This window comes from Panthera pardus, unplaced genomic scaffold, assembly GCF_024362965.1.
Source record: "Panthera pardus isolate Hobbes unplaced genomic scaffold, ASM2436296v1 HiC_scaffold_11, whole genome shotgun sequence".
Classification (NCBI taxonomy): Eukaryota; Metazoa; Chordata; class Mammalia; order Carnivora; family Felidae; genus Panthera; species Panthera pardus.
The window spans coordinates 1,641,748-1,751,599 of record NW_026526666.1 but is presented as its reverse complement, the minus strand read 5'-3'; the positions used below and the strand labels follow the sequence as shown (position 1 = coordinate 1,751,599).

The 109,852-nt window shown below is 45.4% G+C and overlaps 8 protein-coding genes across 30 annotated transcripts; 6 read left to right on the top strand and 2 right to left on the bottom strand.

The window, feature by feature from the left end:
* Positions 1-3,655: 3,655 nt before the first annotated feature.
* ANXA9 (annexin A9) lies at positions 3,656-13,270 on the top strand. 5 transcript variants are annotated; one of them, XM_019433074.2, is made up of 15 exons: positions 3,656-3,801; positions 4,115-4,192; positions 4,310-4,410; positions 4,919-5,004; positions 5,187-5,283; positions 5,856-5,950; positions 6,153-6,266; positions 6,487-6,577; positions 7,539-7,618; positions 7,816-7,875; positions 8,415-8,499; positions 8,641-8,736; positions 8,820-8,878; positions 12,529-12,651; positions 12,888-13,270. In XM_019433074.2, exons 4-15 carry the CDS (start codon positions 4,930-4,932, stop codon positions 12,948-12,950), a joined length of 1,038 nt encoding a protein of 345 aa, XP_019288619.1. In that variant the 5' UTR covers positions 3,656-3,801; positions 4,115-4,192; positions 4,310-4,410; positions 4,919-4,929; the 3' UTR covers positions 12,951-13,270. The 5 variants fall into 5 exon arrangements, with proteins under 5 accessions (XP_019288619.1, XP_019288618.1, XP_019288617.1 ...); XM_019433073.2 differs by having other exon boundaries at positions 4,310-4,432; positions 4,923-5,004; XM_019433072.2 differs by having other exon boundaries at positions 4,310-4,432.
* Positions 13,271-13,877: 607 nt separating this feature from the next.
* MINDY1 (MINDY lysine 48 deubiquitinase 1) lies at positions 13,878-23,379 on the bottom strand. Of its 2 annotated transcripts, none has more exons than XM_019432828.2 (10): positions 23,268-23,379; positions 19,131-19,698; positions 18,699-18,756; positions 18,218-18,282; positions 17,620-17,778; positions 17,175-17,277; positions 16,411-16,553; positions 15,429-15,620; positions 14,753-14,896; positions 13,878-14,416 (listed from the first exon to the last, which is right to left on the bottom strand). In XM_019432828.2, exons 2-10 carry the CDS (start codon positions 19,581-19,583, stop codon positions 14,336-14,338), a joined length of 1,398 nt encoding a protein of 465 aa, XP_019288373.2. In that variant the 5' UTR covers positions 19,584-19,698; positions 23,268-23,379; the 3' UTR covers positions 13,878-14,335. The 2 variants fall into 2 exon arrangements, with proteins under 2 accessions (XP_019288373.2, XP_019288371.2); XM_019432826.2 differs by having other exon boundaries at positions 19,131-19,953; positions 23,268-23,373.
* Positions 23,380-24,207: 828 nt separating this feature from the next.
* PRUNE1 (prune exopolyphosphatase 1) lies at positions 24,208-44,174 on the top strand. Of its 4 annotated transcripts, none has more exons than XM_019432832.2 (8): positions 24,208-24,322; positions 32,719-32,811; positions 33,346-33,548; positions 36,135-36,319; positions 36,917-37,075; positions 37,707-37,801; positions 39,677-39,835; positions 42,209-44,174. In XM_019432832.2, the coding sequence occupies exons 2-8, from the start codon at positions 32,773-32,775 to the stop codon at positions 42,635-42,637; spliced, it is 1,269 nt and encodes a 422-aa protein (XP_019288377.1). In that variant the 5' UTR covers positions 24,208-24,322; positions 32,719-32,772; the 3' UTR covers positions 42,638-44,174. The 4 variants fall into 4 exon arrangements, with proteins under 4 accessions (XP_019288377.1, XP_019288374.1, XP_019288375.1 ...); XM_019432829.2 differs by lacking the exon at positions 24,208-24,322 and adding an exon at positions 25,202-25,310; XM_019432830.2 differs by lacking the exon at positions 24,208-24,322 and adding an exon at positions 31,320-31,584.
* A 785-nt stretch (positions 44,175-44,959) lies between these two features.
* On the top strand, positions 44,960-52,165 carry BNIPL (BCL2 interacting protein like). 8 transcript variants are annotated; one of them, XM_019432837.2, is made up of 10 exons: positions 44,966-45,316; positions 46,264-46,437; positions 46,598-46,662; positions 47,095-47,319; positions 49,445-49,627; positions 49,818-49,920; positions 50,069-50,215; positions 51,317-51,361; positions 51,583-51,681; positions 52,051-52,165. In XM_019432837.2, the coding sequence occupies exons 1-10, from the start codon at positions 45,273-45,275 to the stop codon at positions 52,085-52,087; spliced, it is 1,122 nt and encodes a 373-aa protein (XP_019288382.1). In that variant the 5' UTR covers positions 44,966-45,272; the 3' UTR covers positions 52,088-52,165. The 8 variants fall into 8 exon arrangements, with proteins under 8 accessions (XP_019288381.2, XP_053745786.1, XP_019288382.1 ...); XM_019432834.2 differs by having other exon boundaries at positions 44,968-45,316; positions 51,317-51,403; XM_019432838.2 differs by having other exon boundaries at positions 44,970-45,316; positions 46,345-46,437; positions 51,317-51,403.
* A 137-nt stretch (positions 52,166-52,302) lies between these two features.
* CUNH1orf56 (chromosome unknown C1orf56 homolog) lies at positions 52,303-55,129 on the top strand. Its single transcript, XM_019432842.2, has 2 exons — positions 52,303-54,018; positions 54,856-55,129. The coding sequence occupies exons 1-2, from the start codon at positions 52,984-52,986 to the stop codon at positions 54,874-54,876; spliced, it is 1,056 nt and encodes a 351-aa protein (XP_019288387.2). The 5' UTR covers positions 52,303-52,983; the 3' UTR covers positions 54,877-55,129.
* Positions 55,130-55,405: 276 nt separating this feature from the next.
* On the bottom strand, positions 55,406-63,384 carry CDC42SE1 (CDC42 small effector 1). 2 transcript variants are annotated; one of them, XM_019432848.2, is made up of 5 exons: positions 62,876-63,008; positions 59,464-59,778; positions 58,814-58,924; positions 58,009-58,097; positions 55,406-57,711 (listed from the first exon to the last, which is right to left on the bottom strand). In XM_019432848.2, exons 2-4 carry the CDS (start codon positions 59,515-59,517, stop codon positions 58,023-58,025), a joined length of 240 nt encoding a protein of 79 aa, XP_019288393.1. In that variant the 5' UTR covers positions 59,518-59,778; positions 62,876-63,008; the 3' UTR covers positions 55,406-57,711; positions 58,009-58,022. The 2 variants fall into 2 exon arrangements, with proteins under 2 accessions (XP_019288393.1, XP_053745807.1); XM_053889832.1 differs by lacking the exons at positions 55,406-57,711; positions 58,009-58,097; positions 58,814-58,924 and having other exon boundaries at positions 62,876-63,384.
* On the top strand, positions 62,499-69,490 carry MLLT11 (MLLT11 transcription factor 7 cofactor). Of its 2 annotated transcripts, XM_019432845.2 has the most exons (3): positions 62,499-62,603; positions 63,854-63,926; positions 68,245-69,490. In XM_019432845.2, the coding sequence occupies exon 3, from the start codon at positions 68,251-68,253 to the stop codon at positions 68,521-68,523; it is 273 nt and encodes a 90-aa protein (XP_019288390.1). In that variant the 5' UTR covers positions 62,499-62,603; positions 63,854-63,926; positions 68,245-68,250; the 3' UTR covers positions 68,524-69,490. The 2 variants fall into 2 exon arrangements, with proteins under 2 accessions (XP_019288390.1, XP_019288388.1); XM_019432843.2 differs by lacking the exon at positions 62,499-62,603 and having other exon boundaries at positions 63,783-63,926.
* A 1,175-nt stretch (positions 69,491-70,665) lies between these two features.
* Positions 70,666-106,106, top strand: GABPB2 (GA binding protein transcription factor subunit beta 2). 6 transcript variants are annotated; one of them, XM_053889766.1, is made up of 9 exons: positions 70,670-71,187; positions 76,964-77,071; positions 78,948-79,115; positions 79,656-79,850; positions 83,095-83,233; positions 91,406-91,522; positions 95,083-95,268; positions 100,469-100,602; positions 100,994-106,106. In XM_053889766.1, the coding sequence occupies exons 2-9, from the start codon at positions 76,964-76,966 to the stop codon at positions 101,294-101,296; spliced, it is 1,350 nt and encodes a 449-aa protein (XP_053745741.1). In that variant the 5' UTR covers positions 70,670-71,187; the 3' UTR covers positions 101,297-106,106. The 6 variants fall into 6 exon arrangements, with proteins under 6 accessions (XP_053745755.1, XP_053745741.1, XP_019288394.2 ...); XM_019432849.2 differs by having other exon boundaries at positions 70,671-71,187; positions 76,932-77,071; XM_053889780.1 differs by lacking the exons at positions 100,469-100,602; positions 100,994-106,106 and adding an exon at positions 96,327-96,638 and having other exon boundaries at positions 70,666-71,187; positions 76,932-77,071.
* The last annotated feature ends 3,746 nt before the right edge of the window (positions 106,107-109,852 follow it).

Below are 109,852 nucleotides of genomic sequence, written 5' to 3'. Positions count from 1 at the left end.
CCTCCTCACACCTTGTACTATTTGGTTCCCTTTCTGTAGCTTCTGAACCCTTTTCTCAAGCAGTTTTCCTAGATGCCATGTTTCTCCAAAGGTGCCCATAAGACTTTATTTTATTTTTCTTATTTTATTTATTTGAGAGAGAGAGAGTGTGTGTGAGTGGGATAGAAGGGCAGAGGAAGTGAGAGAATCCTAAGCAGGCTCCACACTCAGCGCAGAGCCCTATGCGGAACTCCAACCCACAACCCAGGGATCATGACCCCAGCGGGGACATCAAGAGTCCGACACTCAACCAACTGAGCCACCCAGGTGCCCCCCACCCACCCCCACCCCCACCAGGCACAAGACGGTTTAAATGATTGCTCGGAGGACCGAAGACCGTTGAACCTTTTTAAGATAGCAGTGGGCAGGGGAAGTTTGGGGGCAGGAGTTGGATAGTCAAGACCTGAGAAATAAAGATAAGAGGGTGTATCACTCCCCCAGGAGACAAAAGAGAAGGTGGATGGGGGAGGGAGCAGTGGCTGTGGGCAGCATTAGAATGATGTTACCCCGTCTGGTCAACAGAGCAGGAGCACACACACTCCTGCCTTGACTGGACCAGGAGATTTTGATCACTACCTTTCTGACCCATCCCCCAGTGCCCAGGGCAGACATGGCCACACCCACAGTGCCCCAAGCTGCCTGCCCTGCTGTGACTCACTTCCTCTGTATGGGCTGGTGAGGTGTCCTGAGGCAGAGGACACCAGGCCTTCAGCCTGGGATTTAAGTATCTGGGCAGGCTTCTAGGAAAGAAAAGACATGGACTCCAGTCGAGGAAAGTCATCCTGACCCAGGTCAGACTGGCATGTGCAACACAGAAGCCTATTTGGGTAAAGGAGTAGAGCTTGGCCACCATGTAAGCAGAGGAATTCAGGTGCTAGGAGTTCTGGGGAGAAAAGGTTTCATAACAAGAGGAAAAATAACCAGGAGGAATTTCAATGTGTTCTGAAATTATGCAATGCAAGGATTTTGCAGAAAAGCAATATGGAGTTGGAGTTGAACCAATATTCATGAGTCAACAGCTGAGTCTCTATATATTACTGCTTATCCCCTATATAGTCCACTAAGAGGGGCCCCAAATCAGCCATGCCCTCATCTAAGTGATGAAGAAAACACAGGAGAAGTTGGGAGACCTGGATCTTGTTCCAAGCCATGGCCCTTGGGAAGTCACTCCACCTCCTGAATCAGTAACAAGAGGGGGTAGGCTAATCACCTCCAACAACCCCTCCTCTCTGAAATTCTAAAAGTTGAGAGCATGGGGGTGAAAAGTGGTTAGTAAATCTAAAAACAACCTCGATCTGACCCTGGAATTGAACAAAACAAAACGCCAGGACCAAAGGAGTGAGATTCCAGCGAGTTTCAGTGGAGCAGTTGTAAATGCATTTCACACACTCCCTCCTCGAACTTCTGGGCCATGAGGACTACTCTTCCACCATGCGGCTCGGGTTTGGCCTGCATTCTTCAAATATGGAGTTCAGCCTTGCTCATCTGCCAGGAATCCCTTGCAGAATCTCTCTCCCTTCATCTTCCTCTAAGCCTACTTGGAACATGTGCCCAGAAGAGACTCTGAAGGGTAGAGAAGGTCAAAGACATGGGACCAGAGCTGCAAAGCCACTGTATGGCGGTAACCCAGACTAGGAAGTCTCCTGCAAGTGTCTTGAGGTCTCAGAGTGTGCAGGGGTGGGGGTGGGGGGGTGCCGGTGTCTGCTGGAGGCTCTTCTTCTGATCCTGCCTGCCCACCAAGTCCACCTAGGAACCTGGTGTCCTCCAGAGACTCCACTTCCCAACAAGTGAGCAAACGGAGCCCCTGGAGATCTGTGGGCGGAGCCAGTGCCTTGGAGACCTCTAGTGGCCACTAGGGGGCTCCCGGCTCCCGGTGGCTTCTAATGCCCTCCTGTGGCCAGATTGAAGATTGGCAAGATAGAAGTTGCAGAATAGAGCCAAGACTGGACTCCTAAGGGAGACAAGTTAACAATAACAGTTACCATTATAAAATAACATTATAGCAATATTTATTGGCTTTTTTAATGTTTATTTATTTTTGAGAGAGAGAGAGAGGCACAGAGTGTGAGCAGGGGAGAGGCAGAGAGAAAGGGCGACACAGAATCTGAAGCTGACTCCAGGCTCTGAGCACAGAGCGTGACGCGGGGCTCGAACCCACGAGCTGTGAGATCATGACCTGAGCCGAAGTCGGACACCCAACCGACTGAGCCACCCAGGCGCCCCTCAATATTTATTGTTATGCATTGGTTAACATTTTGACATGTGTACCTATTGCTTTGTGCAGCAGCCCTCTTCTAAAGTGCTCTACATGTATTTATTTAATTCTCACAATAGCTTATAATATAAACACTATTATTACCTCTTGTTTCAACAATGAGGAAACCAAGCACAGAAGGGTTGAAACAATTGCCCAGGTCACACAGCAGACTGGAATTCTAGTCTAAGAAGTCTGCCTTGGGGCGTCTCAGTGGCTCAGTCGGTTGAGTATCAGATTTCCGCAGGTCATGATCTCACTGTTTGTAGCTTCAGCCCCATGCCTCACTCCCATTGAGCTCTGTGCTGACCGTTCAGATCCTGGAGCCTGCTTTGGATTCTGTGTCTCTCTCTCTCTGCCCCTTCCCCTCTCACTCTCTGTCTCTTGAAAATGAACAAATGTAATAAAACAAGTTAAAATTTAAAAAATAGTAATAATAAAATAAAAAATAAATAAAATAAAATAAAATAAAATAAAAAAGAAAATGAACAAACGTCAAAAAAAAAATCATCTAAGAAGTCTGACTCCAGGACCTTTGCTTATAATCACCATGCTGAAACTGAGTCCAGTTTTCCAGGTTTCCAAGGAATTACAGAATGCTCAGTTAAATCACAATTTCAGATAAACCACAAATAATTTGTTGACATAAGTATCTCCCATGAAACAGTTGGGTCAGACTTAATACCAACAAATTATTTGTCGTTTACCTGAAATTCTAATTTAACTGGGTATCCTGTATTTTTATTAAGTCTGGCAGCCTTGTTTTACAAGGCATTTTTCTCTGCCAAATGACATCACACATATTACCTAATTTAATCCTCCCTGTAAGGCTATTCTCAGGTGTCTAGGATGTCCCCTCCATACACTTCTCCCAATATTCCCATTTTTAAAAATGTTTTTTAATGTGCCCAGCCCCTGCTTGACCTATCTAGGGAGGCAGGAAGGAAACAGCTCCTAGGTAGACCCCAGGGAGCTGACTGGGAGTTAGTTTCCAGTGACTGCCTGCTCAGGAGCCCCTCAGGCTCCCCAAGGCTGTTTACCTGCTGTTCCCTGCACTGACGACTTTGACCCCAGCTGCCAGGGTTGCATCACTTACAGCTACAACATCTCTGGCAGGCAAAAGGCAACAGAAGCAATCTAAGACACAGGGACCCAGGGAGCCTCTCCCATCTCCCTGTTGCCTTTTGGGAGTATGATGCTCCTGTCCACAGGGAACACCCTTTGCATTTTTCTCTCTTGACTCTGCTGATCTGTTCCCCACCCTCTAATACCTGTGTTCTTCCTTCCCCACAGATATAAACAGTCCCCTGGCCCTTCCCAGCCAGGCTGGCTGGCTCTGATAAGGCAGTAGTAGTCAGGGACTTTGGGGGTTAGGAACCCTTCTGGGGTGCAGGCTGGGGTGCCCTGCTGGTATGTGCCCCAACAGGTTTTTCTCTATCAGCCTCAAAATCAGCCTAGAGCCTGTCTGACCTGTCCCCCCAGAGAGCTGGAGCCAGAGGCAGAGCCAGGTCAGAAGCTGGATTTAGAGACTAGGTTTGTACGGTCCCTCCTGGCCCCACAGGGAGAGCAAGGCACAAGGCGTCTTGTGTCTTCTCAACTGCTGAGAGGCTGAGAGGCTGAGCAGGCCTCCATGGGCTGAGGCTGGGGCCCCTGGGAGGAAAGATGTTCTGTGGGGAGGGGTTTACACGGGGGACCAGGTACAGCTTGATCCTCTCCCACATTTGGGAGGGGCCAGAGCTAGAGGCGACAGCTGGGCTGGGCTGCCAGGGAGGTCATCTGACTGGCTGCCCGGCCTGGGCTGACACGCCCCTTCTCCTCTAGCAGGCCACACAGAAGCTGGTGTCCACACAGGCAGCCGCCAGGCTGTGACGACTGCCACCTCGCCTCCAGCACCTCTGGGTAAGCACTGGAACCTGGGCCCTCGTGTTGGAGGAGGTGGGGAAATCTGGATGATCCCATGGGAGAGGGAGAAAGGAGTTTTCCTTTTCTAGTGTGGGTGCTTGCTCCCTTGTCTAGGCATCCAAGTGCCCGCAAGAACACATATATATATCAGCTCAGAGAGTGCACCTACTGACCTAAAGATCCCTGCCAGAGACGCCAAGGGTGAAAGGCCAAAGGTGAAAGGCCGGCGGCAGACAGGTAGCCTGGGGGGGCAGGGAACAGGGGCTGACTTGTGGGCTGGGGCTGAAGGTGAGGAGGTGTTTTAGGAGTTGTTATCTCCCACCCCACATACTTAAACCTACCACCTTGCCTCCCCTGCGCCACCCCAGGAACACCTAGCCAGTCTACGGGAAGGAAGGGATGTGGCTCTCAGAAGGGGGTGATGCACCTGAGTCCAAAGTTTGGGAGCCATGGAGTCAGGGAGGATTTGTTGAGGGCTAGCTCCAGCAGCATTCCTGACCAGTCCTTGCTTCCTGAAAGAGGGGTGAGAGCTGGGGAAGAAGGGGGCTCCCCTCCTACCCTTCCACTTGTGCTCTCAAAGCTGCCAAGCAAGTCAATACTCTCTTTTTCTGCAAAAGGGGAAAGAAAGCATGGGAGGTGAGCCCCGGGGTCTGGGGGTCATAAAGAGGCCCAAAGGGCCAGAAGGCTCTCCTCAGTTGGCTCCCATTTCCCTCCCTGGCATAGCCAGTGACACCATGTCTGTGACCAGTGGGAAGACAAGACCATCCCTGACCCAGGAGATCCTCAGCCACCTGGGCCTTGCCAACAAGGTAGGGGCTGTAATGGTTGGAATCATTGTTGGTGTATCAACTGCAGGGCGATGAGAGGATGGGGGACAGGAAAAGGGAGAGCAGGCCCTGAGACTCTGCCAAGGGCCGGGTTAAGGCTCTGGGGTAAGCGTGCACAGACCTGCGATGCTCCCCCCAACCCCTCACCACTCGTGCTCTTATAGACTGCAGCTTGGGGGACCCTGGGCACCCTCAGGACATTCTTGAGCTTCAGCGTGGACAAGGATGTGCAGAGGCTGCTGAGGGCAATTGCAAGCCAAGGTGAGCCCTTCTCCCTCTGCACCTGGGGCTCTTCCCTACAGGAACCAGTCTGCAGACCAAGAAGGAGCCAGGAAGGAGGAAGTGATGTTGTTCAATAAACGTTTGTGGAATGCCTTAATTCTTGTCCATCAAGTACCGTGGTGGGTGTGTGGTTCCTATTTTCAGGACACTGCCATGAGGTAAGGCTTATTTCCATTTTACAGATGAGGAAACAGTGAGACAAAAGGGCTGGCCCGAGGTCACATGGCTCACGACGGCAGGGCCGGGCCGGGAATCTAATCCAAGTCTGCGATCCCCAGAGCCATCTCTCCCCCAGCATACCAGGCCACCTACACCTAATTCAGGGCCAGGTTCGCATGCCATTTTGGCATCTTATTCGCATCTTCTCGAGGCCAAATGGAAGTTGGGGTGACGCAGCCCCTGCCCCTGTCTTTCACGGCCCTTTCCTAGATCTCCATCTCTCCTCCTCTGGAGGCTTCCAGCGTGAGGAGGAAGGGGATTCCCCCCCCCCCCCCCGTAAAGACTCAGCTGGGTTGTGACCAGCTGATGGCCCAGCCCTCACCTCTGTTCAGGTGTGGACCGCAGCACCATCGTGGGTGTGCTGACCAATCGGAGTAGGGAACAAAGACAGCTCATCTCTCGAGCCTTCCAGGAGCGCACTCAACAGGTGAGGCCACTGACTTCCCAGGAGCAGTGGACTGGGGTGAGAGGCCCCCCCGAAATCTTGGGGTGCAGCAGTAGCAGCTGGAGGGGGGGTGGCTGGTGCTTCTGGCCTTAGATAAAAGCCAGCCAGATATTCCAAATGTCCCCCATGCCTCAGGGACCTCCCCCTCATATCTTCTCCTCTGCCATGGGGCCATTTATCACAGGACCTGGTGAAGTCCCTGCAGGCAGCACTCTCTGGCAACCTCGAGAGGATGGTGATGGCTTTGCTGCAGCCTGCAGCCCATTTCGATGCCCAGGAATTGAGGACAGCTCTGAAGGTACCGGAAGAGGCTCTCTGGGTTTCTAGGAAATGAGGACACCATTGAAGGGAGGAGAGGGTTCACTGCCTGGCCTTTGCCCACTCCAGAGGTGTCCACTTGGCAGAGGCCCCCTTTAAACAACCCATATTGACCCTTAGAAGGACAAGGGGTCAGCCTCTGCTCTCTGCCATACTGCCGACATGGCCCAGTCTCAGAGTGGCCTCCCAATTTCCCACAGAACCCAGGTTCCACTGAGGATGTGGCTGTGGAAATTCTTGCTACCCGAAGCCCACCCCAGCTGCAAGAGTGCCTGACAGTCTACAAACATAGTAAGAGCACGTAAGGAACATGGGGTGGGGATGGGGTGGGTGACAGGTTAGGTGAGCCCTCTTGGAACCTGTCTGCCTCAGAGCTTTTCCCTTGGGGTCTCTCCCCCCACCCACCCTTACCAGTTCTCAGTCTCCCCAGGGTAAGAGCCAGATGTGATCATTAAAGAAAGAGAAGCAGTGATTAACCATCTTAGTCTGGGGCCCCAGGGCGGATCCCAAGGTAATGACAATGTTGGGCACATGACAGCCCCAAGGGTGCCCATGTCATCTTCTCAACCCCTTCCTGATTCTGCCATCATATCACATCCCAGACTGAATGGAACCTTGCTACAGCTGAGGTGGGGGGGGGGGGACTTCTCCCTAAGTCATGAGTATTACCCCTCAGGCCCTTGCTTGGCTGCCACATGGCTCACCCACTAATTGCTGACTGGCCTTTTCTCACCATCTTAGCAAGCCCCCCCCCCTTTTTCTTGCTTTCCCCAATTTTCCTTTGATGTCCATTCTTGGCCTGTCTTAATCCCTCTCCTACCTCTTTCACTTCTTGCTTCTGTCTTTCTTTTCCCCTTCTCTTTTGTCTTTCACGTCTTCACATCTTTCCTCCCGGATCACTTCTCTGTGCTGCCAGTGAGAGGACCGGGCCCTAGCCATCTGTCCTCATAATGTAGGTTTCCCTATCCCCCTTGACTACCTGGCTACTACTTGAATCACAGACGCCTCCTGCCCAGGGCAGGTTGGCTCCTGGAGATAAGGCTACTCCACTAAGTAGGGCATGGGTTACTCACAGTTTAGGGATGTTTTCAGGGTACCCACGATGGTGCTTCTGCCTTACATCCTGGGAACTACCAGCCATCAAGCTACCCCAAGCAGGGGCTGGCAGTAGGCACAGTGGGTTGGGCATTTGACAGAATATCTACACTGGAAAAAATTGGGAGGATTCAGAGAGCTCCTGACCCTACCCCAGATTTCCAGATGGAGGTGGAGAAGGACATCAAATCTGAGACCAGTGGCATCTTGCGGGACCTGCTCCTGGCCCTGGCCAAGGTGAGGAGGACTGGCCTGCAGAAGAGGGGGACTGGCCTGGCAGTTATACTGCCAGGGAAGGGGCTGGGGTGGGGTGGGGAGCATTGCAATGGTATAATTAAGGAGAGAAGGCTTTGGGAGGAGAACAGGCTGGGGTCAGTTTGCCTGGAGGTAAAAAGCTACCCCTCAAAGAGTCCTCCTGAGAGAGTTTCTCATAGGGGGCCCGTGAGAGCTATTCTGGAATCATTGACTACAACCTGGTGGAGGACGATGTCCAGGTGAGCAGGGGTGAGGAGTCTGCACAGCCACGCACGTAAGACACCCTCCCCCACCATATCCTAGAGCCAGTGACCTATGTACCCACTTGTCCTGCAGACCTCTCCTTGCCTGGGGGAAGGAGTCCTTAGTGACATGTGAGGACATGACCTGTTGGGTAGTAACCATCTGAAGTCTTTTCACTCCTTTAGCCTCTGACTCCTGAACTCCCAGGAAGTGAGCCCGTCACGGATGACCGTTCTCTTGGGCATTTGGGTGGGGGAACCCTCCTCACACCTTTCCTTGTAGATCATTGAATTCCTTGAGTGCCAGGATTTCCCCAAATTGGGGAACTGAGCTGTCAGGGCAGAGCCCCTGTCTTAGCCCTATTCCTTTTTGTTTGCTTGTTTTAACCATAAATAAAAGTAACTACTTTACACTTTCAAATAAGCATTTCTACTCTGAATCCTGTTCCCATCATCATGATGATGGATTCTGGGAACATCGCAACCATGGCTCCCCAGCCCCCAAACAAGGATCCTGATTTACTCCTCCCTCCCAGGCATTAAAGCAGGCTGAAGGGCCCGGCACAGAGGGCACATGGGTCATAATATTCACGCAGAGAAATCCTGAACACCTTGTCCGAGGTACACATGGGACGTCTGGTCCTCCCAGCTTACTCTAATGATGACTTTGGCTGAGGAAAGTGGGGAGGGCTCATCCTTCTCTGTGATAATCACCCCCTGCTCTCATTTATCTTTCTGACTACTTCCCACACACACCACAAGTGTTCGATCAGTACCAGCGGTGCAGTGGGCACGAGCTAGAGAAGACCATCCAGAACATTTTCCACGGAGATGACCAGGCGGCTCTGCTCAGCCTAGGTAGGACCTGCTCAGGACATGTGGGGTAGGGTGCTCACCTGGCGTGGGGAGCCATCTCCCCACTGTTCTCTCCTTGCTTGCAGTCTCCGTGATCAAGAACACACCGCTGTACTTTGCTGATAAACTCCATCAAGCCCTCCAGGTGAGATGGACACTTCTTTTCCCTCCCTTTGGAACAAAAACCGGGGTGGGGTGGCAGGGAGGACTACTTTTGGGCAACAGAGAGGAAGTTTCACGCTTTTGCTAATGTAACAATCTCATACTTGTTTTATAATCATAAAGCCGCTCTCTTTTCCTAGGTTTACTAACTGTCTTGTCAATAGCAGAGGATTGAGCTGTGGTTAGAGCTAAATTAGTTGAAGCAAAAGAGCACTAAGGCTAAAATTTTGGCCTAATTGGTGTCTAGATGGCCAAACATAGATATAAATTTGCTCTAGAAGACAGCATCTTGTCCAATTTCAGTGGTGGCCAGAATTATGATGGTGATAATGCTAGCAAGAATGGTGACAAGAGCCAGCATTTCTTGGGTGCTCATTGTGTCCCAGGGCCTATGCTGAGCTTGTGACACACATTTCAATGAATCTTCATGGCCACATTCCATCCCTGTTTTATAGATGAAAAAATTGAGGTACAGAGAGACTAAGTTCTTTGCCCAAGGTCACACAGCTAATAAATCATACAGGCTTCCTACAAAACACATATGTTAACACATAACACTGTATGTTAACTCTACTGGAATTTAAACACAATTAAACACACATACACACACACAATGGTCCCAGAGGACATTTAACTGCCATGTGTCAAATCATAGTCTATACCATAGGTGTTGGTCTATACTATAAGCTATACCATAAGAGTTCTTAGCATCCAGGACCACCTTTTCCACTCTGGTCAGACTTTGTTCCATATTATCCACACTTAAATTGGTGATGTTGGTTTGAGTAATTTAATAAACAGAATCCAATCATTCTACTCACTGAGCTAGGTCTCCTATTAGTATAAATGTCCCCTGAAACCTATAAATAAAAAAACTCACCCCAATTCTTAAGAAGATAAAAGCAGTTATCATTTTGGTAGATGGCATAGCTTCATGAGGACTGTTTGAGAAACCATCATGCCTTATTGACAGCTATTCAAAAGACAGTACGTATATGCCCTTATTTTATCATCAATGGAGATTTCCATTGTATTTATCCCATGAAGTCTGTACTATTGTATTGAGCCAACACTAAGACCGATTTGAAGAGTTGTGGTTATCTAAATTCTTGTTATAAAAACAAATTTGAATCCTAGCAGTAAATGATTGTAATGTATTTAGACTATAGGACCCATACTCTTGGATGTAAATGCCAGGTTGACCCTTAGAAGTAGAAGTCAAAAAATAATATAGGCCTGTTTTTCTGAAAACTTTTTTATTTTTTATTTTTTTAAAAATTTTAAGTTTATTTATTTATTTTGATAGAGAAAGTACCAGTCGGGGAGGGGCAGAGAGAGGGAGAGAGAGAATCCCAAGTAAGCTGTGCACTGTCAGCGTGGAGCTTGATGCGGGGCTCGAACCCACGAATCGCGAGATCATGACCTGTGCTGAAGTCAGATGCCTAACCACTGAGCCACCCAGGTGTCCTGAAAACTTTTTTTAAAAAGGAAAAACTCAATCAGATGCTTCTATCTTATTCTCTTATGAGAAATATGTGAAAACATAGATTGTGACAAATATTTATTCAGAGAAATGACTTTCAGTGAAGGCTGATTCAGGAAAATTCGGACCAATATGAACCATACAATGAATTTTCATTAAAAGATCCTAGAGAAGGGGCAGGCACCTTGGTGGCTCAGTCGGTTAAGCATCTGACTTCAGCTCAGGTGATGATCTCATGTTTTGTGGGCTCAAGCCCACCGTTGGGCTCTGTGCTGACAGATGGGAGCCTGGATCCTGCTTCCGATTCTGTGTTCCCTCTCTCTGCCCCTCCCCTGCTCCTGCTCTGTCTCTCAAAAATAAATAAATCAACATTAAAAAGAAAAGAAAAAACACAATCCTTTATCATAATACAAAATTGGTGATATATGAAATTTAAGATAAAGTAGCCACTAGGCACACTGACAATGAGATCATGAGTCCAGATGAAATATGGCATCCTGTTGTTACTTCCTCATTTTCCTTTCTATTTTTTTCATGGGAACTTATGATCTGTGTTGATGCCATAAGTATGGGTGTCAGGCAGTTCTGGGAAGGGTCTTATGAGTCAAGCAACAGGAAACTCTGGGAAAGGGGCTCATAGGAAATAGTGACCGCACCAGTGCACATTTTTTATTTAGAAATCTGTCATGGTTACACATTTATTATAATCAGTTATAATTCAATTTGATACTGTATTGTACCTCTGTTATTTCTAAACAGAATCCTCCATTACCTTCTTTAACCAAAAGGCAGGAGGCTTGGTACAGGTTTAGGAGGAAGAGAGTGATGCTGAACCCCAGGGGTCCAACCAGGAGAAACTGATAGATACAGATGAGGATGTGAGGTGGCCCTGGGAGGTCAGGATTCAAACCGGAAGGCACATGACCCTGCTCCCTATCAGAACCCCATCAACTCAGTTTGGGGATAGGCTGGGTATATGCTCCTTGGACATTCACTAAATTGGAAGTTATAAAGTTCCTGGCTTTCATGCTGTAAGTCTTTATAGGTAGCAAGTCTTTCCTATCCTTTTTATATTTTATATTTTTCATTTTTCCAAGTCTGGGTTTATTTCAAAATTATAAAGATTTATATGTTATTTTTTATTACATATAATAGCACATATAATGCAATTATATGGATTTTATTACTTTATATGTATTTTATTACATAAAATACAAATACTTATTACATATAATAAACAATTTTTAGCTTACAGTAAAAACTTTCACATTTAAAGTTTAAAAAAAAAGATATTGGGAAAAAATTAGAAAAAAAGGGGGGTCGGGCGCCTGGGTGGCTCAGTTGGTTAAGTGTCTGACTTTAGCTCAGGTCACCATCTCATGGCTTGTGAGTTCAAGCCCCACATCGGGCTCTATGCTGACAGCTCAGAGCCTGGAGCCTGCTTCAGATTCTGTGTCTCCCTCTCTCTCTGCCCTCCCCCACTACACTCTGTCTCTGTCTCTCAAAAATAAATAAACATTAAAAAAAATTTTTTTTAATAAGTAAAGCACGTACCAGCTAATGCACCAATACTTCCAAGGGTGTAAAACGCTGCAAAAAGCTTTATGCCACCAGGAAACCACAGCAATCCAGTTCCACGGATGGAGAAGAAAATGCTGCACGCGAATCGAATGAGAAACCATTTCAATCTGGTGTTGAAACTAAGGAACGAGGCATCCGGGACCTGTGTGGTCAGGCCCTGCTCCTGGGAATCCTGGCGGCTCAGGACCTTCTCCATGGCCCCGCTCCCCTGCAGCTTCCGATTTTTTTTTTTTTTTTTTTTTTTTTTTTTGAGTCCGTGCCTTTGGGGCTGCTCACCACTGAACTCTTGAGGAATGAGACTCTAAGCTAGAGGCCTGGCCAGGAACGGTGGGTACACGGCCAGAACAACACCTACCCCAACTGCTCCCAGAGACTCCTCTTTCCTGCTGCATCATCTTCCATGAGGATGGACAAAGAGACAAATTTTGCTCCTAGATAATGCACACATCTCTTTTCCCTGCACTTACACCTTGCTTCCCCTTTCTAGAGTAATTTACCTTGCCGTCCAGTCTCTGCTCTGTGAGAACCTTACTACCAACCTCTCTCCATTCTGTTTCACTCTCTACCAGGACATGGGGCCCAATTACCAAGTCCTGATGCGCATCCTTATCTCTCGAAGTGAGACTGACCTTCTAAGCATCCGAGCTGAGTTCAAAAAGAAATTTGGGAAGTCCCTCTACTCTTCTCTCCAGGTGAGACTTGGCTAGTTCTTGACCTGGAGCCTCAGAGCTTCACCCCTCACTGCCACTCTGCCCTCACTGCACACGGCAGAGTGTATTTACGCCCTTGGAGAACTCATGAGTCTTTGGTTAATTTAGTACAGAAATCTTGACATCAGATAGTTGTGGGCCAGCACAAGGGAGGAAACAGAGTGCCTGGGCCATGGTGGCAGTGGGGTCTTTCTAACACTTGACTTTCTTGTCTACAGGATGCAGTGAAAGGGGACTGCCGGTCTGCCCTACTAGCCCTGTGCAGGGCTGAAGACCTTTGAGACCTCCCTGCCCTCCCTGTTCCACCACAGACATTCAAGGATATGAGATCCCCATGTTTGGCTGGGCCTGCAGGAAACCAGCTGGGCTCCAAATAAGATAACCCCTCACTGAACACCACATGCTCCAGCTTCTTGTGGAGGCTAGAATTTGAAGTTTCTTTCAAGTCCCTTAATTTCTTCATCTCAAAGTGAGGTCTATATGTGGGTCCCCTAGCTCTGTCCTGGGTATAGACATCTCTTTGATGGTTTCTGCCCTATTCATCCTTCCAGTACCCTGGCCAAAACATCTCACTGATTCTTGAATTCTTTTGGCAAACTTCGCTGTTGTTTGTGTGCCCTGATTAGAGTTTGGGTGGAGCAGGACATGGGCTGGGAGGAGGTCTTGAAGTTGGAGGTGCCTTTGATGTGCACTTGCATATGCAACAGGGATCCTGTTTGACACTCCAGTGCTGCAGTAAGCAATAAGCCCCTCCCCTCAAGGTCCCCCCTTCCCCCCATTATTCTCTCTTCCCCAGGAAATTTCAGGCAAAGAAACAGAAACAGGAGCCAGAATGAGGTCAGAAATGGTCAGAAGTAGCAAAGAACCATCTGATCGCGCTGCCCTCCCCCGCCTGGAAAGTCTTACGTTAAGGGAGCACAACCCCCAAATTGCATCTGTCCAAAGCAGGGACTTGGAAACCCACCTCCCAAACTGGATTCCCATTGAAGATCTATCAAAGACTGATAAACAGAAACAAAAAAAAGAAACAAAAAAAGCAGGCTTTGGTTCCCCCTGCTGGCCCTATTCGAAATGACAAGCAAAGCACACGCCACACCCTCCCCCCCCCCCCACCCACCTCTTTACCCCGCCCACCCCACCTTTTTTGCATTCCTTAATTGGGTCAAATACTTAACCTGACTGCTGCAGGGCAAGGCAAACAACAGATCTCAGGAAAGAAGTTTTATTTCCAAACCTTAGGAAGGCATTACAAATAATGGATAGAAACCCAAATCAAACCCTGAAACAATAGGAGACAGGCCCGCAGGATCCCCAGGGAGACCCAGCCAGTCAGGGGTGGGAAGCAGGGGAGACGCATTCTAGACACATTCTAGATGGAGCCCTCACCCTGGAGCCTGAGTGTGTATATTAGTATGACTACTCCGGGGAAGGGGATCTGGGAACCGGAAAGCCTCACCCCCACCACCCCCAATGTTGCCCTGGATGACCTGGAGGCAGAGAAGGTGGCAGCACATAAGGGCAGGACCTTGGCGTTCACTGCCTGCTGGGATCCCCACCAGTCCATAAATAAGTTACCCTGCGTATCTCAGGAGTTGAGCTGGGGAAGCAAGCAGAAGAGCCAAGGCCTCTGAAAGAGGAGGCAGGGCAGGCCCAGCCTTGGGCACAGCTACAGCAGGACACAGTCTGACTCTTGCTTCGGCCTCTGCCGACGCTCCCCGGCTGGACGTCCCAACATGGCTCCTCTCCCCTGTGTGGGATTGAACAGTGGGTCACCCACCAGCTCAGAAGAGCATAAGGACAAAGGCTCTAGATGGAAGTGGGGGCTCAGTCGGTTAGGCATCCGACTTTGGCTCAGGTCACACTCTCACGTTTCACGGGTTTGAGCCCTGCGTCAGGCTCTGTGCTGACAGCTCAGAGCCTGGAGCCTGCTTTGGCAGTGGGGAGAGAAAGATAAGATGGGACCCAGGGGAGAGAGACACCTTGAAGAGACCATTGCAGGACTAGCAATGACAAGTGTCCGGATGCCGAGGAGCAGGGCACAGCTCTGGGCCAGTGGGAAGGCCCCTAGGCAGTGACCGCTCACCTGTGGGGAGGCCCGCCCTGGTGCAGGCTGGACTGCTGGCTGCTGCTGGTACTCCTCTTGCTGAAGCTGCTGGGCCAGTTCCAAGTCACTAAGACCCAACGTGCCTTGTGGTTGCTGCTGCAGGGACAAGGCGATTAGGTAGTCCTAGAGAGAGTCGAGACAGAACAAGAGTGGTGAGGTGGGCCGGGACATTCAGGCCAGCTTTATGTTTCCAAACTCATTTTTCTTTCTTTTTTTTTTTAAATGTTTATTTTTGAGAGACAGAGAGCATGAGCAGGGGAGGGGCAGAGAGAGAGGGAGACACAGAATCCAAAGCAGTCTCCAGGCTCTGAGCTGTCAGTCAGCACAGAGCCTGATGCAGAGCTTGAACCCACGAACCATGAGATCTTGACCTGAGCCAAAGTCGGACGCTTAACTGACGGAGTCCCCCCAGCCCCCCAAGACCCATTTTTCTTCTCCATCAAATTCTCCAGCTCCTCCTCCAGAGCAGAATACACAGACAAGCACATTGTGTGTGGTGACACTCCAGGCATGGAGGCAGTCCGAAGTTAACAGTAAAGGGGCACAGCTGTCATGTGTCATGATCTCTAGATGACCAAATGCATGCCCTGCCTGCAGCAAAGAGCTCCGAGGCAGCCGTGCTCCCTGCACCCTCCCGGAGGCCCCACACACACACCTGGTCTACGAGCCGCTGCTGTTCGGGGGAGCCGTTCCCACCTCCCGCTCCAGGTCCCTTGCCAAGGGAGTGACTCAGGTGGAAGTCCGAGTTGCAGAAGCAGCTGTCCCCATCCACGTTGTGCAGGCTCTCCCATACCACCTGCTCCTCCTGCAGGAAGCCCTGGTCGGTGACCAGCAGGTACAAGTGACTCTGCAAAGAAGAGGACAAAGCTCGTTGGTGGGATAGGTGACACAGAGGCAATGTGATGGCCAGAAATCACCTGGGATGCAGGGACCATTTGAGTCATCTGGTGTGCTGGCTGCCACCTGTCAGCGCAGGCATGTGTGTCTTTGACAAATACGTGTGGCCGTGGGGAGAAGGAAGGGATGTCTGAGCATATGGTCAGCTGGGGGTAAGTATGGCGATCGCTGTGGTCCAGCCTGAGTCCTCAGGGCTATGGGTCCCACACAAGATGCTGCTTCCTACTCTGCTTCCCATGGTTCTCTGGGCTCGCCTGATGGCTCTGAGGATAAATCCTTTGAGAGCCAAAGACCTTTCCCTCTTCCGTTTAATTCCATTCCCTTCCTGGGAGCGGATTTTATTTCCTGTCCCAATGACGACAGGCTTATTCCTTCTGGCTTGCTCTGGCCAGTGAGATGTTAGCAGAAATGACACGCGTCATCTCGAGACAGAGGCATTAAAAGTGAGTGTGTGGTGTCTCTCTCTCTCTTTTCCCTCTCATATTCTAGATTAAAGCTGTTTTGTCAGCCTGGGTCCAAGAGCACAGAGGACATAGGCCAGAACTGCAGCCAATCTGCAATGGCCACGTGGCACACATGAGAAATAAAACTTTGCTGTAGGAAACCACAGGGATTTCAGGGCTTGTTTGTTACCTGAACTCAATCTACCTTCTCCTGTCTGAAACACTGACCAGGAAGAAAAAGCCACAGGGCAGTGACAGGACGCCACCCCCCAGCCCCCATCCCCAAAGCCTTCTCACCTTGTGCTTTGTCATGGTGCTAAAGTGGTTGTTTCGGAAAAAGACGCTAAGTTCACCCTCCTTGGCAGCGGCTGTGAGCTCACACAGTCCATGGTAGGTCAGCTGCGCTGCAGTGGTCTCCAGGAACTGCTCTGCGATCAGGCCTGCCGGAAGGAAGGGCACAAAATTGCGGGGCAAGAGGCTTGGCTTAAATCCAAAATCCACAACAGGAGGAAGGATCATTCATAGAATCCCTGTCAAAAGCCCTAGGGATGAGGGGCACCTGGGTGGCTCAGTTGGTTGAGTGACCGACTTTGGCTCAGGTCATGATCTCGCAGTCTTTGAGTTCAAGCCTGCATCGGGCTCTGTGCTGACAGCTCAGAGCCTGGAGCCTGCTTCAGATTCTGTGTCTCCCTCTCTCTCTCTGCCCCTTCCCCACTCCTGCTCTGTGTCTGTCAAAAATAAATAAACATTAAAACAATTGTTTTTTAATTAAAAAAAAAATAAAGCCCTAGGGATGGTCCCACCTTCTGAAATCCCTTGGGGCCTGGCGGTATTCATTCACCCAACGGGTAGTTCCTTGTGCCTGTACTTTGTGCCAGGCAGCATGCTGGGTACTGTACGCAACCGACAGTTCCCCAGATTCTCTCTCGTGGGGTGTTTATTCTAGGGGGACTTGGTGGGGGGAGGCAGACAATAAACAATAAACTGAAGCAGCCATCCTTCCCTCCACTAAGAGTCCTTCCCTCCACTAAGATCCGCAGGAGAGAAGGCAGGGCTGTTACCTTCTGTCACGAGGTTGGTGTCGCTAGAGTGTTTGCAGGTGATAATCTTCTCTACCAGCTGGTTGTAACTCAGCTTCCCAACTGCGCTCACAGCCTCAGGACTCTGCGTGGGCAGTGGGGCGGGGTGGTACCAAGACAATTAAGATCTTTTGAGGAAGGAAATGAAGCAAGCCCGAAAGGATCACAACCCTGAAACCAAAGAGTCTTGACATTTTCTGTACCCAAAGAACAGACCTCCGTGCGTGTGGTCTGCCCGTATTTGAGTGTTATCCCTCTCCCCAGAAAGGTTAAAATTCAAGGAATTCTGCACTGGGTCCAGCCTCTAAAGCCTATTCTCTTCTCAAGCCAATCTAATTCCTAACTCCCCAACACCCACCCCACAAAATGCTGTTCCTCTGTCAGCTTGAGCTGGATAGGAGCCTCATTTGGGCCGTCTCACCCTCACCTGTGGATCGACCAGCCAGCCGTGGTACAGAGGTATGCCTAGGAGGTCAAAGACACTGCACTCAGGAGTATACTCAAAATCAGAGACCCCTGTGAATCGCACATTGACGTCCAGACCTGTGGCCAGTTTAGGCAACACTGTCATTGCATCGTCCACATTCTGGGGTTAGGAAAGAAAATGATGACTATGTCACATCAACATGGTAGATATACATCTTCACCTTATGCAATGTTATAAGTCAGTTATATCTCAATAAAGCTGGCATAAAACAAGAAGACAATAATGGCTAGTCTAGCCTCCCCTCTCCCGACACCTAGCTCCAGAAATAAAAATAATAAAATTGTTGCTTTTCCTCCCTGGTTCGCTTCCAGGCTACTCCATTCTTCTTTTGCCTCAACCCGTCTTTATCTTGTATAAAGGAACATATTTTCTAGGACAAAGATATACCCTCCTCCTCCAGAAAGAAATAAAAAAGAAACACAGACAAAAATCATAGTTTAAGGGCCCTTCTTGAGAAGCAGAAGAAAGGCCTCTCTTCCTAGCCTCAGTGTCCCCTCACGAACCTGCAAATCCCCACGTCTGCAGACCTTTGCCTCACCTGCTGAAAATTCAGCTGAAGTCCCTCTGACTTCTCCTGGGGCTTGATGGACAGGAGGCAGTCTCCTATAAGACAGGGTCCCTTTTCAGCTTACTCCAATTTCCCCAAAACCTACTTCCTCTTCTCCTAGAGAATGGTCATGGACCACAGATTTTCAGAGCTGGAAACAGCCTTAGAATCTAATCCAGACCTCTCACTTCTCAAGGAAAAGAGAGACTCACAAAGATAAAGAGCCCACCCAAGGTCACGTGTGAAAGTTCAGGGCAAAGTAGGGTTACAATCCCAGGTTGCTCAGGGCAAAGTAGGGTTATGATCCCAGGCTCCCGACACCTTGATTTTTGCTTTTCATTCCCCAGCCCTGCAGAGACGCCCTGTACACCTTCACCTTCCCTGCTACTCTGAGCCCCAAATGGGCAGTCCCTTCCTATTCTGGATTTCTGAGTGGATAGCTCTTGAACCTCCCCAAGGCCTAGGCACTCACCAAGATGGGCCATGAGCTCATCTGATGTGATCACTTCCTTCTGAGGGGACAGCTTCACCTGAAGGCAGAAGGGGCGACCAAAGGGTTAGCCGTGTGTGTATTTTCCTTCACAGAGCACTGAAGCAGAAATACATAGAAGGACTGGGGGAAGGGGAGGGAGTCGTGGGAAAAAAGGCTTGTAACTGGAGTGAGGGAATGCATGTGAAGACATTCCCATTTGCTAGACAACAGAAGATACAAGAGCAAGGCAGAAACTTGTTTCGTTTTGTCTTGTTTTTGTGAATATATTCTCATTTGTTCAAGCTGGAAAACTATGGAGAATAATCTGGAACATGTCGCCAGGTTTGAGGAGATCGGGATGATCGAGGAGATGGATCAGGGAAGAGTACTCTCCCCAGCAATGTCTAAGCTCCCATCCGGACCCTCTCTTACCTTCCACTGAAGAAAGAGGATGTTCATGATGGCCAGGAGAGGGCAAGGGCCATTAGTGCTCTGGGTGATGATGGGTGTCCGTTCTCCCTTCCAGGAGATCCACTTTACACAGTAGAAATCTACCTCCGGCTGTCGGGCCCTGGGGGGCTGGGGAAGCTCCTGGGGTCTGGAGCACGCCCCTCCTGTCTCTGCCTCAGGCTGTGTCCCGTGGGCTGGCCCCAGTTGGATTGAACTAGCATTAGGTGCAGGTGACTCGAGGTTATCCTGGCCCTGGGCCAGCAGCGAAGTTTGGTCTACCGTCTCCTGTTCTCTAGCTGCCCCATCAGCATCTCTGGCATCCTTGTCCTGGGGGTGCACATCTGGTTGTGACAGGACCTCACGGTTTTCAGGGCTGACTGCTTCTATAATCCTGGCCTTACCAGAGGCTGGATGCTCAGGTTGATGGTGTTCCATGGTCAGAAGAGGTCAACTGAGGGGCACCAAAGGACTTTCCTGCCCTCTAGGAGTTGCCTAATCTAGGCTTGGTATGTGAAAAAGAGACCAATCCAATAAGGAGGAAGTCATTGGGCTGGAAAGCAAATGGACCCAGAAAAGTCTTGTTAAAGGAATACAGTGTGGAAGCCTGGACAGTGTCTGTACAGTCACTCCTGGCTATGGGGAGTATGTGTCTTTCTTACTTAGCTGGGGAAGCAGAAGGGCCCCAGCCTGAGCTCTTGTCACCCCTAACTTGCTGTGACCACATGGGATCAATGAGGATACAGGGCTTTCAGGTTGGGAGGAAGGATTTCAGCAGGATTGAAATCATTGGATGGAGTCAGCTTTCCTGAAATGATACGGACAAGGAATGGAAAAAGGATGGAGAGAAAGGGAAAGTAAAGGCAGAAAGACAGAAAGGAAAGAGATGGAGAAAGAAATGTTAAAACTGTCCAGCTGAGCCTTGAACAACACTGTTTTCAACCGCACGGGATTTCAACTGAGCAGACCCACCATATGTGGATTTTTTTCAGTAAATACGTGAACAGTACAGTAAATGTATTTTCCTTATGATTTTCTTTTTGTTGTTGTTGAAGTATAGTTGACACACAATTTACATTAGTTTCCTTTTTTTTTTTTTTTTTTGACTCTTATTTATTTTGAGGGGTGGTGGAGGGACAGGGAGAAAGGGAGACAGAACCCCCACAGGCTCTGTGCCTAGCCCAGAGTGCCACTCAGGGCTTGACCCCATGAACCGGGAGACTACAACCCAAGCCGAAATCAAGAGCCCAACACTCAACCAACTGAGCCACCTAGACACCCCCTTTACGACTTTCTTAATAACATTTTCTTTTCTTTAGCTTATTTTATTGTAAGAATATAGTATATAATACATATAACATAAAAAATATGTGCCAATTGACTGCTTATGTTATTGGTAAGGTTTCCAGTCAACATTAGGCTGTTAGTTCAGTTTGGGGGGAGTCAAAAGTTATACACAGGTTTTCTTTTTTTTTTTTAATTTTTTAAAATATTTATTAATTTTTGAGAGACAGAGTGTGAGTGTGGGAGGGACAGAGAAAGAAAGGGAGACACAAAATCCGAAGCAGGCTCCAGGCTCTAAGCTGTCAGCACAGAGCCTGATGCAGGGCTCGAACTCATGGACCATGAAATCATAACCTGAGCTGAAGTCAGACGCTTAACTGATGGAGCCACCCAGGCACCCCAGATTTTCAACTGCATGAATGGTCAGTGTCCCTAACCCCTGCATTGTTCAAGGGTCATCTGTACTAATGGTTATTAATACAATGATCTTTAGCACCCTGTAATGGTGTCAAGTTGGTAACCCCCAATATAGCCAGGAGGGTGGTAATTCCTCTGCCCTACACCAAACCCCACTCCCTGGCTGTTCGTGGATCATCCAGAGCACACACAGGCTGCTTATATCCTTAGAGCTACCTTCTCTTTGCTTCATCCCAAGGGTGAAAAGATTAACAATCACAGAGTGCTTGGGGTGAAAAGTGGAGATACAGACAGGCAGAATCATCCCCTAAAAGATGAAACACCAGTGAGAAAGAAGTCTTTCTCCTCCAAGGACTCTACTGAACTTTACACAATCCCAAACTGCAGCAAAAAGGTCTTGGGAGGGGCTTCCTGTAAGCCAGAGAGGGGAAATGTAGGCCATGTGGACTTGAATCAGAGACAGGTTCTGATAGGCAACTTCAGATTCCAGCACAAAAACCACTGCCCCACAAATTCTGTCAGTACACTCTCAACAGCTGTAGTCGGCATAGCCAGTTTCTCAGTTCCTCTCTGCTCCCCAATCACCTAAACCTGGAGATACTCTCTTGCCCACTCTTCATATATTATGGAATGTGAAATGCTTTTTATTGACTTACATAAGAAATATTCCCTCGTAACAAGCACAGGGTCATGTACAGAAGTGTTGAAACATTATATTGTACACCTAAAACTAATATAACACTGTTAACTAACTGGAATTAAAACTAAAACTTAAAGGGGGCGCCTGGGTGGCTCAGTCGGCCAAGCAGCCAACCTCGGCTCAGGCCATGACCTCTCAGTTCATGAGTTAAAGCCCCGCATCGGGCTCTGTGCTGGAGCCTGCTTCGGATTCTGTGTCTCCCTCTCTCTCTGCCCTCCCCCACTCTCACTCTGTCTCTCAAAAATAATTAAACATTTTTTAAAAATCTGTTAAAAAATTAAAACTTAAAAAAAAAAAAGGAAATACCCCCCCTTACATTCATCTTCCTGTGCACATGTTCTTCCTATTCCCATGTATATTGTTTTAGATATAAACCCTGGGCCTGTTTAACCTGCTCTCTATCAGCACTAAGCATCAAATCTAGCACAGACATTTAATTAAGGCTGTGGATGGCAAAAAAATATATAAAAAGCCACAAACGCTGTCCCCTGGAAAACATCTCCCTTCAATCTCTTAGCTCCCCTCTTCCCCTCACTCACAGTAAGAAAAGGGGAGAGCTTAAGACTTGTTAGAAATCTTGTCTTTTCTCCAGCTCCCTCCTAACCTGACACTATGCTTCCTTCTTGTAAAGCGGCAGGAATTCAGGGCTAGGTTAAGGTCTGAGACATGAAGTTGAAAGACGTAAAAGTTACCAAAAGGAGTCTAGTCACCCAAATTGATACTCCTGATTCAAATCTAATTCGTGCTAGCTGCATCTCATTACATGTTGTTAATTTAGAATGAGACTAGCAAAAATTGCCTGCACACCTTACACTGTTTTTTCTCTCTCGTTTTTTCCTCCCCTCCCAAATGACACTTAGGTTGAGCCTTGGAAGCAGAAACCAGAGCCTGGGAAAGTTAAAAGAGCTTGGAGAAAAGCAGCATTTGTTTCTTATCTTTTCTGTCCAATGCCAGAAATGATCAATAATTCAGTGGGGGTTGGGCAGCTAGCTGGTGAGGGGAATGAGCCAAAGGAAACCAGGAGCTGGACACCACAGGGAGCTGGGTCCCAGACAAATTGGGCAAAGCTAAGCAAGCTAAGTCTTAAATGGAGGGGCAGGAGACGGAATGAAGGATTTCTACGCTACAAGGTGAGCTCCTGGTGGGGTGGGCACGGAGTATGTCTGAACAGGAAAGGAGGAGGGGGAGGGCACTCAAACAAACCAGAATTTCATTATTTTCCTCTTTTCTAAGTCCCACACATTCTCTCCTGCTGGAATTATCCTCTGGTGGTGGGTGAGGGAGTTAAAATAGCCCTGGCCCCTCCCTCGCAGTGGCAGTAAATAGTCAAAAGTTGCAAGAAACATATAATATGGGTGGGTAGCTTCAATAAGCCATACACACCCCCAGGAACCTTCCCACTGAAATCTTCTCAGTCTGACCCAAATCTTCATGCAACTCCAGGTTAAAATTTTGTCCCCCGAATAAGTCAACCGCGCCTCTCATTCCCTGTCTATTTGCTTGCAGGAGAGACGGGGAAGTTTTCATTACAAGAAGTAAACGAAGGGGCCACGCCTCGTCCCTTTTACATAGCCCTCCTGCCTTACCTCCTCTCAAAATCCAGACTTGTAGAGACCAGGAGTGGAGGGAGAGTCCATGTCACCTCCCCAGAGCTGGAGAGGAAAAAGAGAACTGGGGGTTGGAGGGGAGGTAAAGGAAATGGTTAAAACAAAGTTTTTTACCTTAAAGACGCTGCTGCTGTCCCAGGACTGAGGAGGAGGGTCCAGCTGTGGCAGTTCGATGGGGCAGGTAGCTACAGTGAGGGGCGCTGCCACAGTCCCAGTTGCCTTTCAGCTGTCAAGGCCAGAGCTTATACAGGTCTACACAGGTTTATGAGCGGCGGTCCCGGCTTGGTGGAGGCCACTTCCGGACCCACGCCCACGACTGGGGTCACCAGAGAAGGGTGGGGGCAGGCTGGGGTGCAGCCTAGGTGCTCCCAGGTCGCCCCAGAGCGTCTTCGGTTTCCCTGAGTTGCTGAGTCTAGGGCGTGCGCTCCAGGCCCAGACTACACGCTGGTTTTCAAAGGAAGTTTGTGGTTTTTCTTTTTTCTTTCTCTCTCTTTTTTTCCCATCGGGACAAAGAAAAACATTAGTCAAGGACGAGCTCCCTGGAGGAGGAGGGGCTTGCCCAGCACTGAAGAATTTCCATCAGGGTTTTCTGACCTGGTCAGCAGCTGGGTGATCAGCAGTGAGGGAGAGAGAAACAAGGAGAGGAAAACAACAGACCCTTTCTCTTCCCTCCGCCTGCCGCTGGAAGGGAGGGAGCGCTTGTGCCTCTCTGGTGAGAACAGGGAAGAACACTGCCCTTGCTGAGCATGGGGAGGAGCAGGGCTGGACAGCAGCAGCCGGTTGGATTGGGCTTTCTCCCTGGGTATGGCGGGCCTTTGCTCTGGATCCACAGAAGCAGGGCCACGGAGCATAACATTTGCATATTTACTCATTTAAAGTTAAAAAAAGCCTGCTACTTTCTAAGTCCTTACTGTATCTTTTTTTTTTTTCTTTCTTTTTTTCTAGAAATGGAACTAGTTGGGCTGTGCCCCTGGTGGTGCAGAAGGTGTGGAGGACTCCCCAGGCTCTGGGAAGAGAGGCAGCAGAGAGAGAACTAGCTGAGCAAGCAGGAGATCGAATGAATACCCCTGTGCCCTGGTCCTTGTTCCCAGCACAGGCCTCAGCTTCTCATCAGTCACCTCCTCTCAGATCCTAGGGGGGCAGGGAGGGTCCAGCAGGAAAAGCTGTCGGTAAGAAATAAAGGGATGGATCAATAAAGGAGGGGGTATTTGATGATGAGAGTGCATTTATTTGTAGTAGTCTGCATACCGTGGGGCTGGAAGGTGGCAGTTGAGGGAGGTTGGAACCCAGCTCTACATTCTGAAGGGCTCTAACTTGACTGGCAGGGCTGCGTCAGGATGAAACTTCAAGCAACTCTGAAGGCTGAAACGTCAGTCTGAACAATTAGGGAGGCAGGAAGCAAAAAACCCAGGTTACAACAGTCCAGGAAAAGGAGACGTTTGCTGAGGCTATAGAAAAAAACAGGCCACCAAGTTGTAAAGCAGCAGGAGTGGCAAGAGACCGTAGTAGGTATTAAAAAGAGACGTCAAAGATTATTCTATTGTTTTAATAACACGGACAATCAGAAAATTGGTGGCAAAGGGTCAGTTTGGTGAAGAGGAGAATTCGAGAAAGGAAGACTAAGAGCTGTTTTTGCCATGTATAATTTAAGACGTCAACCAGATGCTCTATGTAATGTATGGAAAGATGCTATACTTAGCCTGAGTAGAGAGGGGAAGTTCAAATGCCACAAATATAGGTCACACTGACACATATACATTTCTCTGTCAAATAAGTAATCTCGGAAAACTCGCCTTCCTTCGATTCTTGTGGCCATTTCGGAGCTTCTGAACTACGTTTCCCAGCACGCCCTGCGCCACGCCCCACTTCGCCCCTCCGGGAAGGGGTCCCGTGAGTCTCTGGGCGCAGAGCTCCGCCTCCGCCGCTGGGGGCGGGGCGACGTCGGACTCCAGGAGTGTCGGATTACGCACTTCCTCCGGGGTTGGGACCGAATCGCTGTGTGGCGGGTTCGAGTCCCGCCTCCTGACTTTCGCCCCAAGCCCCTGAGTCCGAGGCGGGGAGCATTCGCCTGGTAACGTCTCCACGGCCAGGGGCGGTGGCACACCTTGGGACTTCGCCATGGAGGACTACCTGCAGGGTTGTCGAGCCGCTCTGCAGGTAACGGATCCCGGTCTGTGACTGTAAGGAATGGAGTATGAGGTCCAGGAAGAACGAAGATGTGGGATCTGGGGACCCCCGAGGGTGTGTGGGGAAGGAACACAGAATTGTGGGGAGGGGGCTTGGGATCAGATCAGCCTTGGGGCCGGAGGAGTGAGGAACGAGAACCTAGCTCGGGGGAATGCTGCTCAGTCTCCCCGTTTTTGGTTCCTGCCTTTGGGGTTTCCCCAAGAGCTGGGAGGAGGAATCGTGGGTCTGGGAACTGCATCTGAGCCTCTGCTCGCTGTCGCCTGGGTCAGCTCCGTCAAAAGGTGAAGGACTGTGGTGCCGCCAGTCGTGCCCCGCGGGGTGTATTTATCCCTTTCTCCCCGCCCCTCGTTCAGTTCTCCGCTCGCAGGGCCTCCCTGGCCCATTGGCCTCCCTGTGAGACCCGGGGGTAGGAGGGAACCAGTGTCCACAGCCTTATTGCCTCAGAAGGGCTGTTTTTGTCTGGCGGGCCGAACTCATTCTAGATTTGAGGTGGTCATGGTGTTTTACTTTAAATCTGGTTTTAAGCTAAACATGCTCAGTACTGCAGGCGTATCAGTTGTTGACCCAAACTTGCATTCCTTTGCCTTCAGTTTTCTTCTTTGGCCTTAACCCACATGTAAATTACGTAAGAATCCCTCGCCAGGAAGGGATAAGCCCAAAGTGTGTTTGGAATCAAAACTATAAGCTTGATTCCTGAATGCTTTGTGGCTTATTTACGGTGCCCTGAGCTGGTTGGAATCTCCCAGCCATGCTGACTGGTCATGCACATTAGGCTGCTACTCCCAGTTAGCAGCACAAAGCTGACCAGACAGAGGCTGGAAGAGGTCCCTTGGCCCCTGCTACCTCAAGTGACACTGCCCCTGTGGAGACCTAGACAGATGGTTGACTATGCTTTCCTTTTGAAGTATCTTTATTTTGAAGTATCTTTAAACTCTGCAGATTCCCTTGGGCGATAGATTCTAGTCTTTAACAAATCCTTAAAGTCACCTCTTTCCTTTTGCAGATTCGGCTTCTGACATAAATGAATGTCCTCACCTGAAGTATAGGTGACAAAGGACAATTTTAATACCAATTGCACCAAATTTTTCCTTGTGAAATACAAACTTTGGGAAAGTTGACCTAATGCGTAGGGCAGTTTGGAACCAATTCGTTAGGTTACATCTGATTTGCACCATAGGGAGCTCATTGGAGGACTAATGTAGAATCTTTGTGGCACTGTTCCAAGTGCTATGCAGTTGGAACTCCGCACCCCCCCTCCCCGCTGCAGAACCCAAATGACAGGTCTCCTTTCTACCACTTGGTAAAGAGCCCTTAGATCTGAAACCTCACCAAATAGCCTTTCATTGCATGCATCTATCCTAAGTCGTCTTCACTCCAGAGTCCCCCCAGGTTAACAGTATATCTCCTACAGCAGTATGAAGCTGAAAAATACTGGATTTTTCCAGTATTGCTGGTATCCTGAGTTTTCTCTGCCTGCATTCATGCCCCAAGAAGCAAGATCTAGATCTTTATTTTTCCAAACTTGTGAACTTGTGAAGGTGAAGTTGTATCTTAGAGTTCTTATTATCACACAGCCTAGCCGGGGCTGGAAGAAATGAGAAAATCAGACTCTAGGAATCTTAGTGGAGGAACTGGTGACAGGACATACAGGTGGTTGCCAACAATGTAGATTGCTTTTAATTTATAGGGTGCCAGGCTGGCTTAGTCAGTAGAGCATGTGACTCCTGATCTCAGGATCATGAGTTCAAGCCCCATGTTGGGCATAGCACTTACTTTAAAAAAGTAAAAATAAATACTAGAGGGGTATTTCAGTGGCTCAGTCGGTTAAGCGTCCAGTTCTTGATTTCGGCTCAGGTCATGATTTCACAGTTGGTGAGATCAAGCCCTGCATCAGGCTCCACGTGGTCAGCAGCGCCTGCTTGGGAATGTCTCTCTCCCTCTTTCTCTGCTCTTCCCCTGCTAGTGCTCTCTCTCTCTCAAAATAAATAAACTTATAATAAATAAATACTAGATTGTTTTTAATTATAGAAGTAGTAAATGTACACTGTGAAAAGATTTAAATACAAAAAAGATACGAAATGAAAAAGATCGTTTATCTTCTCCCCATCTAATTCCCCAGAAGCTGCACCATGATTTCTTGTGTAAAGAGATACATGATTTAGACAGACTCTATTACGTTTGAGTGTTTCTGTTAAGCTTTGGTATAACTTTTAGGGAAATGTGAATGCTTGACTTTTACATAGGATAGAGACAGCGTATAACCGGCCAATTCCCCTATTGATTTATTTTTGTTATTTGATACCAGAGAAATTTTTTTAATGTATATTTTTTATTTGAGAGAGAGAGAGAGAGAGAGAGAGAGAATGCGTACTCCAGCAGGGGAGGAGGCCAAAGGAAAGAGAAAAAGAGACAATCTCAAGCAGGTTCCACACTCAGCATGGAGCCTGATGTGGGGCTGGATCCCATGACCCTGGGATCACGACCTGAGTAGAAATTAAGAGTCGGCACTGAGGGGCACTCAGCCGACTGAGCCACCCAAGCACCCCTGATAACCAGAGAAATTTTCTACAGCCTCTGCCACAACGATAGTAAGATGTTCCATTTTATTTATTTATTTTTAGTGTTTATTTATTTTTGAGAGTGATGGAGACAGAGAGATAGCATGAGTGGGGGAGGGGCGGAGAGAGGAGACACAGAATCCGAAGCAGGCTCCAGGCTCTGAGCTGTCAGCACAGAGCCCAATGTGGGATCATGACCTGAGCCGAAGTCAGACACTTAACTGACTGAGCCATCCAGGTGCCCCTAGGATGTTCCATTTTATTTTTTTTTTTTTTTAATTTTTTTTTCAACGTTTTTTATTTATTTTTGGGACAGAGAGAGACAGAGCATGAACGGGGGAGGGGCAGAGAGAGAGGGAGACACAGAATCGGAAACAGGCTCCAGGCTCCGAGCCATCAGCCCAGAGCCTGACGCGGGGCTCGAACTCACGGACCGCGAGATCGTGACCTGGCTGAAGTCGGACGCTTAACCGACTGCGCCACCCAGGCGCCCCTAGGATGTTCCATTTTAAAAGAAATCCTGTTTAAATATCATATTCATGGTGACTCATCTTTCACGTCTAGTGGATAAAAACCTTTGCGTCAGGGCAGGGCTGCGTTCAAGTGTAGGTATCCATCCAGCTGCCTTCGGATAATGTGTGTTGTCTGCCCTCCTGTATGCATAGGGCAGGAATCAGGAGTGGCCAGCTGTCCTTCTGACAGCACAGTCCTTTCCTCAATATCTGTACCATTCTCTGTGCTGGGAGGGCTTCTCTATCCCTGGCTCTTTTTTTCCTTCCCTCATTAACTATTTTGTAGACTAGGCGTCAGACCATATTCAGCTTCAGAAGGGAAGTGATTGACTTTGCCAGCCCTAGAGCCTGTCCTTTCTCCCCACACGAGGCCACAAAGAACATCAGGATACAGTCATTGTCACTACCAGCTTTGGGTGTTTTTGTTTGCTTGTTTAAGAAAGAAAAGTTTATATTTACTTGGGGCGCTCAGATTTCATTTCTTCCACTGGCAGCTCAGGTTTCCTCCTGCTCTAAGTATAGCTATATCTGCCCTGAACTCTTCCTCTGATGGTCAGAAAACCAAAGCAGTTTGGCTTTGCTTTCAACTGGTGGGGGATGGGAGGGGAGAGGTGGAGGGTTAAGAGATACACACGTTCCTCCTAGATGAAGAGAAGGATGCCTTATAAGTTGGGCAGCCCAGGACAGTTTAGTTTATTCAGATATAACCATTTATTGCACCCTTTTTTATTCTCACAAGTGTCCCCATTTGAATAACAGAATGTATGGTCACTAAGTCATAAACTATGTTAAAAATTAAGATACATGCCCACGAAAAGAGGGCGAGCTCCTTAGGGTAGAAGCTCCATATGAGGGCTGCAGGTGCTGGAAGCTGGAGGTCTATCGGAAGAGTATTGCTCTGGCCTGGGTGGCCAGGGGAGGCATCCCAGAGACAGGGCCTTCAGGTGGCATGAAGAGGCAGGGACCGGTAGGGAAAGGAGAAGATGGAAGGCAGCTACAGAGCAGACACTTATGGGCTATCTCATTTAATCCTCGTCACAACTGCATGAAATCAGTTACACGATTATCATTTTTAAATGAGGCTTGGAGAGGCCCAAGTCCCATAACAGGTAAGAAGCAAAGCTGGGAGGAGTGCCTGGGTAGCTCAGTCGGTTTCCGACTTAGGCTCAGGTCGTCATCTCGCAGTTTGTGAGTTCAAGCCCTGCGTCAGGCTCTATGCTGACAGCTCGGAGCCTGGAGCCTGCTTCGGATTCTGTCTCTGTCTCTCTCTGCCCCTCCCCTGTTCATGCTCTGTCTCTCAATAATAGATAAATGTTAAAAGAAAAAATTAAGAAGCAGAGCTGGGATTCAACCCTAATCTGTGACCTCTTCACATGATAGTTCTGCCGCTTAAAGGGCAGAGCTGGGAATATACACAGCATGTATTGTGGGTGGTGAGTAGACCGGACAGGCTGGGATGATGGTGGACTGTGACAGGAGAGGGGAATGCCACCATAGCCTCTGCTCAGGCCTGCTTCAAGATAGGCTGACAGCCCAGAGGACTCCTTTGATATTCATTCCTTTTGGTTGCCATCTGGGCTTGAACAAGCACAAGGGGCTAGTTATTCCCCTTCCTGTGGATATCCTCTCAGAGTCACAGAGTTGTATGTGGCGCCTACTTCCTGCTCTCCTGCTTAGCCCCCCTCCATGCTGGGGATCTGACCCATCCTCATTCAGCTGGAGCAGCACTAGTGTGAGTGAGTTTTGGAAAGTTTCTCAGAGGGCCCAGCACGAGGGGGGTCCCACTTGCTCTGCCTTTTCTCTGTTACCTTATTTCTCTAGAGTCCGGGCCATATGGCCGCTCGTGTTTACACAGTTCCCTTTCCAGTGAACACAGTGTCCCCCCTTGCTGCTTCAGTGAGCAAGCTATCTCCACAGTCACTTACCTCAAGTGCTGTGTTGTCACTCTGGTCTGCAGCCATCTGGGCAGTTCTCGGTATCTGGGAAACAGGGGGACTTTCTCCGGTATCCAAAGGAGAAATTGCAAGTTAGAGGAGTTAATATAGGACTGAATTCTCCCCTTATGTAGGAAAAGAGTTTAATATTGAAAAGAATCTCCCCTCCCTTGTGTCGTTCAGTGTGAGTGGGTCTGGCCTGCCACCCTCTTGAGGTAGGCTTAGAGAAATGGGTGCAGGGGAGAACCTAAGGGCGGACTTTCTCCGCAGGTCCTTTGTGCGAAACCTCTGCCTTTTGTACTTCTCTGAGGGTGGGAGTAGGAGATGTGGGGGGTGGGGGGATAGTTTAAAATAAAAAAACTTGTGGGGGGGGGGCGCCTGGGTGGCTCCATCAGTTAAGCATCCAACTCTTGATTTTAGTTCAGGTCATGATCTCACAGTTCATGAGTTTGAGCCCTATGTTGGGCTCTGCACTGACAGTGTGGAGTCTGCTTGGGATTCTCTCTCTCTCTCTCTCTCTCTCTCTCTCTCTCTCTCTGCCCCTCTCCTGCTTGTGCTATCTCTCAAAATAAGTAAATAAACTTAAAAAACACAAACAAAAAAACCTGAGGCACCTGGCTGGCTCAGTTGGAAAATCATCTGACTCTTGATCTTGGGGTTGATCTTGATCCCATGTTGGGTGTAGAGCCCATGTTGGGTGTAGAAATCATTTAAATAAATAAAACTTAAGGAGAAAAAAAACCTGTTTAGTTACTGGATAGGGCAATTTATGCCACCAAAAGTCCTCTAAAATTGTACCTTTCTAGCTGTAGCTTTCTGGGGGAGGGAGGGTAACAGCCAAACAGGCAAGATGATTCTAGGTTCCCCCAGATTCCCTTTCTTCCTATAGTTATATTACTTGATAACTATTGCTTGCTACGTTTTGCTCCTCTGAACCCCATTCCTACTTTTCTAAACTCTTGGCATCTAGTAAATCTTCCCTGATTGAAGAAGTCAGAGTGTTTGGATTTTTACCTGAAAACCTAGCAGTTTTCAACTGGGAGTGATTTTGGGCTCCCGGGGAATATTTGGCACATCTGGAGACATTTTTGATTCTCATGACTGGGTGTGCTACTGGCATCTTGTGGGTACAGTCTGGGGTTGCTGCCAAACTTCTCCCACACAGGACAGCCCCTACAACAAAGAACGATCCAGGCCAAAATGCCACTGGTGCTGAAATTAGGAAACTCTGCTGTAACTGGTAGGTCTCATTTTGTTCTTATCTCTTCCTCTCTCAGAAGCACGCTGAGGTGTAAGTTCCAAAGTAAATTTGTAAGAGAGAATTCTTGTGCCCTAAACTGAGCCATGGACATAATTCTTAAAGTACCTACCTCTTCAGGTTGTTATTTAAGACTCTGATAGCTAGGGAGACACAAGGGAACAAGGTTAATACTAACAGCAGATATCCCTCCCTCCTCAGTTCTTATCAGCAGCTGGACTTTTCAAAGCTTTAAAAATAAAAGTTCCAGGGCACCTGGCTGTCTCAGTCGGTAGAACGTGCAACTCCTGATCTCAGGCTCATGAGTTCGAGCCTCACATTGGGTATAGAGATTACTTTAAAAATAATAATGATAGTAATAAAGGGCTGGGGGCATTTTCATGGATTGGGTAACTGGATCATGGACTAGATTTTATTTTACCTTTATTTTCAAAAGCTCTTCGCCTCTTATGATTTAGAAGTGTATGGATATTTTTCCCTATTTGAAAACAGCAGGGTCGGGGGAGGAAACTGGGGTTGATGCAGCCTGACTATCACCTATCCCAACTGTTCTACCTTTGATTTCTTGAGTGCCCAAAGAGGCGTAAGACGTTAGAGAATTATTTACTGCTGTTCTTTAAGTTAACAATCAAGGAGGAGCACCTGGGTGGCTTAGTCGGTTGGGTGTCCGACTTCGGCTCAGGTCATGATCTCACAGCCCGTGAGTTTGAGTCCCGCGTCGGACTCTGTGCTGATAGCTCAGAGCCTGGAGCCTGCTTTGGATTCTGTGTCTCCCTCTCTCTCTGCCCCTAACCGACTCGCATTCTGTCTCTCTCAAAAATAAATAAATATTTTTTTAAAAAAATTAAAAAAAAAAACAATCAAGGAGACAGCGTAGTAGAAGAAAGGGCACTTTTCTACCTCCTGGTTGGATGTGGAATGCTTAAACTTAGCAACACACAGGTGGCCTGTCTGCTAATATCTTCATCCATGAAATGAGGACTGTCATAAGATTGGCTGACCCACCTCCTCTGTGAAGATCAGTGAGAGGGTGTGTGGGAAGCCCTGCTCAGGTGTAAGGGCAGTGGAAACGGACAAAGGTATGTCTGCTAGCATCCCATTCTCCTTCCTCAACAGGAGTCCCGGCCGCTACATGTTGTGCTGGGAAATGAAGCCTGTGACTTGGACTCCATGGTGTCAGCTCTTGCCCTGGCTTTTTACCTGGCAAAGGTGAGTACTTAGCAACAGAGTCCTTGAGAATGAAAAGATCTGGATCCAAGACCCAGCTCTGCCACTTTACACCAGTTACCCTTGGGTCAGTTAAATCCCTTAACCTTACTGAGTCTCAGGTCACAATCTCTAAAATCTGAAATGATGCTATTTTGCAGTGCCCCTGGGAGGATCAAATGAGTAGATGTATGTTGAATAATTTGTAAGTCATAAGGCAAATTCAAGCTGTTTATTATTTGAGTTCTTCTGGGTACCAGTGATCTCATGCCCAGGTCAGCTCTTAAGGATTAATAATCCCTTCTCCACAGCATCTAGAACCAGGTCTTTTCCATGAGTTGTCTTCTTGACCTTCATGTATACTAAGAAGGAGAGAGGGCAAGAGTTGTCCTTTTGTTTTTATCAACTGGGTAGTTGTGGCTTTGAGAAAGGCAATTACTTCCCCAAGATCATATCTCCTCTGGTTCCAATAATCTTGTTACTTTTCCTGTCTATGCCAAAACATTGCCATATGTTCTTTTCACTTTCCTTATCCAGACAACAGAGACTGAGGAAGTCTTTGTGCCAGTTTTAAATATAAAACGTTCTGAGCTACCTCTACGAGGTGACAACGTCTTCTTCCTTCAGAAGAGTCACATTCCAGAGTCCCTCTTGATTTTCCGGGATGAAATTGACCTCCATGCCTTGCACCAGGCTGGCCAACTCACCCTTATCCTTGTTGATCATCATGTCTTACCCAAGTAAGTGGAAGGAAGTTAAGCCAATATTTAACATGTGCCATGTTGAGCTCTGATGAGTAAGAAATAAAGAGAGGAAGAATTTCTGCTCTTGGGGATCTCACGGGCTAATTGCAATTGCTGGGTTATATAAGATATAGAAAATCAAAAGAAAATATTGTTAGTTCTCCAGTTACGCAAGTAACAAAAAGAAATAGAAACACAGAGAAGTCAAACTAAAGGATAACTCAGAAATAATTTAAATCTGCCTTTAGTACCATTATTTTGTGGCAGATTCACTGTAACAGAAGCCTTTGAATAATGGTTGCAACTGTTTTTGGTGTTTTTTTTTAATATTTTTTGAGATGAGAGCATGTGTGCAGATTTGGGGGAGGGGCAGAGAGAGGGAGAGAGATGAGGACAGAGGATCTGAAGTGGGCTCTGCTCTGACTCAGACTCAGCAACTGTGAGATCATGACCTGAGCCAAAGTCCGATGCCTAATTGACTGAGCCACCCAGGCGCCCCAGTTGCAGGTCTTTTTCATTTTAATCTTTAAATATATTTTTATTTTCTTTTAAGTTTATGTATTTATTTTTAAGAGAGGGAAAGCATGTGTGCGTGGGGTTGGGAGTAGGGAAGGGACACAGAGAGAGAGAGAGAATCGCAATCCACATTGTCAGCGCAGAGCCTGATGGTGGGGCCTGATCCCACAAACCATGAGATCATGTCCTGAGCTGAGATTGAGTCAGATGCTTACTGACTGAGCCACCCAGGTGCCCCAACTCTTTTTAATTAAAAAAAAAATTTTTTTTTAATTTTTTTAATGTTTATTTTTAAAAGAGAGAGAGAGAGACTGAATGCAAGCAGGGGAGGGGCAGAGAGAGAGGTAGACACAGAATCTGAAGCAGGCTCCAGGCTCTAAGCTGTCAGCACAGAGCCCAACACAGGGCTCGAACTCACAAACTGTGAGATCGTGACCTGAGCTGAAGTTGGACACTTAACCGACTGAGCCACCCAGGGGTCCCTTTTCTTAATTTTTAAAAAGCAAAATTATTTTGGGGGGGGCGCTTGTGTGGCTCAGTCAGTTAAGCATCTGACTCTTGGTTTTCAGCTTAGGTCATCTCACAGTTTGTGATTTCAAGCCCCGTATCAGGCTTTGTGCCAAGCAGCTTGGAGCCTGCTTGGGATTCTCTCTCTCCCTCTCTCTCTCTCAAAATAAATAAATAAAAAAAAAAAAAAAAAACCCAAAAAACAAAATTCCTCCACTTACGCTGTTTCTCTCTCTCTCAAAAATAAACGTTAAAAAAAAAAAAAGTGGGGGGGGTTGCCTGGGTGGCTCAGTCAGTTAAGCGTCTGACTTTGGCTCAGGTCATGATCTCGTAGTTCATGAGTTCGAACCCCACGTCAGGTTCTATGCTAACAGCTAAGAGCCTGGAGCCTGCTTCGGATCCTGTGTCTCCCTCACTCTCTGCCCCTCCTCCACTTACGCTGTTTCTCTCTCTCTCCAAAATAAATAAACATAAAAAAATTTTTTTTAAAAAAGCAAAATTATTTCCTACAAAAGAAAATATCTCAGTGTCATTGTGACGGGTGTTAGCGGTGTGTGGTAACTGACCCTCGAGAGGACAAATAGGTGTGTAGAGGATAGAGTAGTGAAATATACTGGAGGGGAGCAGAGGATACGAGGGAAAGTTTCCTAAGAGAGTTGACCCTTGATCTCACTCTTGAGTGTTTGCTCTTGGAATGGGGAGGTGAGGTAGTTAGGAAGAGCATCCAGGCAGAGAGAGGAATTAATATAAGCAAAGGCAGGCAGGCATGAAATAGCATGGTAGATTGGGAGAAATGGAATTTGTTTTGCATGGCTGGAGCATAAAATGTGACCCAGAAGTAGGACATAGGAAGAGGTGAGACTAGGGAGGTGGGTGGGGCCAGAGTTTGGACACCCTTTAGGCCCTGCCAAGGAGATTAGACTTGATGTTAGGATAGCGGGGAGCTATTGTGAATTATATTTTATCCAGATCCTGACAGAATCAAATTTGCATTTTTCAGATGATCACTCAGCAGCTTTGTGGAGGATAGCTTAGGAGGGCCTGAGACGGGAAGTGGGTGTTTGGTTGGGAAATTGTTGGAACGATCTAGGTGAGAGATATTGAGGGCTTAGAATAAGGCGATAGCAGAGGGTTGGAAAGGAGGAGATGGATAAGGATTGAGGTAGAGTCCATAGGATCTCGTGAACTGTGTGCCATTTGGGTATTAAGCAGATTGAGTGACAGGAGAGACTGAAATACTGGGTGCCAAGTGTGTCAGTCGGAAAGGCAGCTCCTAAGGAGATCAAATACGTGGATGAGATACTTGTTGCTGATATTTCACCAAGTTCACTTACATACTATTTTTTCCCGTTTATATACTATTTAAAGATGACTTCGGTTCTCACATGAAAGAAAAGAATTGAGAGCAGTGAGGCCGAGGTGGAAGTGACCAAAGTTCTTAAGTGTTTGCCTAAGATGTGCATTTTCCTTCATGGGTGAGGTGGAGCTTTGGTTAGAAGCAGCTGGAGTCCCCCCACCTATCTTTCTTTCTCTTTTCCCCACACCCACTTTCCCACACAGAAGTGACTCGGCCCTAGAGGAGACAGTTGCAGAGGTGCTAGACCATCGACCCATCGAGCAGAGACACTGCCCTCCCTGCCACATTTCAGTTGAGCTGGTGGGATCCTGCGCTACCCTGGTGACCGAGAGAATCCTGCAGGGGGCACCAGAGATCCTGGACAGGCAAACTGCAGCCCTTCTGCACGGTGAGGGTGGCTTTCGGGTTAGTTCCTCCGTGTCCACCCCAGAGGAGAGTGGAAACGTCTAGCCTCTTCTAGCTTAATCATACCCTCTCAAAGCTATCCAGCTCATATCAAAGGCTGGGTTCTTTCAGGGTGCAATCAGGCATGAAAAGGCTGTGGTGAAAGCAGAAAGGAAGACAGACCTAGAAGCTGCCTGTTGGTGGCTATGTGACCTTGAGCAAAGATTTCTTAACCTTTCTTGTTCTCATTTTCTCCATTTGTAAAAAATAAAAAAGAGAGAGAGAGATTGAACTAGACTATCTCTCCAACTTCTAGGTTTTTTTAATGGAATTTGGCTACAGAAGGGAGATCGTGTCTCTCTGACTTGGTCTCAAGATCTCTGAGGGTTGAGCTGCTCAGGCACCCATTCTGCCTGCCCACATTTTAGTTTGGATTTGGGTGGTCTTACTCAGCACATAGTCCCAGTTCCTCATTTCGTTTCCAGTGTGTTTGCCGCACGCTCTTCCCTGTATTATGTCCATCTGGTTGGAGGGTTGTGTGTATTCTAGTGGTTGTGAATGGAAGGCCATGGGATTTGAGTCCTGCCTCCTGCCTCCACAGGAACAATCATCCTGGACTGTGTCAACATGGACCTGAAAGTTGGAAAGGCAACCCCAAAGGACAGCAGATATGTGGAGAAGCTGGAGGCCCTCTTCCCAGATCTGCCTGAGAGAAATGACATCTTTGATTCTCTACAAAAGGCAAAGTTTGATGTATCAGGTGTGAAACAGTAAACTGACTTCTCTCCCTCCCGCATGAGAAAACAGATGGACAAGCCTTGTTCACAGTATTTTTGAACACCATTGAAACAGTTTTCAGAGCATGTATAATGCTTTAATCAGAGAGAACCGAGGTAGTGAGTCTGATCATGAGCTAATCAATTGATTTACTATCCTGGCTAATGGGTAGGAGAAGGAGGAATATATTAAGAGTGTCAGAGGTTTCTGGGCTAATCGGAAAATATAAATATATGAGTAAAATCTGCTGAGGGAATGCTAAATTATCTGAGTGAGATCTAGATAATTGTTTAGGGAAGCAGAAGAAACATTTAGGGTAAATATACAAAGGACAAAGGAAGAGAACAAAAATACTTCCATAATTTGTTACCCAGATACTACCTATTGACCTTAAAAAAAAAGTACCACATGTACTTACAGAAGGTTAAAACAACACAGAAAGGGGTAAAAGAATCTGTTTATAATCATATAATAATTAGTTATCTCCCCTATTCATTGGCCCAAGGAGAGGCTGTGTTTGTTCTCACCTTTGACCCGTCTTGGTGTCCTCACCTTCCTGGGCTGGGGACCCTGGGCTCTCTTGTTTGACCCCTGATCTCACATTCACTGTCTAGGACTGACCACTGAGCAAATGCTGAGAAAGGACCAGAAGACCATTTGCAGACAAGGCATTAAGGTGGCCATTAGTGCAATATATATGGATTTGGAGGTAAGAGCAAGGCGTGGGTGGGGAGAGAAAATCTTCAGTTATATATGTAACCTTGCCCCTCATTGCTGGCTCATCTCCAAAATAAGTCTTGTACCCATGTACCTTTCCCTTTCAGCAGACAGGTCTGCTGTCACTCCCACAGTCCGTGACCTCTCACTGCACTACCACAATAGCCTGCATACCGGTTTCCCTGCCTCTGCTCTTGCACCCCTACAAACCATTCTCCCCATAGCAGCCAGAGTCATGTCTTTATAAGGTGTAATTCTGAAAAAACAAAACAAAACAGATGTAATTCTGATCACATCAGCTCCCTTCCTTTGCTGCCTTTCCATTGCGCTCCTGATAGAATCTAAAGGCCCCGGGGGCACCTGGCTGTCTAAGTCAGAGGAGCGTGCAACTCCTGATCTCAGGGTCGTGGGTTCGAGCCCCACGTTGAGTGTAGAGATTACTTAAATAAAACTTAAAAAAAAAAGAAAAAAAGAATATAACAGCCCTACTGTGGTTTACAGGACCCTCCTTGATCTGGCCCTGTCTCTCTCTCTCTCTCTCTCTCTCTCTCTCTCTCTCTCTCTCTCTCTCTGACCTCATCTCCTTCCAGCCCCACTCCTGTGCTTACAGTGCTATAGCCACACTCATTTTCTTTCTGTTCATGGGATCCATTAAGCTCATTCCCACCTCAGGGCCTTTGCACTGGCTTTTCCCTCTGCAGAGCTGGCTCTTCCTTATCACTCAGGTCTTAGTTCAGATGTCTCCTCTTATAAGAGGTTTTTCTTGACCACTGTGACTAACATAATATCCTTCGTGCTCAAAAATCTCTAAAATATTTTAAATTTTGTTTTATCCTTAGCAGTTAATGGACTGAAGTGATCAATTTCATGGTTTCCTTGTTTATTGTCTACATTCCTCTGCCAGTTTATCAGCTCCACCAGGGCTGGAGCCCTGTTTCTTCTGTTTCTTCTGTATCGGCACCTTTGACAGTACCTGGTGCATAGCCGGTGCTCAGTAAATTTTGTTGAATGGGTGAATGAGTGTAACTTTGATAACGGTATTTTACTACCTGGTTCCATATCATATTCATTTTAAATCATTTGGCAACTGGATCTGAACACATCCTGTCATAGTCTGTACAGCTTTCTATAAATACTGTGTAAAACTACTGAATAATTTTAATAAAACAAAATGGCGTGGTCTCTTCCCTTGCTACCTAGTTTGGGAAACAAACATAAGAGTAGAAAAGGCTTGCCAAATAGCATAAATTGACACAGTGAGAAATTGACACGTGAAATATGCCAAGGACAGAGAAAAGCCCTGATCTGGATCGGCTGGTAGTAGTATTCAGTAGAGGAAATACCACATGAGACTTTGGAGAAGAGTAGAGATTGGCAAAGAATGAAGAGCCAATGATACACTTGTCCCATGTGTGTTACCGCTGTGTCCCATTGTTCTATTAGAATGAAAATACCCATGAGGCGAAGACCTTGCTTAAAAAATGGCAAGAGCAGGAGAGCGTTGTACGTGCCAGGCATGTTACATACGCGATCATGTTTTAATTCTTAAAATAGGCACATGGTAAATGTTTTATCCTCAAACTTAAGTCCAGGGAGGTTGATACAACTCCTTGATGGTACAGCTAATAGTTACCTATCAGAGCTGATCTTCAAACCAGTTCTGTCTGAACGCAAAACCTATATTTTCCCCATACTACATACTGCTTCCTGGCACACAGAGAACACAGAGTAAATATTGGATACCTTTTTTCCAGAGAACAAGACCCAGGTTAACATGGAAAGATACCCTTTGTGAACACGTTTTGTTACTGGTGACAAGGAGAGTCCAGCGGTAGCCCTTTTCATTGCCCCATTTCTTCTTTTTCAGGCCTTCCTGCAGAGGTCTGGCCTCATTGCAGACCTCCATGCTTTCTGCCAGGCGCACAACTGTGATGTCCTGGTCGCCATGACTATCTTTTTCAACACTCACAATGAACCAGTGCGGCAGCTGGCTATTTTCTGTCCCCATGCAGCGCTCCGAATGATGGTGAGTCTCTGTCTCTTCTCCAGCCTGAGGTCCCTACAGAGCTCTGCTTGTGAGCACTGCCCAGTGCTGTAAAGACCTCTGCTTGGTTTTTGTGTTTACACAGAAGTCCTTTGACCTCTTTCCAGAATCCTCCCTCCCTGCCCTTCCCCATTCTCTCTATATGTGAATAGCCTTAGTCATACTGTTAAGAGAGATTCAAAGGGAATTAGAGACACAGTTCCCACTTAGAAGGACTTTGAAATCAGATTAAAAGAAAGTGTTATAAATCTGGAGTTAAAATTCAATTCTTAGCCTAATCTTTAATCTTCACCCCAGAAAATCAGTTCCTTCCTTTTTACCCATGGCCTTGAAAATGGGAAACTCAAGAGAAGACTTTTCTACTACTTAACCGTGCAGCGATGAATGACAGTGTCTAATGCTAATTCTGTAGAAAAGGGATTGAAGCACAGGTGTTCCTTCCCGATCTGTTTGGCCACCTTTCCCACTTCTTCCCCTTTCTTTTCCTCTGTTGGTTACTGGGCAATTAGCCCAGGGAAGAAGAATTTAAAAGTGGACGCGAGGGGAACCTGGGTGGCTCAGTTGGTTGGGCGTCCGACTTCAGCTCAGGTCATGATCTCACGGTCCGTGAGTTCAAGCCCCACATGAAGCTCCGTGCTGACGGCTCAGAGGCTGGAGCCTGCTTCAGATTCTGTGTCTCCTCCTCTCTCTGCCCCTGCCCTGCTCATGCTCTGTCTCTGTCTCTCTCTGTCTCAAAAATAACATTTAAAAATTAAAAAAAAAAAAAAAATGCATGTGAGGCAGTCCAGGGACTTTGGGGTTTATTGGGCTACATGAAGGCTGCTAAAGACTGATCTGCATACAGCCTGATAATCTTTTGCATCCATGGAAGGTATGTCACCCTTTCTTCTCTTCCACAAAGCAAATGTGATTTCATTTAGTGGAAGGTAGTTTGGCACTGTGGAAAGAACTAGTTTTTGTGTTTTGTTTTTTTTTAACGTTTTATTTTTTGAGAGAATATGAGCAGGGGAGGGGCAGAGAGAGAGGGAAACACAGAATCCAAAGCAGACTCAACTGACTGAGCCACCCAGGTACCCCAGAACTACAGTTTTAAAAGGCAGATGGACACGTTTTCTGTCCCAGATTTGCCACTTACCTGCTCTCTGAGCTCAGGCAAGTCAGTTGACTTCTGAATCTGTACGTGGCATAGTATTACCCACTGATTAGCCTGATGTGCTCATTAAACCTAATATCGTACGTAAAGTACATTGCTGGGCACAGAGTAAGCACTGAATAAATGGTGGCTCTCACTAATCGTGTCCAGAAGGAAAGGGTGCTTTGGCCATGGGAAGTGTCTCTCCCACCTTCCTAAGTGTCCCCACCTTCCCCCCACCAAACCCTTGCAAAGTTCTGCAGATAACAGAGGGTTCCCCCACTGTCCAGGCTGCCTCTGCACTGGGAAATGGGAAAGAGGTTTCACAGCATGTCCTGCCATCTCATCTCTTCCTCCTCTGTTGGAAACGATAGAAGAGAATAGTTTAGAATACTGGTTTTGGTGGCAGACCTGGCTTCAAGTGTCAGTTTTGCTTCATTCAAACTATGACCTTAGGCAAGTTACTTCATCTAAGCCTCTGTTTCCCTACCTGTGAATGAAGGTAATACTAATCCAAATTTTAGAGGGTAGTTGTGACGATTAAATGAGGTAATATTTGGAAGTGGTCAGGCTCAGCACCACGCCTGACGTACCTCCCACCCCCACTTTGATCTGTTCATTCTTTCTGCCTCTGTCTTGCCCCTGACCTCAGTCTACATGTGTGTCCCATTCTAGCTAAGGATAGAGTTCAAGTTTTTGAGCACAGATATACACTTGGAAACAACACTAGGTCAGGGGGTCCTGTGTTCTGGTTCAGACTCCCATCATCTACGTGCTTTTGCTCAAGATGCTTAATCTCTCCAGGCTTGGGTTTACAAAAATTAAATATATGATCTCAATTGGGGCGCCTGGGTTGCTCAGTCAGTTGAGCATCCTACTTCAGCTCACGTCCTGATCTCGCAGTTCATGGGTTCGAGCTCCGTGTCTGGCTCTGGGCTGATGGCTCAGAGCCTGGAGCCTGCTTCGGATTCTGTCTCCCTCTCTCTCTGCTCCTCCCCCACTCACATTCTGTCTTTCTCTCTCTCTCTCTCTCTCTGTCTTAAAAATAAACATCAAATGTTTCTTCTGTTTCTAAATACTATATGTATTCACAGTAATACTGAACTCTGTCTGATTTAATCAAAAGTGTTTCTCCTTCTATAAGGGAAGCCTCTAACTTAAGAGACCCCAGCTGTTTGCTTCACCACCTCATGTACCATCTCCCCATCTTGTCTCTTCTTTAGATCTGTGGAGTTCTGGAATGCTCCCACTCTCCGTCCCTGAAGCTGACCCCTGCCCCAAGCACCCACCCTAACCTCCAGGCCTATCTTCAGGGCAACACCCAGGTATCTCGGAAGAAACTTCTGCCTCTGCTCCAGGAGGCCCTGTCAGCATATTCTGACTCTGTGAAGATCCCGTCAGGGCAGCCCGAGACCGAGGGTGTGTGCAGGGAGCAGGCGGACAAGGACTTGGACAGGGCAGGGAGCTCCCTGGTTCCTGGACTGAGTCAAGATGAGGAGGAGCCTCCACTGCCCCCCACGCCCATGAACAGCCTGGTGGACGAATGCCCCCTGGATCAGGGGCTGCCAAAACTCTCAGCTGAGGCCATCTTCGAGAAGTGCAGTCAGATCTCACTGTCACAGTCAACTGCTGCCTCACTGTCTCAGAAGTGACTGCTGGGGGCGGTCGAGGTAGGGAGGGCGGTTGCTCGAACCACCTCAGTTGCACGTGTTGAGATGTGTCGGCAGTTCTGACTTTGGTGCTCTGGGGTCTGGTGTACTGTTTTCGTGAACCTGGGAAGAGAAAGAAGTGAAAGAAAACAGTTGCTTGAGGGATGGCTTTTGGCCTTTTCTCCAGATCTCTACCCATTAGACAGATTATATTATTTAATTTAATTCTCCAAATCTGCACTGACTCTCCTCTGTTTCGTTGGCCAGGGGCACAAGGTAGTACCTGCATAGCTGCGGCAGAGCGGCACAGGAAAGCATACCCCAGCAGTGCCCTCAGTAAGGCTCTTCAACAGAACCGGTATCTCTCATGAAACCAAGCAATCATTGTCTCCTTGTATTCATTTATTCTCTTATTCATTCAGGTATTTATTGGTTACCTCCTTTAAGCTAGATAGAAGAGAGAGTGTGCTTTGGAAACTTCTCTTGCTGTTTTCAGCCTTTAGCAGAATACGGCCCCATGATTCCTCTTTCTGCCCCCAGTTAAGTGGTGGTGTCCAAGGCCGAGGTGGCCACAGTTGTATTCTGAGCTCATTCTGACTCTTTTAGGATTGTTGGGAGGCAGTTGGGAGGCCATTATCTTCTGTCCTGGTCAGCTGGCCTGGCTCTCAGTTTCTGGGATACCCCAGAGCCACAGGGACCCTGAAAAGACCCAGAAGACCCCTGGTTCTTGAGAGTTCAGGAGACACCCAGGAAGGCCTTAAGACCACATAGGCACTCTTCCCAAAAGACAGCAAAAGTGCAGTGAGAGCCCCGGCTCTATGCCCTGCTTTGGTGGCCCCAAATTCCTTGTCCATCTTGTTCTCTTCTTGTTCATATCGAAGGGAACATGGAGTTATAATACCGACTGCCGTGAACTATGTCTCTCTTGGCAAGACCCTTCATTTCTCTAGGTCTCATTTTCCCCATCTGTAAGACCAAGGGTCTGGACTAGATGTTCTCTGGTATTCTGGGATCTGCCTCTTTTGCCATCTCTCCCCTGCTTCTGTGTGTGTGTGTGTGTGTGTGTGTGTGTGTGTGTGTGTGTGTGTGTGTATTTTATTTCTGTTTTCCCTGGGAAAGCTCAGGGTGGGTGAATTGTATTTATATGTGATTGTACCAAGGGACTCAGCCTCATGTAGCATGTACAGGGGTGTGATTCATACCGTAGTGACCCACAGAGCGCTCCCCCACTGACTCATTCTGCATGTGTAGAGTCTCCCTTTGGCCTTCAGACCAACCTGCTCCCCTTTTTCCTACCCCACGGCCCTATTCCATGTAAGTTGCCAGTGGTTCCACCGAACAGTGGGATGTGTGGCAGTTTTGGCATGACGTCTTCAGTAAGAGGGGGATGATGTGACTTCGCTTTAGGGGATGATGTCTGTAGCCATTGGAAGGTAAAAATAGTTGTGTGATTTCTGAACCAAAGGAATTTATGTTTTATAACTCGGGTACCTTATTTTGCATTTTGTTAAAGTATTAAATACGTTTTTTTTTCCTGTTTGGGGTCTCATTGTCTCTTTTTATAACTGTAATCAGGCCCTTCCCTCTGATAATGGTTTCAGTCTCCTCAAGACGCATCTCCCTTCTTCCTGCTCTACGGGACGGCTCCCTTCATTAACTCTTTTTGGGAATGAGGAGTGACAGCCTTCTATCTCTCCTCATCCTCAGCCTTTCATTTGTTTCTTCTTCTAGAGCCCAGAATGCTCCCAAAGATGGCTTTCCCAATCTTGCTTATGCTCAAAAAGTGGGGCCAAGGTAGTCTCAAAACCAAAATATTTTTTTACCACTGTCTTTTGCTTTTTGTTTTTGTTTTTGATTTTTTTGTTTAAAGAGCAGCCTCCAGGGGCGCCTGGGTGGCGCAGTCGGTTGGGCGTCTGACTTCAGCCAGGTCACGATCTCGCGGTCTGTGAGTTCGAGCCCCGCGTCAGGCTCTGGGCTGATGGCTCGGAGCCTGGAGCCTGTTTCCGATTCTGTGTCTCCTTCTCTCTCTGCCCCTCCCCCGTTCATGCTCTGTCTCTCTCTGTCCCAAAAATAAATAAAAAACGTTGAAAAAAAAAAAATTTAAAGAGCAGCCTCCAGGTGGCTCGGTCGCTTAAGGTCCAGCTCTTGATTCGGCTCAGGTCATGATCTCATGGTTTGTGAGACTGAGCCCTATGTCGGGCTCTGCACTCACTCTGCAAGAGCCTGCTTGGGCTTCTCTCTCTCCCTCTCTCTCTCTCTGCCCCTCCCCTGCTTGCTCTCTGTCTCTCTCAAAATAAATAAATAAGTTTAAAAAAAAAAAAGAGTAGCTTCCAGAAGATCGTGAGGAATCTGGAAGGGAAAACAAATTGCCTTCCTCGACTCCCCTGAGACTAGCCATTTTAGAAAATGTTCTCTCCTCCAAAGCCCGCCCCCACATAGGCAGGGTTTTTCTCTTGGGCAAACCTGTTCCTTGGGAAGGGAAAGGGAGGTGGCAAAACCTGTTTGAAGGCGAGGTTGCCTTCCTTGGAGGCAGGAGCATCTAGCAGTGAGACAGAGGCCACGAAAGTTCTGGGGAGCCAGGACAACCCACTCTCAAGACAGCTGCAAGCATTTAAGGGAGACAGACCAACGTGGCAAGATGGGGACCACACAAGAGGTGGGAGAAAAGACGTTAGACCTTGGGTAAGTAAGATCTGGCCCACTGGATTGGAAACGAGCAATGAATAGTTGTGAGCTCTGACCAGGGCAAATCTTGGCTTCCTGGAAGAGACCCGACTGCAAGAAAAGGAATTTGCAGAGGAGTAGGGTGGCTTCAGGTAGGAAATGGGGAACTGGGGGTTCAGGATAATCCCCTATTGTGTTGTATCTGATAAAACTGCCTGTTGGGGCACCTGGGTGGCTCACTCAGTTAAATGCCTGACTCTTGGTTTCGGCTCAGGTCATGATCTCATGGTTCGTGGGTTCAAGCCCCACATCTGGCTCCGTGCTGATGGTGTGGACCTGCTTGGGATTCTTTCTCTGTCCCTCTCCTGCTCTCTCTCTCTCTCTCTCTCTCTCTCTCTCAAAATAAGCTTAAAAGAAAAAAGAAAGAAAGAAAGAAAGAAAGAAAGAAAGAAAGAAAGAAAGAAAGAAAGAAAGAAAGAAAGAAAAGCCTGCCTGTTGTGTTTTCTAATACCCACTCCCCAGAATGGCCCTCAGGAAAGCTGACCCAGAAAGAAGCTGAGGTCCAGGTACTCCTTCCCAGCAAATCTTCCTCCTTACCTTCTTCCCCCACCCCTCCACCTCTGCCATGCTTTGCCCTGACCACTCCCCAGCATCAGGCCTGACGAGGTGCAATCATCCCCATCCCTGCCTGGTGACAGCTGGGCGGGTCTGTCAAGTTCCACCCAATAGTATGTAACAAGGAATATCTCTACCACTCTCGTGTAGGTAGAGCAAGGCCACAGAGTTAAATACGATTATACGATTAGCTTTACATTCCACCCTCCCTGGGCTCTGAAAACCCCACCATAGGGGTGATCTGTTTCCAGGAAGGGGTGGAAGTAGTAGAAGTATCCAGAAGACAAGAGATCTGAGGGTTTTCTTAAGGCCTGCTCTCTGCTCTGTACCTTAATTACTGTTCATTCCAGTGTCTCCTACCTACGATCCAGTTCCCTGAAGACACTGCCGAGTATGTCTCACGATCACCTCTTCTCCCCTGGGACTCTTAGGGCCGGGGAGAATGCTGAAGCAGGGCCAGCAGCACCTCTGAGACTCGGGGAGCTGGAGCTGAAGGAAGAGTGGCAGGATGAGGGATTCCCCAGGTGAGGACTTTGAGGGATGTTCCTTAGGACTTGAAGGAAGGAGCGGGGGAGGGAGGCAGAGGTGAGAAAATCGTGGCAGGGCAAGAGGACTGATAAACTGAGACCTGGCTCGATGCGGTTACCCTCATTTCTGCTCCCCCTTGGAATCATTCCCCTCTAGACTTCTTCCTGAAGAAGTTGACCGTTCTGAAGATCCTGAGGATCCCAAGAGAGACTCACAGGCAGGTTGGTAAATTAGAACATAGGTCTTGGGGCCCCTGGGTGGCTCAGTCGGTTGAGTGTCCAACTTTGGCTCAGGTCATGATCTCACGGCTCATGAGTTCAGGCCCCGTGTCGAGATCTGTGCTGACAGCTGGGAGCCTAGAGCCTGCTTCGGATTCTGTGTCTTCCTCTCTGCCCCTCCTCCACTCACGCTCTTTCTCTCTCAAAAATAAACAAACATTAAAAAAAAAAAAAAAAGTAGGCCTCAAGTTCTTGATTCTAGCCCAGTCTGCTGCCCTCATCCCATCACAGTTCCACTTCTCTTTTCCCCAATGTCCCATGTTAGTTCTTCTTTAGAATTTACCCCATCTCACTACTTCTATATGCAGGAATTCCACCTCTTCTTGCCAACACACACATACTTTTCAATTCTTTTCTCCTTTCTCCCAACCCCAGGTACACCCAGCACTTTAGCCCTATGTAGCCCACGCCCCATGCGTAAGCGTCTCTCTGCCCCAGAGTTGCAGCTGAATCTGACTAAGGAGACCGGAGGCCGTGGAGCTTCTCCCACTCATTCCGAACCTTCCTCTCCTGATGGCAGTTCTGACCTGGAGGTAGACGAACTGGAGACACCTTCAGACTCGGAGCAGCTGGACAGTGGACATGAATTTGAATGGGAAGGTGGGAAAGAAACCTGAGGCTGGAGCTGGTAGGAGTAGAAGCTAGAGTTAAAGCAGCTCAGGATGGATTTAATCGGACTAAAGTTAGAAGCAATAATGTGGGGACCAAGTAGTAAGGTCAGCAAAATTACTTTCCTCAGAACAGAAAGCTAGAGCCTATAGATCCCATGCGAGAGTCATCAGTAGAGGAGTGGGGAGGGTCCTTTGTTTATTAAGGAAAATTTTATCCGGTGAGTGTTACATGCTATTACTGAGCAAGAACCGAGTTATAAAGATGAATAAGATAGTCCTATCCTCAGGGAATTCTCTGTTTAATAGGAAATTAAAATATACATATTTTATGCAAATAAATATAGTTAAGGATTATGGTCTACATATGTATAGGGTATGGTCAGCAGGGATGAGAACAAGGTCAATTCTGCCTGAGAAGCATTAGGAAAGACTTCACAGAGGAGGTGATTCTGAGCTGGCCTTTATCAGGTAGCTGGGGAGGCATTCTAGGTGGAAGAAACAAGTTGGGTAAGAACGTGGCATGTTGGAGAATTCAAAGTATTAAGCATGACTATTTTGATATTAAGGAAAACTTTGTTTCTTCTCTACTCACAACACTTCCGATGCCAGATGTGTGGGTTTTCCCCACCCCAACCAATTCTCCACTTCTCCAGACATCAAAAGGGTGTCTTACAGTTCAGCCATGCTGCTTGACTGGAGTCAGCACAGACCCCACAGGTTAAGGGCTCCCCTACAGGATTGCCCTGGACTTCAGACGCCAATCACATGTCCAAATTGTCACCTGAGCTTCTGAATCAGGGTGCTATGTTAAGTTGGCAAGAGTCAAATCATGGAGGTCCTTGCTACCATACTGTGGAGTTTAGATTTTATCCTGTAGGCAATGAGAAGGCACTGAATGGTTTTAATCAAGGGAGTAACATGATCAGATTTGACGGCTCTAAAGAGGTTGGAAACAACCTAAAGGTCCATCAGTCGAGTATTAAATCTAATACGGTGTGTCCATGCAATGGAATACTAAATACTAGGCAACAATTTCTTAAGATGAAGCGGCTGTTTCCATTGCTATGGAAGGATCATGCAGAATTGCTGGATATGGTATATTGCCATTTGAATAAGAAAGGTAGGGTAGAAAACAAAGCTTGCTGTAGCAAGGGGGTAGAAGGTGGAATGAAGTAAACAAACTAGAGGCAAGGAGACCAGTTAAGAGGTTAGCACTAAAGCCAGGTGAGTAATGCTAAGAACCTGAATCAGGACAGCAATAGTGGAAAGAATAATAAGAGAATACAATGGAGATAGATGGAAGAAGATATGGGGTCCAGCTGGCTTGAGCACTGACAGAGAAGAAAATCTTGGATGTCATCAGTTTTCTCTCTCAGGCAGCTAGATGGATGGAGTCATCAAGAAAAGAAATATGGCCGGGGCACCTGGGTGGCTCCGTTGATTGAGTGTCTGACTTTGGCTCAGGTCATGATCTTGCAGTTCATGAGTTCGAGCCCCACATCAGCTTCACTGCTGTCAGCCTGTCAAAGCAGAGCCCACTTCAGATCATCTGTCCCTCTTTCTCTACCCATTCCCTACTTGTGCTCTCCCAAAAATAAGAAAAAAAAAAAAAAGGAAATATGGGAGAGAGGAGGAAGAGAATGAGTCTGACTTACAGCTGGGTCTGGTGACTTGAAGATGACACAAACTAGAGATGTCCACTCTAAGCGTTTAGGGACATGGGTCTGGAGTTAGGAGAGACGTGTGGCTTAGAGAGGCAAATTTGGAATCATCACCTTACTGGTGGTGATTGAAGACATGGGAAGAGATGAGCTCACCCAAGGAAAAGCATGGAAAGAAGAATCCGGAAAAAAACTAATACTGGCAAGGGCCATGGACCTACCATAGTGCAGGGTTACCTCAAGGCCAGTGTCTAGTGAAAAAGTGAGGATCATGAGTCACAGGAAAGAGAAACCAGCAAGCGGTTGTATTGATTGGACAAACTAGGGCTGGAGTCCTGGAAAACACTGAGGAATGAGATGTTGGAGTAATCAACTCTAAGAACCTGGGGAAGTTACAAGACACTGAAGGCATGTACCGTGCCTTATGGACCCTTCCCCATCCCTCTCTTTTAGATGAGCTGCCCCGTGCAGAGGGTCTGGGGGCCAGTGAAGCAGCAGAAAGGCTGGGCCGGGGTTGTGTGTGGGATGTAGCTGGAGAAGATGGTCGTCACTGGAGAGTGTTCCGAACAGGACAGCGGGAACAGCGAGTGGACATGACAGTCATTGAGCCCTATAAGAAAGTCCTCTCTCATGGAGGTAATGACTACCATAAGTGGAGGGGTAAGAACTGTGACTTACTGAATAAAAGGCTTGAGTTGGAAACTCAGTTACGGGGTACAAAATCCTTCCTGTAACTTCCAGAGACCCTCAGAGTCCTTCAACCTAAACAGATGTACTGTCAATGTGTAGCTGTTGACTGAATAAATGGTCCCTTTGTCCTCTCCAGGTTACCATGGTGATGGCCTCAATGCTGTCATTGTCTTTGCCTCCTGTTACCTACCCAGTAGCAGCATCCCCAACTATACCTATGTCATGGAGCACTTGTTCAGGTGAGTCCAACGCCCTGAAGGGCCCCAGGGTGGATGTTGGGAAGGAAAAGCAACAACAAGAACGCCCTGTGATCAGCAGCTGACTGGAGAGTCTACAGTCATGTCCCCCCCACACCCCACATCCTGAAGCACGTCCCTTCCTTGACAGTTGTGTGCCCCCCAGGTATATGGTGGGAACTCTGGAGCTGCTGGTAGCTGAAAATTACCTGCTTGTCCACTTGAGCGGAGGCACGACTAGAGCCCAGGTCCCACCTCTGGGCTGGATACGCCAGTGTTACCATGCTCTGGACCGGCGGTGAGCCACGGGGCGGGGGGGCTGCCACTCTCTCTGTGCCTTCTCTTTCCCTCTTTCCATTCTTTCTTCTTCCACGTAGCCCCTTCCTCTTCACCTTGTCCCTCTACACCCCTTTCCAGGCCTCTCCTGTCTTCCATCCTCTCTCGGAGTCAGGGAAATCTAGTTGCAGATCTTGCCTTTCCCATTTACCTGCTGTATGACTTTGGGCAAGTCACTTAGCCTCCCTGGGACTCCATTTCCTTCTCTGCAGAACAGCAACAAGAATACCTTCGCCATCGCACACGTGTGAAAATCAAATAAATCAGCGTGGCATGTTGCCTGGCACGCAGAAGGTGCTCCCTTTGGTCACCATCTCACCATTTATTTCACTTCCCAGGAGCCACTGTCTCTGCCTCTCTTCTCTGCCTGCTTCCCTGACCCATAAGGCTTTGTTCCATGCGATGTTCCCTTTTCCTCCTTTCTTTCCCCCATCTTCCCTTTGCTCACTTTTCTCTTTCTTTTTGTTTCTCCCCCCGCCCCCCCCCACTGGTCTTCCTCCACCTGGAGTTCTGTCAGTTGTCCTTGTCACAAGGGGAGGGGACAGGGGAGTCACCAAGGACTTAGGCAAGGGTAGGGCACAGGAGGGAGGTGGGGCAGAGGAGGCCAGGCTGAGGAGTTCTGGCAAGAGATTCCTAAAACCAAGGAGCCTTGGGGCACCTGCGTGGCTCAGTTGGTTAAGCTCTGGCCTTGGGCTCAGGTCATGATCTCACAGTTCACAAGTTCAAGCCCCGCATCAGGCTCTGTGCTGACAGCTCAGAGCCTGGAGCCTGCTTCGGATTCTGCTGTGTCTCCCTCTGTCTCTGTCCCTCCTCCTGCTTGCACTCTGTCTCTCTCTCTCTCAAAAATAAATAAACATTTAAAAAAAAGATTTAAAAAGAAATAAAACTGAGGAGCTTTGCAGGGCTAAACATGATGGGTGGGGCTCAGACTGTGGCCGAGGAGCAGGGACTAGCCCCAACTGCCAGAGAAATCTAGAAACTGCAGAAGTCAAAGCACGGAAGATAGCTCCACCTGATTTTCTGGAATGAAGGTGGGAGAACAGAACAATCTCCTATTCTGCAGCCTCCGGAAAAACCTGCGTGGCCTGGTCGTTGTCCACACCACATGGTATGTGAAGGCATTCTTGGCACTGCTGCGACCCTTCATCAGGTACAAGCTTTGGGGACCAGGACCCGCTCCCATTTTCAAAATCAAGATTAAGAAGATCTTGCCCCACCCTGGCTCCTTCTAGCCTTAACCATGCTATACTTGTCATATGTCCCTTTGTAAGCCTCTCCAGGAGCCCTGTTCCCAGTACAACACACACTTGGCTTATCCTCTCTTTTCAGTTCCAAGTTCACACGAAAGATCCGTTTTCTGAACAGCCTGCGAGAGCTGGCCCAACTCATCTCCTTGGATCAGGTTCACATCCCTGAAGCTGTCAGACAGTGAGTTCTGAGCTTAAGGATAAAAGTTGGGGGTGGGACATATAAAGCCAATTCCCGTTTTCTTAGTGCCTTGGGAGAGATGCAGGGGAACTAAATAAAAAACGATACATATAAGTGCTGAGGCATCCAAGAATAAAGGAATATTCACAGCACCGAATTTAGAGGAGACTGAGATCACCCCTAGAGGTCAAGAAGGGATATGCTGGCAGTGCAAAGGAGAAAACATGTGTTGGGGGGAGGTCCTAGGGGACCTCCAGCTTGACCAGCACCGGATCTTCTCCTTCAATTCTCTGGCTTCTCTCCCCAAACCAGTAGGTAAAATCCAGGTCTTGCTCCTGTACCACCTTTTTGTTTTTTTCTCTCTCCTAGGCTGGACAGGGATCTCCATGGCTCAGGAGGCACCTAGTATAAGACAGGACTCAAGGACCTTAGAACCAAGCAAAGATACTGATCTGCCTATGCCCTAACCCTGAAATATCTGGGCTGCTTCCTAAACCACCTCATCTTCAACCCTAGTGCCACTGGACCTTCACATATCATTGGGATGTCATTCCTCTCATAACCCTGCCTTCAAAGTTCTGAGGTCCGGAACCTGATCTGCCGGGGGGTGGGGGGTGGGGGGGTGGGAAGGAGGCGACACATCATTTCAGCAGTAGGGGTGCATGTAGGGGTGTCTTGTATGGGAAACGGCAAGGCTGTGGGTTTTAGTCCTGCTTGAGCTGCAGAACCCTGGGCAAATAACTGCATCTCACTGAGTGTCCTTTTCCTCCCCCTTCAAATGGGAGCCCCTGGTCGCCTGTGAAGCTCGGGGTGGGTGGGGCATAACTGACCGCGGCAAGCCCCCCACCCCCACCCCGTCTGTTGGGGGACCAGGAGTCAGCTCCCTACGTATTGAAGAACGCTGTTTCCTTCTTCGTCACGTCTGCTGCCTGTGAGCCTGGGAAGGAGCGCTTTCAAAGCTTGTAGTTTCGTCCTGTCTCGTAAACTCAGATCCGTAGCGGTTAATAAACTGCGATGCACGATGTAAGCTCGGCTCGGAGGAAGTGCACTGCCTGACCAGGCCCTTACGTCACAATTGCGTCTGTTGGTTCCGCAGGAGTTCTGGCTGCGGGAGTTCCTGGGATTTTAGCTCAGCCCCTCGGGCTGCGCCGAGAGCGCCTGGGGGAGGGGCGTGGCGCGCGGTAGGAGCCCCACGGGCCTCGGTTCCAACGACCCCCTGGGTCGAGAGTGGAAGGGAGGGAGGAGGTGGGAGACGCGGCCTCCTTCGCTGGCCTCCCCTTCAGCCGCCCACTGCCCGGCCCCATGGTCCCCGCCGCCGGCGCGCTGTTCTGGGCCCTGCTGCTGAGTCTCGGGCCCCGGGCGGCGGGGGCCCAAGGCCTGACTTCCACCGAGTCGCAGCGGGTAAGTTTCCGCTCCGGGGTCCCGATGTCCCGCAACTACCGGACCACCCCCCGGACCGGCGCTCCCAAGAAGATGAGGGTAACAATGGAGGACGAGGATGACCTCGTGGCCCGTGCCGACCGCCTGGCAGGCCCGGCCGCGGCCGAGCTCTTGGCCTCCACGGTGGCCACAGGCGTCAGAAAGTCAATTGTGTCATCGCCGGAGGAAGATGAGTCTTTGGAAGAGGGGGTTGTGATCAACGCCAGAAAGAGTAACGTGAGCGGAGAGGCTCTCCGAGCGACTTCCAATACGGCGAGGATGCCCAACCCAAGGTTTAAAGCAAATACCCAGGAGCCCGAGATCAGGATGTCTTCTTCAGACCAGCGGGCCAACACGTGGATGTCCACTGAGGACTTGGTTCACCCCGACAGTACCATGAGCCAGTGGTCAACAGCAGGGTCCACCCCGAGACCGTGGCCACACCCTTCACCAACAGCCATGCCACCAGCGGAGGACCTACGGCTGGTTCTCATGCCCTGGGGCCCATGGCACTGCCACTGCAGGTCAGGCACCATGAGCCGGTCCAGGGCAGGCAGGCTGCAAGGCCTTTCCGGGCGCCTTCGAGTTGGAGCACTGAGCCAACTCCGCACAGAGCACCGGCCTTGTACCTACCAGCAGTGTCCCTGCAACCGACTTAGGGAGGAGTGCCCTCTGGACACCGGTCTCTGCCCTGACACCAGCTGCACCACTCAGACCACTACCACCACCACCACTACCACCACCACTACCACTCCCATACCGCCCCTCAGCTCTAGACTCAGACCCACCCCCTTCCTCTTCTTTGGCCCCAGCCCCAGCCCCAGCCCCAGTCCAGCCCTTGCTTTTTGGAGACGAGTCCGGATGGGGCTGGAGGATATTTGGAACAGTCTGTCTTCAGTGTTCACAGAGATGCAACCAGTAAGTGTTTGGTGATAGCCAAGGACCTTTGTTGATGGAAAGTCCTGACATCCAAAATCCTGTTGGGTCAACTAGCCAGTGTGCTTCCATGAACTGTCATCTGTTTGGTCATTCATTCATAATATACTAGTTATTCACATTATTGTTAGCCATTGATTCCACCCATTTCTTGGGCAACTGCTGGTTGGTTAATGGGTAACATGTATGGGTCGTTAGAGAATTATTGACCAAATTGTGAAGATTGTAGGTATATCAACAATTTTTGATGCAGACAATAGATGTGGAAGATATAAATCATTCTCAGCTCATGAATGCAGTCTAATAGTAACAACAGCTAATATTTAAGGTCTTACTATGTGCACTTTACCTGGATCGACCCTCACAACAATGCTGTGAGGTGTTATTCCGTTACAGAGGAGGAAATGGGGGGCATTGACACCAGTGCCGAAGCCCTCCACCACCACTATCCCAAAGAACTCCTGGGATGATTTCCAGTAACTTAAGAATTCTTCGGGAAGGATAGTCCTCTGCTTTACCAAATGAACTACCAAAGGTTCTGATTGACTTGATAAAATATTCTCAATTGATAGGATTTCGGGACCTTTGTGGGAGAGAGGAAGGACACTAAAATAGTATATACGGTCAGTCATTTTGCAAGTTTGTTTTTGTCCTCCTCCCCGGGTATCCAATACCAATGATTCAATATAAAGAAGCCTAAGTAGGGGGCAGTAGTGTTGAGGGAATGAGGGCTTATGGGGAGAGGGAGATGAAGCAAGGAAGGGAAAACATAGATGTGGTTCTAACATTTCCCCTCTTCTCTTCTGTTTTCTTACCCAGCTAGAGAGAAACCGCAGGTAATGGCCACTTCATCCTCAAGAGAAGGTGTCAGCATCTCAGCCTCCCCACCCTTTCAATCCCAGAACCTACTGGATATTTTTAGTACAGAAAAAATTAGAAAAAATATCGGTCTTGTGTCTCTTTACAGACGTATCTGAGGGTGGAGGCCAGAAATCTCTTCAACCTTAAAACTGAACTGTGTAGCTAACACCATTGGGCCTGATCCCTTCCCTTGTCCTCCAGCATATTTCACCCCCACCCCGTACCCCAGGATAAAATGTTGATGTTGCTCCTCTTCCTCCTTTCCCAAGTTTTTAGTGATTTTTTAAAGATGAAAAATCTCAGATGAAAGCCAAGAAGAGGGAACAGGAAGAACAAGGAGGTGAGCTCTTGGAAAAGGATGGTAGTCTTATCTTCACAGTACTTGGCCTTCTCTCCTTGGAAAGGGTGATGTTGGCACAGAATTCCATGTCGGCTACTTTCTAGGAGTGACATCAACCATATCTATCCTTTGACCCAACACACACCTGTAGTGATCACTCTGCGACTATTTTGCTTACATGTTTTTTATTTGAAAAATGTAGTTAAAAGTCCAACACATTTTTAATATAAATTATGACTCTTGAACCCATTGCCATCACTCTTAAATATTGTTAAAGTGATGGTAGCATACACATTAGAAAAGGTAGCTAAAGGCAAAAGAACACCAAAGAAGACTGTGTCCAAAGACATCAGAATAAGGCTAAAGATCAGGGTGTCCTGAGTCCACGAGCCCCCCATCTTTCTACCCTATCCTGTTAACCCTTCAGATTGAGTATAACCCTCAGGCCATTAAGCTACTTTAGGACAAGATGAGCTACTTTCAGAGCAACTAGCTAGATTTGAACAGTAAATTGGGAATGTATGACCAATCTTAGACCCTGAAAAGGGCAGGAAATACACTGAAATGGAAACACAATTAGAACCTGTCACTAGAGGAGGGGCACACTGGTTGGATGGTGGACTCAGCAGAGTGGATCCTAGTTCCCACATTCCTGACCCCATCACCATCAAACAGGATGCTGCTTGTTACGGAGTTAATGAGAGACCCCCACCCTCTCAGTCTCTGAGCAGGTGGGAGCTCACCGGTTTTGTCCTGCCTTCCTAACCACCCTGCAAGGAAGGGGACAGAAGAAACACCTGAGAAAACAAACTGCCGAAAGACCCTGTTCCTGCATAATTTTCCCACCTAAAGCAGACTCTTCAGCCAGCTGGGGAGTGGGACCTGGTCTTCAGACGAAACTCCCTGAGTCTTATTCGTATCTGGTTCTAGGACCAGGGCACAGAAAGAGAGCTTAAAGTTTGCAGAGGACACACCGGGGTGTCTGTGGCTCTCTCTATTGCCTCTTCTCCCTCCCTCCCCCAATCTCACCAAACCCTGTTCCTGCCTCCATAGTGCAGGAACCCCTTCTCCACAAACAAGAACAGAGAAGGGTAGTAGGCATCGCATCCACCGGAGACATGAACCCATGTGAGCAGAGCAATACCCTGAATAAAGAGCCTGTTTTAGAGATGATGTGCAGCCCTGTTGAGCCTGCTTTCCAGAGGGCCTAGTTCATCTATGGCTCAGGCTTCAGATGAATAATGAAATGGGTGTAGGGTGAGGAAAACACTTTACAGAGAGATACCTGGACTCTTGAGCAGTGGCCCTCAACTAGGGGTGATTTTTGCCCCCGGGGGGAGACATTTGGCAATACCTGGACATTTTTGGTTGTTATAACTAGGATGGGCCAGATGTGCTACTAAATATCCTAGGATGCACAGGATAGTCCCCCATTACAAAGAATTACCCAACCCAATGTCAAAAGTGTCTGGGTTGAGAATCCATGCACTAGAGGTGTCCCCGCTCCCATGTGGTAAGGACTGGAAGATCCCTAAACTTACAGACGATTGTTTTCAACCAACCACTCCTCCCATCTTCAGTGGTTTGGAGGTCCACTCAGAGACCTACTTCCTAGTTTTGCAACATTCTGGGTTTCTCTCCAGATCCCTCTTTCTCCTCACCTGGGCCAGCAGGGAGATTGGCAGAGGGCAGGCAAGGTCCCCAAGAGTTAAATGGAATACCATCAGGTTAAGATCCACCTCTAACCTAGGTCTTAATCAATGGGAAACAAAAACATTCCTAGTGGGGATGGGGTCAAGGGCAGAGGTAGTAGAAGGAGGGAGGTCATTAAGAGAACTCATCTTAAAATTTTAATTAAAGAAAGATGTTGGGGGACTCACAATGCTACAGAAACAGGGTTAGAGGCCTAATTAGAGAAAGACCCTGGTAGTTGCAGAGAGATACTGAGGGGCTGTGAGCTTAAAGTCTGAGATCTAAAGAGAAAGAGTAGACTCGGCAGTGGTCACCCTCCCCTCCTCTCCCTGCTTGACGTCTGCTTCAGTTCACTCCAGGAGGAAGAAGAAGGGCAGGTAAGGAGCTTCTCAGCAAAGCCGGCTTCAGCTTTGGGAATCTCACTCACCTACCCCATTTAAGGAGTTCCAGGTTAAGAGTTTAAAACAGATGGCACCTAGACCGTCATTCAGGAGAAGGGAACTTATCCTGGGTTCCCAGAAAACTCCTATCTCAGATCTGAGAGTGTCCGGGGCTTCAGCTGAGCTCCTCTGGCCAACCAGTAGTCACTTGGTCAGTCCTGCTGCCTTGACCCCATCTCCAGGAGGGGCTATAGCCAGAGGGAATAGAGGGAGTCCAGCCCCCAAGCCTTCTGAGGCACTAATAGGCAGATAGGGAAAAGAGGGACCCTGGGGTCACTGGTTCTAGGAGGGAGCAACATCTCTTCTGGGCTGGACATGGAGTGGAGGCTTCGACAGCAGAACCTGATTTAAAAAGAAATTGAAGAAGGAGGATTAGTCTCAAGGAAAACTGAGGCCTTAGGGGTAAGGCACCACCTAGTGTAGACTCTCGGCTATTTCCGCAGCATGCTCTTTTCTCGATTTCTATCTGTCTGTGCCTCGCTGTCTCTCTGCCCTTCTGGGTCCTCCATTCTTGACTCCCCCATCCTAATACTTCCTTCTCTCACCTCCCATTCTTGCAGGGGATTGGGGTTCTGAGGTGGGCGTCAGGATGTGCTATCAGGGGCTAGAGGTGTTGGACGGGTGTCCTTAGTTACTTACCATTCCTGTCGGAGCTACAAGCCCCTAGAATTGCTCCATGGCCTGTCTCGGTTTCCCTTGGATCTCATCTGCTCCTGGACAGCACCTGTCTGTGAAAAAGCACATGTGAGACCCTCATCCTGTCTTGATATCACAAAGGAAGCGATCTCCCCTGTGCCCTCCATGGAAGAGGCAGACCCCATTGCTTTGGCAAAAAAAAAAAAAAAAAAAAAAAAAAAAAAAAATCAATCTGAAAAGGTTAAAACCAACCACCATTCTTCCAAGGGAAGTTTCAGTGTCTCCCTTCATACTGACTTTCATGAGGATGAGATAAAATGGGTCTTCTACTAATAAGACTCTCACAAAGGACTCTCTCATATTTATCAGAGTTTCACAATTGGTGAAAAGACTCCTTCGCTATCTCCAGGCCTATTTCCCTTGTTCTGAGAGTAGAAAAGTGTATTAGACGTTATTTAGGACAGGGGTGCTCAGTCTTTTTCCTGTCCTAATGCACCCGGCCACAATATGACTATTAACTCTTAACTAATAGAAGGGTCTGGTTTGGGGGAAAAGCCCTCCAAGTAACTCTGGGGTCACATATATCCCCCGTCCCAGTAAAGAATAATTTACTAATTATAAAAATGAGGGAGCTTAGGCCAGAAACCTGAAATGCCAGGTCTCAGGTTTATGTGGCTGGTGACCAGGACTAGAATCCTAGCCTCTTACTTCCCCATCGAGTATTCATATGTCCCCTGCTTAAACTTCAAAAAAGGGGAATGGTTCTAGGCCGCAATCCCGCATCAACCTCTCCCCACTGCCTTGTTACCATGGTAAGTCCATCTCCGGCCCCCATCTCCCCAGAGCCAATGTGAGTCAGGTGGACAAAATTCATTGGTTCCCCAATCATGGTCCGGTCAATTCGTCTCCTCTTCTTCTTCTGCTTAGAGAAGACAGGGGAGTTAAGTCTGAAGCCCCCTCTTCCACACGAAGTGTGGAAAACCACTTTTAGTGGTCTTGAAAACCACTAAAGGAAGAGCTAAGGGCCTGATGGGCAAGGGTATGTGGCATCACAACAGGGAAATCACTAAGGTCTAACAATATAAACACAGAGAGGACACAGGCAGGGTGACAACAACAGGAGCCTACAGAGTGAATGCCAAAGAAAGGACATATCAAAGTCACCTCTGGCTGATGAGGAAACAATGGGGGGGGGGGGCGAGGAGGAGGGATGGACAGGTATTAAGCTCCGCCTACAACTCCCAGAATGGACAGAAACAGGAAGTGATAGCTAGGGCTATTCAGTTCCTCTGTCTCCCAGTTCCCCTGTATCCCATGTGCACACCTGCCTGGCCATAGAGACTACTGTGACGGAGAGGGAGGCAAGCAGGGTGCTTTCTGGGTGCTGAGTCTGCCTCACAGGACGCGGTAACTGACTTCTGTGTGTGCTGGGGTGGGGGTGGGGGGTTGGGGACTCACCGGCTGGGGTTTCTCTACCACGCAGCAACCTAGTTTGTGCCAGAATTCACTCATGTTCCCTGATGGTTCCAGTTTCACTCCTCTGCCTGAGGCCCCAGAGGGCTCTTGCTCTGGTGCTTTGACTGCCCACTCCTCAGTGCCCTCAGGTGTAATGACAACCTGGGTTTACTCAGTGGGACGGGTCTGGAGACAGCACAGTCTGTGGTACCCTTGGCTGGGCAGTGAAGGTCAGCGTCTCAGACCCTGAGGGACTAGCAGGATGAGACTGGGGTGAGCAGGCAGGCACAAGGTTATGTCTTCCTCAGCCCCAGAAACCTGGATGGGCAGAAAGTAAAGAGAGAAAAAGTTGGTGAGAAATCCCATCTCTACCACCAGCCCCCCCTTGAGAAGCCTCCTGATGAGCCTAGATCTTCTTGTTCTCCCTTAAAGGCCCTGGTCCTGCACCCAACACTAACCTCTCCAAACACAGGAACCTCACAGTGTGATGCCCAGAGAAAAGAAAAGAACCAGAAGGGCACCAAGCGGTTGAGGAGCTGCTGGAACCAAGGGAGAGGCAGGGAATAGAAGCATTTAGGGTGAGGATGGGAGGGGCCAAGGGACACTGGCACAAAGGAGCCGTTTTGAGGGTGCTACAAGTCCCTCCTCCCATCTCCTTGGGTTTAGGGCAGACGGGGAGGGGCAGTTAAGTGACCTTTAAGAGGAAATGGTGGTTTTTTTGTTCTCACAAACAGGGCCTCCACCCTTGTCCCTCCCTTTTTCCTTACCTTACCCTAAACATCTAGATTTTCTTTAAGACTGAGAGAGGCCTTGACTGCCCAGGTTGTAGTTGACTAACTGCAGCAGGTTGGACCTCAAGAAAGACTTTCTACGGTGAGGAGTTTCTTCCCTCTCTAATCCCTGCCCTTGTTCCTCCTCATTTCCTTCAATTGAGATCCAACCTCTCCCTTCAACAACTCCTTTATTACTCGACCTTGAGATCTTTCCCGAAGGCTGTATACACCACACTCCTGTGTGTGCACCTCTGCGTGCATATATGTGGCACGGCAAGGATTCCGGCGTGTGTGCCTTGGACAGATGATCTGTGCACAGGCTGTAGGGACACAGGTACCAGGTATCTTCTGTCCCACAAGGCGTCTTTCTCCAGCTCCCCACCCTCTTCACATGTCCCATCGTGCAGTGCCACTCTGCTCTGCCTCATCCCCCATGGGGCCTCAGGCCTCCCCGCCTGCCTCCTACTCTCATGCTGTGACCTGTTCTCTCCTCCCTCCTCTCCACTTCCATTCCCAAGCTTCACCAGCCAACCAGACACGAGGAACTTTCCAACAGCATTAGTGTCCAGGGAAGAACTTCCTTCCCTTTTCCTCCCGGCCAGCCACGCTAGGGCACACCTGGGTTTCCCCTGGGCTCACTGCACTTCCCCAGTCCTATGATACAGGCAGCCTCAAAGACTCCAAATGAGGCTGCTTCATGAGTATCACACTCTAGCACGAATAGGAATCTCCCTCCCCTCCACACCTGGAACCCCGATGCTCTGGACCCAAGACTGCTCTAAGAACTGAGAGGATTTTCTAATATAGCATTGGGATGAGATCACACAAACACTAAGATACGGCTTGTAGGGGAGAGAAAGACCTAGGAGCCTGAGCTTTACTTCCCTTCCCACCACTGGAGGGGAGGAGTAATGAGACAGGGGCGGAAGTCAGAACACAGCTGTCCAGAGAGGGGAGCTGTGGTCAGTGGGGAAGTCAGTCAGTCACAGGGTTTGTCGCAATGGTGGTGGTGGCGGGTGTTGGTGTTAACGGCTGCAGGCGGGGGAATGAAGAAAACAATGGAGAATCAGAGGAAACCCCCAATACCCCCAGCCAGGCTTTACAGAGAGTGGACTCTCCCCCAACACCCAGCTGAGTGGACAGAAGTGGAGGGCGGGAGGGAAGAGGAGAGAAGAGGGGAGAGGAGAGGGAGGGAAAGGGGCAGTGGAGAGAACAAGGACGTTTCTGTTCCTTTTCCAGGGATCTGGCAAGAGCTGGGTGGAGGGAAAGCATGTGTGTGTGGGACTTGGCACGAAAGGGCCAATGATGATGAGAAGTGACCAGGAAATTCCATTCCCCAGGACACAGAACATAAGGGTCTCTGAAACTTGGCAGGGGAGTCGGAGTGTGGAGAAGGGTGGGCAGGGGGAATGTGGTGGTGGCAGGGGGTACAGGCCAGAAAAGGAAGTAAGAGCAACGGGCTGCCACTCTCCTTTAAAGTATCTAGAGATGACTGGGTTGAGGAAACATGAAGTCCGGAGCTGGTAAGCCCAGGAGGAAGAGACACTTGCATTCACTGCCCACTATTTTAGCTCCCCAGTGGAGGGGAAGGGGCTGGGAAGAGAGCAGGAGGACTCAGCATTAGACTGTGTAAGGCCATATCCTGACAGCCTAGTAGAATTGAGAACTGGGCCTGAGTCCCAAATAGGAAGGCTGAACGATGGAGCTTGGAGACACCAAGGTCACACTAGGACTTAGGAGCTTCCCAACCACTGGGGGAGTGAGCAGGAGGAGGGATGGGAGAAAGGTTCCAGTGGGAAAGGATGTACAGAGGTAGTTCCCCAGTCCTGTTCTAGCCCCAAACCGGTTTTCCCGGTCCCGCTGCCTTCAGCCCCAAGGCCTCCAACCCGCTGCCCAACAAGCCTTCACAAGAAGCAGCTGGAGAAAGAGAAAGAGAACTGAGAGAATGGAGTGGGCAATTCTGGCTCTAAGCCCGGGGCTGCAGCTGGTTCCTTGTGGAGACCTCCTGACACGCAGGGCTGCTGAGGGGCGCCGGGGAAGTAGGGGGAACAGCACTCTTCGATCAAGTGACAGGCATCTGCCCCAGTACCGACTGTGCCTTTCCCCAAGGAAGGTCTTGTGGGGGCTTACTAGGAACCGAAGCTAGGCCCTAAGCTCCCTCCCCAGGAGACAAAGTCCCATGGACTGCATTTCTGTCCACTCCCCAACTCTACCCAGAAATCCTCTGCTCCTCCCAACGCTGAACTAGGATTGGGATCCCGCTGTGAATTTTCCAGACTGTCACTGTCTTCTGTGGCTGCTTCGGCCTCAGATTTGGCCGTCCCAGGAACCAGCTGTGTGCTTCACTGTCCAGCACACGCCACCGCCGAGGTTAGTGAGTCTCGGAGACTTTATCCCCTCTGGCCTCCGTCCCCCCACCCCCCATCCCAGTCCCTCCCTGCCCTCTGCCCTTCAGCGGCCACGGCCTGCGCACCGCACGGGCGGGGATGGAGACTGTTCCTCTGGGAACGCACTCCTCTTCCCACCAACCCTGCATCTCTACAGCCCCGGCCTCCCTCTTCCCCCACCCCCAGCATCCGGTGCGTCTCCACCCGGCAGCGCAGGCGGGGCTCACCGCCCGGGGACCCCCGCCGCGGTCTCACCTGCCGCGCTTCGGCGTCGAGGCTTGCGGCTGCCGCGGGTGGGGGCTCCCGCGCCGTGCCCGCCGGTGTGGGCTTCCCGGGCTGGCTCCGCTGCGCGGTGGGAGAGCCGAGGGCGGGCCGGCAGAGGTGGGGCTGGCTCGGGGCGGAAACGGCGGCGACGCGATTACGAAACCCGTCCGGCCCGGAGCTGGGCGCACTGCTCCCCCCCGGACTGGGGAGGCACTGCACCACACGGGGCCGTGGGAGGTGGCCTGGCGGCTTCGGCCGGCTGGCACCCCTGCTGGGGCCGGGGGCGGGGGGGGGGGGGGGGCGCCCAAGCCGCGATGCCCGCAGCCTCATGTCCCCCCTTGCGCGCCAGGCATTGCGGGGCAAAACTAAGAGGAGCCCCCAAATCCCCCGGGCCCGGCTAAGTTTAGAGATTCGTGGAAGCACCTCACCCCATCCTCCCGTGCTCTCCCCGAAGTGGAATGGGGCTAGGTTTATTTACTCATTGTGAGGGTGCGGAGGCGAGTCGCAGGAGTAGGGATTGGAGGGGGGAGGGGCGAGGATTTTTTTTCGGATTCTCAAAAATAAAACATTTCGTAACTTGAAATCCTTAAATTGAGGCATAAAGGGACACCCCTCTATTGTTATCCAGAGTTAAGCTTTTTAAATCCATAAGCCTAAACTTAGGGGACAATTAACTACTCATTCATTGCACCCCAGGCAGCAGGGGGGTGCGGGAAGAGCTCCGGAATAATTGTGCCGACCAATAAAGCCTACGGAGATGCTTTAATCCTGTCTCCCTCCCTGAAGTGTTCTGGAACCTATCATTTGAATTAGCCGAGTCAGGCAAGGAGGGGGCGGGGAGTCCTTCCGCCCTTCTTAGGAGGGGCTGCATTGCAGGGGGAGACTGAGCAGATAGACTCAGCCACTGGAGCGAGAGAGGGAGTGAGAAGACAAAGCCGTCAAAGCCCCAACAGCTTGCTTTTTCTCCAGCCCTGAGCAGACGCCGGAGCCCTCGAGGTACTCCTTCCATCTTGGGAACACACTAGTAATTCATTGATAACAGGTAAACTAAATTGCGGGAAGGGGGCACGGGGCTGCAAAGATAAAAGAGCAGCTGCTTCTGGTTGGGTTGAAGACCCTTAATAAGGATGAGGTGGGGGACAGTTCAAGAGAAGGGGCGCTGTGAACAATGGGTAGGTTTTGGTCGCCTTTTTAGATCCCTTTGCTAAGATTTCCATTATTGCCTTCTAATACACAGACATTAATTTCTAACAATTTACATGGAATTATTATTTCTCAGCGTTTGTCTCATTTCAAGTATCTATTTGCCTATAATTTGTCTTAGGTGTTTTATTATCTTCGTTTGTTATCTCCATCTTCCTTTTCAAGCTATAATTTGTTTTACCTGTTTTTTGATGAATCTGTAGTCTTACTGTATTGCTCTAGCCTGTACTTCCCTATATATATTTTTTTTCCTGTGGTATTCCATTGATGTGTCTGCCTTCATCCCAAACTTATTTGTCTCCATAGGAGGGAATTTGGGGGAAGGGATGACATAATATTGAAAGTAATCCTGACCTCTCGTTTAACAGCCTCCCACTCCCCATCTCAAACCTTTGCTCCAAAGAAAGAGGCAGCTTGAGGTAGGAAGGTGGGGGCCTCTGTGTTGGAGAACTGCCTGATTCTATTATTGAAATCAGTACAGCCCACAAAAGCTACATAGCAGATTCTGGGAAGGAATGCTTATTTGCAGCTCAGTGAGAATAGATGGGGGAAGGTCATGGCTAACAGGGAAATCCAAGACCAGAATGAGGGAGGCACTTACACTGAAATGCCAGAGAGCTTCCATCCCCTCCAACCACCATCCCTGTCATTCCCCCCAATGGTGGCAGCATGACACAGCAAGGCCCTGTCAGGCAGGTAGGCCTTGGGTTCCCACAGAGGGTCTAGACAAAGGGTATTTGGGTGTGTCTGTGGGGCTCAGAGAGACTGTGTCTTTTTATACTATATATTTGCTAATCATGTATCCCTAAGAATACAAAGGGTGATATTTAGAAATTACCTTTGCCTAAAGTATCTGGATCATTTAAAATGAAGGACATTTGGAAGGATTTTTTGAACATATATTGTGGTACAAGGCACTGTCCAAGCCCTTGAAGAAATGGAGAGAGAGATGAGGTATGGATGGAGAACAGTTGGGGAGGGGAAGAGAAAGCTTGCTGAACAGGGACCTTCTGCAAAATTTGGAGACTTGGGAATTAAATCCATACTATATTAAACACCAGAATTTCCTTACTGATGAGAGTAGTGTGAATGGTATTTTAGTTGCAATTTTCTGTGTGGTCAGTGTTCTTGACTTGAATTTAAATGTCATACATGCTTGTATGAGTCTTTCTATGCATTTGGTACTCTGTGTACATGTCTCCGAGTTCATGGCATAGCTAGAGATTTTAGGCCTTGTAAGTTAATATTTTGTAAAATTTCCTTTAGCATTTTTTTATTGCAAGATATGCTCTGCCAGACGCTCAGGGATTGTTTGGACAATTTTTATACATATCTGGTTTTAAGAAAAGGAGTCAGTTTGTCAAAGAGCTTTTTCACTGTCTCAGATTCTAGCTTGCTGTCTTCTGCATTTTCATCATTCAGATCAGAATCACAGGAACAATCAACATCTAGTCTACTGAGTATCTGTTCTTCAGCAACTAAAAATTCTTGCAAGTTTTGAGAATATTGGTATAGGATTATATAAAACTGTACGCAACTATCTATGTACAACACATCAACAAAGACCAGATGGGGAATGAGACCTATGTTCTAACTGGCTGGAAGGCTTCACGAGTCAGCAGATAATTTCTAACATGTTTTCTTTTCTTTCCTTTTTAAAAAAAAATATACCGTATGTTACAGCACAGAATATATTTATTTAAGTAATCTCTACACCCAACATGAGGCTCAAACTCACAACCCCAAGGTCAAGAGTAACACACTCCACTGATGGAGCCAGCCAGGAACCCTAAACATGTCTTCTAGTTTTAAAATTCTATGATTTTTTTCCCCCCTGTGATTGTATTTTTTAAAGACTCTATCATGTGCCCACATTATACTAAGCTTGATATGGAGAGGACTGGTAAGGGAGGAGATATTTAAAAAAAAAAAAAAAAAGAAAAAGCCAGCAATGTAGGCAAGTAACTGGCAATTTAGTTAAAAAAAGAAAAAGAAGGAAGGAAGAAAAAGAGGGAAAAAAAAGTCTCTGGTCAGAAGTCCGTAACACTGATGATCCTAAGGTGGTCCCTGTCTAAAGCCAGAGTAGATAGTCTGATAGGTCCAACCATTTTTTGTAACTCTCTGTGCACATGTCTCTGGAAATTACTGTGGAAACGATCAGAGTTGAGTATCATAGGATGATGACCTCACCTTTCCAGCACCCTCCCCCACCCTGTTCCAATCCCCACATAACCTTCCTTCTAAGCAATTTCTCTGCTGAGTAATGTTCAGTTCCCAGGGTTTCTTTGGAGCCTGAACCTCAGAAGAAAAAGAGCAACTGAGAACTGGCTTTTAACATTAAAAACATCCTGGTCTGCCCACTCACCAGTCCTAAAGCCCCTACACTCACACATAACTGTGCTCTAGATTAAGGCTTTTTTGTTCTGGCTCAGTAGAGACAGTTCACATTATATGCGGTTATAGTTCCTGTAGTGCAGTGGTTCTCATGTTCGCCTAACACATTACATGGGGGCAGTTGGGAACCTATTTAAAGCCACTGTTTAGGAGCCTCAGGCCTGGTAGGAGCCAATGGAGTGTACTGGGAGGAAGGCCTTTTAAAATGGGGGTTCTATTTTTGGAGGCAGTGGAATGTTCATTCTGCTTCTTTGGGAACATTTCAACTAATGCTTTTGCCCCTTCTTGGCTAGTAACCAGCAGGGTGCAGGAGGCATACTAGTCCTGTAACATCAGGGTGTGGGTGGGAAAAGATGATAGGAGTACTTGTTAGAGCAGAGAAAAGTATCAAATTCGGTCAAAGGACTTTCTCCTTCCGGTCTAAACTCTTACTTTCCTTACCTGGAATTCCCAATCCATTTGCTCTCAGGTAAATTCTAGCATTAGGATGAGAGAATCAAGGTCTTGTTATAGCATAGGAAAATTCTTTCAGCACCTACCTGGGCTTTGTTTTGAAGGAGAGGTAGGCTAGAGAAAACTATAAATACAGGCTGTTAAGGCTTACCTGTGGGCTAAAAGACGGGAGTGGCAAGTTATGGATGGATAAAGAGAGAAAATTAGGGGTGCTTTGGTGGCTCAGTCAGTTGAGCGTCTGACATCAGCTCAGGGCACGATCATGGGTTCAAGCCCTGCATCAGGCTCTGTGCTGACAGCTCAGAGCCTGGAGCCTGCTTTAGATTCTGTGTCTCCCTCTTTCTCTTGCCCCTTCCTGGCTCATGCTTTCTCTCTCTCTCTCTCAAAGCCCTTTTTAGAGGTACCTATTAAACCAAAGTTAGGAAAAAGCCAAGTATTTAAAAACATAAGAATTCAGGGGAATGATTTCTCTAGGGACTTGGATTCTTCTAGGGACTCCTGGTAGTCTTGAAACATGGGTGGTATTTTAAGATGGAGAGCAGAGAGGAGCTTTCCAGGTTGGTGGAAACACATGATGTGGGGAGAGTGGAGCACCTGGAGAGGGCATGGGAGCTCTGCGCCCTTTTCCTGTACTTGGCCTTGTGTATCTCCTCCATCTGCCATTCCTGAGTTATATCCTTTTATAGTAAACCGATGATCTTGTACGTAAAAGAAATAATAATAAATACAAAAGATGGAGAGTAGACAAAGTTAACCAAGACAGAAATGAGCATAACTAGCAGAGACTGTACTATGGCTAGGAAGGATGAGCCAAATTCTAGAAAGCCTTGAAAACCAGACCCAAGATTGACTTGAAGCATTAGGCAGTGAATAAGTCCTTCCAAGATGAGAGAAGGCAGGAAATGGTAGAAAATAGTAATAAAGGAAAGGTTCCCAAAGCTTGTCCTAGGAAATCTGGATCATGTACAGAGGCAAATGAGAATGGGAAGTTTTTATTTTTTAAGGTTTATGTTGTTTTTTTTTTAAACCTTCATTTATTTTGAGAGAGAGAGGGCGTGCATACAAGTGGGAGAGGGGCAGAGAGGGGGGGAAAGAAAAGCCTAAGCAGGCTCCGTGCTGTCAGTGCAGAACCCAATGCGGGGGGGCTCCGTCTCACGAACGGTGAGATCATGACCTGAGCCCAAAGCAAGAGTTGGATGCTTAACCGAAGGAGCCACCTGGGTGCCCCTGTGAAGTTTTTAAGTAAGGAAAGGCCATGGGCCATGAAGAGGTTGCTGTAGAATGAGGACTAACAGCTGGTTCCTTTCTAGGAAGTTATGAGGGACCCTGTGAGTAGCCAGTACAGCTCCTTTCTTTTCTGGAGGATGCCCATTCCAGAGCTGGATCTGTCGGAGCTGGAAGGCCTGGGTCTGTCAGATACATCCACCTACAAGATCAAAGACAGCAGCGCTGGCAAGATGACCGGGCAACCAACTGGAGTTGAACAGGAGAAACACTCCGAAGGCGATGCCCTCCTGGAGTACAGCACCTTCAACTTCTGGAGAGCTCCCATTGCCAGCATCCACTCCTTCGAATTGGACTTGCTTTAAGCCCAAGACTCCTCTCTGCCACCACCTTGCCCTCACTGTCTTCCCTTGCAAGCCCCTCCCTTCCCACCCTTTGTCCTGTGAATCTTGCTCTCTCCCCTCTATGGTGTTGAGGTGGTGCTGATGAATCTGCCAGAGTTGTGTTGTATTTATTATTTATTTATTTATTTATTTATTTAATCAGTTTTTCTCAAAAGCCCTTAAGCCCCAAAGTTATCCCCCCAGACACTAATTCCAGAAAGAAGCCTGGTGGGGGGCGCCAGAGAGTAGTATAGTAGTTCAAAATGGGGGACAATTTTTTTTTTTCATTTTAATCTTCTTCAGAGATTGCTCAAACTTAATATCCTGCTCCAGATCGGTAAACACAAATCTTTCTTCAACAGTCGCTGAAAACCCTGGAAGCTTTGAGATTATCTACTACAAGACAGTAGGATTTCTAAAAGGCTGTTAAGGTGTTAAGTCTCGCTGTTGGATCCTGCTCCTTACAATACCTTCTTTTCCTCAGAGAAATCGGGTGTAATGAAAGGTATAAAACAAGAGGTGATAATACCTCATGGAAAACGAAAATAAGGGAAAGAATTGAATTGTTTCAGAAATAACTATATTGTCAAAGGGGTAGTCCTTCAAACCTTTGCCACTTTACAACTTTGCTCCTAACGCTAGCTGAGGAAAATGACTCCAATTTCAAATCTTAAAATGTAATCTTGCTGAGTACTATGATAATTTGTAAGGTATGATTCTGTTTCTAAAAGGCATAAGGTTTGGCCTTTAGTGTTTTAGTCTTGCCACCTCCTGCGTCTGCAATGGAGAATACTGATCAATGGGCCTCAGGCACAGTTCCTCAGCTACCTTGAGACCTTGAAATAATCACATTATGACCCTACACCTTGTACCCCCATTCCTTCCAAAATTATTGCTGCTGATTTGTGCTGCCATTTTCTCATTTCTTGAATAAAGACATTCAATCCCAGGCCTGGATTCTAGTTTTCTCTCTCTCCAAAGAGAAGCGGTATAGATCTCCAAAATTAGCCTTGCTTTCACCTTCAGCTTATATATTTTGTCTTTCAATAAGAGTTCTTTTAGTAGCCTTTGTACATTAAAAATGATGAATATCAGGTTGGATAGGTATCAATAAAGGTAAAATCAACTTAAAATTACAAAGCTATTTAGGAAGAAATGCAAACAACCACTCTTCTGCTTGACCATTGGCTACCAACATAGGGAGTAATTCTAGATGTCTCAGAAGGCATCTGTGGCACCAACCGTGCTCTTAACGTTTATTTATTTTTGGGACAGAGAGAGACAGAGGATGAACGGGGGAGGGGCAGAGAGAGAGGGAGACACAGAATCGGAAGCAGGCTCCAGGCTCTGAGCCATCAGCCCAGAGCCCGACGTGGGGCTCGAACCCATGGACCACGAGATTGTGACCTGAGCTGAAGTCGGGCGCCTAACCGCCTGAGCCACCCAGGCGCCCCACCAACCGTGCTCTTAATGATCTCAGTATAGATGCCTTAAAAAAAGAAACTAAGTCATCCAAATATGTTAACTGCTTATTTATAACTCAACTCATTAAAAACAAAGCCACACTGGTCGTTTTGGGGTCCTTAGTATTCGAAAGGCAATGAGCCAGGAGATACAAAAGGATACACACGGCAATGAAACAAGATTTTGACTCTCAAAAAAAGGGAACCCGTAAATATCAAGGTGGATCATACTTGGGGAGCATGCCATACTTTAAAGATGGCACTACCAAGTTCAGAAAAGGAGGTAGACGCGAAAACAGTTGGCTTTGAAAGGCCCACCAAAACCGACAAAAGCCAAGATCTAATGAAAGTAGAGCCGGAATGTGTCCTTTTCTACGTTCACGTACTTTTGAAGGGCTTCTTTCCCGATTTCTCGCTGCCCTTAGGTAGTGGCGATCGGTGGGCGAAGGTGAGAATCATCTGGTAAGTAAAATGCGTTAAGTGGGTTTGCAAACTCAATCTGCATGCGCTTCCAAGCCCCTCAAAAAAGCCTCCGTTATTTGTTCCACTATTCTGAGCAGACAGCTTGCACCAGGGCTCAACTTTAGCACAAAGCCAGGAACGTCTCCAACAGTTTCACCGGAGGCTGAGACAGAAAGTTTTTCCCATCAATCCTAGGGCTGGCCCCGAGACACGTTACCAAGAGGGTACAGGATCGACGCTGATACCGATTTGCCGTCGGCACGACGCCGGGCTCTTGGCGCCAAAACAAACCATCGGGTCCATCCCCCTACCGGAACTACACGACACGTAAGACACGTAACAACAATCCTCCGCCTCGCCAAATAGTCCTCTCTGGGTCGTCTCGGATACACTCTTTTCCACTTCAAAAGGCCTTCGGTGGAAAGAAAATGAGCCTCGGGGGTGCGCCGCTCTTCGGTTCTAATGGAAATCTGGGTTTTCTGGTCATTGTCTCCTCACAGATCCCTCCGCCAGAAATTGTATTCGCTGAGTCTTCACTTCCGGGTCCGCCATCTTGTTGCCTCCATTTCTCCACGAGGGGGGGTTAAAGGCCCCCAAAATATGCATATATGAAAAGGCCAAAAAGTAACCGTCAGTGACAGGGAGTCTTAACTAGAGAAGGAAACGGGACCAAACTGGCGGGCTCGGTGAAAGCGCGGCCGGCAGCGTCCCGGACGAGGAGGTGAGGGGGAAGAAGATGTGTGGACTCTGGGGGGCGTGAGGGCTGGAAGGGAGACTGCCGTGGGAAGGCGCACCGCGCCCAGCCCAGCCCCGAACTTCTGGGTGCAGACTGAGCGGCGCCCCTTCACCGGAGCGGGGGCAGCTCGGGGAGGGGGACGAAGAGGAAGGGGATGCGGCCGGGAGGAAGGGGAGGGGACTGAGAGGAGGTGAAGAAGGGGGTGGGTGTAAGACCTGGGGCTGGGGAGCTGGACCCAGGGAAACTAGGGCCACAAAGGTGACCGCTAGGGGGCAGCGCGGAGCTTAGCGCCCCCCGCCGGGCCAAGACCTTGGCTTACTACCCCCATTGACTCTTCTTCCTGAAGGACAGTGTTGCTGTCTGCAACTGGAGGGTTTGTGATGGAGGAAAAAACGGGGACTCTCAATTGTCTGACTTAAGTAGTAGCTTAAAGATTTTGAGGGAGTTCAGTAATCTGCAAGAGCAGTAAGGGCCCCGCCCTCATTTGTGGCACAGTTGTTTGTACAGCTGGCTGCCCGGTGGAGACGTGTGCAAGAGAAAAAGAAAAATGGGTCGTCATACTATGGCTTCTTCAATTCCATTTCTCCTTCTCGTTACCTTTCTTCTGTTCTCACGGATTTCCTTGAGCCAGCAGAGATTATCCCATTCCCCTCCTTCTTCCCACAAGGACTTCTTTCTCTCTTAAACATCTACAGAAAAGGACGTTCTGTGACTTACCTCCAACAATTTAACAACATTTTTGGCCGTCAGGGGCCATATTTTCCTAGTGCCATTTGACCCACCCAATCCAATAGAGATGTTATTAAGCATGTATTTTCATACACTCTTTAGTAACAGTGAAAGAACTGCCCCACCCAAAATCTTTTTTTTTTTTTTTTTTTTTTTTTTTGGTGTTTATTTATTTTCAGAGAGAGATAGCGTGCAAGCAGGGAAAGGGCAGAAAAAGAAGGGGAGAGAGAATCCCAAGCAGGGTTCCCACTGTCAGCTGCAGAGCCAGACTTGGGGCTCTGTCTTATGAATGGTGAGATCGTAACCTGTGTGGAAACTAAGAGAGATGCTTAACAGAGGAGCCACCCAACCCCCTACCTCTCCTCCCCACAAATTCTTATGTCAACAAATGTAATTATTCTATGATAATAAGAGTACTTTGTTGTCAACAGCGCAAGCACTTCATCAGTTATTAAAACAAACTTATCTAGGGACACCTGGGTGGCTCAGTTGGTTAAGCATCTGACTTCAGCTCAGCCCAGGTCATGATCTCCCAGTTTGTGAGTTCAAGCCCTGGGTCGGGCTCTTTGCTGACAGCTCCGAGCTTGGAGCCTGCTTCAGATTCTGTGTCTCCCTCCCTCCCCCCGCCCCCACCTTCCCCCACTCACATTCTGTCTCTCTCTCAAAAATAAATAAAGATTTTTTTTTAATTAAAAAACCACACTTATTTGGAGTTCTTGTGTGTTTGTTTGGGAGAGGGAGTGTGTACTTTGTTATTTTATTCATCTCCAAAATCCTAAGAGACAAGTTAGACCAGATTTTGTTTTGTTCTTCACTTCCGATATAGGAAAAGTAGAGGTATGTCCAGTAAGGGAGAATGTTTTCCCAGTGTTTTCAATAATCAGGGAGCTTGAAAGTGCCTCAAGCTCCTCTGGACTCTTTGGCCACATCTCTTGTCTGGTGGGTGTTGTCAGCATTTACATAGGATATGGGAGAAGGGAATACAGTCCCCCCAAAATGCTGCTGTTTTATTATTACTTCTAAAGTTTTATTTATTTAAGCAATTGCTACACCCCATGTGGGGCTGGAACTCATGACCGTAAGATCAAGAGTTGCACACTCCTCTGTCAACCAGCCATGAGCCCCAAAATACTATTTTAAAAATACATTTTATTTTTAACTTTGGATAGATGCTTCAGGTTAACTCAAAAGAATGGAGGATAGGGGAGAAAAGAACCTTGAAGAGCACATTTCTAGACTTTTTTTTTTTTTATCAGTGATGAATATAACTCCCTACTTACATTCTAATCCCAAAGTTTATATCTTTGTATAGTAAGAAATAAGGCTTTTCATGGCCTATTTAAAGAATGGGATGACAGATGCCTGGGTGGCTCAGTCGGTTAAAGGTCCAGCTCTTGATTTTGGCTCAGGTCATGGTCTCATGATTTGTGAGTTTGAGCCCTGTTTGAGCCCCACTTCGGACTCAGTGCTGACAGCGTAGAGACTGCTTGAAGTTCTCTCTCTCTCTCTCTCTCTCTCTCTCTCTCTCTCTCTCTCTCAAAATAAATAAACGACAAAAAAAGAATGGGATGACAAATCTGAGTCAATTGCCATTTAGAGGTACTGATCCATGAGTCACAAATATGATTAAAGAAAAACGATACAATTAATATATATATATATATGAAGGCAGACTATAGTGAAAAACATTGACTTCAAAAATACTTTGGAAGAGTTCACATGCTAAAGACAACAGTTTCTGTGGGATAAAATCAACTTATTTATATAAAGGGTCTCGTTTTCTAGAAATACCAGCTTCCCTGGAATGTAAAGCAAACCAGATTTCTCCTTAGGCAGGTACCCCAACCTTCAACAGTATTTTTTTGTGGTAAAGAACAGCTGAAATTTCACTATTAGGATACTTCTGGGATGCCTGCGTGGCTCAGTCAGTCCGTTAAGCATCTGACTCTTGGTTTTGGCTCAGGTCATGGTCTCACGGTGCCTGAGTTCAAGCCTGCATCAAGTTACATGCAGACTGTGTGGAGCCTGCATGGGATTCTCTCTCTCTCTGTCCCTCCCCAACTTGCACTCTTTCTCACTCTCAAACTAAATTAATAAACTTAAAAAAAAAAGAAAGATACTTCTGCTTTTTGCCAGTCTTTTCCTTTGTGACCAGTTATTATGGAAGTGTTTAAGACTTGGTGATATACTGTGTATATCTATATCTACCTATCTATCTATCTATCTATCTATCTATATATATATACATACGCCATATGTTATATATACCATATGTGTATGTATGTACTATATATACCGTATATATATGTGTGTTATGTATGTATATATTATGTATACATACCATATATATATGTGTGTGTATGTATGTATACATATGTGTATAGTGTAATTTGAGAAAATGTGAGGGAGTCATTTATGACTAATGCACCTCCTAAAAATTGTTAAGTATTAGTAATAAGATAATTAAATTGCAAGGCAATTTTGATATTTTAAAAGGAAGGTGATTATGGAGAAATACAAAGTATTGGTTTTCTATAATAAGGTTTTGCTATCATTTTTTTCTTTAGCATTTTCTTAAGTTGTGAAAACTGACATGTTGGTTATAGAAGTTTGCTATTAAAGTCCATCCTCTCCTTGTGAACATACTCATTCAAAGGGTCTGGACTGTAGTGTGAGCTGTGCTCATTCTGAACACTCTCAGGTGGTCTCCTGGACATGCAGGTTTGAGGACAATGCTCTGGGATATGGATATGGAAGGTTAAATCACATGGTGGCTGAATGACTTGCCTAAGCCGATGAGCCTCAAATTTTCTGGTTTCAGGACTCATTTATTTATATATATATATTTACATATATATATTTACATATATATTTACATATATATATTTATATATATATTTACATATATGTATATTTACATATATATATTTATATATTTTAATGTTTTATTTATTTTTTTGAGAGTGAGAGACAGTGTGAGTGGGGGAGGGGCAGAGAGAGAGGGAGACACATAATCTGAAGCAGGCTCCAGGCTCTGAGCTGTCGGCACAGAGCCCGACACGGGGCTTGAGCCCACAAACTGTGAGGTCATGACCTGAGCCGAAGTCTGATGCTTAACCAAGGAGTCACCCAGGTACCCCTTGGACTCATTTATATTCTTAAAAATTATTGAGGACACCAATGTGTTATATCTATTGGTACTTAACTATTTTCAAAATTAATTTTTATTTATTTATTTTTTAACTATGACAGGTACTTGTTTGAAATTACTTCATATTTCCTGATGCGTTTTTTTCTTGCAAGAGAGTGCGTGTGTGCATGCGTGGCGGGGGGCGGGGGGGTGGGGGGGAGAAGGAGAAAGAAACTCTTAAGCAGCCTCCACACTCAGTGCGGAGCCCAATCTGGCTTGATCTCAGGACAGTCAGATCATGACCTCAGGTGAAATCAGGAGTCAGATTCTTAACTGGTTGAGCCACTCAGGTGCTCTTGGAAATTAATTTAAAAATGTTCATTCATTAAAATACAATAGTAAATCCTGTACATGTTAACATAAATAACACATTTTTATAAGAAATGTATCTTCCGAGTTAAATAATGAGAAGAATGGCATTGTTTTATGTTTTTGCAAATCTTTCTAACCTCTGGCTTAATAGAAAACAGCTGCAGTGGGGCACCTGGGTGGCTCAGTCGGTTGAGTGTCCGACTTCAACTCAGGTCATGATCTCACTTTTGATGGGTTTGAGCCCCGTGTTGGACTCTGCGCTGACAGTTCAGAGCCTGGAGCCTGCTTTGGATTCTGTGTCTCCCTCTCTCCCTGTCCCTCCCCTGCTTGCACTCTATCTCTGTCTCTCAAAAGTGAATGAACATTGAAAAAAAAACAACAGCTGCATATCTACTATTGCATGTAATCTGTTGCAATATGTACTTGGAAGAAGGAATATTTTAATAGCTTTTTCAGGTAATTCTGGTGTTCTTCTTTGATTCTACACAAAAACTGTACAAATTAACGATTTCTTAAAAGTTACTTGCAGTGAAGAATCTGAAACCATATGAATGAAATTATTATACTCTATTACCTTAAAACCAACTGTTCTTTCACTTTAAAGTATTATTTTTACTTGTACGTGATTTTATAACATGCATTGGTCATTTGAAAAATACTGGTTCTGCAAATTACGCAGATCATCCAAATGTTGATGCATTTTATTTTACAATATTAAAAAATCACATTCATTAGTATCATAACTAATTTCATCAGAAAACTTTATAGTAAGCTGTTAACTCATGGTGGTGGATTTGTTTCCCAAAATTCTAATTTTGCTTGAAAGCTCTAATTATAATTAATAATTAGCAATGAACACTGCCAATTGTTTTACTCGAAGTGGCAGGCTCACTTTATTCATTTTTGAAAAAGTTTCTGCTGTCTAACTAAGTCTCAATATGCTTGGATTGTCTATTCATCATTCTTTGGTGTGACATAACATTTTTTTAAAGTTTATTTACTTATTTTGAGAGAGGGAGAGAGGGAGTGCTCATGGGAGTGGGGCAGGGGCAGAGAGAGAGGGAAAGAAAGAATCCCAAGCAGGCTCCCCACTGTCAGCGCAGAGCCCAACATGGGGCTGGGATCTCACAAATCATGAGATCATGACCTGAGTCAAGGTCAAGAGTCAGATGCTTAACCAACTGAGCCACCCAGGCACCCTTGACGTACATTTCTACCCACAGTTGTTTCAAAGGGATGAAATGCTGTTTTTTTGATTCCTTAAGCTAGAGAGGTGGTAATGTGTTGCACAGGTTTCCAAAGTATTTTTCTGAATATTGAACATTAAGGAACTATTGTTTAGGGCCTAAACTTTTCCAAATATCTGATTGTGTTAGATGAGGTGGAGAGAAAGTGCCATACTGGGTAGTCAGCTTGAGAAATATCTTACATATATTTAAGTACAAGAGGTCTTCTCAGAGCATTTTTACAGGCAGCTTTCCTTGTGTTTGAATTATAGCTTCCTGAAAACTTTTGTTCCTATGCATAAAGATGTCTTTGGTGGACTTGGGGAAGAGGTTACTAGAAGCGGCAAGAAAAGGCCAAGATGATGAAGTGAGAACATTGATGGCAAATGGCGCCCCATTCACCACAGACTGGGTAAGCTCTTTTCATTATTCCCAATGTGTGCTGTTGCCAATTTCTTTTTTCCCCCCCAAACATTTAATTTTTTTTAATTATTTTTTTAAGTTTATTTATTTATTTTGAGAGAGAGATTGAGCATGTGAGCAGGGGATGGGGGGGGGGGGGGCGGGGGAGAGAGAATCCCAAGCAGGCTTCACTCTGTCAGTGCAGAGCCCCATGCAGAGCTTGAACCCATGAACTGTGAGATCCTGACCTGAACCAAAATCAAGAGTTGGACACTTAACCAACTGAGCCACCCAGGCGTCAAAGATTTTTTTTTTAAGTAATCTCTATACCCAATGTGGAGCTTGAACTCACAACCCCAAGATCAAAAGTTGCACACTCTACGGGCCGAGCTAGCCAGGTGTCCCCCAACCTTTTTCTTAAAGGCTGAACATACTGTATTGCTTTTTCTCATTCCCTTTCTGCTTCATTCTCCTACAAGAGTTTTGTTTTCTTCGTTTTACCTAAATACTTCTTTTAGTTTTCCAAATTGAAAGAGTCTCCTGTGGATATATATAGATGGTAATTGTAAGGTATTATATACTTGTGATTTTCCATAATGTTTCTTAGAGTATTTTCTGAAGGTTTAATTCTCCCTGGAGTGTACTTAGGTTATAGGCTTCTGTAATTAGCTAAAAATTAAACAAAATCAGTATAATAAGAGTGCATTTCTAGACTAATAAACTACTTGTTTCCTTTTCTCTAAAGTATCCCGGTTAATAAGGAATAGTCTAGGCATTTGTTACCTTTTTACCAGTGTTAAAATACATTAAGAGGAAGGTGTTAATTTCATGAGCCTAAACAGCCAGCTTGAAGAGCAGTTTCAGAAGATCCAGGTTATAATATGGGCTTGCTAAGCATTCATGGATTTTATAAGCAGTATCTAATTTAATTTTTTTAAATTTTTTTTAAATGTAATCTCTGCACACAACATGGGTCTCAAACTCACAACCCCGAGATCCAGTCACATGATCTACCAGCTGAGCCAGCCAGGTGCAGGCATTACCTAATTTGAACAATTTGATGAGCCAATGTCCTCTATGCTGGGGTGATTAATTCATAGCTTTAGAGGTCAGCAGATTGTTAGCACTTCACAAAAAGGAAGAAAAGGAAACCTATGAGATTAGCATTTCTATAAATAGACCTGAAAAGAGCAATGTGAATTAAATCCAGTCAGGCAGAAAGGCTGAATATATAAGAAAGGCAAAGAAGCAACATAGGCTTAAAATAAAGAACTTAACACGAAGAAAGGAATAGATCTCTGGCCAAAGTGGCCAAAGATAGATAACTCTTGAAAGATGTACTTTGAGATGATACAGACTTATTGCTATTTGACAGTAGCTTATTGCTATTCACATGCCATTGCTAAAATTTTAGCACTCTTCATCTCATCAGTCTTTTTGCTTTGTTTTACGGTGGCAACAGACTTCTATTCCAACCAATTAAATTTTTACCCCAAATTTCTCACTAACTTTCTAGCTTCTGCCCTTTTCCTAAGAATTCTTTTGAATTTGCCTATCCCTTACCTTTACCCCAATGCAGAATGTTCCTGTTTATCCATTTTTTTTTTTTTACCTTCTTCTAAGCCTTGCTTAACATCATGTCCTTTGGAGAATCTCACCTGGTAACTCCACCTGACTTAAATCCATTAGCACTTATTTAATTGGTGGTATGTTTATTTGCCTGTTAGTATATTAAGCTCTTAATTAATATTCTTTACTCCTATTGGCCACCCAGATTCTCTCTCCAAGGACAGGAACCATAGACTGTACCTCTTGTTCATTTGTGTCTCTCAATGATTTAGGACTCTGCACACGGTTGATACTCAATGAGTATTATTTTCCCACAGCTTGGAACATCACCCCTCCACCTTGCAGCCCAGTATGGTCATTATTCCACAGCAGAAGTGCTCCTTCGAGCAGGCGTTAGCAGGGATGCCCGGACCAAAGTGGACAGGACCCCCTTGCACATGGCTGCAGCTGACGGACATGCCCACATCGTGGAACTGCTTGTTAGGGTAATAGTGGTGGATCTATATTGTAAAAAAGATATCCACCTCCCTGTCTTCTTACTTGAATGGGTGGTAGGAAACTAGGCTGGGAGAGATTAAGTTTAGGACAGTTCATAGCACAGACTTGCATCTCTTTCAAGAGTCGTCATGGCTATGAGGATCGGGTTTCCTAATCTTTTACAGGCTAAGCAGACTTTATTGATTTTTCTTCATTCCCTTCTGCAGGTGTTCTCTTTACTTATGCCTGTTTTTCTAGGCGCTCAGCTCTCTGTTAATAAATGCAACAAAAAATCTGCTCTTTTCTCCTTCCTTTCCCATCTGTTATAATTTCCCAGTTGTCCTTAGAAGACCTACTCATTGAAGACGTTATGTCTGTCATCATTCAGGAGAATTTGAAGAATGCTTTTCCCTTTGATATTTCTTAAACGTGATCTAAATTTGAATATGTGTAATCTCCATGGAAATCCTCTCTATTTGGGTTTTGGGATCTTGCACCTGTGCTACTGTAACCAGTGTCTGTTTGAAACAATTACTATTGTGTGACAGAACGGTGCAGATGTGAATGCCAAGGACATGCTAAAGATGACCGCTTTACATTGGGCCACAGAGCACCACCATCGAGACGTTGTGGAGCTGCTTATCAAGTATGGAGCTGACGTGCATGCTTTCAGCAAGTTTGATAAATCTGCCTTTGACATAGCCCTGGAGAAAAAGAATGCCGAGATTCTGGTCATCCTTCAGGTCTGGTTCTTTTTATACCCCTAGAGTATATTGTAACTCAAGTTAAGGATTTTTTGTAGGAGCTGACTCAAAATTGAATTTTCTATATCTTATCAAGATAGTACATCTGATATGTCTCAATCTTGTGACTCACTGTCGTTAGTATTTTTTTTAACCTTTATTTATTTAAAAAATTTTTTTAATGTTTATTTATTTTTACGAGAGAGAGAGCACGAGCAGGGGAGGGGCAGAGAGAGAGGGAGACACAGAATCTGAAGCAGGCTCCAGGCTCTGAGCTGTCAGCACAGAGCCTGACGCAGCGTTCAAACTCACAAACTGCAAGATCATGACCTGAGCTGAAGTCAGACACTTAACTGACTGAGCCACCTAGGCGCTCCGGTATTTCTTTTTTTTTAATGTTTGTTTATTTTTGAGAGAGAGAGAGATAGAGCACGAGGTGAGGAGGGACAGAGAGAGAGAGACAGACAGACAGACAGAATCCAAAGCAGGCTCCAGGCTCCGATCTGTCAGCACAGAACCCAACGTGGGACTTGAGCTCACAAATCATGAGATCAGGACCTGAGCCAAAGTTGGACTCTTAACCAACTGAGCCACCCAGGCACTCCAAAAGTTTATGATTTAGGGGTGCCTGGATGGCTCAATTGGTTAAGCATCAGACTCTTTTTTTTTTTTTTTTTTAAGTTTATTTATTTATTTTGAGAGAGAGAGAGAGAAAGCATGAGCAGGGGAGGGGCAGAGAGAGAGGGAGAGAGAGAGAATTCTAAGCAGACTCCATACCGTCAGTGCAGAGCCCAGTGTGGGACTCGAATTCACAAACCCTGAGATCATAACCTGAACTGAAGTCACTTAACCAACTGAACCAACCAGGTACTCTGTTATTGGTATCTTAAAAAAAAGTAGCATTCTATATAGCCCTGAATTATTCACGGTGATTGAAGAGTAGTGTTATGGCTAGTATAAAAACAAGATTTCTTTGGTTTTAGAGTGTTTTTTTCTCCATGAAAATTTCCCTTTCTAATTGAGCTTGACTTGGGACTAAAAGCCTCTTTATGTTTTCTGAATGTACATCAACTGATACGAGGCAGTACATAGCTCTAACGCATATTGAGTCATAAGGAAGCCATCTCAGAATTAAAAAGGAGCTGTGATTATTTCACCCCTTAATTTCTTAATCCAGCACTTGTATATCAAGGAGTAATAGGATGAAGGATACAAAGGTTGATAAGACATGCCTGCCCTTGGAGTATTTACAGTGTGATGAAGGTAAGGACAAGAAATCAAGCATTACAATATTACATTGATACATTGGTATTTATCGAGCATTGCAGGGCCTCAGAAGAGGGAGTATGAATGATGCTTAATGCAAAGATTAAAGTGTATATAGAGGGGCGCCTGGCAGATTCACTCGGAAGATCATGTCACTCTTGATCTTGGGGTCATGAGTTTGAGCTCCACACTGAGTGTGCAGAGATTACTGGGGGGGAAAAAAAAAAAAAATATATATATATATATATATATATATATATATATATATATATATATGTGTGTGTGTATGTAGTATATGTATGTAGAATATGAACTGAGTTTTAAAGAAGTAGGCAGAGAAGTAAGAAAATTATATTCTAGGCTAGAAAAAGAGCAAGCCAATGACATAGAGGTATGAAAGGATATGGGATGTTCAAGAAAGCATATGTTTTGTGACTAGAGATTGAGCAAGGGAAATGGAGTTTGGGAGTGGAAGGAGCTAAGGCTTAAGGGTTAGGCAGAGTTTTGAGTGTAGGGCTGTTACATGCAAAGGGGTTTAGACTATTTTGTGGGTAATGGGGATCCAATAGAAGCTTTTAAATAGAAAATTGAGATTTCTTTCTTTTTTTTTTTTTTTTTTAAGTAAGCTTTACGTCCAACGTGGGGCTTGAACACAGGACCGTGAGATTAATAGGATTCCCATGCTTTACCAACTGAGCCAGCCAGGCACCCCCATTTTTTAAAATTTTTAAATATTTTATTTATTTTTTAAGCTGAGGTGTTTTTTTTTTTTTTTAAGTTTATTTATTTTGAGAGAGAGAGAGAGTGAGCGGGGGAGAGGCAGACAGAGAGGGAGAGAGAGAGAATCCCACTGTTAGTGTGGAGCCTGATGTGGAGCTTGAACTCATGAAAGTATGAGATCATGACCTCAGCGGAAATCAAGAGTCAGTTGCTCAACTGACTGAGCCACCCAGGTGCTCCTGTGAATTTTTTTTTTTTTTTTTTTTTTTAAAGATGATCATTTGGAGTGTGGTACACAGACCTGAGAGAAAAGATACTCAATGTGACTTTCATTAGGCCAGGGAAGGGCCAGTAGGGGCTTGAATTAAGGAAACAATAGTGGAGTATAGAAGAAGAAGCAGATTCAAGAAGGAATTTAACAGTAAGCAGAGAATGGATAATCTGTTTCACCTGAAGCTATTGGTCATAGGGATAATTATATGTAAAAAATAGCCATTTCTGTTGCATTTTCAGGGGTCTGTTTTTCCTGGCAGATGGTTCCCTATAGACTGGTTGTACTCTTCAACTTTAATTCCTTATTTAGAGCTCTTTCATAACTGGACTTTTGAAGTAGATACTATGCTTGTAGAAAACTGCTTCTGAAAGTTAGAAAATTAGATAAGCATCTTTACACCTAAATTGTACAAATACCCCTGGAAGCAAAAGTGCAGGTATGGCACTAGACTTTAAAATCTGGCACTCATTTATTTGCTTGTTATATATTCTCTTAGGAATTTCTTCACTGGCAGAGTGGAACAAGTAGTTGGACAAAACTCTGGAGAATATTGTTCTCTGTAGATTTGCTGTAGGGATCTCTTGCTAGCGCATTGACTTGTACATAATTAATTGATCATAGAGTTTTAGAGCTGCAAATTACTTTTTAGGCCACTTCCCTCATTTTCCATATAAAAAATAAGATCCAGACAGGTAAAGTGAATTGTCTAGAAGTTTTTACAAGTAATACACTTTTTTGCAAATAATAACACTTCTTTTTTAAAAATTAGAAATAAACTTGGGAAAGCAACCTAACATCTTTGTTGCCCTGGTCTGGAAAAACAAAACAAAACCAGTAGTCTTAATGAGAACTTTGAGCTCCCTGGGACATTGTGTGCCACAACTAGTTCTGCTCCACAGGGCACTGGGGTGCAGCGGCTGCTCAGTGACTGTATAACTAAAGCTAACGAGCTCTGACTTTGAACTATCCTGGCTTGCTTTGTAGGAAGCGATGCAGAATCAGGTGAATGCTCATCCCGAGAGAGCCAACCCTGTGACTGTGGCCACCCCATTCATCTTCACATCTGGAGAAGTTGTCAACCTCGCCAGCCTTGTTTCTTCAACCAACACCAAAACAACCTCAGGTAATATCTTGATAACATGGCATTTATTTTAGACTTGAAATTAACACAGCCTCTGTTTTTCCTATGAGATGAATGGATAGCCTGTCCTTTGTTGAAATATGTAACAAATAGAAGATTTATAATAAATTTTAAAGCTAATGCACTTTTTCTTTCTTGGGGAAGGGAAGATCATACACAGGGATTATACATGACTGCTTACTGTATTAAAAGTAAAATAGTTTACAGATTAATCTGTGGAAGGGTTATATGTAACCACAAAATGAAAATATAAGGGTATTTCAGCATGGTACCATTAGGGAAAACAGTTAAGTACCATAGTCTAAAATGTGACAAATAAACCAGAATAAACATAAATAGGTGTTGGAGTGCTGCTATAAAAGAGGTACATGTGATTATTTGAATAAAGTGTAAGAGCTTCGATTTGCAATCTTGGGAACATATGTAACAACAAAATAGAGAAAAGCATCTTTTGAGATCCTTATGTTTTTAACAAAAACATCTATCTAAAACAAATAGGGGTGCCTGGGTAGTTCAGTTGGTTAAGTGTCTGACTCTTGATTTTGGCTCAGGTCGTGATCTCACGGTTCATGAGTTCAAGCCCCACATCGGGTTCTGCACCTACAGTACAGAGCCTGCTTGGGATTCTCTGTCTCTCCTGCTCTCTCTGCCCCTCCCCCACTTGCTCTTTCCAAAACCAAATATAAATAAACATTTTTAAAAAGACAAATCAATTTGAGGGGTGTCTGGATGGCTCAGTCGGTTGTGTCCAACTTCGGCTCAGGTCGTGATCTCACGGTTCGTGAGTTTGAGCCCTGCATCAGGCTCTGTGCTGACAGCTCAGAGCCGGGAGCCTGCTTTGAATTCTGTTTCTCCCTCTCTCTCTGCCCCTCCCCTGCTCTGTCTCTATCTCTCTCTCTTTCAAAAATAAACATTAAAAAAATAAAAATAAAAAGCAATTTGAGCTATTTTCAACATTTCCTTACATATATTTGTTTTACAGTGAGGGGACTTGTGTCTTCATTTAAATAAATTTTCCAACTGACTTGGTTTCTTTTTCTGTTTCTGACTTTCATTTAAAAATAAGACATTGCGGGGTGCCAGGGTGTCTCAGTCAGTAAAGCATCCAACTTTGGTTCAGGTCATGATCTCATGGTTTGTGGGTTTGAGCCCTACATCGGGCTCTGTGCTAACAGCTCAGAGCCTGGGGTCTGCTTCAGATTCTGTGTCTCCCTCTCTCTCTGCCCCTCCCCTACTTACTCTCTCTCTCTCTCTCTCTCTCTCTCTCTCTTTCTCTCAAAAATAAATAAACATTTTTAAAATTAAAAAAAAAGGACATTGTATTCCTAGTTAAGTTTATATAATATCAAAGGAAGACCGTGAATGAAGTATTATTATGGAAAGGCAGTGTGGCAAAAAGAAACAAGCATATACATGATATGCATAGAATTTTACATTTAGAACTGCATTCAAATACTGATTTATTGACTACATGCTTGACCTTGGGAAAACCTTTGTCTAAGCCTTCTTTACTTATCTACAAAATTGGGATATAATAATACATACTTTATGAGGTGGTTGTGAGACTTCTAGTGAGATTTGTATTTCCATTTTATAGCAGGACTTCAGTAATAGTATTAAATGAAAATGTAACTTCTCAATGAAAGTTAATTCAGTTATGCCCTCAGGGGGGCAGTAGAGACCTTCATTTTGTAGGCCATCGACTATCATTTAAAATCACTGTGCTTTTCTTTCAGCCGGATGATTCAAAAGGTTTAGCTTAAAAATAAGTATACATATAATCAGAATATTCACAGCTTTTTGGATTTGTTGTGGTTCAGGCCACAGTGATTAGAACGAATGCCTTTATAATCCAAAAGTCTTTAGAAGCTGGTAAAGTTAGGGGTGCCTGGGTGGCTCAGTCAGGTAAGGCTCAGATCATGATCTCACGTTTCATGGGTTCAAGCCCCGCATCGGGCTCCGTGCTGATGATGTGGAGCCTGCTTGAGATTCTCTCTTTCTCTCTCTCCCCCTCTCTCTGCCCCTCCTCTGCTCTCTCTCTGTCTCGAAATAAATAAATAAACTTTAAAAAAAATTTAAAAAAAGAAGCTAGTTAAGTTATATGTTCACAAATATGTGAAAGGAACTAGAGTTGGTAATCTAATTATTGAAATTCTTCAGACCCTGACCTGAAATGATAAGCAAAGTTGAAGACATTTAGAATAGAGCTTCTTAGCCTTGTTTCCCATGGGCCTCTATTGTGTTCGTCATGTTGCTTTTAGCAGACCTATCGTTTCTCTCTTCTGTATGTTGCTGACCACAAATTGAGATTGCTAAACCGTTACATAATAGACCTGATCTCTCCAGTGTCGTCTTACGCATGAAACAATTCTACCTAGCTCTTCCCCTTCAGGGGAGATAATCAGTGCAGATAAAAGAGATGAGAAAAGTTATAAGACAAATTCAGGTTGTATTACTCAACTGGGTTAAAGGATTTTCTTTTCCCGAATGGTGGGTGGCTTCTTATTTCCCATCGTCCAGTGATATTTTTTTCATCCAGTAATATTTTTAAGAATTAACTGAAAGGGAGGGGCTACCACACATACACAAGAAGAATTAACTGACATTATCCTAGAATTATCATTTTGATGGATATTTTTGATAAAATTCAGATTATAAAGCTTGCTTTCATTTTTCCATTTGTGACTAAAGATATCACTGATCATCAGTGCTACCATCAAACTGCAGCCATTCAAAAAGGCAGCTAGACTAAATTAAACATTAACCAGGGCAAAACAAAGTTATGGAGATGAATTTCCTATTTCTGTAGGATCATAAGATGCACTCCAAAGTCAAATATAAATATCTTGTATTAGTTCATAAGGAGTACAGGCTTTGGAATGTAATGAATTGCATTCTAATCTGGGCTCTGACATTTACTACCTGTGTGATGTGGGCAAGTTATGTAGTTTTTCTGGATCTAGTTTTCACCAACTCATTGAAATTGCCTAGCTTACCATAGCACACTCCCCTAAGTGGTGACATAGAGTTTGTCGAAGCCACATTCTGAATTGGTAACAAGAGTCTTCACTGATAATGTCATTTCATTTCAAAACAACAGCATCCATGCACATTTTACTTTATTTGATGTTGGGTCTTATATTGAGAAGGAAGCAATATTGTTTAACAGTAAAGTACCTTGTTTTTCTAGAATTCACTGGGATAAGTCTGAGGAGATCATTGGTATCATCTCTTTTCAGTTTCAACTGTGCATGTCAGAATACTAAACCCAATTTCTCACAAATGTTCTTTCTTCATTTTGCTGTTGAGTGGAGTTAGGTGAGTTAGTAATCAAAGGGAGAACACCCTTAGCCTGGTATCATCATGTACTGAAAAGTATATAATACTTTCTCAAAAGTAGTTTTACCTAGCTCTTCTACTTTAGCTGAGTGACCTATCTGAGGTTTGGCCTACTTGAACTTTAATTATAACAGCTGTGTGTGTGTGTGTGTGTGTGTGTGTGTGTGTGTGTGTGTGTCTGTGTGTGTGTGTGTGTGTTTTAACTGTGGTAAAATAATAACAACTTTGTTTTTGGATTGCTAGTAACTTATTGCCATATACATTCTACCCTCCTCGAGGGAGATATATATATATATGTATATATATATATATATACACACACAGTAAAACCTTGGTTTGCAAGCATAATTTGTTCCCTAAACAGGCTTATAATCCAAAGCACTTGTATATCAAAGTGAATTTCCCCATAAGAAATATTGGAGGGGCGCCTGGGTGGCTCAGTCGGTTAAGTGTCCGACTTCAGCTCAGGTCATGATTTTGCGGTTCATGGGTTCAAGCCCCATGTCAGGCTCTGTGCTGACAGCTCAGAGCCTGGAGCCTGCTTTGGATGCTGTGTCTCCCTCTCTCTCTGCCCCTCCCTTGCTCATGCTCTGTCTTTCTCTATCTCTCAAAAATAAACATTAAAAAAAAACGAAAAACAAAACTGGAAACTCAGATGATTCATTCTACAACCCCAAAATATGCATATAAAAATTATTATAATACTGTAATACAAATTAATAAAGAAAATATTTATATATTTTATCAATAAAATAATATAAACAGATAAAATAATATAAACAATACTATTTATAAAATATTAATAAAACAAAATATAAAGAAGAATAAACACATTAACCTGCACTTCCCTTTGAAAATCTTCATGGCTGGTGTGAGGGAGACAAGAGAGAGAAGAGGTTATTTTGTAGGACGAAATCACTATCACTATCACTAATGGAATCACTGCTTTCCGTTGGCTCAGTGGAATCTTTTCCTGCATGAGGGCCATTGTATATGTTTGCACAGATGTTGACAACAATACAGTATTCATAAACTCTTCGTTACTGTATTTAATGTAACTGGCAATAAGGCAGCAGAGGAAAAGGTCCATATCTGCAGGCAGCCTGACCTAGAATGAAGCAAAGCATTCTTAAGCTTACTCTTGTACGAAAAAGCAAAGGACTGTCTATAAGTGCTTGGAAGTGACAAAAAATACACTAGTGCCAGTTGTGGGCACCTTCCAACATTCTGAAATATCATTGATTTCTGCCAAATACTGCCCCTGAGACCAAGCATCCAAGCATGGGAGACAATCACCCACAATGCTGCTGTGAGAAAGAGAGGAGAGAGGAGACCCATTGGCTCAGTTGTGATCCTGTGATGTTTGGTGTCACATACTACTCGTATTGCAAGACATCACTTGTTTATCAAGTGAAAATTTATTAGATATGTTTGCTGGTCTTGTGGAACACTCACAGAACAACTTACAATTCTAGGTGTTACTGTATATATATCTAAAAATTGTTCCTTGTGTCATTGGTGAGGTTTTTTTTTTTTTAATATTTATTTATTTTTGAGAGAGAGAGAGAGACAGAGAGAGACAGAGTGCAAGTGGGAGAGGAGGAGAGAGAGACAGAGACAGAATCCAAAGTAGGCTCCAGGCTCTGAGCTGTCAGCACAGAACTCAACGTGGGGCTCGAACTCACGAACCATGAGATCATGACCTGAGCCAAAGTCAGATGCTTAACCAACTGAGCAACCCGGGCACCCCCTCATCTGTGACTTCTTATGTCAGTGTTTGGTATGATAAGTTGAGTGATGGGAAAAGCATGAATTTAGTAGGAACATTAGAGAATATAGCTGGATCTTGCTCTGCATGAAGTCATGGGATAGACATAGATTCCTTTCTGGAGGTCAGGCACTCTGTGTTCCACTCAGACTGTTTGGTTCCCTGCATATTTTATCAAAGAATTAGAATAAAACAGGGTTATCATCACTATCTCCACCCTAATCAACCACTGCCACCGTCGTCATCCAAAAGCTTTGAGTAAGATCATTTGTAGCTGGGGCGCCCAGCTAGCTCAGTCGGTAGAGCATGCAACTCTTGATCTCAGGGTTATGAGTTTTTGCCCCAAATTGGATGCAGAGATTACTAAAAAAATAAATAAACTTAAAAGAAGATAGTTTGGGGGCATCTGGGTGCCTCAGTCAGTTAAGTGTCTGATGCTTGACCTTAGTTTAGGTTTTGATCTCAGGGTGATGAGTTCAAGCCCCGCACTGGACTCAGTGCTGGACATGGAGCCTACTTGAAGATAATTTGTAGCTATTAAGAGTACTATACAAGAAATCCACCTTTTTTTTTTTTTTTTTTTTTAATTTTAACGTTTATTTATTTTTGAGAGACAGAGAGAGACAGAGCACAAGGAGGAGAGGGAGACACAGAATCCAAAGCAGGCTCCAGGCTCTGAGCTGTCAGTATAGAGCCCGATGCAGGGCTCGAACCCACAAATCGTGAGATCATGACCTGAGCCGAAGTTGGTCGCCCAACCTACTGAGCCACCCAGGTGCCCCAGAAATCCACCTTTTTAAGGCAAATCTTCTGAAATTTAAATTTATAAACCAGTTAAATTACCTACATTAATCATATCAGGAAAGGATCCTTTGCTCTGTGGAAGGATTTATTACAAAGAGTGTTAAATAGGAATTTCTTCATTTTACAGTTAACTGGCATTTTGATAGACAAAAGGCTGGAAAGAATCTTTAAGCATAGGTAGTGAGAAAACATAAAAATCAAGAGTACATTGAAGGGGCACCTGGGTGGCTCAGTCAGTTGAGTGTCCAACTTTGGTCACGATCTCATGATTTGTGAGTTTGACCCCCACATCGGGCTCGCTGCTGTCAGGACAGAGCCCACTTTAGATACTTGTCTCCCTCTCTTTCTTCCCCTCCTCTGTTTGCACTCTTTCAAAAATAAATAAAACATTAAAAAACATTATTTAAAAAGTATTGGGACTCCTAGCTGGCTCATTCAGTAGAGCATGTGACTGTTGGTCTCGGGGTTGCAAGTTCCATCCCCACATTGGGTGTAGAGATTACTTAAAATCTTAAAGAAAATTAAGAGTACATTTAAAAAGTGGGTAAGTGTATCTGGGTCACCTAGGTGGCTCAGTCCATTGAGCATCTGACTCTTGCTTTTGGCTCAGGTCATGATCTCATGGTTCGTGAGATTGAGCCCCACATCAGGCTCTGCGCTGACAGTGAGAGCCTGCTTGGGATTCTCTCCCTACCCCTCTCCCACTCTCTTTCTCAAAATAAATAAATATTTTTTAAATAAAACAATCAGAGCCCAGTTAGGAGACTAAACTACATGGCAAGTTGTATAATTTTTTTATAATATATAACATAATTTGAATATATCTAAATGTGTGTATAACTTACAAAAATTATTAATAATAGTGGTTGACTACTAAGATATGAGGAGAACTCTAAAGAATACCAGAATAGCCAATTTAGGGAGCAGACACTCCTTCTGTATGACAAAACGTAGTTTCATGCTAATTGTCAAGAAATATTGATAAGGGTCCAGCTTAAGTATGACAAGGCAAGGCAAAACAGGGTGGATTTGGAGCTGAGAAGCAATAAATTCACAACTGACACAAAAGTATCTTTGAAGTTATAATGAAAGACAGTGAAATGCAATTTATTTTATAAAAGTTAGATTTATGCAAAACTGTGAAGTCATACTTTTTTTTAATGTTTATTTTTTAAAATAAACATGAGCCAGGGAGGGGCAGAGAGAGAGAGAATCCCAAGAAGGCCCCGTGCTGTCAGCACAGAGCCCGATGTGTGTCTTGATCATGACCTGAGCCATAGTCAAGAGTTGGATGCTCAACAGACTGAGCCACCCAGGCACCTCAGTAATAGTTTTGGTAAATAAAGTTAGGCATGGCTGTTGCCCGGTCTAATGCACTTTCTTCCTGGAGCGTAGTTGTAAGAATAGCACACAGAAATAAGAATACAAGGTTATAAACATAGTTGTTTTTTTAAGTGCATCATGAGATAAGTAAGTAATTGTTTTTAGCACAAACTGGTCGTACTACTGTTTGACATTCAGTAAGTGAAGTGTCAGGTTTTTAACTGTTCCTGCAGTAGAGGTCAGTGCTATGCTTTCTCACCTGTCTAGCTGATGGATAGATGCAGTGTGGTTAAGTAAAGCCCAGGCAGAGCCTCTTCCCACAGCAGCAATAGTTTAGGGTAAGTCATACTCTGTGTCCTTACCACCTGCTGCCAAGCAGAGCTCTGTACAGCCAGCCGAGTGAGTGGGCAGCACTCTTGGGCTGCCGGCTACTAACGCTCAGCACTGGCAGTGCCAAGAGAATGAGCAAATGTGGGGAATGTAGTGGCCCTGTACCAAGCATATTACCTTAATCCCCTTTAAAGGAAAAACTTTTCTAAACCTTCCAAACTGTTAATACCACAATCATTGGTTTATATCAGTTTGTATGGGAGAGCAAAAGGAAGGAAAAGCTGAGGTTTTGATTTAATAAAAGCCATTTTTTAAAATGTTTATTTATTTTGAGAGAGAGAGAGAGAGAGAAAGCAGGAAAGGGACAGAGAGAGGGAGAGAGAGAATCCCAAGCAGGCACCACACTGTCAGCACAGAGCCCAACCCGGGGCTCGAACCCACAAACCTTGAGTTTATGACCTGAGCTGAAACCAAGAGTCAGATGCTTAACCAACTGAGCCACCCGGGTACCCCAGATAATAAAAGCCATTTTTAGTTCATCTCCATTTATTTTCTACACCAGACCTCATTTGCCTTTTTTACCAAAATAGGTGACCCCCATGCCTCCTCAACAGCACACTTGGCAAATTCCACCACCTCGGTGCTGGCCACCCTTGCAGCTCTTGCTGAGGCCTCAGCCCCCCTCTCCAACTCCCACAGAGCCACAGGTAGGTAAGGGATATCTGCTGGGCAAATCACCATTTCTTCTTTGTTTCTAAATTTATTCATTGATTTTGGGAGAGAGAGGGAGGGGCATCAAGGGAGGGGGAAAGATAATCCCAAGCAAGCCCTGTGCTGTCAGCACAGAGCCTAACAAGAGGCTCGATCTCATGAACTGTGAGATCATGACTTAAGCTGAAACCAAGAATCGGACACTTAACTGACCAAGCCACCCAGACACCCTGAATCACCATTTCTTCTTTTTGTTTTCACATTTCCAGCAGATTTAATTTGCATGAAGTATAATTAGATAAATCTAGGAAAGAGGCATGTAGAGTCATTGAGCATCAGAAAGAAAAATGACTAAGCAGTATAATCAGATGGCTGAATAATCTTATAGAATGTCTAAGTTAATTTCTTTGTATTTTTGCAGTTTCAAGTTTGTTTGCCCTGACTCCAGTTGCTTCAGATTGAAGTGTTTAGTCTTCTATTAGAAGATTATTTGGGAAATACTTTATGTTATGTTTTGACTGATGCTATCATAGGATGATTCAAAATAGCAGCTTCGATATGTTGTATTTATAAAAGTGTCAAAATACATAGGACTGCTACCTCTCTCGTCATATCCTGGGTACTTCAGGGTGGCTTCCTTTTATTTTCACTGGAGATCATATTTTGGCACTTCTTTTTTTTTTTTAATTGTTTTTAATGTTTACTTATTTTTGGGAGAGAGAGAGAGAGACAGAGCATGAGTGGGGAGGGGCAGAGAGAGAGGGAGACACAGAATCTGAAGCTCTGTGTCAGCACAAAGCCCAATGCAGGGCTCGAACTCAAACTGTGGGATCATGACCTGAGCCGAAGTCGTATGCTTAACTGACTGAGCCACCGAGACACCCCCATATTTTGGCATTTCTAATAGAGTTGGGGCGACATACGCTGTATAGTGCCCTTCTGATATTTAAAATAAAGAGGTTTCAAGTCACTTAGTGGGAGCCAGTAGTCTATGGGGAAAAGGCTTAGAGCTCCATATAGGTAGGGGCAAATAGTCATAGGTAGGGCTAAATAGTCATGTAGGAATCTTTCTGGAGCCCTCTGGCAGAGTCTGCTCCATTATAAATGAAGGCAGATTGTTCTGATTTCTTTCTGCCATTGACATTTGGGTGTGAGAACATTCCTCCAATCCTATTTTTCCGACTGGCAGCAATCATAAAGATCTCCATTCACACATGTATGAGTGAGTGCCATGGCAAAGGGAAAAACAATATATTTAACTTGTGTTTGTTATTTTTATTTGCTTTTTTAAAAATTTTTTTTTGATGTTTATTTTTGAGAGACAGAGCATGAGCGGGGGGAGGGGCAGAGGGAGAGAGGGAGACACAGAATTGGATGCAGGCTCCAGGCTCTGAGCTGTTGGCACAGAGCCCAACCCAGGGCTTGAACCCACAAACCTTGAGATCATGACCTGAGCCGAAGTGGGACACTTAACCAACTGAGCCACCCAGGCGCCCTTGATTCGCTTTTTGACTGAATAAATTACTTAACTTCTCCAGGTCTCAGTCTCCTCACTTCTGGCTGAGGTTGGATGGTTGGATCAGATTATCTGTTGAGGTTCTTTCAGCTATAACATTTAACTGTGTTTTGTTTTTAAGAGATGTGAATGCTCTATTTCCATTTAACCACCTGAATGTGTTTCGTGTGGATAGTCCATACCCCATTTAGTGCAAAATTTACCTTAGACTCTTTAGATAAAGAAATTCCATAGTGATAAGAACTCTTTTCCCTAATAGTTACTGGGGATATTGACTAACCAAACTGAAAATCTTTTTTTTTTTTTTAAGTTTTATTTATTTAAGTAATCTCTACACCCAATGTGGGGCTCAAACTCAAGACCCCAAGATCAAGAGTCATTCTTTTCTGACTGAGCCAGCCAGGCGCAACGCCCCCCCCACCCCCCGCTTTTTAATTACCAAACTGAATTTTAATTTTGTTTAAGTGTTTATTTATTTATTTTTGAGAGAGAGCGCGTGGGGCAGAGAGAGAGGGAGACAGACAATCCAAAGCAGGCTCCGAACCGTCAGCATAGAGCCATCAGTACAGAGCCCTACACGGGGCTTGAACTCTTAAACCATGAGATCAGAACCTGAGCCAAAGTCAGATTTCAACTGACTGAGCCACCTAGGCGCCCCTAAATTTTACCATCTTAGCCATTTTTTTAAACAGTTATTTATTTTGGGGCACCTGGGTGGCTCAGTTGGTTAAGCAACCAACTTCAGCTTAGGTCATGATATCACAGTTCATGGGTTCAAGCACCACGTCGGGCTCTGTACTGATTGCTCAGAGCCTGGAGCCTGCTTCAGATTCTGTGTCTCCTTCTCTCTCTGCTCTTCCCCCACTCACGCTTTGTCTCTCTCTCTCTCTCAGAAATAAATACACATTAAAAATTTTTTAACATTTTTTAATTTTTATTATTATTATTTTTTTTACATTTATTTACTTTTCAGAGACAGTGTGAGCAGGGGAGGGGCGGAGAGAAAAGGAGACACAGAATCTGAAGCAGGCTCCAGGCTCTGAGCAAGCTGTCAGCACAGAGCCCGATGTGGGGCTTGGACCCACAAACTGTGAGATCGTGACCTGAGCCAAAATCTGACGCTCAACCGACTGAGCCACCCAGGCATCCTTTTGTTTAATTTTAAGAGAGAGCATGTGAGTGTGAGTGGGGGAGTGGTAGAGAGAGGATCCGAAGCAGGCTCTGCACTGTCTGCACAAAGCCTGATATGGGGCTTGAACCCACGAACCAAACCGTGAGATCATGATGTGAACCGAAGTTGGGTGCTTAACTGACTGAGCCACCCAGGTGCCCCATGAATATCTTGATTTAACATAATATATATAAAGCTCTTAGAAAGGTACCTGGGGCTACGCTGTAAGTAGTTGGTGTTAGTTGCTATTAATATTATTGTTTATCTGTCAGATGGGAGAAGCCACCTACCATTTGTGTCTATCAGACCTCTTCAGTGCTTTGACTACTTATTATTGTTAATTCACTATTAAATACCTCCATTTTCTTACAGAAATAGATATACTCTAATTTATAATTATTTTTCTAAGTTCCATAGATTTATTTAGACTTTCAAGATGCTTTCTGAGAAAAGAATTCCATGATCAGATACTCTGGGGAAACTCAGCATATCTTACCCCTATTGGAGAATCACAGTGCTCATTAGCCTGTTGGGGTTTCTAATACTTCTTACAAAACAAACAAAAAATTTAAGCATATTTAAACTGGCATTTTGAAAATACATTTCTGCATAGGGCCCATCCTTAGTGAAAGCTATTAACATCTCAATGAAGACATTTTAGAAAATACTGTTCTAAAGCATTCACTATTTTCTTTTCTCCTCTGACTTAGCATTGTTCACAAAAGCTTGCTTTAGAAACTGTTGAATCTAACTTCTTTTTTTAAGTTTTCCTATCCCTGATATTTATTATCAATTTCAAGGAGGCTGAAATTGTTAAACTCCTGTTTTTTAAAAAGCTGAAATTTCAAATTCACTTTTGTCATCTCTAGCTAATTCAGAGGAAATCATAGAGGGAGATTCCGTTGACTCATCAATCCAGCAAGTGGTGGGGAGTGGAGGCCAAAGGGTCATCACCATAGTGACTGATGGAGTCCCTCTGGGTAATATCCAAACTGCAGTCCCTGCCGGAAGCATTGGCCAGCCATTTATTGTAACTGTGCAAGATGGACAGCAAGGTGAGTTATCCCATTTAGGCAAGTGTGTATTAAAAGATATTTTACACACTCCACATTCTTCTGAAAATGAGGCATTAAAGCAAGTAGTGGGACTAGCAGAATGCCAGATGCCAGATGGGGCAAAGATGCTCCAAGATAGAAAAAGAAACAGAAATCAGGCTGGGAAAGCCTGGTTTCCCTAATATATATAAAACTTGTGAGTAAAAGCCAATAATCTGATAGAAAAGAGGAAATAATATGAACCAGTAGTTCATAGAAAATACTAATAGGTCTTAAAATATGGAAATGTGTTCAACCTATTTCATATATAGCAAGAGAAATGCAATTTAACATTGTACTGAGATACCATTATTATACTGTATTGTCAAAAGTGTGGGGAACTAGGCACTTTTTAATTTTTTTTTTTTAATGTTTATTTTGAGAGTGGGGGCGTGAGCAGGGGAGGGGCATAGAGCAAGGGAGATAGAGGATCGAAGTGGGCTCTGCAATGACAGCACAGAGCCCAATGTGGGGCTCAAACTCACAAACCGTGAGATCATGACCTGAGCCAAAGTCAAGATGCCTAACCGACTGAGCCACCCAGGCGCCCCAAAATAAACACTCTTATAAATCACTGGCTGACTCAGTTGGTGGAGCATGGGACTCTTGATCTCGGAGTTGTAACTTTGAGCCCCATGTTGGGTATAGAGAATACTTGATCTTAAAAAAAAAAAAAAAATCACTGGTTAGAGTGTAAATTAATGTATTCTCTAAAGAACAGTTTGCAATATCTGTCAGTATTAGATACACATACCTTTTGGCTAAAAAGTTGTTTTCTAAGAATTTATATTCACACACACGGAAGTGAAATATATACTAAGTTATTAATTACAGCATTATTTATAATCATCAAAGATTAAAAAGAACCTAATTTGATGGTAGCTATATTTGTGGTGAGCATAACGTAATGCATAGAAAAGTTGAATCACTGTGTTGTACACCTGAAACTGATGTAACATTATGTGTCATCTATACTCAAATAAAACATTTTTTCTTTTTTTTTTTTCTTTTTAAATTAGGCTTCGCACCTAGCACAGAGCCCAACACGGGGCTTGAGCTCACAATCCTTAGATCAAGACCTGAGCTGAGATCAAGAGTCAGATGCTTGGGGCAAATGGGTAGCTCAGTCACTTTCACTCCTGGTTTTGGCTTGGGTCATGATCTCACAGTTCATCGGATCAAGCCCAAGTCAGGCTCTGCGCACAGTGTGGAGCCTACTTGGGATTCTCTCTCCCCCTCTCTCTGCCCTTCCCCCATGTGCTCTCTCTGTCAAAATAAATAATTATTTACATAAAAAAAAAAAGAGTTGGATGCTTAACCAACTGACCCACCCAGGTGCCCCTAAATAAAAATAAATTTATTTATTTATTTATTTATTTATTTATTTTTAATGTTCATTTATTTATTTTGAGAGAGAGCACAAGTGGGGAAGGGGCAGAGAGAGGGAGAGAGAGAATCCCAAGCAGGTTCCACTTTGTCAGCACAGAGCCCACCTTGGGGCTTGATCACAACCCACGATATGATGACCTGAGCCAAAATCAAGAGTTGGAGGCTTAACCAACTGAGCTATCCAGATGCCCCTAAATAAAAAAATTTTTTAATGAAAATGAAAAATTAAAACAACCTAAGTATACATCAATAGGGAACTGGATAAAGAAATTGTTATACCCACACTTTGAAATAGTATGCAGCTATTTAAAAACAATGAGGAAATGCCTTATATACTAGCATGATCTTATCTCTAAACTATATTGTGAAGTTACAAGAGCAAGATGCAGGACAGTATAGAATATGCTGCATTTGTATTTTTTAAAAAGAGGGAGATATATGTATTTTTGCTAATATATTCGTAGACTTAGACCATCTCTGGAAGAACATTCAAGAATAACATTGAAAACGTTGGTTGCCTGCTGAGACAGTACATGGGGATGGATGGGAGGCTTTTCACTATATATACTCTTATGGTTTTAGTTTTTGAACCATGTGAATGTATTACTTATTCAAGAAATACATCTGTAAATTATTTTTTGAAAAGAAAGAAACTAATCACACAACTTCATTCTTTAAAAATATTGGAGTTTAGGGGCTCAGTCAGTTGAGCGTCAGACTCTTGATCGCAGGGTCGTGAGTTCAAGCCCCACAATGGGCTCTGTGCTGGGAGTGAAGCCTACTTTAAAAAAAAGAAAAATGGGGGTTCCTGGGTGGCTCAGTTGCTTAAGCATCCTACTTCAGCTCAGGTCATGATTTCACGGTTTGTGAGTTCGAGCCCCATATCAGGCTCTGTGCTAATAGCTCAGAGCCTGGAGCCGGCTTCAGATTCTATGTCTCCCTCTCTCTCTGCCCTTCCCCCGCTCACACTCTATCTCTCTCTCAAAAATAAATAAACATTTTAAAAAATTTTTTTTTAAATTGGAGTTTGAAAAGAGGAGGGTTAGTTTATTGAATTTGAGTCACCAAAATTTTCACTTGGCCTAATAATGATGGGGATTTTATAATTTTCAAACTTTAAATTGGTGGATCTTTGCAGTATAGGAAGAAAGAGTAGGAATTAAACCTTTATAATCCAAGTTTTGGTATCATAAATTCTTAATGGTTTTATTTGGAAATATTGATGTTTTTGTGAACATAATTATCATTTAATGCTTTGGGGGCTTCATTGGGTAGGTGAGAGACTCTGCTTATAATGGAGTTAAATAAATGAGAATGGAGTTGTTTCAAAGAGAAAAAAATTGAGGTTTTGCCTGGATGAACTACACTGCTTTTTACAAATGTATTAACCAGGCACACAGAAGGACAGAAGGACAGCTGAGATTTTGTGAATTATCTGCAGAAAGTTTTAAAACCCAGACTAAAGTTCCTTTTCCACTTAGCTGATATCTAAGCTGTTTTCTATTGCCATCAATTGATGAGTACCCACAGAATACAAGCTAATTTTTGTTTTATTTTATTTTACTTCTTTGAGAGAGATGGGGGAGCACAAGTGAGAGAGTGTGGGCAGAGAGAGAGAGAATCTCACGAGAGGCAGAGAGGGAGAGAGGATGAGAGAGAAAGAGAGAGAGAAGCAGGGCTCACCCAAAACAGGGCTCGTGTTTTACCCGAAGTGTGGCTCCAGCTCACCCAGTGTGGGACTTGAACTCCTAAACTGTGAAATCATAAGCTGAGCTGAAGTCAGATGCTTCACAACTGAGCCATGCAAGCACCTCACAAGCTAATTTTTAAATCAACCAAACCAAATAACTAGGTAAATCTTCTGTTTTAAACAAAAATCATAAGGTACCCTAAAACCTAAATAGAATTTTAAGCTTTTTATTTTGTGATCATTGTAGATTTATGTACAAGTGTAAGAAATAAACAGAGAAATTGAGGGTACCTATCACCCAGTTTCCCCCATTGGTAACATTTTGCAGTAGTGCTTTAACATAGAAAATTGACATTGATACAGTTTACCAACCTTATTGAGATTTTTCCAATTTTATATGCATTAATTTGTGTATATACTTAGCTCTATGCATGATAATACATGTGTAGATTTGTTCTAGGACCACCACAGTCAGGTGGTGACTGTTCTCTGTTCACAGTTCAATCACAAGGATCCCTTGTGCTACTTTTATGTCCACAGCCCTCTCCCTTCCCACCCCATTCCTAACCCCTGGCAACCACTAACTCATTTGTTTTCTACCTCTATACTTTTGTCATTCCAAGAACATTATAGGGGCGCCTGGGTGGCTCAGTCAGTTAAGCGTCCAACTCTTGGTCTCGCAGTTCATGAGTCCAAGCCCCACATTACACTGAGAGTGCGGAGTCTGCTTGGCATTCTCTCTCTCTCCCTCTCTCTGCCCCTCTCCCACTTGCTCTGTCTCTCTCTAAACTAATTAATTAATTTAAAAAAGTATATTATATAAATGGAATCATGTAATATATAACTTTTTGAGATTGGGTTTTTTTCTCTCAGCATAATTCCCTTAAGAGCTATCCAAGTTGCTGTTTGTATCAGTAGTTCATTCCTTTTTATTGCTAAGTAGTATCCATGGTATGGAGTTTAACCACTCATTGAAGGACATTTAAGTGTGTTGCTAGTTTTGGACTATCTATGAATAAAGCTGTTATGACCAATACTGTACAGGATTTATGGGAACATAAATTTTCAGTTCTCTGGGATAAATGCCCAAAAGTGCAGTTGCTGGGTTGCATGGTAAGTGCATGTTTAGTTTTGTAAGAAACTGCCAAACTGTTTCTTAGAGTGACTGTACAGTGTTACATTCCCACCAGCAATTTATGAATAATCCAGTTTTTCTACATCCTCGTCAGTATCTGGTATTATTAAAATTCTAGCCATACTGATAGATGTGTAGTACAGGATGTGTGTTTTAACCCTTCACTCACTTATCTATAAATATCTAAGCAAATTAGATACAGTGAATGGCCAGCTGCTTTCATGTGAAGTTTCTCAAAAATCTTATGTAAAGACATTAGGCCTTCTTTAGACAAATCACTCCTAAAGAATTGTAAGGCGGGGTACCTGGGGGCTCAGTCGGTTAAGTATCTGACCTTGGCTCAGGTCATGATCTCACCATTTGTGAGTTCGAGCCCTGCATCGGGCTCTGTACTGAGAGCTCAGAGCCGGAATCCTGCTTCAGATTCTGTGTCTCCCTCTCTCTCTGCCCCTCCCACCCACTCTCTCAAAAATAAACAAACATTTAAAAAAACAAAATAAAAACAAAGAATTGTAAGCTTATCAGCCATAGCTTCTAACCTAGAGTGAGACATCTTTATATAAGAGCCTCAGACCTAGTTGTTGACTGCATGGCTTCCAGATTTGCCTCTCTAATCCTTTCTGTTTCTCTCTGTAAGGCTGTGCTTTACCTGTTGATTCTAAAATCCGAAGAGATATGAACAATAAGATTTCAGATAACATCTTGCAGTTTATTTTCTAATTTAAAGCAAGCAGTAGGAGTCAGTGAGGCGCCTGTCAGTGTGGAGCCCGCTTGGGATTCTTTCTCCCTCTCTCTCTGCCCTTCCCCTGCTTGTGTGCTCGCTCTCTCTCTCTCTCTCTCTCTCAAAAGAAATTTTAAAAATTAAAAAAAACAAACTTGAAAGTAGGCAAAACCTCTTTGTTTTACTATGTATTCATTATCTCCAATTGGTGTCCTTTGGCTTGTAGTTCTAACTGTACCTGCTGGTCAGGTTGCAGAAGAGACTGTAATTGAAGAAGAAGAGGAAGAAGAAGCAGAGAAGTTGCCCCTGACTAAGAAACCAAGGATGGAAGAGATGACAAACAGTGGGGAGGAAAGCAAGGTAACGTGTTTAGGAGTGGTAGAGAGAAGAGACAGAAAATACTCAAAAGGCAAACTTGGAAGAAGGCCTGGACCCTTCTTTATATATATATATTTAAAAAAAAATTTTTTTTAATGTTTATTTATTATTGAGAGAGACAGAGCATGACTGGGGGAGGGGCAGAGAGAGAGGGAGACACAGAATCCGAATAAGACTCCAGGCTCTGAGCTGTCAGGACAGAGCCCGACGTGGAGCTTGAACTCACAAACTGTGAGATCATGACCTGAGCTGAAGTCAGACGCTTAACTGACTGAGCCACCCCGGTGCCCCCCTTGTTTATATTTTTGTCTACTCTCTGGATGACCAGGGATCAGGAATTCTTACCTGGCGGTGATGTGGTTTCCTTTTACAGGAGGGCACCGAAAGAGAGCTCCTACAGCAGCAGCTCCAGGAGGCCAATCGAAGAGCTCAGGAGTACCGACACCAGCTCCTAAAGAAAGAGCAGGAGGCAGAACAGTACCGCCTTAAGCTAGAGGCTATGGCCCGACAGCAGCCCAACGGAGTTGATTTCACCGTGGTCGAAGAGGTGGCGGAGGTAGATGCCGTGGTGGTTACAGAGGGAGAGTTGAAAGAGAGAGATGCGGGAGTGACCGTGGGGGCCGCAGGGACGACAGGGCCGCATGCGGGAGTTTCCATAGAAACTGTTTCATCTTAACATGCGAGGGCCACAACTTGGACTGTGTCCGTCTTTTTCCTCTTTTTAAAAGAAAATACAGAGGACTCACATTGTGTAATCATGTCCTAAAGAAGAAAGGATGTCCTAAAGAAGAAAACTATAGCAGGGCACAGTGCTTGGACTCAGGAAGGCTTGCTATGCAACTGGAAAATGCAAAGCCAAATCAGGGGAATACTTCTTTTGGGGGACCTAAAGAATAAGGACCAAATTTCCAGCTCCCATCATCACTGCTTTAAGCTTAGAGGTAAAAGAGTGCTGGATATTGTTGGTTGATTGTTTTTTAAACAACTGACTGTCAGAAGATTTTAAGATAACATTCCTAGTATGAACACACACAGGGCCTTTAATAATCATACCATCAGGTGACCTTATAATATGCCTTAGATCGATGTGTACCTGGTAGAGAAGGAAACTAACTGGGAAGGGGGTTAGAAGCAAGCTTTTGGGAAGAGAAAGAGATCTATTCCACTTCCAAAGGAGCAGGCATTCCCTTCTGTCCTGAGCTCACTTCACTGAAAAGAAATTGGTAATTGCCTCACTAACTCTGCATCCATTATGTGTCCATAATTCAGATGCCAGTTTAAGAAACTGAAATGGAATATTTAAAAACTGGAAAGGAAAGAGAACTTGTTTACGTGGGAGAAGTGTATGTCAATCCAAAATCCTCCAGGCTGTGCTTCCACAACGCTGGAAGGTGGCCAGAAAGAGCTTGTGGGGTTATGAAACAATCTGGTCTTGAGATCCAAACTTTGCTCTGTCTGGATTTTATAAAATCACCATCAGGAGGGTAGTCTGTTGCTAGAACAACTTGCTTCCAAACACTTATTTATATAATACCAAGGTTTAATATCAACTTTTTAATTTTATAAAATTGTGTGGCATTTTCTAAGTGTGCCTTTCTGTGGAGTTTACGTGGTATCCTCTTAATTGCAAAAGAAGTCAGGGGACAGGTGAGTGCTGAGGGTGTTGTTGGAATTTTATGTTTCACTTCGGATGAGTAACTTGTTCTGTTTCCTTAAGGTCGGGCCGTGCGCACAGCTTTCGTCCCTTATAGGTGCTCGGTGTGTGATGGCAAAGGGAGTAAAAATCAGCAGTGTCATAAAGTAAGGAGCCAGAACTTTTAGCCTGATAACTTTGTCTGCCTGACTCCCTTCTCTACCGCTATGCCTGCTCCCTCTGCCTAGACACTACTGGAAAGTGTTTCATTGCTGGGTTTTCTTCGTGTGCCAGTTTGGAGTTTTTTCAAAAGAAAGGGGGGATGGCTGGAGAGAGAGAGGTTGTGGAGAGGTTACATTACAGAAGTTACTGCTTTTGAAATTGGGCCCTCATCTTTCTCGACCTGCTTGCTTGCTTTATTGTAAATTAGAAGAAGAAACCAGAGGGAGATGTGCCAAGTTAAACATTTGAATGACTGTTTAGAATACGGTTTTCTTAATTAGCGATCATGGGGAAAACATACATTTTTAATCTGGAATAAAACTTGACAGTTAACATGGCTCTATTTACCTTGATTAGTGAAGTAATTTGCTGCAGTTTTCCAGAGGTGCAGAATCACTTGGGGCTCAAAATAGACTGAAAACATAACTCCCCAAACCAGATTTAGCAAACAGAATTGGCTAGTAGAGGCTTATAGGCAAAAATACCAGTTTTGAAATGAGTCTTGGCTACTGGCCACCATAAAACTAGGTTTTCTCCGGGGACTTGAGAGATTACTCTGGGTTTGGGGGGGGTGGGGGAGGGTGGCTGATGAAACGCAGTGGAGGAGCGTTGGTAAGGGTGAGGGGACAATTGTGCCTTCTGCTGCCAAATCATCCTTTTTGTGTGTGTGTGTGTGATGTTTTTTTTTTTTTTTTCTGAGTCCCTTTGTGAACCAGGTGCTAACAATAAGCTGCTATTGTGTGCCATTTCAGAGCCTTAGCTTAACAACAGAGAGGGTCATTTTAGTTATGATTTCCTAATGTTCTTTGTGTATATATTGACTTTAATTTTCTTTTTTTTTTTTTTTTTTCCTTTCCTGTTAAGGGGGTGGAGGTTAACTCTGCAGATGATATCCAGGCCCAGCCCCCTCACTCTTTGGGGTAGCTTCTGATTGGGGACGGGAGTTGCCATCCAACACTCCCTGCTGAGCATAGCTCCTTACTGCTTTGGGGAACTGTTTAGAAATTCTTACTATTCTCTTTCTGCAGGAGGCTGTCATTCTCACCTAGAAAAATCTTAACTACAGTCCAAGTCATTTTTGATGATGGGGTCTCTGAGATAGGGAGTTGGGATAGGGAAAGAGAAAAGAGAAATGTCTGGAAAGGGGTGGGTAGCAAAAAGGTATTTGTTGTTATTTACTTGAAATACACCGTTTAGCATCCCAAGGAAAAGAAATAGGATTTCGTCTCCACTTTGTATTGCCTTGAAGAGAATGGTAGGTCAGGATCGCTTGAAGTAGTTAGAAGTTAAATATTAAATGCATTAATGGCAGTACCATTTTATGATTTAGCATATCCTTCTGGATCAGCAATGGATGTTGGGAAAATGTTGCTAGATTCTTCTGGGTTGGTGGATTCACCTGGTTTATTGGCAAGATTGGATTACAGAGAATCAAATAACAGACAGGTGGTTCAGAGTTGGTGCTTAAGCCGAGAAACCTGGAACTTAGGATGATTGCCTACCTTAAAATAAAGCTGCTTTAACAATATCAGTATTAATATATGAATTTTAGGCTCTACATTTGATTTTGGTCATAAGCCTTCCCCCAAGAGAAAAAGAAAGAAATGTTAATATTTCTGTTCTTGTTCCTGGCTTCAGGGAAATTACTTACAAATATATAAATGAACGTTCCCTTCCTATCACTACCTCTGTGGGATCTCTTAATTGTAATGCCAGAGTTGAGGTCTCTTAATGGAAGTATGGGAGAACTTGACTTTAGGATTTCTGGCTTTTGAACCCAGAGCCTTAAAAGATGTTCTTTTTCTCTGTCAGATCTCTGTGTAGTTATTTTTGGCTTTGCCTTTCCCCCCTGTCTTCAGCCTTACCATTGAATTATTAACATTTTTGTGTCTGCTCAGTAGTGTTAGAAATCTATGGCATACAAAATGACTTCTTTATATTGATGTAAGAGAAATGAATTTACCAGAGGGTTCTGTGACCAGGGCATTTTTAATACTCCTTTGTTGGGTGCGTATCACTGTGTACATTTATAAATACATATAGATTTTCCCACTTTTCTCTTTGTTTATTTGAGGTTCAACTCTAAAGTACCTGGTATAACCTGGAAATATTTTCATTTCATTAAACACATTAGAGAGGGTTTTTGTGGCTTCACTAAAGGGGCTGAAGAAGAAAAAGCCTTCTTTTGGCCCTTCTCTGAGACTCTGTAACAGGCATAATGAGAAACCTGAGGAGTCATGCCCCAGGGAAAACCAATCTCTGGCTTTACAGAGATTTGTTTAGCGTGCGGTGTGATGGCACCATGTAAGCCAAACAGCTCAGAGTGGTGTCCAGGGTAAAGAGGGAGCCGCCCTTCCGCAGAGCAAGCCCCTGTATCCACTCCTATGGCAGCAGGTAGGCGTGCTGACTGGCACCTGTAAAACCCCTGACATCTCTGTATAAGGAAGAACCCTGGATAAGGGCCATGGTGCAGGATACCTGCTTTCCCAGTTTAGAAATCTCATCCTTTTGAGAAAGCATCATTTTGAGAAAACGTGTGTGGCTGTTTCCTCACAAACATCATTATAGACTTCCAGAGCTAGAGGACTTCAGGCAGATACTGACCTCTTCCCGGAAGTTGAATAGGAATCAGTTTTTATCCAGATTTACTGGAGAATGGTCTCCTGTTCTCTACTGCTTGTGCAGACATCTCTGTATGGCCAGAAAAGGAGCTTCAGAATGGAATATATGTCAAGACCACCTATATGCTATTCTGGGCTCTTATCGATCTCCATTTTATGTGATGACTATTTTCTGACTTAGTACTCTCTTTCCCATGCCAATATGTTTAACAAGAGACCAGGAGCAAGAAGGATGTGAGTTTGAATTAAGTAGTTTTGAGCCTCTGGTACTTTTTTTTTTCTTCTTGGAGCTTCTTTAGGATTAGTGGGTGGGGTGACATTCCTAGACTCTACAGTAGCAGTTTGGCTTGTTAGTGGCAGGAAGTTGTGATTTCCTATCTCTCTCTCCTCCCCCTTCCCCTCTAACTTCTTCTGCTTCTGTGACCCCATTGGTCTTATCTCATTGAGTCTTTCCCAGGCATTAATAATTAATAGGTCGTTTCTAATATCTGGGCCTTGTCCTTCGTCTTTCCACTCCCCTCCTTCCCTATTACATATTTTCTGTTCATTCTGAAATGGTTTGTTTTTGACAGTTAATCTAGGTCACAGCCTATACCTCGTGCTTCCCTTCCCAGTTGCTTTCAGGCATCTTGGTCTATCAACAGTAAAGGACGGATAGCAGCTCCCTTCTCTGGCTTTGTCCTGTGTACTGTCCTTCTGCCAAGGTCATTTATGTTAGTGGAGAAGAGAAGGAGGGTGGGTGGGGTGCCTAGATTCTTCTGAAAATGTCCTCAGTTTTTCAGGTTTTCTGACAGCTTTATGTACAGTATGTTTTAGGAAAGCTTAAATATACTTCTCTTTATTTAGGATTTTAATAGGGTTTGATTTTGATGAGGAGGATTTTGTGTATGTGCGTGTGGGTGAGCCTTTGTGTGTATATGTACCTATACAGATCTATATTATATATACAATTTTTGTACTATCATTTAAAGTAAAGATGTTTCTTAATAAAATGCCAAAGTCTTACCATTTCAGGGTGTCATTGAAGTTTTTTCCATCTCCCGGGCAAAAATTGTATCTCGTTCCTGATCACAGATAAATTCCAATAGGAAGTGTTCTCTGTCCAGCTGAGCTAATGAAGGCAGAGCAGGGGGAAGGTGTGGGAGGGTCTTCTTTCCCCTGTTGGGGTCTCTTGTAAGCCATTCACAGCCTCTGCATTTTCCTTATGTAGCTACTCCTCAGCTGGTATTCTTAACAGGCAGAGCAACTGGAGGTAAATGAGAATGGAGAGAGCTTTTGACTGGCTTGTTAGACTTACGTCTTCCTCCCTTCTGTCATCCTCCCACTCCCTTCCCTAGAAGCAAACAACCAGGATGAGAGCACAGGAGCTGAAGGAGATGACTCTGTGCCTTGTGTGGGAGTAAAGTCAACACGAAGTTATGAGGTGGAGGGAGGACATGCGATTCAAGAAGGCTTGGAAATAGATTTGCTCTGCTGGCTTCTCAGCCATTCTTAGTTAATAAGGTGCTGTTTTGCTATCTCAGTCCAATACAGCATACATTTATTAAGTAAATACAAGTAGCATCCTGGTTGTAGCTCAACCCCTACTAGTATCCAGGGCTGAAGACACCCATCTGGCTGGCTAGAGGGGGTCCCCATCCAGGGTACAGTGTTCTCACTTCTGCCATTGGCAGAAAGGATGCCTTTTGTTTTTCTTCAAAAAAAAAATTTTGTTTTTAATTTGAGAGAGCCAGGGAGAGGATCAGAGAGAGAGAGAGAGGGAGAGCATAAGAGAATCTTTTTTTTTTTTTTAAGTTTACTCTTATTTTTATTTATTTATTTTTTTAATATGAAATTTATTATCAAATTGGTTTCCATACAACACCCAGTGCTCATCCCAAACGGTGCCCTCCTCAATACCCATCACCCACCCTCCCCTCCCTCCCACCCCCCCATCAACCCTGTTTGTTGCGAGAGAGAGAATCTTAAGCAGCCTCTAACGCTCAGCTCACAGCCCAACCTAGGGCTCAGTCTCACAACCGTGAGATCATGAACTGAGCAGAAATCAAGAGTCAGTCACTTAACGGACTGAGCCACCCCAGAGCCCCAAGGATGCCTTTCTTAAATAAAGGAGGATAATATTAAAGCCAAGGACATATAAGCATCTGTGTTCAACAAGTAGAACCTCCAAGGCAAGGCTCCAAGTCAGTATTCAGGAAATTGAACACGTACCATGTACTAGGTTGCGTGTAGGTAATTGCTTTTTGATGTGTGTGTGTGTGTGTGTGTGTGTGTGTGTGTGTGTGTGTGTATGGTCAAAAACCCTGTGTACATATTAATTATAAGGTACATCTGGTAGCGTACCTCATAAATGTGTATACAGCCTTTGTTCTGCTGAGAGAAAAAGAGCAGGAACTTGAGGCTTGAGAAACAAAGAACTAAAAGTCTTGCTGAATTCAAATCCTAGTGTGAGAAATCAGGAGCATGGGAAGGTTGGAAGGGAATTGGAGAGATGGGAACCTGGAGTTCTCTGAAGGGTAATGTTCTTAAAGGATGGGAAAAAAACATGAATTACGGCAACTTTCCTAAGATTTCCTCTGTGAAAATGAGCCCTCTACTCCAAGAAGGTCAGTAGGTAGAAAATACCAGAGAAAGTTGCAGTGGGAGCAACTTAGTGAAAACCACAGCTATGTACGGTTTGTGCAAGATGTCTGATAGATAAATAGAGTTAAGTTTGTTATGACTATAGGGGACAACTTAAAAAAAAGGAAACTAGATAACTGGGAAATTAATAGTCATGTCCAGCAGACAATTTACATGTGTTAAAAATGTTAAAAAAATAAAACAAAAAAACTATAAGGGACGCCTGAGCAAAGCGTGGGGCTGTACTCTGTTCCCATAACCACTCCTAAAGTTTAAGAAAGTTCTTACTGTAAGAAATGTGCTGTTTGAGAGGGAGGCCAATATTATAAATAATAACAGCTTCTATGCATTAAGGGTTTTTTTGGTGGTGTTTTTGTTTTTGTTTTTGTTTTTTTGGTTAACTCTTCACCCAACTTGGGACTTGAACTCACAACCCAAGATCAAGAGTCACATGCTTGAGGCACCTGGGTGGCTTAGTCGGTTAAATGTCTGACTTCAGCTCAAGTCATGATCTCACACTCTATGAGTTTGAGCCCCACATCAGGCTCAGTGCTGACAGCTCAGAGCCTGGAGCCTACTTTGGATCCTTTGTCTCCCTCTCTCTCTGCCCCTCCCCCACTCATGCTGTCTTCCTGTCAAAAATAAACAAACGTTAAAAAAAATTTTTTTTAAGTCGCATGCTCTACTGACTGAGCCAACCAGGTGCCCCTCTATGCATTAACGATTTGCTACGTGTCTGCCATTGAGCTAGACGTTTCACATACACACAAACACACCTATCTTGCAAGATATGTATTATCTTCAGAATATAGATTAAAAAAAAAAAAGTTGTGACTGCCCAGAGTCCCTCAGAGTCCCTCAACTTTAAAAATATATATACTTTCTAAAACTACAGTTCTGGGGCACCTGGGTGGCTCCATCGGTTTGGGCGTTTGACTCTTAATTTTGGCTCAGGTCATGATCCCATGGTTGTGGGATCAAGCCCTGCGTCAAGCTCCGTGCTGAGCGTGGAGCATACTTGGGATTCTTTCTCTCTCTCCCTCTGCCCCTTCCCACACTCCTGCTCTCTGATTAAAAAAAATAATAATAAAACTACAGTTCCTACATTGTTATTGGTGTTCTTTCCTGTGTAATTCGTCCTTGAATCAGAATATGATCTTGCTCACTTAACTTTGGGCATATAGTTAAGAAACAGGGGTGACATAACTTCAGCCTTTTTTGCAAACTCAAAGTCAGGTTTGCTCCAGAACCAATTCAGGAGGCATCTCCACAAAGTTGCTGGCCAGCAATACTTGAACAAGGAGAGTCAAAGGTAACCTTGCTTGTGAAGACTGGGTGGGGTCTTCAGCTCTAGGATGCTGGATAGCTTCTATCTTTCCTTCTAGACTACTCTACTCCCTCTATATCTTTTTCTCTATCCTGGGAGGCTATCCTGCATGCATTTCATCAGTGGGCTCCCTGCACTTCGGATTCCACTTGGATTCCTGCTCTGGCAGGAGATCGGAGGGAGAGAAAAAACTTGGATCGGTATATGGATTGCCCAGGTTCCATTCATTGGGGTCCCCTGGGCCTAGCTGTACCCTTTGGTTAAAGGTCACCGCTCCTCTCAATGCAGTCTCTCCTGCCAGTTCCGAATAACCACTATCTCCCTTTATCCTTTCAGGCCCAAGGCTGTTACTACCCTCAGTTACTGACCTATCCCTTGCCCACACTTTAAAATCAGTCCTTTGTTAGGGCGCCTGGGTGGCTCAGTTGGTTGAGTGCCGACTTCGGCTCAGGTCACGGTCTCGCGGTCCGTGAGTTCGAGCCCCGCATCGGGCCCCTGTGCTGACAGCTCAGAGCCCGGAGCCTGTTTCAGATTCTGTGTCTCCCTCTCTCTGACCCTCCCCCATTCATGCTCTGTCTCTCTCTGTCTCAAAAATGAATAAAAACGTTAAAAAAAAAATTTAAAATCAGTCCTTTGTTATTTTGAGTATGTTGTCTTATTTCCTGTTGGGACCTTAATATATGTGGTAGAGGTAGGCAACCTTGGATTCATAGGCTTCATATTTTATCCGTGAACTTCAACCTAACTCATGGATATAACCTTAAATTCTTATGAGTTAACCGTTCTGAAGGGCCAACTGTTGGATTA

Coding starts and splice junctions, on each gene's coding strand:
- BNIPL (XM_019432834.2), top strand. CDS start 45,273: ATGGGGACCACACAAGAGGTGGGAGAAAAGACGTTAGACCTTGG. Junction 47,320..49,444: donor ACATGAATTTGAATGGGAAG/GTGGGAAAGAAA, acceptor CCTCTCTTTTAG/ATGAGCTGCCCCGTGCAGAG. Junction 49,921..50,068: donor GTCATGGAGCACTTGTTCAG/GTGAGTCCAACG, acceptor CTTCCTTGACAG/TTGTGTGCCCCCCAGGTATA.
- ANXA9 (XM_019433069.2), top strand. CDS start 4,930: ATGTCTGTGACCAGTGGGAAGACAAGACCATCCCTGACCCAGGAGATC. Junction 6,578..7,538: donor CCTGACAGTCTACAAACATA/GTAAGAGCACGT, acceptor ACCCTACCCCAG/ATTTCCAGATGGAGGTGGAG. Junction 8,737..8,819: donor GGCGGCTCTGCTCAGCCTAG/GTAGGACCTGCT, acceptor CCTTGCTTGCAG/TCTCCGTGATCAAGAACACA.
- MLLT11 (XM_019432845.2), top strand. CDS start 68,251: ATGAGGGACCCTGTGAGTAGCCAGTACAGCTCCTTTCTTTTCTGGAGG.
- CUNH1orf56 (XM_019432842.2), top strand. CDS start 52,984: ATGGTCCCCGCCGCCGGCGCGCTGTTCTGGGCCCTGCTGCTGAGTCTC. Junction 54,019..54,855: donor TGTTCACAGAGATGCAACCA/GTAAGTGTTTGG, acceptor TTTCTTACCCAG/CTAGAGAGAAACCGCAGGTA.
- CDC42SE1 (XM_053889832.1), bottom strand. CDS start 63,214: ATGAGGCTGCGGGCATCGCGGCTTGGGCGCCCCCCCCCCCCCCCCGCC. Junction 59,779..62,875: donor TCGACGCCGAAGCGCGGCAG/GTGAGACCGCGG, acceptor CTGCCCATCCAG/GTTTCTGGGGCTGAGGAAGA.
- PRUNE1 (XM_019432829.2), top strand. CDS start 25,272: ATGGAGGACTACCTGCAGGGTTGTCGAGCCGCTCTGCAG. Junction 37,076..37,706: donor GGCAAAGTTTGATGTATCAG/GTGTGAAACAGT, acceptor TTCACTGTCTAG/GACTGACCACTGAGCAAATG. Junction 37,802..39,676: donor CAATATATATGGATTTGGAG/GTAAGAGCAAGG, acceptor CTTCTTTTTCAG/GCCTTCCTGCAGAGGTCTGG.
- MINDY1 (XM_019432828.2), bottom strand. CDS start 19,583: ATGGAACACCATCAACCTGAGCATCCAGCCTCTGGTAAGGCCAGGATT. Junction 14,897..15,428: donor AGCAGCGGCTCGTAGACCAG/GTGTGTGTGTGG, acceptor GACTCTCTCTAG/GACTACCTAATCGCCTTGTC. Junction 14,417..14,752: donor CAGGGCGGGCCTCCCCACAG/GTGAGCGGTCAC, acceptor AATCCCACACAG/GGGAGAGGAGCCATGTTGGG.
- GABPB2 (XM_053889766.1), top strand. CDS start 76,964: ATGTCTTTGGTGGACTTGGGGAAGAGGTTACTAGAAGCGGCAAGAAAA. Junction 77,072..78,947: donor CCCCATTCACCACAGACTGG/GTAAGCTCTTTT, acceptor ATTTTCCCACAG/CTTGGAACATCACCCCTCCA. Junction 79,116..79,655: donor TCGTGGAACTGCTTGTTAGG/GTAATAGTGGTG, acceptor ATTGTGTGACAG/AACGGTGCAGATGTGAATGC.